The sequence below is a fragment of the Amblyomma maculatum genome, chromosome 2, assembly GCF_055883805.1.
Source record: "Amblyomma maculatum isolate TAMU_Amacu chromosome 2, ASM5588380v1, whole genome shotgun sequence".
Lineage (NCBI taxonomy): Eukaryota > Metazoa > Arthropoda > Arachnida > Ixodida > Ixodidae > Amblyomma > Amblyomma maculatum.
Window position 1 is genome coordinate 151,010,274 of NC_139345.1, and position 129,003 is coordinate 151,139,276.

Here is a 129,003-nt window from a genome sequence, read left to right on the forward strand (position 1 = left end):
TGACCACTTTCGCTGTTGCTCATATAAGACAGTATGCAAGGAGGTTTTGAAAATGACGTGTGAAGCGCCAGTGTAGGGCTTAAAAGTGCAAAGGAAATTTTGAAGAGTTTAGTATATTTATTGGGAAAGAGTAATGCCTCAGCAGCCCTTCTGAGATGCTAAAAAATTATCCCAAGGCAAACGTGTTGGGTCTAGCACGTACATGATAGAAGGTACGTACTCGCGCCTGCTGTGTATGCTTTTTATATTGCTATCTGGTAACGGAAAACATTTCTGCCCTGTGCCCGCTTTCTACAAAAGCCCATTCCAGGAATAACCGTCTGTTGAAGCACGGCATTCGTGATATCTCCTCTACCCTCGACCGTGTGCTTCTTTCGCGTGCTTGAATATCTCATAATTGAGCAATAGCAGGCCTGGTATGGTTGAAATACTATTCACGGTCAGATTGTACGAGCCCTCGGCCGAGGAGATGTAAAAGTTTTGAAAAGAAATGTCAAAATCGAGGTTGTCAACATTACGCAGAGAATATTTCTTGAGCGTTGAGGCACTTCTTGGTCAATGTTGCAACCTTTTACAAGCAAAAACTTAGTTTCCGGAAAAAATGACCGAACCCACAGAATAGTACGAAACGCACTTGCCAACTAAATTATGCTCGCGCTTTAGTCACACACACACACAAAAAAACAATATGTATAATACTTCGCAAGCTAGTGCAAATTGCACCCTTTAACATGAACATAGCATAGTTTCCTGCAAATTTGCTGAAAAAAAAAATGAGTTGAAGACTAACAATGCTCAGTCATGGATTTTGTTGCTAGGATTGTGAATATGCGACGATGTGTTGCTTGTGCAATATAATATTCAATACCCTTTTTTAAGCGCACAGGTTGAGAACGGTTTGAACCTTACAACGCCCTACTAATAGATATTTAGCACAGTGCAGAGTTGCGAGAGTTTTAATTCATGTCAAATAAATTACACAAGCGGCAAAACACTCAGAGAGGGCAACAAATGTTAACACTGGGTTATCGAATAAATTACTTCGATAGTCCAGCGTCGTCATCCTGGGTGCCTCTCTTTGCCGGCGTCTTTCTCCTTATCTTACTGGTTCAAAATAGTAGGTAGGCAGGCCCGTGGCCCCCCCAGATGCTCAGTAGACGACATTGGAATAATGCAAAAAGGTCCGAAAGACTGCATGCACTCACGAAAAATGGTTAGGGCAAGCCTACATGATGATAAGTTTGGTTCCGGACCTGCTTTACGGATCGCTTCCCGTTTCACCGTTGTGGTGCACGCGACTTGGTGTTCCTACAAAAGCTCACTAAAACATTTCATTTTAGGAATAAGCACACTTCTAAGTTTTGGTCTCAGAAAACTTCAGATCATCGCATGCGGGAATTCTCTTGTGGGGCGTCAGCCCGAACCCTCGATGTAAAGCCTTATGCGAAGACCATCAGCCGTGTTTGGGGGCACGCTCGTTAGAAAGGAAACGCCATCTACCGCTGGCCGCTGTTCACAGCGCATGTGCGACCTAAATACTATGGCTCAGCACTTGCACAAACGTGTATTCTTTTCCAGAGCCAGCTGGCACACAGCGCGCGACGCTCCGAGCAGCAGTCAGCGATGATGATGATGATCTATACAGGTGAAAGAGGTGGAAGTTCACGCGCTGCGCTCACACAAATCCCCTGACAAGAGAGCGGCCACCGTGGTCGCTGAACAGGGATGAGGGACGACGGGCATAAGGCTTCATGCGCGAGACGTGAACGATCTCTTCGGAGCGACGACGTCGATCTGCGACGGTGTGCGAGGGAATAACGCGATAGTTCACCGGAGACGTTTGTTGGAGTACTGTATAAGGGCCAATGTAACAATGCAGGAAATTCTCACACAGGCCAGGAATGCGGATTGGTGTCCACAGGAGAATTTCATATCACCGGGGTAAAAGGAGGGAGTTCGATGGCGTTGATCATACAGGGCATTGCGTTCTTGTTGAGCATCTTCAGTGTTCAAACGGGCAAGTTGGCGACACTGGGCCATACGAGTGGCAAATTCTTCGCCCAGAGATTCAGACGTAGAGGGAGCATAGAAGAAAGTAGTGTCGAATACTGTCGATGGTTGAGGGCCATAAACTAAAAAGAAAAGGCTATAGCCAGTAGTGCGCTGAATAGCGGAATTGTAGGCGTAGGTGACGAAAGGTAAAACGTTGTCCCAGTTCCGGTGATCAGGAGCAATATACATGGATATCATGTCGGACAAAGTGCGTTGGAACCGCTCGATGAGTCCGTTGGTCTGAGGGTGGTAGCTAGAAGAAGTCTTATGGACGGTGTTGGCTGCGCGCAGTACTTCCTCAAGGACTTGAGAAAGAAATGTGTTTCCACGGTCGCTAATGAGAATACGAGGAGCACCATGACGCAAAACTATCGCACGCAGAAAAAAGTCGGCGACTTCAGAGGCGGCACCAGAGCGAAGAGGTGCGGTTTCAGTGTACCGCGTTATATGGTCGATGGCAGTGAAAACAAAACGGGGACCGTCTGACGTCAAAGGGAGAGGACCAAACAAGTCAATGGCGACCGTGTCAAAAGGCAGAGATTGGCAAGGTAGAGGTTGCAGTAGGCCAGCAGGAGGGGATGTTGAACGCTTGCGATGCTGGCAAGACGAACATGATGAAATGTATTTGGAGACGCTGGCAGAACGCCCAAACCAGACGTAGCGGCTCTTGATACGGTCGTAAGTTTTAAAGTGGCCTAAATGTCCAGCAGTGTGGTCGTCGTGGTAAGCCTCCATAATTTTAAAACGAAGGGAGCGAGGGCCAACGGGTACCCAGCGTTGACCCGTAGGGTGATAAACGTCGCGGTAAAGTGTTCCATGGTGAAATCGGAACCGACGAAGCTGACGGCGCAAGCGACTGTTTGGGACAACTGATTCTCCACGGAGGCGATCGATGATTGTGCGGCAGTAAGGGTCAGTCAGCTGGAGGGACGAGAAATCAGCATTGTTCTCGAGTGGAGCTATAGTGATGAGTGCGACATTCAGGTGGCCAGCAGAAGGCTGACTCGGATGGCAGGAGGGAGAGGAGGCCGTATGTGGGGCCGCGTCAGTAGATATCAATGGGCATCGAGAGAGGGCGTCAGCGTCGAGGTGTTTTCGCCCAGGTTTATAAGTGATGGTAAAGGCGTATTCTTGAAGACGTAGTACTCAGTGACCCAGTCGACCCGATAAGTTCTTCAGCGATGACAGCCAATCGAGTGCGTGATGGTATGTGACAATGATGAAGTGGCGGCCATACAAATAAGGTCAAAATTTTGGCACCGACCAAACAACGTCGAGGCACTCTTGCTCGGTAATAGTACGCTCAGCTGCAGTAAGCGTACGACTTGCGTATGCGACGACTTGCTCTTCAGACACTGCGTTCCGTTGCAAGAGAACCGCGCCAATACCGTGGCCACTGGCGTCTGTGTGAAGTTATGGTGGGCGCGTCAGCGTCAAAATGGCGAAGCACAGGAGTGGAAGCGAGTGCCTGCTTGAGAGCTTTGAAGGCGTCTTCACATTCAGTGGACCAGGTGTAAAACACTTGGGAAGACACGAGCTTGTGTAACGGGGCCGCAATTGTTGCAAAGTTTCGTATAAAACGACGGAAGTAGGAGGCTAAGCCAAGGAAGCTGCGAAGATCTTTTTGACGTTGGGGCCGAGGAAAATTAACGACAGTCGCAATTTTTTCGGGATCAGGCTGGAGTCCTGCTTTACTGACGACATGACCGAGTACTTTGATGGTCTTACTGGGAAAGTGGAATTTCTTGGTATTCAGCTGAAGCCCCGCCTGAGCAAGGGACGTGAGGACTTCAGTGAGACGCTGTAACTGCTGAGCGAAGTTTGACGAGAAGACAATGATGTCGAGATAACATAGGCGTGTTTTCCATTTCATGCCGCGATGCACGGTATCAATCATGCCCTCAAAGGTGGCCGGCGCATTGCAGAGCCCGAAAGGCATTACGTTAAATTCGAAGAGACCGTCGTGGGTAGAAAAGACAGTCTTGTCCTTGTCTGTATCGTGCATAGGAATTTGCCAGTATCCCGAGCGGAGGTCGAGACTGGAGAAATACTCAGCGCCTTGGAGACAGTCTCATGCGTCATCAATACGAGGCAAAGGGTAAACATCCTTGCTCGTGATCGTGTTCAGTGCCCGGTAATCCACGCAGAAGCGGACTGAGCCATCTTTTTTTCGAACGAGAACCACAGGCGAGGACCAAGAGCTCGTGGATGGCCGAATGATATTTCGAGCAAGCATGTCAGCAACTTGCTCCTCAATGACTTTGCATTCTACTGCTGAAACGCGATACGGCCGTCGTCGAACAATAGCAGAGCCGTCCGTCTATATGCGATGAAGGTGACGGAGGTCTTCCCCAAATCTGAGGCGCACACATCAAAAGACTCGGTGCCGCAAGAGGACATCTAGCAGAGCTGTGGACTGCTCGAATGTAGGTCAGGGCTGATGGTGGCTGCGAGCGCAGAGGATGTCGGAAATGGAGGCTTGGCAGCAGGCGGTGGTGCGCTGGAAATTGTGTTGAGGAGAACGGAATCGCAGTGAATAAACTCAACTGTGGCTCCTCTGGGCAGTAAGAACGGCTGGAGAGTTGTATTGAGGGCCGCAACCACCGCGCAACCACGGGTGAAGGAGGTGAGGCACGAGGAAGAGCTAGGCCGTCGGAGGTCCACCGAGGAGCGGGCATAACGAAGGCCTCGCCATCGAGAGTGTAGTCCAATGCCACGATGATCAGCTGCTCGCGTCCTGGGGGCAAAACTAAATCAACTGCTCCTGCGAACACGTGTGGTGGTGAACAATTAGAAGTCGGTAATATACCGGTGTCCGCAAGATGAATAAGGCGCTCACAGCAAGAGATGAGGGCGGACGCCGACGATAAAAAATCCCACCCCAAGATCATGAGATGAACGCATGTGGGGAGCACAATAAATTGAATATGATGCCGCTGGTTATCGATGAGAACAGGTGCTATGCATTGGCCAGTGGGTTTCATAAGAGGTCCATTATCTCCACGAAGTGGCAGACCGGTGTATGGCGTTAGAACTTTGCGCAGATGAGAACACAGATAGAAATGCATGAAGGAATAAGCGGCGCTGGTGTCGATAAGGGCCTCAACGTACAATCCTTCAGCAATCACCATTAACATATTCGACGGTCGCCCAGGAGGAATTGTAGATTTCGAACTCGAAGCAGCTTTCCCTCCAAAAACTGCTTCGGTTAGTTTTCCGTTATAGGTTGCAAGGGTTGCGAGGCAGGACGAAGCGGTGACGTGCGGCGAAAAGGCGAAGGGGATCGGCGTCGGGAAGGACTCGAGGGCCGTGAAACATCGGTGGAATTCGGAGGGGAGGAAGAACGCCGGTAAAAGTCTGAGTAGGGCAGTGTAGAATCATCAGGCTGGCGCACGCGGGCGCGTTCAAAGGGAGCATAACCCCGTTGCTCGTCTTGCTGGCGGCGGCGACATACATGGGCGATGTGGCCACGTATCCCACTATAGTAGCACACAGGGCGGGAGGGGAGCCAGGCTGTAACAGGACGGTGCACTGTAGGATATGGTGCCATGGCAGCGACGTGACCGCACACGGGTGCCGAACAAGACGGGGAAGGCGGGGTGGGTTGACGGGAAATAATCTCGGCATAGGTTGGCAAATGATGTTGGGAGGCAATGGGAGGTGGAGCAGGTGCCACAGTGCAGTTGAAATTCGTCAGTTCATCTTTGATGATGCTGCGCAAATTTACTGTTGCTGGCGGAAGAGTTGGAGATACAGCAGAGGGGTTGGTGAGGCCGTAGAGCTCCTCTCGGATCATGGTGCGTATTAGGGACCGAAAAGCTTCATCTATGAGGGAGCCGCCATCACTGGGGTCTTGCACAAGGCGGCACGACTGTAGCTGGTCCAGACGTTGACATGTGGATGTGATGTCAGACACGGACGACGAAGGTTTAACCACGAAGGCATTGAAAGCAGCAGTGTTGATGCCCTTAATTAAGCGGCGAACACGCTCAGATTCAGGCACAGCAGCGTCGACACGGCGACAAAGGGCCAGAACATCCTCGATATACGACGTATAGGACTCGCCGGGCTGCTGGCGACGAGCTTCAAGTTTTTTCTTCGCCTGCTCTGAGCGACCATCCGGAGTGCCGAAAATTTTCTTTAGCTGGTCCGTGAATGTAGGCCAGTCAGCGATGTCATCCTCATGATTGAAGAACCAGGGTTTGGTGACGTCAGCCAAGTAGAAGACGACGTTGAGCAGTTTATGAGCGTCATCCCAGTGGTTGAATGTACTGACCCTGTTGTAGTTGTCGAGCCAGTCGTCGACATCTTCACCGCGAAGGCCAGCAAAGATTTGGGGATCGCGCTGGCGGCTGGTGACTGTCCAGGCAGGGGCAGCCGCAGCAGGAGCGGGAGACGCCGGGGATGAGTGAGCACCATTGCCCTCATCCATAGCACAGGACCGTTGACGCAAGCGAAGGCCTGAACGGAGTTCCAGGGAAAACGGTGGGTGGGTCTAAAGCGAGAGGTGGGGAATGCGAATCGCCCCTCCGCCACTTGTGGGACAGCGCACAAACGTCTGTTCTTTTCCAGAACCAGCTGACACACAGCGTGCGACGCTCCGAGTAGCAGTCAGCGATGGTACTGATGATCTATACAGGTGAAATAAATGATAGTTCACGCGCTGCGCTCACAATACTTCAGAATTCGGCTCGTTCACGCATTTCTTTGCTGGTTCCCGCTTCCTGCTTGCGCTTCCCTGGTATAGAGGCGGTGAAGTTGGCATTGCTGCAGCACCGGTAACTTATGTCACTACGCCCTGAAAGTTGTGTGTCATGACATATGAATTGAAGCTTCTGTTTGAGGTAGGGATATTGATGGTGTATTGTCACGTTCTTTGGAATACTTACCGTGAGTTGCAGATGTTTTGTTCAGGTATTTGCCACTGTTTGCGCGACATGTTTTATGAACAGTGGCAGGCCATCTGGGGACCCTAATGACTAGAGAACTTATTTTCATGTACCGGTGAATACACGAAGCTTCGCGCAAGATTGTCATGAATTTCTGAAGATCTGGCTGGGCGTCAAGTAAACATATATGTGCAGTAATAGAGGTATAGACAGGATTCGAAGGCTTGCAGGACAACTTCAAAGCGTAGAGAAAATTATTTCAACAAATTTCAGTAACTCGATTTCACGACCGCAAACGTGCATCGTCGTTATTATGATCGCCTATTAAGGTTATCAGAGCTTGCCGTTTTACACGGAGTTTGCTGGTGTAGTTTAGCCTGCGTGCAGATGCTTAGTTCATTTGCATGCTCTCAGTGATATGAAGAAACGACGTAAACTGAAATACAACGGCACTTCACAGTGTCCAGTGAGATGGCAATGAAGAAAAAGGAAAATTTGGCGCGTATCAGGCTAAGAAAAATATTCAGTCGTGCGCTAATATTCTGTGCCGGTACTATGTTGTAGTAGGCTTGAAAATTTCTCCGTCTCAGCTGCACTTGCGTGTACAGTTAAATGTTGCAAAAGCCTGCGTAGTTCTCTTCTTTTTGCTCCGTATTAAGCTAGGCTACGTGATAAAATTGTCTCGGTCGCATATGATGCGAAGCATTCATCGGCGTCTATATCGACAGAGCTAGATACGTTCATGCAAATTTCTGCCAAAACGCAATTTTAGCGCCCTTTGCATTGTTACAGATAAGCGTAATGGCCGCTTCAGTACGAACTGTGAGTCATGCCGCTTGACTTTAGCGATGTCAGTTGGTGGTCCCACTACTTCTAAATATTCATGCGTAAACAGATGCTGTTTGACTTTACTCTCAATCTCGTCGGAGACAATTATGGTTTTGCGTCACGCGCTGCAGAAACACGCGAATATCGAAGTCGAATCCGGTGCGAGACCAACGCAATGTTCGTGCGCAGTTTCGCACCAAACGACTTCTGCTTCAGGCGGGCGAATTTTCAAAACTCCTCTGATGAAGGTTCAGAACCCTGAACGAAAACGAGAGAATGGGAAAAAATAAGACATTATGACCAGATTAAAGTGTAGCCAAGCATTCGCCGTTCTTCGAGACTGGAGAAATATAAAAGGATCATTATTGTCTGTAAAGACTGTCAGTACATCGAGCGACATATTATCTGCCCCATCACAACTGTATCGCGCTACAAAGCACGATCCATCTTCCTTCTCCCGACGACTATACACAGTTCTCTGGCGGTGCGTTCTGTCAAGCATTCGGGCGAGGAAGGCGTCTAACAGCCCTTTTTGTACTTCTGAAAATCCGGTTCTGCTGCTGCTTTTTTCGCGTTAGCGCTAAAATCCCAAAGCAGACTAGCGAACAAAACATCTGCGGCACGTAAGCTCCGCCTTTAAGGCTGTGACGCGATAGCGTAGGCTACCACCCTACATATAAAGCCACGCTTTAGCAAATATATAAAGATGTTCTTGCATGGCCAAGGAATAACGTGAAAACAAGGGTCCTGGCAGGCTGATTCTGAAGTCACCTTCCCATATAAAAGGAGAAGCCTCACTTTGCAGCTACTGCCAAACATAACGACAGGCAGCCCTGCGTCCAATAAGTGTGCGGTCATGTCATCTTCCAGGTACAGCCTGCCAGCGCAGTGGTCATGGTCTGGCGCTCAAAACGGCAAAGACAAAGCCGTAATTTCAGTCACGGCTATCGTGTTAAAATGAGAATGACTAATGACAACTTATTGGAAAGATGTGCCGTCTTGATAAAAGTAACCAGGCTTCAAGGCTTGCTTCTCGCTTGCATCCTCAAGCGAGCATGGTTCTTAGAGCCTCATAACTTGTTAAGGATTGAGGACCGGAGCACGCCTTTACTTTGCACAGATTTACAGCTTCAGCAGGGGTACGAATTCTCTGCTACTCGACTTAGATGTGGAACACGCAGCCTGGTTACATTTGGCTAAGTCGGTACCTATATCTCGTCGTGTAGAAATAACATTGCGCCTGCAGTGTGAAGGTGCGTTTCACAGAGCTTTCGCACTGATGAACGCTGCCGTGCTTACGGTGCGTAAGGGCATATCTTAGGATAAGCTTTTGGCGCCAAGCTGAGAGAACAGTGGGATTTGAAGTGCTTTACGCAGATCTGCCATGTTAAACAAGTATACAAAAGGCATGTTTCTGCTGCTTTTGTATGTTTTGCCAATCATAGGCAGATTTATTATTTTCAGTTGGAACCGGTTTTAAAACTTTGAGCACTAAGAAAACCACGCAAAAGTAAAGGCAAATTCCTAGCTGGAATGTTCATCCCAGACCCTTGCAGAAACTAGTTTACCCGGGCGGCCGTTATCGTAAGACGCTGCTGGCCCTCGGCGCTATCGACAGAGTTAACGCAGTAAAACTGTAGCGTGCACAGAATGCCGACCTACCCGCGAGAAGACCACAAGAGTTCTTATGGACAGCTTTCGAAGTAACTTCTCCCTTGATATGCGAAAAAGGTATTTTTTATTCACAATGTTTCATTTGGGGAAGCTGATCGGCTAAGTGTACGCATCCTGGTAAAATAACGCAAAAAAACAAGCCTAAATGGCACACTTTCTCTCACATGCATGGATGTTTGTCCATGGCTTAAATGTATGTTTTGTCTATCCTTGTCCTAATTCATAGGCGGCACGATAATATACTGCCTAATGAAACCTGTGCAGTAATATTAAGGAAGTGTAGCTGCTCTCAGTAATGCTGTGAACACATCGTACGGAAACAGCTCGTGTGCAGCCTGTTATTATAGGATTCTATTAGAATTTTTATCAGAACTGGACAGTATGTTATGGTCGACATTCAGAAGAAGATTCACTATACATGGCTGAATAAACACGATACTTGGAATCAAAAACACATGCTCAAACAAAACGTCAAATGAGCGCCAATATCACGTAAATGCCCTAAACTTCCCAGTAATACAATTCGAAACCAATGGAATAACCGCAGGAATAATAAAGCCCGCCACGGTGATGCAGTGAATTGGGTAGTCGACTGCTATTCCCACTGATGCGGGATCAATTCTCGGCTGCGGGTTTTAAATGAAGAAAAGCAAGGCGACCGCGTGTGCTAGGCGATATCGGTGCATGTAAAGACCCCGAGAGGATCAGAATTGTAGGAGGTGCACTCTGAGTAGGAAGCGTATTTGTGAGCTGCGAAGTCCTTGTGCGTGGGAAAAGGATCCGCAGGAAGTGAAATATGGAAACCAATAACGCCGACGCTTCACACCTTTGACGGCGGAGAGTACGTACGCTCAAATATTTATGTCCCGCTATTATTGTTGCCTAATATGAGCTTTCAAAGCAGAGTAACAGATTATTTGCAATCATTTACTTGAAAATAACTACATCTGTGAATAATTTTGTAGTCAACTTTTCTACGTCTTCAAAGAGCAACGTTCCGGGTAATTCAGTTATAGTTTTCGTTAACTGAATACCAGCTATGAATTAGTTCTGTGCTGAAAAGGCTGCAGGACGAAGCTTCTGTAAACTCTGATTGCGACAGATCGGCAGCAGGAATGTGCATAGCTGCCTGGAATGAAGCGCTCTCTGCAGTCTTCTTTCTTGCTGTACTTTCTGCTGGCAACAGTTGTAAATCCTCGATTTAAATCCTTATGACTGCCTAGTGAATAATGATGGGAGTAGCTAGACCAGGCTTTGGCCGAAGAATTCAACAGGCTTTGCGTGTTCTTCCTCGAGAAGCCGCCACAGATGTTCACTAAGCAAACCACGATATGATTATTCCAGCTTTTTGGAGACCTTGCATGCCCTGCATTTTCAAAGCTTGAGCAACAAAGTGTTCTGCTTCATACAGGGTCTTCGGTTTGGGTTTAACTTTCCAAAGCACTGTAGACTACGAGAAACACTGTATTAGAGGTCTCCAAAATATTCTACCACCCGGGAGTCTTTAAATTGCACTGACATTGCATAGTACAGGGGATCCTTGCTTTTCGTCTCCATTAAAAAGCGGCGGCCGCGGTCGATAGTAGATCCCGCTTCCTCGGGTTTAGTAATCGAGCGTCCTTACCACTGAGTCATCCCAGCGGGTGATAGAGCATGTAGCTGCTGCCATCGAAGTATTGAGGAAGTACGAGCGGGTGCGCAAGGTGTTCATACGGTATAGCACCACACTACCGGCCCTCCAGCGTTTTCAGTGTTCACTGTGGGGACTGATGTCTTCACGACGAAACGTTGCCAAATCACTGAAGACTATTTCGAAAAACAACACCTGCTGGAAATTACCTGCGTATAACAGCTGTTTACGCAAGCAGCACGAGTTTATTACTGTCTGAGTTAGTGCTATGTCAATAATGCTTGAAAGAAAGTAATGCAGTTTTAATCGATTACTGTTATGTAATTATGAGTCCCTTTTTCCAGGCTGTTAATTGTAATTGGACTCGGTTGATTATTTTGTTAATAATTTAAAGTCCGGTTCAAAGCCTGCCGGATAGAAATAGGGATGGAGTGTTTTTGTTTCCTTTAGTACTCTAGCTGTACAGTCCTTCGTGATTTCGCCTATGCCTGTATTTCGGTCTATTTGTCTCTCTGTCTGTCTCTTTCTGTATGTCGGAAGCTCTGAAACCATTCGCAGGAACTGCCGATTTCGGTAGAGTTTCTTATTTAGTTATTTGTACTCCTAATGGCTAGGGGCATTACAGATGTGTGGTAGCAAAAAGTATACAATATAACTGGGAGAATATAGCAGCGACACTTTTAAACAACACCCGAATATAGAACGCTAACTATACATTTTCGAAACATCTCGTAAATGTTACTGTCGACAATATCTGCGGGAAGGTGATTAGGCGAGTGAGGTACGCAGCAAGAATAACTGAAAAAAACGTTTGGTGTTACATGAATCGAATTCAACCTTTTGAGGATAACTACGGTGGTATATATAAAACAGCTGAGGTAAAAGGCTCATTACCGCATGATGGTACAACTTATTCAACAATGCAAAACGAGACATTTTTGACGGAGCGATAGTAATGAAAAAGAGACTACATTCCATAGTGGTTATGCTTGTAGTGCGGTTATATTTGGTAAAAGTGAAAGAGATGCTATTTCCAGGCCAGGCAGGCATGCTTACAATCCTTGGTTTAGCAGTGCTTTGTGTCTATGCCGAGTGGTATACTTATATATAATTAGAAACGTTACGAATTTATGCGAATGCGTATGTAGACTTGAATGAGTGTCAGTTTGAAACCTAAAACAAAGTGAAAAACGAAACGGCACCTAGTATGAAATTGACGTAATCGAGCTGAAAGGATCGCCATTTCGTTTTTATTATAGTCGAGAATGACGCCTACGGGCGTGTTTAAGGGAGCAGTGCTGGACCAAGCTAGAAAAGAAGCCGAGTGAACCTCTTTAAATTGGCGGATTAGTCGCGTTACTGCGTGAAAACAAAAACGTTCTCGACTTTGATAGCGTCAACTGTGACATTTGATGATATTGTTACGACTGGCAATCACGATCCGATGGGTAACGGCACTCAGAAATCAATGGGCACCGCTTAGCCGCACAACTCAACATTGAGTGTCGTCTTCGTCCACACGCCCAGATACTTCTTCTTTCACTTGCTGAATGCTAGCTTGGGACACCACACAGCATTAACCCCCGCCGCAGAAGCACAGTCCCGGTACGTTCTAGGTAAACGAAGCAGGGTGTGAATAATACGGCTTGAGTCGTTTCACATGCAAACTGTCGGCAGCTTGTGGGGCAGACGATTTCGTATGAGACGTCGGTGACTCGGCGCAAGATACGGTAGGGGCCTGTATACCGTGGAGAAGCTTTTCGCACAAACCCACCCGGCGTAATGGGAGCCAGATCAGAACGAGAGAGCCTGGGGCGTAGTGCACATCGCGATGGCGACTCTTATAACGGAATTGTGAGCCTTGGGAGGCAAAGAGCCGGTCGCGAGCAATGTGGCGAGCATCTTTGGCGCGGGATATGGCATCACGAGCGTAAGTACTAGTGGCGGCATCAGTAGTGGGTAGCAAAGGGGAGTAATGGGCGTTGGCCAAAGAGCAGATAAAAGGGAGAGTAGCCAGCGTTATCAGGACGAGAAGAGTTATAGGCAAATGTTACAAAGGGTAGATTAATGTCCCAATCCCGATGGCCGCCGGAGACATGCATGGATAACATATCTGTGAGCGTACGTTTAAGGCGTTGCGTCAGGCCGTTGGTCTGAGGATGATAGGTGGTGGTAAATTTGTAGTGGATGGTGCACATACGAAGTAGCTATTCAACCACTCTGGAGAGGAAGCAGCGACCATGATCCGTGAGTAGTTCACGAGGGGCACCGTGTTGTAGTATGACGTCGTGGAGAAAGAAATCAGCGACGTTGGTAGCGCAGCTTGTCGGGATCACGCGGGTAATCGCATAACGCGTAGCATAGCCATGCGTTGCCCGACGCAGAGATCGGGAAGGGTCCAAGCAAATCAACACCAAAGCGAAAAAACGGATCAATCGGGATGGATATTGGCAGCAGTTGCACTAATGGCAATACGGATGGTTTTTTCCGACGCTGGCACAGCTCACATGCGGCCACATAATGCTGAACTGAGCGATAGAGACGCGGCCAGTAAAAACATCGGCGCACGCTGTCATACGTGCGGGACATGCCAAGATGTCCAGCGATGGGAGCATCATGAAATTGTTCCAGGATGATGAAGCGCAGATGTTTCGGTACGACGATCAAGAGCGCAGCGCCATCAGGTCGCATATTGCGGTGTTATAGAGCGTCCCCTTGGAGTACGAACATGACGAGGGAAGGATGAGACTGGCCGGTAGTCAGACAGTCAATGACCGGAGCGCGGAGTCCAAGCGCTGTTCATCGGCTTTTTGGGGAAAGGCCGATAAAGACGGGACACATGCGTCAATGTCACAGGACGTAGAGCTGGAAGGATCGACAGGGTGGCGGGAAAAGCAGTCTGCATCTTGGTGAAGCCGACCAGGCTTATAGACCACGGAAGAGGTGTATTCTTGCAACCTTAACGCCCAGCGTCCCAGACATCCAGTGAGGTCTTTGAGTGAAGATAGGCAGCACAAGGCATGGTGGTCCGTGATAACAGTAAAGGGTAGTCCAAACAAATAAGGGCGGAATTTCGAAATAGCCCAAACAAGAGCTAGGCACTCCCTTTCTGTGATAGAGTAATTTTATTCCGCCCTAGATAGTAGGCGGCTGGCATACGCAATCGCTCTGGTGTGGCCGTAGTGTCGCTGAGCGAGAATAGCTTCAATGCCGTGACCACTGGCGTCAGTGCGTAGATCAGTAGGGGTCGAAGGGTTGAAATGGATCAAGACGGGTGGATTGGTGAGAGCAGCGATAAGTTCGGAGAAAGCTGCAGCTTGGTCAGGGCCCTAAAAGAAAGACGCATCTTTTTTCAGTAGGGCGGCGAGAGGGCGAGCAAGGGCTGCGAAGTTCTGGACGAAACGACGGAAATAAGAGCACAAGCCAAGAAAACTTCGAACATCACTGGATGAATATTGTGTGGGAAACGTACGAACGGCACGAATCTTATTGGAATCAGGCTGAACACCAGCAGGATTCACAGAGTGGCCAAGAACTTTGATTTCCCCATGACTGAAACGCAGCGGAATAGCTCGAAAACGGTAGAAAGGCGAGAGAGGTGGCTGTCAAAGTGGACGAGAAAACAATGACGTCGTCTAAGTAACAAAGACAAGACGTGCACTTGAAGCCACGCAGCAACGAGTCCATCATCCGTTCGAAAGTTGCAGGGGCATTACATAGGCCAAAAGACATGACTTTAAATTGGTAGAGGCCGTCAGGAGTGATAAATGCCATTTTTTTCGCGGTCTCGTTCATTGACAGAGATTTGCCAGTAGCCAGAGCGAAGGTCGATGGAGAAAAAGTAGCTGGCTTCATGTAAGCTAGTTAGTGCATTGTCGATGCGCGGAAGAGGGTAGACGTCTTTTCTGGTCAATTTGTTAAGGTGGCTGTAGTCGACGCAGAATCTCCAGCTCCCATTTTTTTTGTACTAGCACAACAGGTGATGCCCAAGGACTGTTTGAAGGCTCAATGATGTCGTCGGCCAGCATCTTGTCGACTTCACGTTGAATCACCTGGCGCTTGGAAAGAGAGACACGGTACGGTGGCTTGTGAACAGGAGCAGCATCGCCAGTGTCGCTGCGGTGGGCTACAGCAGATGTTTGGCTAAGAGGTCGGGCCCCAAAATAAAAAAAAATGTCGCTATATGAAAGCAGCAGCTTGTAGAGCGTATAGAAAGTATTTTCCGCTTTGTGATTACCTACCTGATTACGCTTGCAAGCTATTAATGTACAGCTGAGCACCTACGTCTACTTGAACGAGTTGTCTTACGGGTACCAACATGTTTAGGATGTGCAGCATTTAATATCAAGCAGCCACTCAGCAACTACAAGGCGACGATATAACGAGCAAAACAAGATAAGAAGTAATAACACGCTATCTGCCCACGTGTGTACGGTGGACTGCCTTTTGAACCAGACGGAGTGGACGCAACATCTGTAATACACGGGCTTTCGTCGCCTTATATAAGAGTGAAAACTCTGTGTCCTCTCATATCCGGAGTGTGCACACATTTTGTCCAGATATGCATAGGCGGCCGATGCCGGGATGATGGTGTGAGCTTAGTAGCGTGTTACTGGCAGGTTCTCCAATCTTGATGGCTATGCTCGGCGGAGGGCACCCACCGGCGAAGCTGGAGTCAAGAAACCTAATGTTAGCACAAGAGATTGGGTTTGTTATTGATTCGTATTAAGTGAACAGCGCAAGTGGATTAACGGGAACAAGAGACAAGAGGACAACACGAGTTCTCACTTTTAGCAGCGCTCGTTGGTTCGTATTCTTGTCTCGTGTTCCCGTTGCGTTGTTTGCTCCTATAATCCCCTATATGGGCCAGGCCTGGAGAAGTGTTGGTGGCTGTCCAGATTCCTTAAGGCAAAAAAAAAAAGCTTGACACATAGCGGATGTTTTTGCTGTGCTTCATTGTAAAATAATATTGTAAACATGACAACAAAAACAGAAAAACAAAAGTCGACGCTGAAGCAGCGATCGATTATCTCACGAAGCGATACTTGATCTGGGTCACTGTAAGCTGCCCGGTGGCCAATATAGCAAGTGGAAGCACATGACCTGGTGCCTGGCCCCCCTCCATCATAGTGTGACAGTGAGCAGCGAGTATTACGACCGTTTATGTACACCCGGAAGGAAGAAAACGCGCAACGCCAATGTAGGGGATAGACGCTGCATTATTCTGGCGTGTAAACTTGGCTGACAACCGGATCACATGATGCTTTACGCCGTCGCTGTATTCTTTATGCTGCTTCATTATGTGTGAAATGAAAGCCAGCAATATCTACAGCGGAAAACGGCAAATAGTTTGGCACCATCCGAGAAGTCCTGCGACAAACTATTCGGCCGCAGTGGCCGAAAACCATGACCCAGGGATCGCGGCTTGGGAGAGCAAAGGTCGCCGGTGCGAATCCTCTGCGTAGGCTAGGCTCGAAAAGAAGTAGCAGTTTTGAGCTCCGTGACTCGCTGATTTGCTTTACACCACGCCTAGACCACAACTGTGTCAAACGGGTGGCCCACAATGTTTATACAAATGGTGATGAGGCTCAACCTTGATGTTCGCGAGACCTATTTATATTGCCGCGAACGATTCAAGCATTCTGCATTTCTGCTGTCAATTACCTCTGCCTGAAAAGCATAACGAAGAAGAATGCTTTGTCTCTTCCAGCATCGACGACACGTTGGACCGGCTATGCAATGTTAAATACTTCATATCGATGGACCTGAAGAGCAGCTATTGGCAAATTGAGATCGACGAAAGAGATCCCGAGAAGACGGCATGTATCACAGCGAACGGCTTATTCGAGTTCAAGGTCATGCCATTTGGTCTCTGCTCAGCAGCAGCGATGTTTTTTATTTGGAGGTTAAAGTGGCAAATTTATCTTGTATGCTTGGATAATGTCTTTGTATTCTCACCAACCTTTACAGACCACACAAAAGGCTTCGGACTGTGCCCGACGCAATCCAGTCATATCAGGGCTAAAGTTGAAAGCAGAGAAGTGCCACTTCGCCTACTAAGAGCAGCTGTTGTTCCTAGACCACATCCTAAGCAACGACGGAGTTCGCCTAAACCCGCAGAAAACAGCTGCAAGTGCTCAATTTTCGCAGCTTGGTGGCAACAAAGCTGTGCGCGTGTTCTTGGGCTGTGCGCGTACTACCGACAATTTGTGAGGAAATTCTCGTTTATCGCCGAGCCCTCCACGCAGCTTACAAAGGCTGACGAACTTTTTAAATGGGAAGCGCTACAAGCAGAGCCCTTATGGCTCGTTTACACTTGGGCATTCGGCAGCGCGTACGAGCGTAATCCGCTGCTGCTGACGAACTCCTTCGTTAACATTTCTAAGCCAACACATCGCTGCCTTCGCTGCTTCGACTGAGAGCTCACGTTAACCCTAACCAGACTGCTCGACTGCAGTTACGTACGCCACCAAAAGCATACAGCTATGCTAAGTGCCGAATGAAAACATATCATTCAATTCTTCACTAAATAATGGCACATCTGATCCACGTAGCGTGGCAACAAGAGCTTCAACGTGGTATTTTCAGGCATCGTAAACAAAAGGGGGCATACTTGTCGCTCGCACCAAGGACAGCGTCGATCTTATTCCAAATGTAATCTTTCAACACATTGGTTTTATGTTCGGGGGGACGCTTGTTCTACCCCACACAATATAGCTTACGGTGTCACGGCGTCGAAAGCATTTCGATTGCGGCGCCACGTATTGTGAGCCGATGGTCGATTGCGAGTACGCTGTTGTCATGTTGGTCCCTGAGGGATGCTATGGTCGACGCCGCGGGTAGCGCCAACTCAACTTCCTCGCCTTCCCATTGGCTGATGGAATTCGGGCGAAAAAATGCAGCAGCAAGAATCTGTCCCCGATCGAAATGACTTTCCGCCAAGGTTTCCGGCGGATTCTCTGCCGCAGCAGCCAATTTGGCTTGTTTTTTCCGCCGAATGCTCAAGTATGATTGAGTCATTAGCGAACGCGCCGCCTACAGTCCCCTCCTGTCCTAGACGAGTTTGATGAAAACGCCGAGACCAAAATTCACACCGACGCAAGCAGGGTGGGTTTAGGCGCCGTCATCGTTCAGAAGAGTGCCGGACAGGAAAAAGTTAGTGCGTACGCTAACTAGTCTCTCAAAGTCGAAGCCAATTATTCGACGACCGAGGAGCGCCTCACAATTATCTGGGGCACTTAGAAGTTTCATCTATGCTAATGCAATTGGCAGTTCAATGTGGTTAGCGATAACCCACCGTTCTGCTGGCTAGTCAATTTAAAAGACCCTTCCGGCTGCCTTACCTGATGGAGCTTGCGTCTTCAAGAATTCGACTATTCTATAGTCTACAAGTCTGGCCGCAAGCATTCCGTCGCAGATTGCGTATCCCGAGCTCGCCATGACGCTCCTCTGAAAGGAGACCACGACGACATCTTTTTGGGACCAGTAAGGACCAGTAGTATTTCGCAGCAGCAGCGCTCGGATCCCGAGTTGAGACACCTGGTGGAGTACCTAGAAAGCAAGACTATTTCTCCCCCTATTGTGTTCTGGTGTTGGTTGACGTCCTTCACGTTGCACAACGACGTCTTCGTGAATAGCTTTGAGCTCTACAGGACCGCATGCTTCCTCGTCGTGCCTAAAAAAATTCGAAAGTTTTGCAGGTTTTCTGTGTGGAGCCGACAGCAGGGTACCTCGGGATATCACGCGCGTTGTATCGAGTCGAGGAGAGGTATTATCGGCCGCGATTACCTGGCGAAATTGCACATTGGGAGAAAACGTGCCTTGAGTGTCAGCGATGTAAGAGGCCTCCGATCAGACCTGTTGGGATACGGAACCCCATACCACCCCCGACTAAGTCGTTTCTGCAAATTGGAATGGATCTCCTACGCCCCTTTCCAATTTCATCTACGGGTAAAAAGTGGGTCGTCGTAGCCACCGATTACCTTACCCGCTACACCGAAGCAAAATCACTGAATTATGCTGGCGCAGGCGAACTAGCCGTTTTTCATCGAGTGCATTCTCCTGCGACAAGGCGCCCTCGAAGTCCTCATCATGGACAGTGAGTAGCATTTACAGCGCAGCTCACTCAAACCATTTTAACTAAACCAGACAAGCCGCCGGAGGACGACCACGCACCATCCGTAGACAAACGGACTTACAGAGCGTTCGAACCAAACTGTCGCGGATATGCTCGGAGTGCACGTCGGCGCCGAAAATAAGTTTTCGGACACTATCTTCCCTTGCGTTATCTTTGGGTATAACACGGTCATCCAGGAGGCAACCGGAGCGGCCCATTTAAAGCTTTTATATGACAGGGAGCTCACGACAACACTCGACGCAATTCTGCCGCACGTGAACAATGCAGACAACCTCGATATCGATGCTTGCCTGCAACGTGCAGAAGCCCAACCAATCGCCTAGCTGCCCATTAAATGCCAGGAATGAACCGACGCTAGACGATACCAATTGTGACGATACTACTCCGAGTACAAGCCAGGAGATGAAGTGTGGATTTGGACGCCGATAGGCTGTCGTGTCTTCAGTGGAAAGCACTCCTTCGGCGCATTGGACCAATTGACCACGATGTCGTTTTCGACGGCTCGACAACATTTCAGCGGCCTCTGGTGCGTCCAGAAACGTGCGTGTTGTGCACCGGAAGCGTTATTACGCCCGATGAAAGCCATAGTTATTTTTAACATTTCATTAACATTCCTGTGTTTATTTTGTAAGCATCGAGAAGATGGCTTCTTAAATGGGAGTAATGCCGCCAACCAATTAATTATTTAATCTTTCTTTGTCGACAGTCTCCGGCATACCGCCTTGTCACTGTGACTGTAGCGCACTGATCGCTTCTTTACTCTTTATTCGTGCATGCTAGCTACTGCGAGACACAGCTTTGTCATTTTCTTTGTAGCACAAGATGTGTCGAGATGCGTCTCGCAAATCCATCCATTCGCGTGTGTTTTTGCAATGTTCCAGGTTATGCTAGTCAGAATTTGCTTTTTGATCTAGATGTTTCTCCGGCGCCTTTTAATTCAGTGTTAACAGTTGCTGCGGGCGTTCCCAGTGCGACGAACAGCGTGCACGTTTGCTGCTGTCGCCGCTGCTGAGTTGATTAATTTATTTGAGGGCGCAATAAAAACGAGAGGGCAGTTCTAATCTTTGGCGCTTGAGCACCGCCTCTGCACGTCCACTGCCTCGGGCAACTGTCTTGTAGTCATGTGATATGGTTTCGTTCATATATCATAGTACCAACTAGGTCATATGATATGGTATCATCTTTGGTATCGTGGAATATATACGCTATTGCAATGCGATGACCAACCTAGGTTGCCATTTTGCAACAATGGCTCAGATGACCTTGGATTGCGAGAAACAGGTTCTTTGGGAAGAGTAACTAGTTAAACTCATGCTTTATAACAACCGCATGCTGTCGGTGAGATCTAAACATACGGACTCCGAATTCCTCATTCGTGGCTGTACCGACTGAGCTATAACTACGGCCGTGCACCCTTTTACATTCTCAAGTATTCATGTTACCAGTAACTTAAACAAGTATGTTCACCAGTGCCCCCACGTCGTTAGCGGCGGATGTAGAATGTTTTGCTTTCGCGAGTGTCTCATGGAAATTGTCACAAACGGTTGGGTGGGAGCTGCGCGATAATGCTTTTGTGCTACCTATGACATGAAAATTGCACACTTCAATGCCCTGGCAGGCAAATTAGCAAACTAATCCGGGGAAATGAATAGGCTCGCAGTGAAGTAAATACAAGTGGGCAGGATCACTGTCACCAAAGAAAGCATAGATTTTTTTATTGTTTCTCACGAGAAATAATGTTACAACGAAGATATTTTATATTAGAGTAAAAAAAACACTGCTCGTGGGATCCGAAGCAGGGCCTTGAATATGGCATCTTCTGTCATAGGTAGCGTAAGCCTCTTAGATCTGACGCTACTGAACATAGATATCGAGTGTTAGGTCACGTCGGTTAAACTGAAGATGCATGCACTTTTGTTATAACCGATATCACATGTTCGTCATATTCAAGGTCAATGGTTGTGCATGCCCCATGTCTAAAACCGACTTCACCTGTTGAGACATTCTCCTTTCTGGAGAAACAGCTGATTTCAGGAAATTTTTGTGCGTCATTTTATACGCAAAGGCAATTTAGGCCACCAATGTTCGAATTGGCGTAAATAAGCCACGCATAAGGCACATCTGTTTAATGAGCTATACATGTTTCTCGTTTGACAGTCACTTGCACTGAAAGCCCATAGTGGTGAAGCCTGGTGGAATCTGGCGGCTTGATGCCATGCGAGCATGGCCGGATCTAAAATTTATATTGAGATCTCATCAGCGGCCTTCAAAATCGAGCACTAAGGGTAATAAATGATTTCAATTATCATTACTGCAGGAGCTCTTTCTTTTACAAGCCTGTGATGCTGCCATTCGATTTATAGCACAACCTATAATATTTGTATGTGTTTATAACACCCTAAAGCACAGTCTCTCCTTCTATGTATCAACGTTTGACCCTCCGTTTCGAGTCGCCGGAAAACTTTCCCTTTGTAATTTCAACCTTCAACTCGAGCCGCAATGCACATAGAGACTTTCTGCTGCAATTTACCATGTAATACTTTGCACTTGCTAATAAGTGCTATTATGGCTTCCACAATTTTCTTGCTGAAGTTAACAAAATAAACTTTCCTGTACAATCAATGTTACATCTACAACTTTCCAATGTTAGAATGCATGCATGCTGGTGAAAGCTCTGCGCATGTGCGCGCCCCAAAAAAAGCACACAAAGAAGGATAGAGAAACCTTTATTCACTGGTGAAATCCTACATGAAAGTAGCGCTGATTTCGTCTGTATAACATGCAATCCTGCCATGCAGTTGGCCTTTCATCGCAAGCACAGTTTTCTTATATTTTTTACCTTCAAACTGTGTCGCGTGCTTTAGGTGAGAGAGGTCCCTCTGATGCAAAAACCGAGGACGGACGCTATTGCATTGGCGCGTATTATAGTAGGCATTCTTTTCACGCACCAAGCCAACAAGACAAAAAAAAAGCAGTCATACACGAAGAAAAACGCCTCCAGCACAAGTACGTGCGAGCATACAGAAACAAGCGCAACAGAGAGTGCGTACACGTGCTCGAACGCAACAAATAACGCAGGAGAAATAAAGACACACTGCTTTGAAATGAACAGCAACGTGTTCTAAGAGTCCATTTTCGGTAACGCAGGATCATGTCAGGCATTTATAAAAGAGTAAAATTTACATTGGCTTGTCTTTCTTATCAATGGCTATTTAAATATTGAACGTCCTTTCTTTTTCACGTCCAAGCCTTTCGCATCACGTATGCAGTAGATCTACCTTTATTGAGAATGAGCCCAAGAGCCTTCGTGGCTTAATAGGTAGCATGTCCAACTTGCATCCCGATTGTCCTTGCTTCATTTTTGCAGCGTCCAAAATAGCAATTTTCTTCCGACAATATTTACATTACTCTGATTAGACGAACTCTCATTAGATATTTGGTTTCTATTAAAATTATTCAGCTTTTACACATGATGCATCCCACGACATTCAGAGACGAGTGCCCGTGGTGCGGGAAGACCCCTACCCTGTACCACATAACATGAGAATGCAGCTCGCATCAACTACAAAAATTTGAAAACCCAAATGAAAGACAGTGGGAGGCTTTGCTGGCCAGCTCTGACCCGGAGGCTCAGCTCTACCTGGTCACAAGAGCTCGCAAACTGGCGAAAGCCAGTGGTGCCCTGGACTGGGGGCGCCAACCGCTCGTCAGCCTCGGTTGAAGAGGCGAAGAAAAAGATCCCCGAGCCATTAATAAAGTTCACTCACTCACTCTGAATTGATATGATCAGTTGAATTAGTAGTCTCTCCGACATGTGGACGGGCAGACGGACGGAATGTCGCAGTTGAATACATTTTTGAGCTAACATATGAAATAAAGTTTTGATATGCCGGGTCGTTTAAATTTTCCTTATTTCCAACTAAAATGTTTTTGATTACATACGATATCCAGTTTTTGCTTTTCCCGTGTGTTGACACCAAGATTTCGAGTCGTTCTCATTTTATACATAACTGTTTTTTCGATTGCTCTATTTAATGCCAGTGTTTATTGTTACTAAGCGCTTTTGTACCACAGACAAAGCTAGCTGTCGGCTATGAACCCAGAAAGATTTTCAATATTGTGCATTTCAGAAATTAGTAATAACGCTGATTTGAATAACGCCACAATATCACCAAACATTGATGCCTTGAGGTGGCAAGACATTTTTGGAAACGTCAGTTAAAAAAAGCCACGAGGAATATAGTGCGCAGTTAATCTCCAGCCGGTTGGCTTCGTTAAACTTATACTTGTTGTCGCAGATGAAACGCCAGTTGCATTATATTCGCATTATGTGTGTAAGTCGCAAGACCTTCAATTTTTGGAACATTTTACTTCGGAAACGTTGCCTTGAGCAATCAGTCATTACCGATTTTTCTCTTCACTTGAGGAAGCAGTGCAAATAGGCTGCGTGATCATTACGGCCAGAAACTGTCCCATACTCCTTACGTTATCGCATCCACAGTAACACGGATTAATTTGACATCCCGGCCACGGCGGCCGCTTTTCGATGGAGGTGAAAAGCAATTGGTGCCAATGTGCTGTGCGATATCAGTGCACGTAATGAGCCCCCGGTGGTCGAAATTTCCACAGTCCTCTACTACGGCATTCCTCATAGCCTTATTGGCTTTGTGACGTTAAACCCCAACAAACCAGACCAAACCTGATTATTTCTACACGTAAACATGGAGCCGACCATTACAAGTAATCTTTAGAGGTCGGTTGAAGAGTAGTGCTCTTGTAACTGCGTGCGGCTGTATGTCTCAAACTACATGGCCTCTTAATGTCAGAAGCCGAATATCCCCAATCTCCATCACTATGTAAGGTCAGGAAGATACGCGGCTATGCTCGTATTTGTCCACTTCGCCCCTATCTGCGTTTGGTCGGCATTGTTTGAACGCATCATTTGCTATCAGCAGTAGATAGCTCTGGTGCCTCTTTTGCCACTCAGGGTGTTTCATGTAGTGGCCGTTTTGTGGGTGAGAGGGCATCTTCATGGACCGTCTCTTATCCTGTTCTTTTTTCCAGGCCCCGAGTCATGCCGCGAGTCTCGGAAGGAGAGGCGCGTGTTCCCACTAACAATGGCAATAACGTCGCCGCTTCAGTGGACGGGATCAAAACTCTGAACAGTGAACAGAGGGCTGCTTTGATGTCTGCACAAAGTGGCGGCGGTCCTCCTCAATCGAAGGACTCAGCGGAAGCCAGTGGTGGCTGCCACAGAAAGCAAGCAACGCGATGGAGCCTCGGAATCGCAGCTCTGACAGGAATCGTTGCTCTCGTTTTGCTCATACTGTGGCTCACGTTTTGGGGAGACCAGCCGCTAGCGCCGTCCAAGAGGCCTCCGCACATCGTATTCATCTTGGCAGATGACTTGGTGAGTATTTTGCCACTGGATGTTCGTGTTGGCAGAGCTTGGTCATTACAGGAAAGTTTTCTCAGTTTTAAAGCATCGAGAGCTCCTATGTGGGAGAAAAATTAACTTAAACACCTTCGAGAGTACATTAAGAGCCAGAAAACAAAATATTATATACATTCAACGCTGCTCAAAGTAGGAAGAGTATTACCACTGCAGCACATATATCTTGTTCTTCCTTACCTTGACCCATTGGTCAATTGGCGTTTGCTTTAAATCAATGATCATCTTACACATACATTGCTTGAAAAATGATCAGTAAGGTTACAATCTTTGACTGCACAGAAATATCCCTGTATGGATAGCACTCCACAATTCCTCACCCATCCACACTGACTTTATAATCCCTTCGTACGCTTAGGGCATTTGGGTTGCTCCAAGTGCTGTGTCTAGCACAGCTTTCGGCAGAGCTCGATTCTCTCGTTCCTGCTCCTCCAGGCTGAATGAACCTGATGATTTGGCATATTGGTAGATGTGTTTGTGTGTGCTCTCAATCTGCTCTTTCAGTGTCCTTATAGTACGTATAGCACGCTACTGCGTGATGGGGGTGCCCTAGCTGCACTACTGCAGTCGTGGCCAAGAAAATTGCCACCTCCATCGCACAGCGGACACGATGTACATGGTCTTTGTGATCCGTTTCGAAGATTCTGTTGTTTCTACCAAATGCCTGAATTTGTTTCTTGGTACCGTTTGAAGCTTCGCTTTTGTGAATGAGCGGCCATTTCACGTAAAACATTAAGCTAGATCTTTCAATTTCCAGTTTGAAATGCCTTGAAAGTATCAAGGTTCGAGGGTAAAGCATGCAAAGAATGCTATGAGCCTTGAGTGGAATATAGAAACAAGGGTTGCTTTTTCAAGTATTCTTTGCAAAAGTGGTCAAATCCGTGCTAATCGTCATTGCGAAGAAAAATTCGGGAACATTCTTAGTCAAATGTATCTAGCATATTGAAAGTTCTTCAGGTCGCTGTCACAAGGCCTTATCATTTGCGGTTTGTCAAAGCATGGCTCGTTATCTTATACATGTTCGGTCTGGAAACGCGAGATAGCTCCTGAAGGGTTGCAATCAGAGGCGGCTTCCTATTGATGGACCCGGTGCAGATAAGCTTTTGACCTGGAAAGTTTCAGCTCATGCTTCAGTATTGAGCGGATGGCGGCCCCAACCTCTTCACGCAAGAGAACAGTGCTAACTTATCAACATACCAGCTCAGCTGTCGCCGGGTATCCTTCGTATGTGGGCGCAAGGTTACTGAGCTATCAGTGTTCATTGACGCCTTAGTTTGTCTTGCTAGCGGCCTCGTTGAGCATTATCGCCAACAGTAACATAGTAACATACTCTGAAATATGTTATTTTGTGCCTAGTAGTGTACAGTCATGAGCAAAAGTGGTATACAACACTCAGCCGCTGACAGTACTCAGGAAAACTGCATCAAAATGCCATCTAGCGACAGCTATCTAAGATCGAGACAATAGTGGCAATGCCCCGTTTTATCCATATGCATGTGTCACTGTCGCTGTCCCTTACGCTGTCGCTAGATGGCATTTCGATGCAATTTTCTCGATCTCTGTCACTGGCTGAGTGTTGTATACCACTTTTGCTCACGACTGTACATACATTTTTTTTAGCATATACAGGCGCTGAAAAGAAAATTTCAGCTCACGCAAGCTACGTAGAAGGCTGAGTGCTAAAATCGTCGTATATGAAGGAGTCATTTGTAATATGCTCTCGTAAGTTACTTGCGTGATTGCACAAGCCGGTTCTTCAATACCGGACATATCAGCGAACGAAGCGCATATGTGAAGGTATGCGTAAAAGAACTGAAAGGTTCTTTTCGTCTATGTAGACAATTGTAGTTGCTACGAGACGCTAACGAATGGCGGCTGTAATAAAAAATGTAATATTCATGTATAAAAAAACTAAATCAACTATATAGAGGCACGTAATAGATGCTTGGCTTATTGTCTTCGTGCACAGTTCATAATTCGCGGGCGTGTTTGAAAAGAACACTAAAGGTTTTCGTTGCTCAGTCCTATTGCGGTGGTCTACAGGTAAAGTTTCATCCAAACTGATGGTTGTTTTATAACCTCATACCATTGTAGGTGGCGCGGAAGTGCCTTGCCCCTATACATGTCTCATACCATCCATTAGTCATTCGCGTAGTGGTACGCTGCCTCAAGCCAACTTGCGTGTCACCGGCCGTGGTAAGTCAGTGGCTATGGCACACGACTGCTGAACACAAAAACGTGTTACGAAACTCCGACCCCGGCGGCGGATTTTCAATAGAGGCTAAAAGCAAGATGCCCGTGCATTGTGCGAACTCTGTGGTCTGTACGATCTCCAGGGCCCCAGTTGGTCGAAATTTCCATAGTCCTTCACTTCGGTCTCTCAGATAACTTGAGCCGATTTGAGAGTTTAAATCCTCCAAACCAAATAACCAAACCAACTTAGGTGTCGGTTCCCATATGTTGAGGTGTATATGATGCCATGAGTCAATATGAAACCAATAGTGAATGCACGTATTTCAACAGTAGTGTCAACTCTGTGAAATGTATTTCTGGCGCCTCTGCTACCATGATAACAATGATTATTTTGGTGGCGAGCCCTTTGTAATGGGCAGGCCGTTGTACCAGGCCGTTGTACCAGGCCGTTGTAAATAGGCCGTTGTAATAGGCAGTTCCGTAGTCGGCCGAAAAAGGAAATAAAAGGTAAACAAAAAGGAAGAAAAAAAGAAAACAACTCTGTTGCCAAGACTGTTCGCTGTTGTCAAGCGGTGACTAGCGCGTTAGGGCGGTTTTCACTAATTGGCTACCATTGCCCGAGATGCGCCTAGTAACCGCAACGGGGTCTCGCACTGGGTTTCTTGCGGCTGACGTAATACCAGTGCAATCGTCAGTGACTCTGGGGACTCAGCTGGTCCTGCTCGGCCTCCGGTGGGTTGCCTGTCACGCCTGGCATCGAAGATTGTCTGGTGGGATTTAGCCCTGGACACTCCAGGATGACATGGGCGATGGTTTCTTCGGCCAAGTGGCATCTGGGGCACATTGTTTCAAGGTCAGCCGTGTAATTTGCCCGTGACGTGATCTGCCTAATAAAAATCGGTACTGTCGCTTTACTGCGCCGGCAAAGCGAGAATACAGAAGGAAAACTCCTACGACAACACCAAAGGCAGCGGACTGCTGAGCGAGGCCCGTGGCGGTGTCTTTCGAAGGCGCACGCAGCGTGCGCGTTCGATTTTGATAGTTTTGCTATCACTTTGACGATTAAGCGGTTGTTTGACAAAAATTTTCAACAGGAAACAAAGCGGAACCAGTAATCTATAGGCGGCGTTGGATCATCTGCATTAGGCTGCTGGTACACTATATTTTGCCCTAAAGCGTAACCCGTAGCTGTAATAAGTTAAAATCGTCTATTACACAGTAAAGTCTACGTTCACTGACATAAAATGGCAGTGCATGCTGAATTTAAATTGCTGCGAATTTAAGTGAGCACGTTTTAGATTCCATTACCTAAAAATGACTTCCGAAGATGCGTCAACCGGCATAAACGCAAGTACCTGTTTCAAATCCTGCTAGGCCGGCTTTATCACATGCTGCAGCAATGAGACCAATAGCCATCAAATACATGTTATTTCTGGTAAGGCCTTTTTCATACATCATCACATACTACCAGAAATGCAACATTAGGAAACTTTAATTTTCCGCCTACCCATAATGTGTATGGAGAAAGATGGCTGTCTTTCATAGGTGCTAAGATATGGAACACTCTACCACAACAAATAAAATACGCTCGAACTTTCGCGTCTACAGCTAAAACATTTTTTCAGCACATGCATTATATGTGATACTAATACTGTGCACTATTGGCATCTGATATATTACTTTAATTTAGCACGCACGATGTTTTTCTCTTTTTTTTTTGAAGCAATTGTTCCTTGTTCTGCTTGCTTTTTAGAATTTATATTGATTTATACATCCTACTCCCTGCTGTACCTAGTTTGTATTATGCATGTGACGAAGTGTCTGCATCATTGTATTTCATTTCTTGGACCCATAACTAGCCTATGGCTACGGGTCCAAACAGTGTTGGAAATATTTTTATTGTATTTTCAAGAAAAATAAAGAAAGAAAGAAAGGAAGTAAAACGACCTAGTGATGCGTAGTGCACATTCGAACGTTAGTTCGAAGAGTGCTTTAGTTCCAATAGCGGCTGCTTTTTGGCGCACTTGGTCGCTGCCTATCTCGTAATGTTTTATACATGTGCGCTACTGGCACACAGTGACGGTCTCTGTACTTTGCATAAAGCGTCGGTGAAGAATGTGCTGTCTCGCGTCTCGCCTGTGGCCTTTTACGACTAGCCGCAATAGTAATTGAGCCTCTACTCCGTACTCCTGGCTGTCTATAAAAAAGCGACCATGAAACGAGAGCCGCTTATCTGATGTAAAATTGCGCCCTAAAGACAAAGGTCTGCCAAGCCAAGGACATAAGTTCCCTTCATGTCAAAGAGAGCGACAAGTGCTCCATCGCAAGGCTAAAAACACATGCCGTTGCCAAGTTGCTTTGGGCAAAGACGGTACAAGCGCTAGCCATCAAACTTAGGAGAATGCTCGAACGCGTGGGTTTGACTCAGAGCAGCTCCTCGGAGGGTTGGGCGCTGAGCCCTGGACAACGTAGCACGGTGTGCTCGCACCTGCTGATGCCAGCAGTAGCTAAGCAGCCACAATCTCAGGTGAATTTTACGATAGCTGTAGTTGACTAAGGCACTACATAACAGAGTTGAGTGTTGTTGGGCTAGTTTGTTCTGTATAATAAACATGAAAATACCGCTAAAACTCGGACGAAAACACACACAACGATTGACAAACACTAATTAGTTTCTGACTTGAGGCGGCTGCAGAGAGACGTCTTTAGAACACTAAGGTTTCGTGGAGTCTCATCGTATATACAGAAACGCAAAATAGAGGGAAAAGAAAGAGAGTGCAAGGATACAAGTCGTGTTGCAGTGCCCTCCCAAAGGTAGTGAAGGGTCTCTACGTAGCTGTCCGGAATATTTTAAAGTAACCTTGAAAGGCTGGACATATCCTAAAAGTAAGTCTTGGGAATCAAAAAAGGAAAAAATGCCACTCTCTCTATTCAAATCCGCCTGAAAATGCTGTGTTCATTATTGGAAGAGTCATGTTTTCCTTCTTTCGCGATATTTGTAAGGGCAGCACTCAAGAACTGGGTGCGCTTCTGAACAACTTATAAAACTAAGATGGTTTTAATCCGGTAGCATAATATAGTGACTAAGTGGTGTGAAGAATGGAAAATGACTAATAATGTTAAATCATCAGCTACTTTATCCGTAACCAGAAAGATACACCAATCAAATTTTCAATACACATTAAACAACATTCCTCTTTCTACGGTGTTCGAATGTAAATATCTATGCATAACAATGAATTATGATCTCAGATGAGACTCTCATGTTAACAATGTCACATCAACCGCTTTAAAACAGTCATTTTTCATTAGCAGACTGCTCAAAATAGTACCGTCAGAAACAAAGCTTCTTGCGTATAAGACATTTGTCAGACCAGTTCTAGACTATGCCAATGTTGTTTGGGTTTCCTTTCACTAGCAAGCTTATTAAACAAACAGAAGCAGTGGAGATGAAGGTGGTCAGATGTATATTTAATAAACACAGGTTGACAGACCCACCAACAGAACTATTCAAACACGCAGGACTACTAACCTTCAACACTAATCAAAACTAACGCGCCTTACAACCATGTACCAACTCATAAACAATCAACTAAAAGTTTACACTTCAAGATGCATATCAGAATCACAAACTCGACAAATAGGTAATACTCACGTATACACTCTAAACGAGTTTTCATTCCGTACTGACATTTTCAAATATTCATACTTTCCTCGTGCTATACGCGAATGGAACACCTTAAACACATACGTTGTCAGTAGTCCATTATTGAATGCACACGCGTGGAAAATCAACTACTTACAATGCAGTATTTATTGAGTTCTTACGTTAGAACGAATTTATTCCTTCTGTTCATGTTGTGATATTATTTGTCAGCAAAATCTTGTAATACGCTCCTCATTCTGGTTTAATTGTACACACATTTTCTGCTGTATAATTTTGAGTCATAGATTTATATGTACTTTAATTAATTATCATTGCTATTTTTTGTGCCTCTGTACTTTTGAATGCCCTTTCTGTTACAATACCTGATTAGATTGACAGGCTCGAATAAATAGCGTGGAAAATCAACTACTTACAATGCAGTATTTATTGAGTTCTTACGTTAGAACGAATTTATTCCTTCTGTTTATGTTGTGATATTATTTGTCAGCAAAATCTTGTAATACGCTCCTCATTCTGGTTTATTTGTACACACATTTTCTGCTGTATAATTTTGAGTCATAGATTTATATGTACTTTAATTAATTATCATTGCTATTTTTTGTGCCTCTGTACTTTTGAATGCCCTTTCTGTTACAATACCTGATTAGATTGACAGGCTCGAATAAATAAAAAAAATGAATAAATATCCTATCAGCAAAAAGGAAACAACCGCGTTGTCGTTAATGGTATGAAAATAAAAGTATACGTCGGGCAGTCGGTGCTTGCTAGTGATAAGTACTGCAGGCATGAAGATTGCACGCAGTAAGGCAAAAACTATATTGATGAAAAAGCCGATGACGGCGGCAAGAACGGCACAATGATTCTGATGACATCACGACGCCGGCGTGCGCTGCCACAACGTACACAACAGGGCAAAGTCGTAAATGACGAAATATAACACACAATGAGGGGGGGGGGGGGGGGGGGGGCTCAGGTAGTGATGTCTCATAATCACCACTCATGACTTAGTTTTCATGCAACATATTATGACTCAGAAGTTTACCGCGTAGCATTAAGTAACGTCGTTATTTTCCATTTTGCACACGTAAGAAGTATTATGAGTTATACTATTTATTTTTTATAATAGATCCGAGGTGCCTTTAAAGGCATTTCACTACCTCGCCAGAAACGTTTGTAGTCATGCAGGTTATAGTTGGTATTTTTAGCTCCTTCAGGCGACAAAATCGGAACATAATATAATGCTTTATCGAGTACTTGAGTATTAATTTATGCTCGGCGCTTCATTGCCGGACTCAAATATGGTCGCTTTAAATAGTTGTAAACAATTACGAGCATGCACTGCCTGTTGCGTGTAAAATTCCTTCTTTTTATTAGTGTTCTGTCAGTGCTTGAGTGCTGTTCCTGTCATGGCAGTTGATACAGAATCTGAAGAAAATTAATAGTAAGAAAATGGTAATTTTTCAAACACAATTGGCTAAAATAGAAAGGTACTTTGTAGTATATACTGATGTATCGCAGTAATAAATATACATTCAAAGAGAGCACAAATTTCAACCACTGCTACCAGGACGACGCTACTGGGTTCTGCAATGCAAGAGTTTAACTAAACGCGCTAGCTATAGGAGTACCTTCATTCAAGTTTTCTAGCAGTTCATTTTAGCGAAGCGCGTAACGAACCAAAATATTGAGTCGCTGTCATGCTAGTTATTGTTATATCGGAGTGATGTTCTTGCTGCCGTATCCATGCAGCAGAGGTCGCATAATGCTTTGCCTGTTTCTGCAGGGTTGGGCCGATTTGAGCTACAACGGGAACCCTCAAATTCGGACTCCAAATATTGACGCTCTTGCTTGGAACGGAGTTCGTCTCACAAGACTTTACCACCACAACCTGTGCACGCCTTCCAGAGCGGCCATCATGACTGGTCGCCACCCCATACACATCGGTGCGCTTTGTTTCAAGTGTTCTGTGACGCAAGCGTCACTATCACGTACCTGCAGATGTAAACAAGCCGAGCTTGGCTCAACACCAACTAGCTTAATCTGCTGGTGTCGGTAGCATTTATTATGTACCTAAATGGACATTTCTTGAACGGGCTATCTGAAAATATTTTAGCGACTTGGGAGACACTGAGCGAACATCGTTATTGTTATCGTCTACCGTTCTTCGTCGCTCCAAATTCTAAACTATGAAATGCCTCCTGCGCGCAGTAAAACTGTTTAGCCAGCCATAAAAACCACGTAGGTCGTCAGAAGTGTTAGAAATTCCAGGAGCTATTTGTTGTTATTAGCAGTACTTCTTATGGAGGTGGCATCCGAGTAAACTTAAATAAACTGCAAAGGCTTTTGCCGATTTCCTGGCTTGAAACTTGGAATGGCCCAGGAGTTTCGGTAGGATTCCTTTATTGACGCATGACAAGACCTAATAAGACCTAATAGACGTCAGCTCACGAAAGGGTGAAGAAGTATACAGGGTTTCCAAGCTAGCTTTAACCAAGAGTTAAAAAATAAAACATTTGAGGTAGGCCAGATAAATTAGTTGCATAGATTTGCCAACCATCTTTCTCACCAGATGTAATTTTTTGTTTGGCATTTATCTATTTCATAATTAAGATATGTCTAAATTTATAAATATTTATTGACTTTAAAAATTAAATGAGGCTTGCAAAGTTGGAGAGCACATTCAAAAACCTCATTTCATTTATTGCGTTAGAGAAAGCCTCAAGCTCATCTTTTTTCAAGTCATGAAAGAAAGCATACAGAATTAAAAGGAAACTATCACGTGACTAGTGCATTCGCGCGCCGCGATTGTGCTGAACTCAACCGTGGTTTAAGTGAAGGAAATCAGCTGCAGCGTGCACGCTTCATAGCCCCGTTGAAGCGGCAGGCCGACATGTCCGCGATGATGCGCCAGGCAGTCTGCGCATGTGACGGTGATAGTTGCAGCGAGCTCACCGCGCTTGTTGCAATCATCGCCAACATATTGCCTACCGCAGGGACTGAACCGTTGAGTCACGGTGGTATCTACGTTTTTCACTTAAACCACGATTGCGAGCATCATAGTCGCAGCACGCGAAGGCGCAAGTCACATGATACTTTTTGTGTTTTTGGCGGCCTTTCTTTGGAGCTGTGAACAAATATCCACGTGAGGCTCTCTTTACCGCAAATAAATAACATGGAGGTTTGTGAAGATGCTCTCCAACTTTGCAGATCACATAATTGCAAAACAGAAACCTACCGGAGGTGCGCCAAACGGCTGGCAGCTGTATGCAAATGGCGTAATTCCGTCGCCTCAACGGTAGGATCCCGCAACGTCTTTCTCCTCACTGGTTGCCTCTCAGCGGGTGAAATGGCGATTGTTACCGAGAGGTGTCTCTGAACGCAACCTAAAGGTAACATACACTCACTGAAGGCAGAAAATGATTACGGTGAATGTAATTGAATAGTGTTACCATTGTCATGCCGTCACTTGGTGGCTCTGTTCACGGCTGGTTACGCGGCTATTAAGAATTAAAAACATCACATAATGCAACCAAAAGGTGAACACACCCCAGGAGAAATCTTAGTAGCTTAATTTACCATTGCGAATAAAAAAAATCTTAAAAAAAACTTGCACCTACAGGATACGAACACACGTTTTATTCACTAAGAGCCCAGGTAAGCAGTGTCAACAAACTACGTCAGTGAAGCTTTTTTTTCTTCATTGCTTGGTCTTGACACGAGAAGCAAACATACAAAAAATCACTCAAATGCTATTTACAGACGCTATTTACATATGACACGCTAAAATTCACGCATACACAACAAAGGCTCTAGCCTTGAGAGCCACTCGGGAGGTCCTGCTGTAGCTTTCTGGATGGCCAAATACCTGTCCAGGCTTTCCCGAAAATACATTCTGGCAGGCCGTGCATCTTTATCGCAGTGGTAACCCGCCATTATTGAGCGCCATATACAGTGGAGGCCCATGAGCATAATTAAATCAAATGGTACCCCCATCCTCACTTTCTACGCATAAGTACCGAGTGCCATGCGGGTCTAGCGGAAAATCTTTCATTAGCGTTCTTTTCAATACGCCCCAAAAATATACTCCTTACCAACAGTTTAAAAAAACATGGTCTGTGGTTTCTGGCTTCCTGCATATTAACAGTGTGATCCCTAGGGTATGAATAATCACTTTTTCTCCAAAAATGTTTTCACCGGCAAGGTTCCGGTGTGCAATGTAAAAAGGAAAATGTTTGCTCTGGCGTCACGTGCATTTTTTTACCCCTTTTTAAACATCTTCACCTGGGCCTCCATCGTACAAGGCCCTGTACAAAGGCACAGAGAACATAATGTAACACAATAAACGATACAATTTCTTTCGTTTTGCTGTAGACAAATAATCACTTGAAAACCGCGCTGAAAGGAACCGAACTTGATGCGACTTCTCTATAAAAGCCCTTAATCCCTGCGGAAAATTCTTCCGTCTGTTTAAACCACGTACTCCGGTAGCAGCCGCATCAGCCGTGTCTATAAAAAACAAAACACGACTGACCAGCTGTCGCAAACACAGGTGGCCCAATCCTAGCTCACCATCTTTTACTCGTCTGAACAAGTTAGTGCGGCTGCAGCGTTCCCATTCAGATGCCCAGACAAATACAGCGAAATGCCTGTGCAGGTTCTGATTATTTAACTGAGAACAATGAAACACCTGCATAACATACCAGAACTTACTGATAAAGAACAAATTGCAAACTGTGGCCCTTGCAAAAAAAGATAGGTTGGTCCCGCTCCACTTTTCAGCTTTATCCTTTATCTCTTTAGCCTGCCCTCTCCAATATTGTTCACTGTCACGGTAAGACATAAGCGGAACTCCTAAGTACCTATCTGGTGTCGTCGTGTAAGGCACACATACAAACCGTTCAGGCTTAGATGGCCAGCTTCAATTTTTCAATTCAATTCAATTTATTTTAACTCGAGGTTGAAGGCCCTCAGGCGAAAAAGCTGTTATAGAACAGATTGAAGAGTGCCTGAGGGCCCATGCCAAAGTCCGATGTATTTCGACCAGTTAACGCCACTACCGGTGACGCGACTGAATTTGCGCAAACACTTCACAGCTTGGCTTATGTCTCCCTCATCATCGGTAAAAATAGCGATGTCGTCTGAATACGCTAACAGCTTTACTTCGGCTGCTTGTACATTGAGTCCCTGAATGCTATTATTCTAGAGTAATTTTAAACAAAGGGTCTCTATATAGATGTTAAATAAAAGAGGGTGAGGGGACAGCCCTGCCGTACGGAACGCTGTACACTGAAGGGGTCCCCTAAATATTTGTTAACAATCAATCTTGTCGTGCAGCTCCGGTACGCCAAAGCTATGCCCTCACGGACAACAGAACCGACATTCACATGGCCTAAAATGGCAAACAACAGTTTGTGAGCGACAAAGTAAAATGCCTTTGCTAAGTCAATCTGGAGAAAGGCAATCCGACCATTACTGTCATCACAGTGTTCTAATACACTGCGTGCTTTATGGATATTGGTGAAAATGGAGTTCCCTTTGATCCCACACGTCTTATGAGGCCCAACTATGTCTCTAATCACGGTCTGCAACCTTCGCCCTAGAAACTTCATAAAAATTTTGTACTCCATGTTTGTGAGCGCTATTGGCCGGTATGCAGTAACCAGTTTTAACTTACTTATTTCATTTGTTTTTGGAATGAGCACACTGTGGGATGACCCATATGATGGAGGAAGAGCCTTTTCTTTGAAGGCTTCATTAAAGATTACAGTTAGGACAGGGGCTATTTCGTGTTTAAGTACTTTATAAAAAGTCGCACTGAACCCGTCCGGTCCAGGGGATTTACCGGAGTTTAATTTATCAATTCCGTGCTCCACCTCCGTTTTTGTTATGTCTACTTCTAATCTGGCTTTTGTTTCGTCGTCGAGACGTGGTAGCTCAGCTAGAAACTCATCCTTAAGTATAATAACATCTACCCGATGTGATGCGAAGAGCGCCTGGTAATGTTCGAAAAACGCTGTTTTGATATGATTGATGTCTGTTGATAATACCCCTCCTATTCTACTCCTTCGATGTGATTCCTTTCAGCACGAGCTTTTTCTAAACCGAGCGCTCTTTTCGTTGGCGCTTCGCCTGCAGCTGTGTCTTCGGCCTTTGCCCTAACCAGCGCTCCCCGGTAACGTTGTTCTTCAATTAGTTCTAGCTTTTATTTGGTTTTCCTTATGTCCTCCATCTATTCACCCGGTGCTCAGCTTTCGTGTTTTACCATTTTATGAAACAGTGTCCTTAACTGCACTTCATTTTGTTTCTCTTCGTGAATTATAATAGCAGATCATTCAATTGCTTTTAATTTAAAGGCTTCTTTACAGAGCTCCCACTGCTCCCGAACCTTCATGTTTTTTCGTGGATCTATTTTTTCTATTTCGTCGCTTACTGCTCGACTGTACAATTGATCCTCAAGTAGCTTGTTGTTTAACTTCCACATTTCCCACGAAAAACTATTCCCACGCTTAACAATGCCTACTCAGCATTGAACCATACAATGGTCTCAAAACGACACTGGTACTACTTCATATCTGTTGCATTGTGCTACGATATCGACGGAGGTATAGATGCGATCTAACCGTGCATGGCTCGAGCCCTGGAATCGCGTATACTTTACTGGGCGTTCTCCCTCCAGACACTCTGCAATGTCTTCTAGGCTATAGATGTAAATTATTCTTAACAGCACTTCAGTGCTCCTGTAACAGAAAGCGCGACTGCTTGTCTTGTCACGCGCGTTCAGAACACCAGTTGTAATCCCCCATAACTATAAGCCGTCTCTCCGTCCGAAGGCGCTCTTCGACATTTTCAAAGAACACGGCGCGGTCATAAACCACATTGGGCGCATACACGCACAAAACTCGCCACTCAATGCCTTTCAGCGAAAATTCCCGGTAAGCACATCGTCCCCCGTCATGCACGGATGATGCGCCTGCACCTCTAGCCCGGGCAGCTTCTTTACAAAAAGAACACAACCAGCCGACGTGCCAACAGCGTGACTAACTACAGCGAAAAACCTAGACGTGAAACGTCGCATCATATATCTCGGTCTCTTCTTCACCATCTACTTTCGTTTCTTGCACAGCCAATATATCTATATCGTAATCCATTAAAGGCCTGTAAAGCTGGCTTTGTTTCCTTTTACCTGCCAAACCTCTAACGTTTAGGGTGGCCACTTTAAACGGAGATGCAGAAGCCATTCTGGAATACAAAGAAGAGACTGAAAGCAAGATGCTTACCTCCCGCGTCTAGCATGTCGCTAGACGTTGCCTTCGCCGCCGGTTTCATCCGGCGCTTGCCTCTGGTAATGAGGCGACTTGTGGTTGGATCGCTTGTCTGTCTGAGTATTGGTGCTCGAGCGCAGACTGGAACGCCGCGCTTGAGGCGCCTTCGCCGGTGGTTCCTCGGCGGTGCTCTGCCACCGTGTCGTCTTCGGTCTTGGTCTCGGCACGCGAACGCTTTGCAGCAGTGATGACAGTCGCGCGGGCGTCTCTCTTGTCGCGATCGTCGCTGAGAACCGTTGCGTCGACATTCAAAGGCTCCTCTAAGCTCGTCCAATCTTCTGTCGTGGCCTGATCCATCGGTGATGTGTCACTAAATGGCGTCCCTCTTCCTGGTGCGACAGCGGTGGCGATGTTGCTGCTCGAACCCGCTGCCTCAAACGCCGCCTCTGGCGGTTTACTCGCGTCTTCAGATCCACTTGCTGATTGTTCCGCCTCGACGACGTCCATAAGCTCCGCAGCGTCGCTCGTCGCTACACACCCGATAGCCGACGCGTAGGTACGAACGCAGTCCGCCTCCGCGTGTCCATAGCGCCTGCACTTGGGGCACCTGGGCACTTTACAGTCATGGCGAACGTGGTCTGTTCCAGCGCAACGCAGGTACTGCATAGGCCTCCCGGGCACCACCACGAGGGCCAACTTGCCAGCCACTCGAACCTGAAGGGGTAGGACCGCGACCTTCATACCTGGCTTCAGTTTTAGCAGCACAGTCCTCGTAGTGGATCTTTTCTCATTTATGCCCGCAACGCGCCAACGTTCTCGAGTCACCTCGGTCACGACGCCAAACGCCGCGAAAGCGGTGCGGATGTCCTCGTCGAGAACGCCGTGCAGCATCCAATGCAGACGCATTTTAACGTGCTGTTCTTCTGGGTCAATGACGATGCAGCGGCGTCCCTTGACCTCTATCTCATTAAGGGCTGCCAGTTTCTTTGCCGCTTCCGGCCTACTGAAGTTCACAGCCCACACATGATTAATCTGGTACCCCTCCAACGACACGACGTTGGGGAGCACAGCAACATTGGCCAGGGCGTCTCTGAAGTCTTCGACCCTGTAGGGTCTAACACGTACGTCGCCGTGCAAAAAAACCGTGTTTACAACAGCACGTCCGGTGGGCAGGGTAGGCAGAACAATCTCATATTCCTTGCCTTCTCCACTGGCGAACCTGTTACCGCGGCCCGACACGGCCGCTATCGCCGCTCATTGGGAGCCCATGATCCCGCGTCCGCACCAAACGTTAACCGGAAGTAAAATGTCTACGCCAGTGAAGCAGCGAAAGCGGCAGGCTTTAAATGCGCTATTATTCATTTATACAATATTTCCGCTATCTATCGCCAGGTGACGCTGATCTCAGGACCCTTAGAGTTTAGAGACAGCACTGGCCGTGTGAATGAATCTGCGGGGGAAGCTAGCAAAAAACGATTGGAGGATTGATGGCCTAAAAGCAGAAAATTGACACAATGTTAGTTATGTAGAAACAAAAATTGAATAAACAGAATGATGATAAAGTTAACCAATCTAAAACAATTATTCAGATATAGGGGGGAAAATGAGCATGATAGCAACTGCTACCTACCCATTTAAAAGGGGACGCTGCTATATTCCATCCATCCATCCATCCATCCATCCATCCATCCATCCAACCGTCCGTCCATCCATCCATCCGTCCGTCCGTCCGTCCGTCCGTCCATCCATCCATCCATCCATCCATCCATCCGTCCGTCCGTCCGTCCGTCCGTCCATCAATCCATCCATCCATCCATCCGTCCGTCCATCCGTCCGTCCGTCCGTCCGTACGTCCGTCCGTCCATCCATCCATCCATCCATCCATCCATCCATCCGTCCGTCCGTCCGTCCGTCCGTCCGTCCGTCCGTCCGTCCGTCCGTCCGTCCGTCCGTCCGTCCGTCCGTCCATCCATCCATCCATCCATCCATCCATCCATCCATCCATCCACCCATCCATCCACCCATCCATCCATCCATCCATCCATCCATCCATCCATCCATCCATCCATCCATCCATCCATCCATCCATCCATCCATCCATCCATCCATCCATCCGTCCGTCCGTCCGTCCGTCCATCCATCCATCCATCCATCCATCCATCCATCCATCCACCCATCCATCCGCCGTCCGTCCGTCCGTCCGTCCGTCCGTCCATCCATCCATCCATTGTTTAGAGTACAGAAACACGCATGCACATGGTTTCCCTTGCCTACCTCAAACGATTTTTTTTAACCCTTGGCTGATGTTGGCTTGGACACTGTATAATATGATCTGCTGCGACCCGTGTGAAGTGTCGGAAAATGAATTTGACCAATTATTTTAGCAGAGCTCTATGGCTGCCATAAATCATTTCATACTAGCAATTTGGAATATTGTTCGCTGTGTCATGGGCTGTAAAGAGTATTTGGATTTTCTCAAAAGTACACAGTGAGAAAAATGGACGCATAAATAGGAATTTTCGTATCGCAGTGTGCATGCTTAATGATGCCTTACATTTAATTTTTAGTTAGACAAGGTGCGATTTGTGCTCATAACTCATCGACTAAAGTTCGACGGCTTGTTTTTTGAGCCCATTGGTCGGCCGTGTGACTTTATGGTGACTTTGAGATGAAGCCACCTATTTGTAGAGAGGGTTACTCCTTATTGAGTGACAAACCTATTGGCGACAATCTCTCCAAAGTGGTGATTGATTCGGGAGTGTACAAAACACTTAAGCAAATAACGTTTTGGGTGGCATTAAATGGAGGAATTTCGGTACCCAGAGTAACCAGTAGGTTTGTCCAGTAACATGAGACGTTTGACGCGCTCACTTAGGTGCGCGCACTAGAATAACGTGTGGCTCGAAAAAAAATAAAAGATCATACAAGTACCGAAGGTGGCTATAGATGTTAATAAGAGCGTTGAATCTTGTTTGAACTTTAGCAATGTCGTAAAATCGGCTCCAAAACGGAAAGGAGCTCTATCTTCGTTGGTGGTCTCAAATGATTTGGATGCATAAAAAAACAACAACATTCCTACTTTTTGTGTTGCGGCTAAAAAGAACAGCACGCATTTTTTTCTCACATCGCCGTGCCGTAAGTGAGCCTGAACCGCACTGAGAAAAATTAAGCGATTGTAAATAACATTATTTTTTTTTCTGACATGACATTAAAAATAAGTTTACGTGCATTTGATGCTACGCCAGTTAGGATGATATTTGAATATCGCTAGCTGGTAGAATCTGTGCAGCTATCAAGGTAGTGTACTGTGCGCTGATGTTGACTGTAGTACTTATATTTCCTGAGATGCGAGTAGTTATGAAGTGTTACAAGGCAAGTGAGGTATGGGTTTCGAACTTATTTGATTTATATTCGCGCTGTGCTATATCGGAGGCAATAACGAGCTTTTATAGTTGCAGTGTGGGCGCAGCTGGATCATGCGGTGAAGGCTATTTCAGGTGAATTAGTGTTTCTGAAAACGCATTATAACATTGCCGTTCTTGCTACTAGAAGCAACAATGAAGCTACTGGAAGGAAGCGCAAAGCACGAAAATAATTACGAATATAGATTTCGAGTATTTCGGGATTTCCTGAGTGGCCAAGGCTGAGTGTAATTTGAAAGGATTGGAGGTATTCGGAAACAGGGTGCGCAGTGACACAATTCTAGCTCTTCGGGGTACAACGTATTATTCAACAGGTTATCTTTACGGAGCCCTCTATTCACGACATCCGTTATTCATCCTGACTGCATGAGAAAATAGAATTTTCATCAGCTTGTACAGCTGATATAAAACAGTGGTTGCTCTCAGGCACTCCACCATGGCTAAAAACTACAGGGGACATTATAAGAACCATTTAGTTCATTTATTGAGATATAGAACGTTTTATATAGAATATATCGTTCGGTGCAGCGAAATAATATCCTATAGGCGCCAGTTTTATTTGTGGCTGCAATAGTTTCGTTCGTAGAAAATATTTTGCAGAACAATAACGATGAAGTGGACCAGCACTGAACCCTGGCAAAAATTGGCTGTTTTGCTCAAGGCTCAATAACCAGATGTGACTCTATATTAAGACTGAGACAGAAATATTTCTATCACGTAATTGTGTTCACTGATCACGTAATTTAATGATATTCGGAGCAAGTTAACAGCTTATATAAAAGAAACACATTACAAGCAGCAAACTAGATATGCTTATGTTGTGCCAAATTCAGCATAAATCATCTGCCCAGTATTTGTACTATGTTGGCAATACACGGCCTCTATGGTGGAATGAACGTTAGCAACACAGTGCCGATATTGGGTCAATTGGCTGTGCTTGGGAACTTTAGCTACTACGCCTTATGCCACCTCATCCAAAATTAACCAGGCTATATCGTTTGCTTTAAAATCAGATATTCAAACAAGTAGGCTGCCCCTCAAGCTTTAAATATCCTTGATGAAAGGTGACCCGTTGTCGCCACCTTCAAGTACTTTCTCATCTTCAGGACAGCCGTTAGGGCTGTGGCTAAAGTAGTAGGGAGCTAACCTTGGATCTTGATTAATTTGGAATAAACGTTCCACACATTGCAATTGCTTGTCGACCATATTCCACAGCCAGATAGTGAAACAAATGTTGCACTTTTACGCAGGAATGCAGCATTTTGTAATCATGATGTCGGAGCCACGAGGATTGTCACTGGACTTGAAGCTGCTGCCAGAATGGCTAAACGATCTGGGATACACGTCATACATGTTGGGAAAGGTATGTGCAAGTTCCTTAGCCTGCATTTCGCATTTACGTCAGAAGTAATATTAGTCTTACCATTTGTTAAAACTACTTCAGCTGAGAAGGGCTAGTGTAGAGAATCTTACAAGTTGCTGCTCTAAAGTTGAATAACAGGGGTCCTGATCTTACTCAAATTTGGGCTCGAAAGGATTATGCGAGAAATTAAGGCATAGGTAAAACTTTGACAACGCTGAAGAGAATGTCACTGCCAGACACCTTCATCACAGGCATTGCAGCTAAATAGTGCAATAGCCATTTTAGTAACGGCGTTTCGGCCAGATTACTATTACCCTGTGTCTAAGCAGCGTTCCCGGGAAACCTTCATATTCATGAGACGTGGTGGTGGTCATAGTGCCGAAGTTCTGGCTAGGCCTAGTCGGGCTGGCTAGTATGCTGGAAATAACGTCTAACGCAAACAAGTTACTCGGCTATGAGGGACGTCATTATGGAGGACAGCGGAGATTTTGAACAGCTGGGCTGGCGTCTAACAGTACTAGGACGCCTCAACTTTTCATGTCACACAGAAATGGGCCACCGCGGCCAGGATGAACCTGCTTCATTCAGATCAGCAGTCGAGCGCCATAAACATTGGGCTACCGTAGAAGGAATGAAATAAAAAATGATCAGTAATACATGAAGATCTCTTGAAAAGCCATCTTAAAAGCCGTCGCGGTAGTTAGCGAGATCATTAAAGTGGTTACTGCGCTCTAAACCAAAGCTTGCTCATGATATAGGAGCGGGATACAAAAAATTAGTACAGCTTTGAAAAAGCAATTTTGTATTTATAATAAGTACAAAATCATGAAAAAGGTTTCATTTGCAGTCTTTTAATACCAACGTTCCTGTCAGCCTTTGAAAGGGAAAGATTTGAAGTAAAACCGAGTAATAGTTCAGAGAGAAAACACTGTCGCATAAGGAATATCAGTCACGACTGTGTTTGAGCAGATGTTTTTACAGAGTGTATCCTTCGTTATTTTTATGAGTGATTCTCACCACAGCCTTTCTTTGCTTTTCACAAGGACGTTTGCTCAGGTCGATTACTGGTCGTGTATGAAAATACAGTTTTCTTTTCAGTGGCATCTGGGATTTCACAAAGCAGCGCACACTCCAACGAAGAGAGGTTTTGTGAGCCATGTGGGCAGCTGGGGCGGAGCCTGCGAATACTACAGCCACGAGAGAGCTCCGGTATGATGTATAGATTCACTGGCCATCTGAGTAACTAAATATGGGAGATGTAATCTTATGGACTAAACACGAGGGCTTTCAATAAGTTCAATAAGTCTTTTGCCTGGGCTAGTGGGTTCATGGTTAAATGGCGAAAGAATAGCGCGAAACAAACGAGGACGATGAAACATGCAAACACAGGAAAGCCTGCGTTTGCTTCTTTATTGATTCTCGCTTGTTTTTAATCATAGGATCTCTAATGAACCCGTGCGATATTTGCATAGTGGATTACAGGGTGACGTGCAAAGTGTTTTGAATGAGCGCAAAATAATCTCGATGAATAATTTAAACTAACTTGAACGCTTCTCTTTCTGCTTTTTCTTGGTCAATGATGAATGTGTGAAATTGAAGGCTGTGTCCGTCAAAAGTAATCTCAGTATTTTAATTACCGGAATTTGCAATATGATCTCAGATCTATTGAACAAGAGCCCGCTCCCGTGAAGGTGTTTGCCAATTACTTAATAACACTAGCATCGTTTTAAGCAAAAATTCGTGAAAAAAACATTGCACAGCTCTAATTACTTGACCGTAGAACTGTCCAGTCCCTAGGACACATGGAAGGAAACAGTGCTGGGTATCCTGCTATAGTGCATATTGCGGGGATAAGTTAACGGTTATTGTGTGAGTGTCCACGGAGTCGTCATCATCAGAAATTCCTGCAGCACGTTATGCTAAATTTATTTCCGAACGAACTGTCATTTTGCACCATGCAGGCTCTGATTTCTTCCGAAACATGAGCACCGGCACGGGCAATATACAGTATTTTTATTTTCAGAATAGTATGCAATTTTGCGCTATTCCACTCTAACGGGCTTTATCTATTTATTGAGCGCGTACCGAGAACCGGAGAAGCGTTTGTGTGTTGTGTTTCTACGTGTATTATAATAAAACGAAAGTGGCTATGTAAAACTTTTTTTCACGTTCAGGCGTATTCTAGCAGGGTCGTAGGATACTTCAAGCACTTTTTCAATAATATTATTTGCATTGTGGTAAAAAAATAGTTACCATTGGATGGCGGATAAAAGCACATATCAGGTGTGCCACTAATCATGCATGCAAGTTCGTATAGATGTTTTCAATGTCCTCTGTATGTTAAATTGCTATGAAATATGTCAACCTAATAGAAGTGTATATGTCGACTTGCATTCTAATGCATTAAGAAAATTAGTCTTTCTTGTAGGACCGCCAGATAAGGACTAATGTAATATAAATTTAATCCGAACAGGAACCTGGGCCCTCAGGTCATGATATCAAGTAGAGAACGCATTAGCTGTGGCATGAGAAGAGAGGAGTCGTTCGAGAAAGATTTGATGTTGGGAAATGTTGAGGGTTGCCGGAGAAGGGGTAGGCAGCGAACGCGACGGTTAGATGGCATCCTTGAGGCGTTGCAGATGAAGTTATGTGATGTTAGGAAGATAGTGAGAGACCGGAAAACGTGGCGTGATATGGTCTATAGGGTCACGAAGAGTCGGACACGAGTGAACGACTGAACTGGACTGAATATTACAAAATTAATTCGAACAGGAACCTGGGCCCTCAGCTCTTGACATCAAGCGGAGAACGCATTAGCGTTGGCATTTTATCCGCGAATCGTGGCTGTCGTATAAATCGCTGGCTAGACCTCGTAATCAATTGCAGCGATATTCTGGCAGTTTAGCGGCTTGCGGTTTACTCGTAAAAAAGAACAGTCATCATCAGCTCCCCCCCCCCCCCAGTTCAATTAAAAAAAAAACTACAAAGAACTTTCCTTCCTTCCGCATTGAGTGCGGTTGCCTTTCAATCACTTTAGGTTGTATGTAGCTTCTTCTGAAGTCTCAGAACTAATGCGATGATGGGTGATATGACTTTTGAAACTTGGCGTAGTACAGATCGAAACATTGCGCCACGTTTGTGCTGATTTCAAAGAAACAACGGCACTGACTTTTCAGCACTGCTCTGCAAGCATTATTTCGAATAATGAGTGGTAAATATAACATTTTGGTTTTATTAAGTAATTTTGGTTTATCAGCAAACTGCGCTCATTGAAAACGGTTCTATTCAAGTCAAGACTGCTGTATACAGGCATTCGTTCGTAAGACTGCTGGCAGGCGTTCGTTCACGCTTTTGACAATACATGTTTTTATTAGGGTAGCTTGAAACCTAAAACGTTAGAAAATAATGAGCTAAATAACATTTTTTTGTGGGTATTAATTCTGAAAGTTTATAACAAATGAATGCTAGTTTGAGCTTTCACATCGCCTCCAGGTTTCTTTCTTTGGTGGAAAGACTGCAGCCTCATTTCCTTGTCAGTCTATATAAGGGACTAACATCTGATGCTGGGATAGCTCGAATCAGTACATATATATTTATGCAGGGTGTGATGTTGGAGACAGAAACACTGGCACCGGCGATATAGCATGCCACATCCACTACGGTAACGAATTTTGCAACTTCAACATTTCCGTGTGTCGTGGCCCACTGGCTGGCGAGCCATTGTTTTCCTTGATGAGGCAGGTACGGTTCACCAGTGAACCACAGGGGCAAACATTCTTTAATAGCCGCCAAACGATGGCGAAAGCAATCTGCCTCTGCTCTTCAATGCGTCAGCCAGCAATCATGGTTAAATAGAGACAAAAAAGTAAGGCCCTCGTATGCTATGCGATATTAGTGCGCGTTAGAGAACCCCAGATGATCAAAATGTCCGGAGCCCTCCACTGCCGCGTCCCTCATAGCCCGAGTCGGTTTGCGACGTTAAACCATATAAACCATCCATTCCTTTCCACCACATTTGCGCTGTCTTTGTTGAGTGAAATACTGATTCCCGTGTGCATTAAGACCGTAATGATATACCGCAGAGAAAGCATTATCACAATTGCGGTGTACTTACTCTCCCCCGGAAGCGTTTTATGTTCGCCTCATGATGGGCAGAACGGAGGTTAATTTCTCGGTCGCGTGGCATTCTGCAAAATCTTTTTAGCAAATACTAAAAGTGTTGTTAAATGTCCCCTTACGATTCTTGTGCCGTTGTTATCGCATGACCACTCAAAGGGGCTGCAGCTTATTAGTGAAGGCACCACGTCTCGCTGCAAGATACATACTTCACTAGAAGTTACCTCAAAAATAACAGCAAAGAAAACCATTAACAGCAAGAAAAACAAGTTTAGCACCCATGGCTTTACTTAAGATAACATTTCAGAAGTCTATTTTAAAGCTGGAATGAAGTATTTTTCTTTAGGCTAGATTTGTTTACCTATATAGTTCCTGCCTAGAGCGTCTTTCTCAATCAGGAGCAAGCTTTTATCACCGTGATTGCAGTGATTGCTCGGTATTGCAAAATATTTACCATAGTGATATTTAAAAATCAAATATAAGCTCTCCTAAGCGAACAATAATGCACACGAATGTTGTTGTATTTATTCCATGTTTTCAAACTGTATTTACACTTCAGAGCTTTTCTTGCTTACTTTTAAAATCTATGCTGTATAGAGCTGCGACCAAGAAATCTGTAAGGTTGCATTTTGGTCTCGGAAGGTTTTGAACCGGTGCCTTCACATTCAGGGTAATTAGAGCAAAACTGCTGCATTTTTCTGGCGTTAGCTACGCATTGTGCTTGTTTAAGTAAAGACCTCATTCACAAAGACCCGGCTTAAGTAGGGTCTACCTGATAAGACGGGACAATCAGTATGAAGAGTGAGTGAACAACATACCCGTCACTGAAGCAGTCGGACTGAATACTCTTTTCCCAAGAATTTCATTCCTGAAGAGCCGACCACTAGGATTGGAAAATTTGTGCCCGGTCGAAGAACGGGTGGGTAGCCGGTGGTGCTGACGATAGAGTCCCGAAGCTCCCCATTGCGAGGTGGATGATATATCAAGCCCTCGCTCTTTTGATCTGCTAAAATGAAATTGATACATGGCAGGTGTAGTTTAGTAATCGAGAAAAGGGCAACATTGGAGAAGAAAATATTTACAAAGCCTCAGCTATCTTTTTCAATGTTTTACACTATCAGTCTAGATAAAGATTTTACTCGGCTTATATCCAGGTGCTCTAGACGTTGCATGTAACAGGAGTATGAACAACAATATTATAATAGCTGTTCTCACTATTTTCTTTGGAAATTGCTCAGCAAAACAAAACAACAAACAAACAAGTGCGGCCGTCGACCTTATGTAACGGCCAGGCATACACCGGCAAAGTTGTAGTTGCGGCAATATGTTTCTGGTCATTAAAGAAAAAGTTGGAATTTTAATTTGACGAGCAACCGGCAACTGACGTTGCACGCTTATTGCATTCTGAGAAACGCATAACGGCAAATGAAATTGAATAAAAGGGGAGCAAAGCTTTACATTCAGTATGTTCTTCGTGCTCATATATGCACTGAAAATTTCTCTCAATTTTTGAGCGTTTACCTTTTCCTCTGACACAAGGACATGGAAACTTGGCCGTTATTTTCTACTTCTTTTTGCAAAATTCACACAAGAATATTGGCAGGAAACAATGACTTAATTTTATGTATATCTCACAGATCGGCTCCAATGATTACGGCCTGGACTTCAGAAGAAATTTGTCCCTTTCACCGGAGGACAGGGGACGATACTACACCGAAATCATGACGGAAGAAGCCATTTCTATCATTAAAAATCATCCAGTTGATAAGGTTTGCCACATTTTGTTTGCCTCTGCTATGACATCTTTTCGCTTAAAGTGCAAAACGCAGCCTGTGTAGAATACCTTGTATTGGTTCAGCAGAGTTGTTCCTTGTTTTGGCCTGGTGCACTGGAGCTTCAGTTCTGCAACTGCGTTTTGCTTCTGTTATGTACTTCTATGCCAAACAGCTCCTTAATGTATGCTACAGATTATGTAAGACTTACAATACGAGGTGCACGTTCGTCTAACACGGCGTGGAAAGATGTGTTTAGATGCACTGCATTTATGGTGAAGCTGCGTGTGCTGCGTAGAGCCTAGTGTGTTCACATTTTTTTATGCGAAACTTTACCATTTTTGTTGTGTTTATAGGTTTGTATCGAATCTTATTTTTTTCTGTTAACACAGAGCGAAATAGGTCAACGTCTGTGTTAGCTAGACAGGTGTGGAGGTGATCCTTTTAAGATCACAATGGTCTAAGGAATCGTCCTACTTAGCGCACAGATCGTATAAGAGTCCCACAATCAGGCACCCCAAATGTGTTCATAGTCCTGATTACAAAAAATAAATAAATAAACAAAACAAAACATGAGTTAACTTCAGAAAGAGTGCGACAAGACTTGTCCGCATAATCCACAATTAGTTTGTATTTTAGATGTTTTTGTGAATCTAGCCTTAGCGAATGACCTTGGCACACGGTTTCCTGTGCTGAGGACAAGATTCATTTCGGTCGACTCTTCGGCAATAAAATTTATAGTAGCGTTATTGCGCGACATCATTTTAACATCACCACTTGCCTGAGTGGCCGTTCATTCTTGCGTCCGCGCGTCTTTCAATCTGTCAGTGCATGTGACGGACTTCGCTACTGTTCTTTTTATAGTCCGCCTGCCTTGACATGTAACCCATCGTAATAGGAAGCGCTTGATATTTCTACTCGCCTTCCTTATTTTCTGTAATGCTGCAATGCAGGGGTCTCGGGAAGTTCACTTGAAGTAGCTTAGCGATCTGGTGTTCATGGTTTATCTCCTTTTGATGATGACCCGATATCACCCGAAAGCTTGAATAGGTTAATTTCGTGAGGCATAACGGGACCCAAAATTGCAACAAAAGGCGAGCGCACGAGGCTTAGAGAGGGTCAATAGTCGACACAGAAAGTGACAGAGGCTGCGGCTTCCCTTTCCTGTAAACAAATTAGTGCGAAGGTATCAGGAGTATATGTAAAGATATAAGTATAATTAGTGATGTAGGGATAATTTTAAATAATAATACCAATAAAAAGCAATTAGGTAGGCAAATGCAAGTAATAAAGTTAAAGCTAAAAAGAACAAACAAAAATAACAATTACATTGAATAATAAGATATAATGTAAAAATAAACACATTGCAAAGTAAAAATTTTAAAAATTCAAAAACATCGCGGTAGCGTTAATGTTTGCGCATCCTCCGAATGCAGTTGCTTCAGTGACCTCTAAGAGCATCAGCTCTTCTGACGTTCGGCGAATTCTGCCGGTTTGTTGTTGCTGTTGCCGCCACTGTAGGAATATATATATATATATATACAATAATAAATTATTGGTTCACAGGAAGGGAAAGGCGCAGTATCTGTCACGCTTGTTTCTATGGGCACCTGAACCGCGCCGTAAGGGAAGGGAGGAAGATGGGAATTAAAGTGGAAAGAGAGTGGAGCCGTAGTGGAGGACTACGGAGCAATTTCGACCACTTGGGGACCTTCTTACGTTGACAGCGCACAGTACACGGACGCCACTTCATTTCGCCTCCATCGAAACCCAGCCGCCGCGTTCGGGTTCGAACCCGGATACTCCGGCACAGTAGTCAGGCGTCTTACCACTGCACCACCCGGCGGGGCCCACTGTAGGAAGAAGGAAAAGAAAATTCATAGACCTCCTACCGGCTATGTAGCTGAGCCACCTACGCAGCCTCGTGCGGACCGAGCAGAAATTAAAGAGCGAAAGAAAACAAAGAGGGAGAGAAAGACGCGTCTCGCAACAGCCGTCGTCTAGCTGCCTGCGAAGCGGTGGCAATGACGGCCTACACCAGGTAAAACCGCCTTAAACGGCGGGGACCTACCATTTCCAAACAGCAGAGGGCCAGGAGCAGCCCCCCCTTTCTCCTTCCTCCTGTCCGTTTACTCGGGGTTCCAAACATTTTAGTCGGAAGCTGTGCTCATTATTGTGTGCTACCTCAGCGATCCAAGATGGCGTGCACCTTAAGGTCCCAGTTTCGGACCGGTGCTAAACGGTTCGTTGTGTAAATTTGCACTAAGCTACAACTTGAGTAGAGCCTTGAAATGTGTGGCTTAGTCCTACTGACGACCTCTGGTCATTGCAACCATAAAGGGGGTGTAACGTACGGTGGCCGTGGCGATAAATTGTTAAATTGGTTTAGAGGACAGGAAAGGCGCATGTATATATCACACTTCTCAGTGGACGCCTGACCTGCTTTGTATTGTTGTGGCTGTAGGAAGAAGGAAAAGAAACTGCACGGGCCTGCTACTGGCTCTGTAGCTGAGCCACCTGCGCTGCCTCGTGCAGACAGAAGAGCGCTGCGAGACTGATTTATAGGAAGGGAAAGGCGCGGTGTCTCACTTATTTTCTGTGAACACCTCAACCGCGTCGTAAGGCAAGGAAGGAAGGTGGGAGCGAAAGCAGAAAGAGAGAAAGAGGAGCCGTAGTGGAGGGTTACGGCGTAATTTCGACCACTTAGGGACCTTTAACGTGCGCTGACATCGCACAGCACACAGACGCCTCAAATCACCGCTAGCGTCTTCGTTTCAGACAGAACAGAAAATAGAGAAGAAAGAAAAGGAAATAGAGAAAAAAGAAAATGAAGAGGAAGAGAAAGACCTGCGCCGTAATGGAAGGGAAGGAGGCGGGAGTTCAAGAAGAGCGAGAGAAAGAGGTGCTTAGTATCACCTGAGGATCCTTAACATGAACTGACATCGCATAGCACACATACGTCTTTCTGTTTCGCGCCTATCGAGACGGCCGCCGTGCTCGGGAACGTGCCTAGGTAATCTGGTTTGGTAGCCTAGCGGCCTAACCACTGAGCAACCTTGGCGTGTATGGCGGGCGAACCAGTAGCAGCAGAAGGACTCAGGTGATACAAAACACAACGGATCGTGGTTACGTGCTCATATGTTGATACCAATTGGGATCCTGGGACTGAAATTTAAACGATCGTACCATTAAGTGGTGAACCGCTTTGGACAGTTAATGCTCTTCAATCGAAGGCCGACTGGTGGAACGCTCAAATCTATATAATAATATAACTTATTGGGTTAAAATTGTGACCCCTTAAATAGTCGCAGAGACACTGCTGTGGCATCGAACGATTAGTTGGCTTATTAAACTTAAATTGCAATTCTAAATCTGCTCTAACTTTGATGGGGAAGTAGAGAATTTCGATTGTACAAAATGGTCAACTCACTTTGGCAGGGTGGTCAGTATCTGGTGAACAACTAGTCGCAGACAAGTGCGAGTGGTATCAGCAGATTATTTTCGGCGACATCTATACGAAATAAGATAGCGATGGATAACAGCTTGCGCTGTTGCATTTAAAGGTCTACCAGTAGTTGCAAGGCTGCATATTTTTTTCTTTGTAAATGCTGTGGGCGTGCTGCGGCCTCAAATTCTCGTTTCCGTTAGCCGAACGTCATTATCTAAGAAAAGGTTGGTTGGTTTGTGGGGTTTAACGTCCCAAAGCAACTCAGGCTATGAGAGACGCCGTAGTGGAGGACTCGGGTAGCTGCCTTCGCAGGTGGCCCAAAGTCAGTGACTGCTCCTGTGTTTTCGCAGTATCAAGGGGGACCCTCGTACCAGACAGTTTTACGCCAGTCCTTTGTGTGCCCCTGTAACATTCAGTAACACATTTTAGAGAACAAAACGGTTATCACTTATTGGACATTAGGTCTGACGCTTCTGTACTGTAAGCATAAATTGTCAGTGCCGCATCTGGCCACTTCTTATCCATTGTTTTTCTTTGTCCTCTACTGGGCTGAGCGACGGTTAATAATCTTCGTCATAATTAGGCTTTCGGCCGTACTACGTAAGTTGTGTTTGGGTTGGAGAAAGGCGGTGAATAAATAATAGAATAATTAGGCAGCTTTCCGCTGTTTAGATGTAGAGAACGTAACGACAATATAAAGCCCGAATACAAGGCTAATCGTCACGTTCATTGATATTAAAGCCACTGTGGGAAATTTTCTCTACTCTGCGCATGGCCAAGCATGCTTTAAAAGCAACCATATAGTATCGAATGGGTGCCAAGATAATGGGTGCCACGCTTCTCCGTGAGCTTGATTGATATATGATTATTCATGCACGCAGTGTGACGCGATTTGAAGTTAATCAGGTGACGCTAGGGATTCATAAGTCTAAATTTCGCTCTGTACTTCTGGGGATTATTTTCCTAAGCTTGGAGAACATTTATAATAGCCTAGCCTGCGTTTGAATGACGCCGTCTCGAACTTGTGAAAACTATAGACAGCAACGCGTCAACATGTCTCAGGTAAAACAGACAGTGTCACCAAAATTTGCACTTTATCTGTGATAGGAGGCCAACCATATTTATGTTTCACAGCTTTTTATCAATAATTCACGGTCACGTTTCATGAAAATCCTTAATTAATAAAGCACAGGAACTTGAATAGCGTTTGACGTGCACATGATAAACAAAATCGTTATGGTCATACTTCTTGCTTTCGTTTTTAGTCTGTTCTGCCATTGCTGTTCGTGCCAGTGGCAGCTTCTAGCTGTAGAATGAATAGCTTATCAGCATGAAAAGAACAGTTTTTTTTTTAATGTTCACTTCGTTTCGCGGTCTCAGGTACAGTAACAAGAAGTTTAGCTATCAGCATGAAAAGAACAGCTTTTTTTTTAATGTTCACTTCGTTTCGCGGTCTCAGGTACAGTAACAAGAAGTTTAGCCCAACATTTCTAAGATATGGAGAGAGCGAAGCTTAGTTTGAAATAAAATGCCTAACTGAGCAGCAGTAGATGTATCTTTAGTGTCTCCAAGGCAGGAAAGTCAGTTGTACTGCAAGGGCTGCAGTGCAGCTGTCAAGGGACTAATATATGCGCCCGCAATGCCGCGCAGCTGACGCCGCACGCTGATTGCCACCGCAGCCTATGTTCCTGTACGTGGCCCACTTGGCTCCGCACTACGGCACTGTTCGAAGAGCAGTCGAGGCGCCCCAGCACCACGTGGAAGGATACAGTTTTATTGGCCACAAAAACCGCACCGTTTATGCAGGCGAGTTCTCTGATTTCTTCGGTGAATCAGCTCGCACAGCACAACTGATTGAATTCTATCATGATATGCCCTCTGAACTTGACAGTGAAGGTCAAATCGACTATATATTCTTCATATTTCAAAAACACTTTCTATACTGTATGTCACTCAATGCTGCTACGAACACTTGATAGCCTAATCATAAACCCTTCCGCTTATAATTTCACGGAATACTACTTAAATTACAGGAAACAGTGGGTATTTATAAAAGAAAAGTGTTCTTGCCTTGTGGTGGTAACGTAGGGAGCGCCCCAAGGGTCTGTCCTGGGGCCACTGTTGCTTCTAATTTTTATAAATGATAATAATGATGGAATTAAGTCCCGAGTACGGTTGTTCGCGGCTAATTGACCCTTTTAGAGCAGAGTGACTTGTGAAATAGATTCTACATAACCCAAGAATGATTTCAGGTTCATTGAAAGTAGTTGTAACATCAATAGAATATTGTAGCGTGTGCAACAGCAGCCGCTAGGCTGCTGTTGCACATCGAGAGTCTGCTCATCGAGAGTCTCGTGCGCGGACTCGAAGAAGTGGCCCCGTAACGTTCGATGAGAAGAAGCGGAAGTTAGCTGCCTTCTCTCGGTGCTCCGGAGCTGCTCTCCTGCGCCTGCTAGGTCAACCCCCCATTAAAACCCAACCTTCTGGTTACGGGCCTAAACGGCTACGTGACAATATCCCTAAATGTTAACCAATGCGTCCACGTACGCTTTAGCTGAAAACATTAAAATAATTTGCTATACCAGTATTTCCTCTCTTTATAAATAATAAATCAGAAACTAATTATAAGTATCTAGCGGTTATTTTGTCCTTGGACGGTACATGGTCGGCGCGTGTTAATAGTGTAGCAAGAAGTACAGATACATCCCTCAGTTTTCTCCAGCGCAATTTAATGCATGCGCATTAGGTGGCTAGAGAAGCTGCGTACCAAACGGGCATCAGTCCCTTCTTAGAGTATGTCTTACAAAAACTTGTATCTTCCGAAGTAATTCCTTATGGCAGTTGCGAGTTTTTACAGTGTAAATGATAAAGAAGTCGCTCTTCTTGGTCTTAAAAGAAAAATCTAGTTAGTTCTTTTGAACAGGCTGGATCCTTTTTTCTTTTTTGTGCTTCTGGAAAGAGTTTCTTGTTGAGCGAGGGATGCTCAGATTATTGTTTTAAAAGCGTTACCGGGCAAAACAAGCACTGCAGTATTTCGCTGTACTGTTTTGCATGGCGATGCCTATGCAGGTACACCTCAGGATATAGCAAACATTTGGAGTTATCGTTTTTATTTTTAAAAATTGTATGGTGTAAATATTTTTTAAGGAAGATATCTAATGTAGCTACGAAAAAGCTACTGATTATTAACGTCGAACCGGAGGAAACAAGAGGTTTATTGAAGGCAACGAATTCGCTACGCGAGTCAATCTAAGGGGAGTTTCTGTAGAAGGCGTCGCCACCCCAGGATGGAGACAAAGAACCGTGGAACGTATAATGCGTGAAGCCCCTAGGAAATAAAAACGAATCTCTTATATTGACACGTGATAAAATAGCGAGAAAATTCTGTTTCGGAACAATCTTAAGAACACATTTCATTCCACTATAATGAATAATTGGAACAAGATGTCGATGTTTTTTATATTTCTTCCTTGAGATAAGCAATGATCTTAGGCCGGTTGTAATATTTAACACAAATTTTGCAGCACGAAATGCACTTCCTAAAGTTTAAGGGACCCTTTAGTGTAAAAAGTGTGGTATGAGAAAATGAAGGAATGACTGCATGAATTCGCTAGCAAGTGTGAAGTGGAAAGCGAAAGCACGCACGGCGCTGCGTCTTTTCGATATATTTGACTTCGAAATTGCTGTCCAAAATTTGCACCCCGCTCAGCTCCAAATCTTGGGACTCTGCGACAAAAGATCGCAGATATGTAAAACTGCCTATTTTTCTTTTGTGTGTCGCTAATTGAGGACACCTGACAATCTAGGCAGTGTGTTAAGGTAGGCTACGACTGAAGACCTCGACTGCTCCATGAGCATGCACCTGGCAAGAACGCTATCGCTAAAGGAGAGGCGGGCCAAGTTGCTGCTTGGAAATATGGCGGATTTATGTATGGCCTACTCAGACTTCTGAGGAACGTGGGCTCTGCTCAATATTTCAGTAGTTCCGTCAACCTATCGGTAGCTGTTGTAACCGCCGGGCCACATTCTGTGTTATAGGTTATAGGTTAGCAGCACAAAAGGAGAGGAGGACGACACAAAGAGCTCGATGTGTCGTACTCTTGTCCTGTGTACCCGTCACGTTGTTTGCGCTGTTAACCTATAATGAATCGTCAGCAAGCCCAATCTGCTCTTCTCGCATTGTGTTACTAACTATTAACATCCTCGTATCATATTCCGACTACCGTAGCACGAGGCTTCGCGTCCCCTTTGGTCGACACGATTGCTGGATTGCCAATTTTCTCACTAAAATCACTCCCTGAATTACTATTTTCATTAAGAAGTTTGTATTGGAGCTATCTAGTCTATATTGAAGCTGTTCAAAGTGGTAAGCTCTGAGCACCCTGTATAATCTGTGCAGGCATGGTGTCGGCCCTCGATGAGTCCGTAGGAGAAATTTTCTCCGCATTGAAAGAGCGAGGTATGCTCGAGAACACGTTGCTCTCATTCAGCGCGGACAATGGCGCCGCCTCGACCTTCTTTGGCGTGAACGGGGCATCCTCGTGGCCCCTGAGAGGCGAGAAGGCCACGCTGTGGGAAGGCGGAGTCAGGGTGCCGGGTTTCCTGTGGACCGCCAAGCCACTGTGGCGAGGCCCCGGTTCCGAATATGAGCGTTTCTTCCACGCCACGGACTGGTTGCCGACGCTCTACGAGATGGCTGGTAAGCACTTTGAAAACAACGTTACATTTAGTATACTCACGCAAACATATGAAAGTAGTTTGGAAAATTGACCGTTCCCTTGGATTATTACACTGCCTCAAATCGAAAGCAATCATTGCAGTAAAAAAGGTCTGTTTCTGTAGTTGGATACGACTCAAGTCTGCAGTAACCGGCATACAGAATTCCTTTTGCGACCGAAAGTAGAGCGCGTTTAAAACTTTTCTTCTTATCTAAATAAACGAATCATAACATCTAATTTGAAGATTGAGAATTTCGACGCTTCTGGCTTGTCTGCTAGATACAAATAGCAGAAATCGATTGTTTATTGTTCGACGAAAGAATGCATACGACGCGTACCACGGCCCATATTCAGCAATTGCTGATTGTTTTGTTAAATTGTGTCAAACTATGGCTAAATCTCATTAAGTTTTCTTTCTTCGTTTTTCTCCTTTAATGGCTTATAAATATGTTACTTTAATTTACAGGTATTTCTTTTCTATATACTTCTTATCTATGAACTGAATATTCCGCAACGTTTGTTGCTCTTATATACTAAATGGTTACCAATCCAGCTTTCTCGTTAAGTACAACTGCAGCTGAAAAACCCCAAATCATGTTTACAGGATAACAGCCAAGTTACAGTCACACTAGATAAATGCAAAAACAAAATATAGCTTACAGAGGTACCCCTACGCTCAAAATTATTCATATACGTTAGCCTCTTTATATGGCAGCGGAACTTCCAGCTGTTTGCTGGACTAAAAGTTCGTGCCGGATTTGTGCATTATCACCGCCTGCAGTGACCCGAACGTACGTACGTACTTCCAGGAGGGAACCCGAGTCACTTGGTGGGAGTCGAAGGCGTCAGCCATTTGCAGTCACTACTGGCCAACCCAACAGCGGACGCTCCTAGGAAGGAGGTTCTGCTTAACATCGACCCCATCGATGGAAACGCAGGGATCATAATGGATAAATACAAGCTTGTTCTTGGTCGCTTTCCGGGTGGTTTATCAGAGTGGATAGAGATACCAGGCAGGAGGCTGTTGGCGATAAAGGAGGCGCAGGAGGCACACCAAAGTTGCATGAATTCTACTTCGTATCAGGTGCGTTACATCCAAGTGTGCTTAAATTGCCGGACTATACACCGCGACAACATTTTTTGGCACCGCTAGCGATGCTACGGGGGAGGAACATCTGTAAATGTGTCCCTCCGCCATGTAGTTCGGAGGGTGGGCCTCCACGGAGCCTCTCACTGCAGTTTCGTTTCCGCGGCCAGTGAGAAGCGCTTTCCGCAGCTCACTTGTTGGAGTCCGATATCTTTTTTTAATAGGTTCACGCGCACTTTATAGCCGCCATTAATGACGAGGAGCCAGACGAGAACGTACAGACATTGCTGTTTTCTTTTATACGTGCAATCAACCGTGCGGAGCAACTTTCAGTAAGGCATTATAGCTCTTGCCTCGCACATTTTTTACTAACGAAGTGCCGTACTGTGTAGGTAGCGTACCTATTTTTAGCACTAGAAGCCACCACTAACGCGTGGTAATGCGCGATATACTGCTAGGTTTCCGTTAAAAATAAAAAGTAAATTGCGAAGAAGAGACAGCGCCTGAAATGATATTTGCTAATGCTCCTAGAAACGTTATCTGGTATATGTGGGCCTAAGTAAGCATTCAATAAATGCTTGCACCAGTAGAGCAGATCACATATTTTAATATAGCAGAGAAAGCTACATCAGGTAGTTTTTCTGCGTGAACACAGCACTGCAGTCGAATAAATTAACAAAAATATATAGATGCCCTACAACACGGTCCCCACACAACGTGAAAATAGTTTTAGCGGAAATAATAGGAAATTCACCTTAATCAGCAACCTTGCTCTTCCCCTTCCAATTCTTAGAAGCACAGGTAACATATATGGTTTCTAGGAGTATTAGCAAAGATCAATTCAGCCGCTGTCTTTTCTTCGCAATTTACTTATTATTTTCAACGCCACACATTTCGCTTCTTTCGCTGGATGAGCTAGATTCCGAGTCCAGAGAAATTATAATGGCATCCAGCTGCGTGTCAATTACTCCATCACGTTCCCATGCTTTTTCTTCAAGGCGAGCAACATAGGGACAGCCCCACGACCAATTCTCTTTTGAAACGCGGGAGACATCTTCGCTCGCGAGTTTTTCTACTGCGGACGGAGTGAACGTAGTGTTGTTGGCAGCGACGTATCCTTTCCCTTGACTTCCCACCAGCTCAGTCAGGTTAACCTCACAACGATAAGGAGGCAGCCGGACTACGTCGTGGCCAGCACTGTTTGCCAGTGCATCAATGCGGTACCCAGAATATCGATGTTTGCGTTGGTTTAAAACCGACAGCAGTTCCGCCTTTAGCTGGCGGCCCGAAAACAGAATGTTTTTTTTTTCTGTTAACCAAGATTCAATATCCCTTTTTCAAATACGCGAAGTTGGTACTTTTTCCAGTTGCACTCTAGGATACGGAGCGTTATCCATCACTATTACACTATATTGATCAATGTTCGGCCCTAATTGTTCCATGAACCTCTTTTCGAATCGAGCACCGTCTGTTTCGGTGTGATAATCGGCAGTTCCTTATGTGCCGCAAAAGTTCAGGCACACGTTTTCGACGAATCCATTCTCACTGGCGGCGTGCACCACGATCAATATGCCGCCTTTGCCGCTTGGTGCACGAAGTCCAGTTGTTAGGCCTCGGCGAAAGGCATCTTCCCTTGATGCCACTGCGGTGCCTGTCCAAACTTTCTCTTTAATCAAGACAGTAAATGGTCTTGGAAAAGGAAGTGAATTCATGTGGCACGCGGCTTTCTGCCCCCATTGTTAGTTGAAAGTTAAATAATAATAATAATAATAATAATAATAATAATAATAATAATAATAATAATAATAATAATAATAATAATAATAATAATAATAATAATAATAATAATAATAATAATAATAATAATAATAAACAACGAGCCCAATGTGGTTTTGACGCAATCTTCGCTTTAGAATGGACGGAACTTTAAAAAAAAGTAGACTCAAGACATGCAGCCCCGAAGCGTCGCTATAAGTGATTGCAGGGTACGTGAGACAATGCACCTGGACGGTTTTCATCGCGATCACATGGCACGACGAAGCCGGCAGCGCAAGACACTCAACTTACGTATGACCGCGTATCACTTAGTTTATTACACGCATGCCCATCCAGGTTCATCCGAAACGCTTCCGACACTGCACTGCGCTTTTTCATTGTAATTGTCTTACGGCCCTGCAATTACACAACAATACATGTTTTATTCTCGCCTTCTCACATAATGCATGGAGTTACATGTCCAAAAATATATTTAGTATCCTCTGCAACGTACGGGCACTCATATTCGGCATATCCATATAGGGGTCATTTACTACGTCTTCCCGCAGTTTTGCAGCAGTCGGCACTTCGTTGCGCATATAATACTGATGCACTTTGCGCCTCAATGCAACGAGAGTGAAGGTGTAGTACCTTTCAAGCCGCGTCTTCCCGTTTTTTTTTTTTTTAAACAAGCCCAGGTGGCGACTCAGCGTTCTTTGCTTTGGAGATATAAGAGTGCCAGAGAGGGCATCCGCTTTAATACGGGAGACGGCACGCTCACTAACACCGGTGAGCTTGATTACTTAGCGGCGCACGGATGATATAGAAGGCTAAGGCTGACTGCTTCTTACGCCAGTGTACACGTTGCACACCATACGTTTTGCCTGCTTGGACAACCATCGGTTATTCAGTCTCACTTGCATCTTCTTTGACGAAAGAAGAGGTATAGTTTCGAAAGAACCCGACGCGGCGCGAACAGCAGACGCCATCCTTTTTCAGCACGCTGGGTTGCTTGAAGACCCGCGTCGGAACTCAAGAGAACCCAGAAAACCCGGGAAAAAAATGCATCGCAGTAATCTCCCAACGCTAATGAATCGTAGTTATGTTAGAAATGCGCTCAAAATCACAAGCTTTATGATTTCCATCTTCTTTAAGGCTAAACACTTAACCTGCAAACTATATTCACCTGCGAAAGGAGACAATGCATTTCGGCCCCGTAGCCTTCCCAGCGGTGCCAAGAAAAGTTGAAGCGGAGTGTAGAACGCTCTACTGATGGCTGCATGCGTAAGCGACGTATTTCTTTTATCAATATAGTTTTAAGAGTGGCAATCAGAGTCCTATTGCCCAAGCACGATCGCGATGAAATCCCGAAAACGTGCGAATTTATACGAGAACGAGGATGAAAGCCAAAATGAAACTTACGGTGAGGTTTTGGGACTTGGCATCGTCGTTGACCTTTGTATCTAGTACCAAGGTTTAATTTCATATCGACGTGTAAATGATTTATTCAGGATGCCTGGCAACAGTAGTAGCTTATATTAGTACTTAAGATGATCAGAAGTTTTCTTTTATACTCATTAAAACACATGCATATTAATGGTAGGCAACGTAATGGGTGCATGTAAGTTCCATACTGGGCTCAGCGTTGCGGCAGCGAGGGGCTCAGCGCCATCGTATCTTTTGCCCGCATTTCATAGTTCACTGCGAATGGAGTATTTGTGGGTTTGCATGTTCGCTTCTAGAAAAGCGGTCAGTGTGAAATATTCATCGTAGTAATCGATTTGAAGAAATTCATGCTTTATTCCTTGTGTGCTACAAAGGTGCTCACCGGCCTTGGTGCGAGCCCCAGTTGTGGTCAAGCGGAAGGCCTCTACGCAGTCCCTGTCGATTGCGACGAAAAAGGGTTGAGCAAAGTGAACTGCGATCCTACGAAGGTTCCCTGTCTCTATGATATCATCGCGGACCCTTGCGAGCAACATGACATAGCCAGCGAGAATCCGCAGGTGAGCAGAAATGCCGTGCATTTTCTGAAAGCACTCATACACTGAAAATGACATTTATTGCATTATGCATTTGACAAGTAAATGCAATTAAGAATAAGCTTCGTGTAAGGTATCGGCTCGCGGAAAGCTCTAATTTGGTTTTTTAAAGGTGCTTGTCGCATATGCAAATTATGAAAAAAGATCTCGTGTACCTTTCATAACATTTAGTTACCATCACAACCAGTTTGCCTATACACGATTAAGAACGAAATGGGTGCATCTACACGACCTCAAATCTGACTAGACCAGATTTTCTTGTTTGTGCCTGTGTTCCTTCAGTTCTGACTTTCACGCAGCTGTACTCGTTGGCTTCAAATCAACCAACTACCCCATCAGAGTTCTTCCTCCAGATTTCCTGTCCTAGATTTATCACTATTGATATAAACAGCGCGAACACGAAAACAAGGGACAAGAAAGAAGAAAGCCTCAGTACAAGCGCATGTACTGTGGCTTTCTTGTTTCTTGTCCCTTGTTTTCGTGTTCGCGCTGTTTATATCAATAATGAATAAGTACCAACTCGCCCAACAAAGTATCTTGGTAAGCTAGATTTATCACGTTCCTTACTTATTGAGTGGGTGTCCATCCACCCGTGCATACGAAACCGGTGAGAACGCAGATAGGCAATATACATCTTTAAGGGTTAATTTATTCAGTGGAAGTGCGAAAGTACATACCTTCTGGCTGCGCTTAGCTACAAAAGAGTACCGCATGAAGGCATTTACCACTAACTTTTTTTTGGCCCATTCTAATGACCTTTTCTTCATCCCACTCATTCTACTCCATACTTATGTAGCTGAGTAACATATTTTTTTTTTTTTTTGTGGGTTGTAATCTTGCTCCTTTATTTTAAGCCGACCTTTACTATTCTGCGTCATTCAAAATTATATTCAGATGGGTTCGTTTTTACATCCATTGTATTACATAACAGAGGAATTTGCAGAATTAGGCACAGAGAACGAGTGGTAGAGTGCATAAAGGTTTCTGCGCCACTTCAACGCACGCTTGTATTTCATGTGTTCTGCTCAGATCACAGTGCCTTATTCCTTAAAATGTAGTGTCTTCACACTAAATATACGATTGATGTCCGCAGCTGTGTGTCCTGAAGTCTATGTGCCTAAGCATTTTAACTACAGTACGTGATTCCTCAATAAATGCTGGTATAAACGATAGCTGAAACGCAAATGCCACCAAAATATCTAACTTTGCTTTGGGACACATGTTAGGCATTAATTTAAAACTGTACATGTAACCGTGGTGAAAAAAGCTAGGAAACGAAACAAGCATTATTGCACTCACACTGCAGAGGCATGAACTGTTGGTTGGCTGCCACTTGGCTCGTTTCACATTTATATTTATAGTCCTCAAGAGCCTTCTCTTCGGATCTCTAGGAAATGCAAATATGCTGGAGCCATTTCAAAAATGATGCGTGCATTCGCAAACGCAGGCATGCAAGAACAAGACGCCGCACGCGCAACTGCCGTATAGACGAAACACAGAGAGAGCTCAAATATGGCGCGCGCCCTCGCGAAGGCAGTCACCTTTTAAAGGATGTCTTCACCCTCCACGAAGGGGCGCAGGGGCACAGGGGGCGCGCGCATAGGGGGCCTCAATGCGCCCCCCCCCTCCCGCCGGCGTATTTGGGTTTGCTCGGTACGGTGGCTCCGCAAGGGACAAAACGACAGAAGAGACGAAGAAAGCGGGCTGTTCCGACTAGCATCTACCGCCCCCAGGAGCCGAGCAGCCTAGCGATTAGCGGCGCATGCTTTTTCAATGGGCGTCATGTTAGACGCGGCACTAGCTTGAGAGAGCCTATAATACTATTACTACTACTACTACTACTACTACTTTTACTACTGAATAATAATAATAATAATACACAAAGTAATATTTCTCTGCTAATAATTATTATTAATATTATTATTATTATTATTATTATTAGTAGTAGTAGTAGTAGTAGTAGTAGTAGTAGTAGTAGTAGTAGTAGTATAGAGGAAGACTTGTTTCACGAAGTTGGCACTGAATTGTCTGTGGGTAACGGCCGAATTAACTGGCCAAATATTATCTTCACAGTTTTAATGAATTAATTAATAATAATAATAATAATAATAATAATAATAATAATAATAATAATAATAATAATAATAATAATAATAATAATAATAATAATAATAATAATAATAATAATAATTAGTTCACAGGAAGGGAAAGGCGCAGTATCTGTCACACTTGTGTCTGTGGACACATGAACTACTCCGTAGCCCTCCACTACGGCTCCTCTTTCTTTCCACGTTAACTCCCACCTTCATCCCTTCCCTTACGGCGCGGTTCAGGTGTCCACAGACACAAGTGTGACAGATGCTGCCCCTTTCCCTTCCTGCGAATCAATTACTAAAACTGTGAAGATAATATTTAGCCAGTTAATTCGCCCGTTACATATAGACAATTCAGTGCCAACTTCGTGAAACGAGTCTTCCTCTATACTACTACTACTACTACTACTACTATTAATAATAATAATAATAGTAGTAGCAATAGTAGTAGTAGTAGTAGTAGTAGTAGTAGTAGTAGTAGTAGTAGTAGTAGTAGTAGTAGTAGTGGTAGTAGTATAGGCTTTCTCAAGCTAGTGCCGCGTCCAGCATGACGCCCATTGAAAAAGCATGCGCCGCTAATCGCTAGGCTGCTCGGCTCCTGGGGGCGGTAGATGCTAGTCGGAACAGCCCGCTTTCTTCGTCTCTTCGATCGTTTCGTCCCTTGCGGAGCCACCGTACCAAGCAAACCCAAATACGCCTCCCGCCGCATGCGCGTGTAGAGGGAGAGCGCATGGAAATACTCTACGCACTAGTGCGCATCGAGGTACCTTAGCGCACAGTAGGCCCCGCCGGGGTGGTGCAGTGGTAAGACGCCCTACCACTGTGCCGGAATACCCGGGTTCGAATCCGACCTCGGCGGCTGCGTTTCGATGAGGCGAAACGAAGAGGCGTCCGTGTGCTGTGCGATGTCAGCGCACGTTAAAGATCCCCAGGTGGTCGTAATGTAGCCCGCCACTACGGCTCCTCTTTCTCTTTCCACCTTCACTCCCACCTTCCTCTCTTCCCTTACTGCCTGGTTCAGGTGTCCACAGCAAACAAGTGAGACAGGTACCGCGCCTTTCCCTTCCTATAAATCAATCAGATTTTTTTTTTTTAGCGCACAGTAGGGTAAAATGATACCTTCGCCTTTGCTTCCATCGAGGCAATCTAGTGCACAGCCGGCAGGCGGAACTCCTGCTAGTCTCTCCGAAGAGGCATCTCGCAGGCGCGGAGACATTGCAGCTGGAGTGCCGTGAGTCGGCTAGCTAGAAGGTGGGATATAGCTTTAGGGGCTGTGTGCCGGTTCGCGTACGCAAGTTTTCTTCTGCTGAAATAATTAATTGCGGTGCGACTAATACAGTCACACTTTTATGGATATGTTTTATGGTTTTCGCAGTGGAACAAAAGTTTTCGAACGCTAAACTTATGCCGTTAAGAGAAAAACGCGATAGGTTTACCGTAACTCCTTTCTGAATGAAACGCGCAAAGGGGTTTAAATTTTTTGTTTTATTTATAAAGTCAATGGGTGTCCGCGCGGAGAGCTCTGCTGATCTTCAAGGATTTAAGGGATCGTAGCTTCTCTTGTGCTTTAATCTTAGCGTGTTGGTTTACGCGAGTTAGTCTAAGTACTTGTTTGCATGCTATGAATGGACCTTTAAGGCATAATTACGTTTATCTAAGAGCACTGACCAGGTCCAAGATCACAGTGTATAGTTACATCCTTATTCAACTCGAATGATCTATATAGTACCGCCTAAGCAGCGTGCCCGTCTCGCAAACTGGAGGTCCTGGGCTCTGTTACAGAATGAATTTTTAATTCGACTCCATCTAATTTAGAAAACTTAATATTTAACGCATCCACCGTTTGCTTGCACCCTCTCAAGTGTTCCGTACTGTGAAACTCCCTCAGAGTAACATGGGCGTGCCTTACGGATTTCAGACCACCGTTGCAGTTTCATTTCTACAGATCTCCACAGGGTGTCGGATCATGGTGAATGAGCCCTCAGAAATGCGGGCACTGAGGCGTGGGTGGTGTTGGTGGCATTGGTGTGCAAACAATATATAAAGCTGGCTAAGGCATTGCACGATCATTAGTTACGAAGCTCTCATTGGATGCATCTTCCTTTGGTGCTTTGTTTGGCAATTTATTACAGAGTTAGATCTTGTTGCTCGTTCTCAACGTTTTGCGCGGACCGCATTGCGAAATCAGGGAATGAGAGTTAAGTCGCCTTCAAAGGTTTTGGGAATAAGAGGAAAGAGCATGCGGAGGGATGGGAGACGATGGGTATTCCGATGTGTCGAGTCTGCCTTGGGTACGGACGGTTGTTGCTTTTATACCAACTGCAGGAAGAGGATGGTAGAAGAGACCCCCCCCCCCCTAACTTTGATTCCGAGGGGTGTTCGTATGGCAAAAGCATGGAAAATCCCGCGGCGACATTTTGGGGTATACTGCTGTAACACTAGAATGTGCAAAAATGGCATACCAAGGGTTAAGGGGGCGCCTCTGTTCCCAAGGTGGGCAACCTTTCTACAACTGGTACAGTGCCCTAGGTCCTGTGCAACTGGACTTGTCTTCGTCTGGACAGCACGGTCATCACAAGTGGAGGTTTAATAACAGTTTGCTTCAGATGAAGTAAAGCTGGCGAGGGGGAGGGGGAGGGTAAGAGAAAAATAAGTAAGGCAAGAAGTGAAAAAAAAAAGCAGCCATGAAAAAAACAACAGCAGAAATGACCGCTTGTACCAGGTAAGCTTGTAGAGAAGGTTCAAGGTCGGTGTGGACATGTTATTAATTACGATAGTCTAACAAGTACCAAAGTCTTCGGAGCCGGTTTAACTTAATTTGCAGGCATTTAAGCTTGTGACGGGGCGTTTCAACCTCACGAGATTCCTCAAGAGATGTAATCGATGTGCAGAATGCAGTTTCGAGTAAGGCTTCTCTGGCTGCGGGCGGGAGCGAGCTGATGCATGTTAATTGTACCCAGATAAAGTAAGAAAACAAAATATATATATTGTCACACTGACGATGATGAATGATTGTGTGGAAGAAGAGAAGGAAGAAGAGGAAGACAGACAGTGAAGGCGTTGCGCAGTTTTCTAGGGCTGTGTTCGTATTTTAGATGCTTTCTACATCGCTTTGATGACGGTGCTTACACATTGACGTGACTTCTTAAAAAAAAACACTCTCCTTATGACTGGACACCAGACTGCGACGCGTCATTCCGTCAACTGAAGTTTCTTCTAATATCGACATCAGTCCTACGTCACATTGATGCTGCTGCAGTGGCAGTTCACACGGACGCTAGTGCAATCTGTCTCGATTCAGTCCTTGTCCAACGGCATGACGCGATGTACAAAAGCGGGAGGCGTCATGCAGACGCAGATTGTCTTTATAGGATGCCAATGACCACGACCAGATCTGACAGCGACGAGTTCGACAATTATATATTGATCCTCGAGCCGGGGTTCCCGATACGAATGTTTTCAAAACGGAAATACAATGCGATAGCGGTCTCCAGCCTCTCTTTGCCGCCGCCCAAGCCAGCGGAGCCTCAAGCCGTTTTTTGTGTGCGTTATGGCCTCCTATGGAGAACATTATTCTCCTGTCGGCCAGCGATATCTACTCTTAGTTCCTAAGACGATTTTCGCTGACGTATTGCGTTTCATGCATAATGAGCCGACCTCTGGGCATTTGGGATCGGTTTGAACACGCCATCGTGCTCAGGAAAGCTTTTACTGGCGCAGAATGCGCTCGATGATTGAACAATACGTTGCCAGTTGCAAGCAGTGTCAATGCCACAAACGTCCCACCACACCTACTTCTGGCTTGCTGCACCCTCTGAAGACCCCGACCGCTCCGTTTGATCAAGTAGGCATTGACCCCGTAGGTCCCTTTCCAAAGCCCATGAACGGAAATCGCTGGATAGTACTGCGCGGACTACGTTGCACGTTACTGTTAAATCGCTGCTATTCCATCTGCTACGGCGCATCAAGTGTCGCTTTTCCTGCTGAACTCAGCCATCTTGCGACACGGACCGCCACGAATCGTCATCACTGATCGGGGCCGACTTTTCACCGCTGGTGTTGCTGAAGGTGCACCGCTGATGGTGCACAGTCGGAAGTTACGGCACCGCTGATGGTGCCGTAACTTTCCGACACTCAGTGCCATACTATCCCCAGCCAAATGGCTTGAAGAGCGCGTCAACAGAACGGTTATAAACATGCTAGCCATGTATGTTCATGCAGGGCATAAGAACTGGGACACCGTACTACCGTTCATCACATATGCGTTTAATACCGCCACACATGAGACGACTGAGTACAGCTATAGACCATTCTCTCTGTTGTATGCCAGACCACCACGTTACTCCCTGCACACTACCCTGCCCTTCTCAAGCCATGAAGATCCCTGCTTGGCTGAGACCCTCTGCCTTGCCGAAGAAGCTTGAAGAATAGCCAGATACGGTCTGGTGCTTCATAAAAACGTTCCAAAGTACGATACAATGCCAGTCAGCGGCGTTTCACGTACTTTACAGGGTATTTAGTCTGTCTGTGGCGGACAATTCGGCATCGCGGGCTACATCAAAACCTCTTGACTTGCTGAGACGGTCGATATGTGATTGTCAAACGCGTGTGTGATTTAATTTATGGAATAGCCCACCTGACCACGTCGGGTCGTCGGTCTGCCAAAACCGAACTATGCTACGTTGCCCGCTTGAAGCCGTGTCAGCCTCTCAAGTCTCATGAACATGCCCCGAGAGCCTCGGCTGAGTAGGGTGGGAAATGTCACGGTACTGACGACGATGAAAGATTGTGTGGCAGAAAAGGAGGAAGAGGCGTTGGTGTTTTCGGGGCTAATATGTTTCACCTTGTCCCGCTGCCACAACATTGCCAATAAACATCGTCTTTCTTATTTCACCGTAACAACATATTTCTGGAAAATTTTGATACGATACAGCAGTAGTGCGTGATAGCTTAATTTTCTTTTCATATCTTCTTAGCCTCAGTGCAAAGTACAGACATTGTGTCCTTCGATAAATAGGAAGTGCGGGAGAGACCTGTCTATTTCATGCTACTTTATGTGTACAAATTCCTGAGTCGTATGAGACTAACCGCGGTCTCAATAAAGAATCTCATTGCTGAAAAATAATTTATTTCTTCCGCGCAAAATTGGTAATTAACTAACGAACACTGCGATCACAAAGGTTTAGGCAATATCGCTGTCTAAGAACTTCACAATTATTCAGCGCACCATCGCTAGTAATACCATAGAGTATACTATTGATAGTAACACTATCGGTATCACTATATCCATAGTGAAATTCATAGTACGGTCTACAGTTTATTGACAGTACAACTATCGCTAGTTTCCTGCACTACCGACTGTTTCAAGAAGCTATCGATGCTACCTGAAGTTGTTTTACCGATAGTTTTGCATTACTCATGTCTACCTGAAAGGTACCCATGAGATGTCTCTTCGTAAAGCCCACAATGTACCTTGGGTAACGAATTTTTGGAGAATGCTAGCTTTAGTATTGTATATTTAATGACATTTCATGCGCAAAGCCAGCCAAGCGCAAAGAACGAGAGCCGAAATTTCAAGCACGCGGGATAGCGAACAAGGGCACTCTCCGGGGAGGCTATAAATGCTTCCACTAATGATGCAGTAGGTACATTACAGTGACGAGTAGGCAGAGGAACTAAGGCCTCTAAAAAGGTTTTGCGAGAGTTAGAAATAAATTATAAGGTGTAACTTTATATAGGAGTCACTTTCTGGTCGTATCTTAAGAATATTGTGTCTTCATTAGTTGACAAAAGGTTTCGCTCGTTCCATGTCTTTTATATAAAACTTTGTCGATTTCGCTTCACTGCGAACAAAAAAGGAGCTAATCTTTAAAAGCGACCTGGTAGCGTTACTGCCATGCTTATTGGCTCATCTCCTACGAGTAAACTTCCCTTTGCGTACGCTTCTGAGGACTGTATTTCACTTGTGCGGACGTACTGCGTGCCGGTTGCTGCTGTAGCTGGCATCATCACTTCGACGCATAGTATTCATTTGGCGCGTGCCTAATCTTTCAATCTTTTCTTACTAGTACGTTGTGTATATACTCTACTCGGCGCGTGCGACAATGACATTAGCCCAGTTATAGCCAGCTGAATGACCCATGTATTTTACTGAGTTCGACAACCTAAAGCTTACATATTTATGCATTTGTTTTTTTTTTGCTCAAGATTTCTCGTTGTGCGTGCTTGCTCACTGATTTAATGTTTGCGGTCCAATACAATAAAACATATTGACACTAATGTCAATGCTCAGCGTCACCAATAGACGCAAAACGTTATAAAGGGCAAGAAACCTTACTGCAATTTTTGTAAACATGGATTGCAACTCTGCCTAGTCATCAATATATTCTAGCTAAGTGAATGAAATAAAATTGAAACTTTATACATCTCTAACACACGAACGTTCTCTAAACGGTAAGGAATGAATTTGAATAGGGAATGTTAGACTGAGTGTTTTAAATATGTGCTTCGTTTTTGTACAGGTTGTTCAGCGGCTGTTAGACCGTCTAGAGGCCTATAAAAAGGGAGCTGCCAAGGCTGAGAACCTTGGGCAAGACCCGGAATCCTTTCCAGCGCGTCATGGAGCCACATGGGTCACCTGGAAAGATGCTATTCCCATTTGAGCTTTGCGCATCCTATCAGGACTCTCAAATTGGACTGCAGAAATACGCCATCCCGAAGCTGGCATATTGAACTGACGTTTTGCAATAGCTTATGTACCTAATTCTGCGTTTCTTCAAACTTCCCGCGTAGTTATGTGGACCGAAGCGTCCTCTTCTATGGAATCATCTACTGACTGTACCTTCAAGGCTTTACTTTCAAATTGCTGGAGATATGATAGTTGCGCTTTTAAATAGTGCTGGTTTTAAGACTGGACATGTACTTCTTTAGAAGCATACCAACACTAAACACGCACTCAATCAGGAGTAACCGGGCTGCAGAAGCAAGCAAATGCTTGGACGTAAATTCAGCGAGTTTTCCTAACCATCTCACAAACAATTTCTGGAGAAGCTCATTCTCAGGACAGCGGTAATATTGGTGCGATTCATAGACTTTGCTTTATACAGAAAAGAAATCTCAGCGCGAAAAGTGTTGAAAATGAGCGACGCTAGTGCTTCAAAATGTGCTGACTTAATAAGAATCTTTTGCGACATGAGTTCTGTCGTTTCGCTGGATATTATAAATGCATAGTATAGGCAATAGTATAGGAAGATAGTGAGAGACCGGAAAGCGTGGCGTGACATGGTCCATAGGGTCACGAAGAGTCGGACACGACTGAACTACTGAACTGAACTGATAGGCAATACTGTTGCGCTACGACCATCGCTGCTATAAACATTTTGGATGTATGCGTGGGCAATGGATTAATCGAATGCTTTACCAGTCAATCGGTGCACATATCTGCTGTAAGTGGAAAAAAGAGGGCATAAAAATAGAGTCTTCAGTTGTGTAGAGAAATTTGTGATTTGTTGTGGTGACCTCACAGCTTAACTGCTCGGTCTTTAATTTGTGTAATTAACCAATAGTGAGAGCGTAGCATTACGCACACACACACATACACGCACACACGTACACGCACATACATATCGCTCTCACTATTGGTTCTGTTCGTTAGCTTTTCTTAGCAAACGTTTTTCTTTTTACGAAGTGTGTGCACATGTGACATAGTACAGTCATTTCTTCCCTTATGTTTCTTTATAAGCCTGTTACCTTATTTACCCAACCTTGTCGATTTGTTGAGCTACCTCCAATAAAGTGCGTATTGAGACTGGACTGGACAGACAGTTAGTACATACATTAACTGTATGCTCTATTACTTGCTGCTAATCGTTTCAAATTATAGCGGGTGCAGCGACGCCATGATAGAGTGTATAAAGTAGGAGCAGCTGCTTTTTGACCTCTTCTATGACATGATAACGAGATCTTCAAGGACCGTTTCCAGGAATTGCCAATGTACGGATTTTCTGGCGCTTTATCATTTTGCTTGTTTAGGCGAACTAAACATTGCACAGGGAATTAGACTACATACAGGCTATGAAGGCTACTTTGGCCAATTGACTAAATTCAGCGTAATTTACTGTAATTTATTCCTAATCTATAATTTCCTATCTGAGTTTGCACTCAATTGCTATTATCAGACGCACCTTTCGTCAGTTTGGAGCAAGGCGCTTTCACGGCCGTCAGATATTGTGCCCGCTTCTCTCTCTGAAGGTCCTGGGTGTAATACCTACCTTACGAGAAGTAATCCTACGTACTTTGCAGCGAATGTCTTTCCTCTGGTTCGAAGAAGCTCGTTACCCTTAGGTGCGATTTTACATACTTCTGACCATTGTTTGAATGATTCCTGATTCTTCGCAACAATCCTAACACATGCCGACTACATACTACTCCGGATTTCGTTGCTAAAAGGACGTAATGCTTTCGATTTAAAGAAAGAAATAAGCGCACTGCGTCATTTCGATCTTTATTCTGCTATCATTGTTCGGGTACTACGTTCTGCACATGAAAACATTCTTATACACAAATATGTGGGAAGAAAATAATTTTTCAAGCTTCAGCAGTCGCAGACCCACATAGAGAACCTAGTTTAGGCAGCCGAAGCATGAGTAAGCATGGTAAGGTACGGCTTGTTGTCGTCCAACGCAAGGAAATGCAGGTGAAACTATGGTTTCAGCGCAAAACTACTCCATGCCAGTCTGAGAACCTTAAAGACACCACAGCAGGGTCTAGACAATACGAATGAGCAGAGGATATTTTGAAGGGGAAAGTCCCAGGAGGAAAGCCAGTTAGCCAACGGTGGCGGTGGAGATAACGGGTAGGCAGAAGACGTGAAGCCTGCGTGGCACTGTGTCAGATGATGTGTACTTGTAGATATATGTATCTGTATAAATAATATTTTTGAGGTGTATGAAGAAGAAGAGGCAGGTGTTTAATGTAAGTCGGCTGTGGCGATGGAGGAAAAGTGTAGGCAGGTGTCACCCGTTAATAATTAGAAGGTTATTATTATCAACGATGCGCCCTTAACGGTGCGCACACTCCCAGACACCCTTAGAGTGAGTGGGGGTAGCTGTTCCGGTCGCAAAGGAGATGCCCTCGACCTGTGTGGCAAGCTCAGCCGAAATTTAACTACCTTGTAGTGACGGAGGGGGTGGCCGCTTGGTGCCCAGCTGTCGCCGGTCAAACCAGAGTAAGGATTGGAGTCAGAAGTAACAAACAAAACACAATTTATGTACAGCAAGAGACGATACAAAGGAATACACAAGATCACTTGAAATACACAGACGAGAGGTTCGCAGAATACAAACGCTAAGCATGCAACTACAGAATGATTCAATAACACAGGCTTTACAACAGATCAAACACGAGAGAGTTACACAAACAAACACCAAATTGTTCACCGGGCACTGTTGCAGTCCGACGCCTCAAGAGTCACGATGTGGCCGCCATACGAGACGAGCGCCGCTCCCTTGCAGGTCCGTGGGCTTGCCAGCAGCGGGTGATCCCCGGGAGTCCAGCCGATGCACAGGCGAACACGTCACAAACACTGACTAACTGACTGACTGATTGGCTCAACAAGCGGCGCGGTCTCTTCAAATAGGGCGCGCCGCATCTGTCTGTTAGCACGCGTCAAAGCTAGCGCGCACACACACTTAGCTTCGCTGGTTATAGCGCTCTCTCCTCCTCCCGTCGAGCCGCGCGTCGTCATTGGCTAGGTCCCATTGAAGATTCTGTATTTTTATGGCGTATTCCAGGCTGATGAGTCCGCGTCATCGCCGGGTGATGAGAAATAGGGCGACGGCGACGCGTACAAAGCTACGCGCTCTCTCGCGCGGGGTAGGAGGTTTTTCTCGAGCTTTCCACGCGACGGCGCGCCGGCCTCGCGCAGTGCTGGCTTGATGAAAATGTGCGCCGATTTCGGGACAGCAGGGGAGTGGAAGGCTGTGTGGCATTGTGTCAGGCGATTTAGTTTGTAGAGATAGGTACCGGTATAAATAAAATTTGCAAGGTGTATGATGAAGAAACAGCAGCAGGCGCGTGAAATAGAAGTAGTAAAAGTAGCGAATCAACAGAAGGAGCGCATTAGCTGTACATTTGACAGTTCACACCGAATCCTGGCCAATCCCCCTTTTGTGTATGGGCCATTTATCACTGTAGGAAAAGAAAGATTTCTTTTTTTAGAGTCGGAAAAAACTACAGAAAATTTTCTGATGTTACGACAGAATTTCTGTACGGTTTTTGAAGGGAAAATGTGACAACAAAACTTTCTGTAGTAACATCAGAAATTTCTGTAACAACAGAAAAGTGCTACAGAACAACAGACAGCAGAAATATACTACAGAAAAACTACAGAACTACAGAAAAATTTGATGGTTACGACTGAACTACAGGATATTTTGTTGTATTTTTGACACAGTTCTGTAGTTTTGTTCGACTGGGAGGAGGAGGAAGAGGAGGAGAACCTGGTCAAATTCCCTGTTCCGATGACCTTAGCTCGACGAGGACAGTAAAGCTTTCGCTTTAAAACCGTGTCGGCCGGGCGGATCCCACCCATGCTTGGACAAAGCGAACAGCTCCGCTAAGAGCTGCCTGTAACTAGCGCTTCTCAGGAGAAAGTTTAATTTCCTACGCTGCCAGTGTTTCAAGCTGCTGCTAGGAGGTTGCCAAACACGCCAAACTCAAGGTAAAGCAGTTCTTGTTAAAATAACTAAGAGTTTGTTTATTAGCTTTACTTCTTTTAAAAAAAATAAAAAAATAGAAATTTCGACAATGGCACTCTCTCCTAGCAAAAGACTTGGATGAAATGGAATGTGTTTAATATAGAAACACATTCCTATGCATTTAGCAGATGTAGAAGGACTTATGCATTTAGGAGATGCAGTCCTTTAACTAAAATACCGACAATCTGCTGTAAAATTATTTAGCCATACCTACCTATGTAGGAGTTACTCATTTCGCGATAGTCAGTACCGAAAACGCCCCTTGCATCAAATATTTTTAAGCAATACATTACTGTTGCAGGGCAAAGAGGTTTCTTTAAGTGAGGGGAAAATGGCTAGGGAAAGTATACTTGACATTGATATATGGAGAAGAAGAAACCAACAATGTGGCTCTGTTCGTAAAAGCTGTATTTGCGAGATGTAATAAAAAACGAAACAAATGGTCCTAAAAAGCCAGCCACCGGAATCTATTCTTGTAGGATCTAAAGTTCTTTCTCAATAACGTGTACGAAAAATGTTCTGAGATAGAAGCAGCACACGAAAAGGGTCAAAGTCAGAATGACTCAACCCATTAAAGGCGCCCATTTTTATGGAGTGCCGAATTGTCTGATTTATTGATTTTATTGAAAATTTCAAATAAAAAAGTACGCGGAAGGACACATATCATCCTTTCATCGAAAAAGGCACATGTTTACTCCACAATCGTATCGCTTGATTGCAAGAAAGTGTACTGTCAGGAGCAAAGCGGGGTACAACCAGTACAACGGCCAGGCATTGGCAGATTCGCCCAAACTGCATCGCAACGCATCTCCAGATCTCCTTTGGTACCAAGACAGCTACAAGAGGGTTCTATTTATTTGCAGACCTATCGGCTGGCTCCTCTCGATGTTTTTGGCTTTCCGATGTCTGTATGGAACGGCACCGGCGCAGTGCCCTTGATAACATATAGGTGCTCTTTTCATTAAATGGGAGGGCCGAATTTGAGGCGCTAGAAATATCTTTGTGTGGAGATGTTCACTTATCGCGTCATGTCATGGCCTCGCGATCAAAAGAAAAATGCAACTCGTGCGACTGCTCTCGCCTGAGACGGTTTCGGCGAGGAGAAGCGCTTGGCGTCAAACCGAGTGAACTGATATGCTTGTTCATGAGAGGGACTCCATACCACCTGTCTCACTCTCAGATAGTGACGCTATATCTTCTTGCGTTGCAGTGTTCTCGAGTCCTGCCTGTGGCCAGGCATTGTTAACCACGTTTGTCCCTGCCAGCGCACTGACTTCAGCTTAGTTGCATACCTTACAAGGAAGAGAGTATCATGACTACTGGCTTGGTGAACAGCATTACAATATAAAGTAGTCGGTTAAGAGGTGCAGAGGTATTGGCAGAAAACATTCTCTTAGACAGTGTAAGCGTTGACTATGCTCTTTTTCGTATGCCTACTGCAATGTCCTTGGTAGTTATGGTAGCGGCGCTGTTATGAAACTCTAGGGGTACCTGAAAAAGAAAAGTTGGCGAGGTTGAACGGCTTCGTTATAAAATGCATAACAAGGGAGCCGGCAGCCACTGGCACCAAGGAAAGCAGCGGAAGTTGTGGGTTTGGAGCCAAATGGTGGCATTTAGTTATCTTAGAGTGCAGCTCTTTTGCGCCCGTTCCTGCGTTTCGCGTCATCATCGCCGTCGGCATCATAACCAGCTCTGCACCCCTCTCAGCTCCCCAGCTCACCCCCCCCCCCCTCCTTTTCCTGCGTGGCAGCGAGGGTGTTCTTCAGTTGCCGAAGCGCCGGCTCGCTATCCGCGGATCACAGTGCGTACATTCCAAGCCGAAACGCAGAGCCACGGCGTCAGTGACACCAGTCAGTCGCTGTTATCTTATCGCCGCGCAACGTTCCTGTGGGCCCACGCGCTGCCTCCAGCAACCTGCCGATAACTTAATTGCTCTCTTCATTTCTCCGAACACAAAGCTTGCTTCATGAGAGTCAATAACTGTTAATGGAGCGTTTTGTGAAGGAATATGTGTGAAAAAGTAAAATGTTGTAATTGTACATACATGTCTTGCTCGACATCTTTGCCTCAATCTGTCGAAAAGGTGAAACTTCTGATAAGTTTCGCTCATTTTTAGCATGAGGAAGCATCGTAATCGTCGGCAGTGTTTTTCCACTATTTCTATACAATAATCTTCATGTTTGATTAATACTACAAATTGAGAAAAAACTCCTAACTATACTTTCTTTTGTGTCAGTGGTTGTTGGAGGCCTTGTTATGTGTCTTCTAAATCTAGATATACTGAGCAAAATGCTCTACTGGTGATCGGACGCGGCCTGAAGCCGCCGTCAGAGTTGTTATCCTAGAACGAACTGTTCTTACCTGTCCTCCTCACGAATTACTTCAGCAATGGAGCCGCTGAAGGCATAGAGAAGCAACTGCAATACCCCAAGGGTCTTAGTATCAGACAGAGAGAGAGCGAAACAACTTTGTTACCAATGATTGGAATATCTTGGGTGACTGAAACTCAGTGTGACCTCCAAGGCCTAGTTAATAAAAGCTTTCTGTTTTATCTCGCTTTAGAAGCAGTTGATTCCAGCTCTCTTGGAAGGGGAGCTGGCAGAAGCATGCAAAGTGGATGTTTGACTTTACAACCTCATAAGATGTGGCCTTGGGGGCCCTAGTTACTGACACTATAGGCAATCTGGGTAATAAAATACCAATCTGTGAAAGTTTATAATAGATCGAATCTGGATCCTTCTGCGCATTGTAGCCTATGATTCGCTAAGATCTCCATGCTGAGGCAGATAAATAAATTTTTCTTCTATCTTTAGTAATTACCTCATGGTACATGGCGAGTGCTTCACCCAGGGATTCCGAGTCTGAGGGACTAATCTAGCGGTTCTTAAGACGTTGGACTACACTGTCTGCCTCTTCGTGTCCCGGATTCCCTGCGTAAGCCGGGATCCACACCATTAAATTAATGCTGTGCAATTTGACTCCCAAGATGAATGCTGCTGCCTCGCCTACCACGCCTTTAAGGTAAGGACACACTGGCGGGAGGACTGCTGTGACCTCGCGCGGTGCGCCTCTACCGGAAGGACGTCCGTGTGGAGAAGTGGCCACATCGCTTCCGCGCTGCGATCGCCGCGTAAGCAATATGCCAGCATTGATCTCTGCCTTGTCTCGGACGGAGCGAGTTGAGGCGTGATTTGTTTTTCGGCTAACAGACCGCATCTCAGCTTCTCATTGTCCGTCGGCATCCAACGCTATGGTCGCGCCACCGCTCGAGCACTCTAAACAACTGCGCTCACGGGCACTCAGATCAAGTTTGAAAACAGCTCGACTACGAGATAAAATGCTTTGCCTATGATCGCCCATGATCATCGGTTTATTTCAGCCTCAATGAGAATATTCGAACAGTCTCGAGGAACCTAAATAGTATTCTTCGAATGGGGTTCAGTCTTCAAAGTGGATGTCTGCAAGGAGAACGTTGGCTATGTCATTTCTGGGACGAAACACTCGCTCGTGGTCTCGCCGCCACCGCCGCCGCTGGAAGTTAACTTCAATAGTAACAACTTCGTGACAATATGGAGGCTCCGAAAGCGTCGCTAGGTGGCGCTGCAGATACTGATGCAGTGGAATAAGGAAATCAGGGAAGCTATTGAACAACGACGGGCTGCTTCAAGGGAACACCGAATGGCAAAGAAAGCACAGGCTTCTCAGGAGGAAATCGACCAAAAATGGGAATCATATCGACAAAAGAAACTTCAAGTGCAGGCCCTCGTCCAAAGTAAAATAAGACAGTCCACCGATCGCTGGATGGCTGATATACACGATGCCTCTAGAGGCGGAGCAAGAAAATTCTGGAACCATATAAGCTGGCTAGGGAAGAAGAATCAAAGAAAGCAAGATCGGATTCAAGATAACGAGGGAAATTGTTTAAAGGGAGACAACGCAGTGAACTACATTACATCAGTTATAGCCGAGTCATTTAAGAACGACGATAGGGTAATCTCCGCAAATCAGGAAGCAACACAAGGTAGCAGAATACAAAACACCTTAGAACTGAACAATCTAAACTGGAAAAAGGCAGAATAAAATATTCCTAAAAACACATCTACAGGAACAGATGGAATTCCGATCAAGCTGATTAATGAACTCGGTCCAAAAAGTAAGGAAACGTTGTTAAAAGCTTTGGAAACAGTCATAGCGAATAAGCAAATTCCGGACAGCTGGCGGCAGAGTAAAATGAATTAGATTTATAAAGGGAAAGGAAAAAGGATGCTCATAAAATCCTACAGGCCGATTACCATAACATCTGTTATGTACAGGTTAGCCATGCAGGCGGTGAAATTAAAGGTGCAAGCATGGGTAGAAAGTAACAAGATACTCGGAGAACTTCAGAACGGCTTTAGAAATGGTAGGCGCTTCGATGATAGCCTGTTCGTGCATACGCAATGCATCGAAATATCTAGAGTGGAAAATAGACCTTTGTATTTGGCCTTCCTGGACATAAACGGGGCGAACGACGACGTAAGCAGGGAACTCCTCGGAACATATTAGAAGAAGAAGGTAGCGGTTATGAGATGATAGAGTTCCTATAGGAAATATACCGGGATAACAAAGTAGAAATTACGTGGGAAGGGATAAAAAGTACGGAGGATGTCAAAGTATGCAAAGGATTAAGACAAGGCTGTCCTCTATCACCGGTGCTGTTCATGCTTTATATGATAAACCTGGAACGGAGGATACAAGACAGTAACCTAGGTTTTAACCTGTCATACAGATTAGGTGGAAAGGCGGTAGAGCAGCGCCTCCCCGGTTTGATGTATGCAGACGATATTGTGCTGCTAGCTGAGAGTCTGGAAGAATTGCAAACTCTAGTTAAGTATTGCGGAGACGAAGGGAACGCTCTAGGCTTCAGTTTCAGCGCAGTTAAGTCGGGTCTGATGATTTTAAACGGCTCAACTGATCAGGGTCTTAAAATTCAAGGCCTTGAAATACCTAGAGTAGCAGAATATAAATATTTGGGGGTATGGGTAAACGAAGGATCGGCATACATTGGAAAGCATGAGCAATCACTTAAGGCCAAAGGGCGAAGGAATGCCGGGATAATGAAGCATAAGGCATTGTGGGGATACAATTGGTATGAGGTATTGAGGAGTATTTGGAAAGGAATTATGGTGCCCGGACTTACTTTCGGAAATGCGGTTTTGTGCCTAAAATCAGAGGTACAGTCGACATTAGAAACAAATCAGAGATCCGTTGGACGATTAGCACTAGGTGCCCACGGCAAAACTACAAATGAGGCGGTACAGGGAGATATGGGCTGGGCATCTTTCGAAGTACGGGAAGCTCAGAGTAAAATATTATATGAGGAACGCCTGAGGGAATTGGACAGTAACAGATGGGCAGCTAAGGTATTTAAATACCTGTACCTAAAAAGCGTTGACTCACAATGGAGGAAAAGAACTAGGAAACTAACTAGTAAGTATGCTAGTAACAAGGACGGAGAAATAGAGCATTAAGCAACAGGTGAAAAACACAGAAGGTAAAAATTGGATAAATTCGATGGAAAAAAAAAAAAAAAGAGTGTGGAATGATACCGAAAGTGGAAAATGCAGATCAGGAAGGAAGATTTCTTTGATAACTCAAGAGGCAGTGCCCTACTTTTTGAAGCTAGATCAGGGTGCCTTAGAACACGCAGCTACAAAAAGAAGTTTAACAATGGAGATGACGCATGTGCTGTATGTGGAAACTCCAGTGAAACAATTGACCATATTATACTCGAATGCAATGGTATCCATCCGGAAGTTGATGCAGGCGCGATCACTGTTGCTGAAGCTCTGGGGTTTAGAGATAACAGTGGCCGGGTGAATAAACCGGCGGTGGAAACTAGCAAAAAACGGCTGGAAGATTGGTGGCTTAAAAGCAGAGAAGTGACATAATGTTAGTAATGTAGGAGCAAACTTTAATAAATAGAATGATGGTTTAGTTAACCATTCTAAATCAATAATTAAGATATATGGAGAAAAATGAGCATGATAGCTGCTGCTACCAGCCCGTTTCAAAGGGGACGCTCCTATATTCATCCATTCCATCCATACAGTGCCATCTTTGACAGGAAAGCACGCACAGGAAGGTATAGCTCCGCTCGCTGCTTTCGCCGCGCGCGTTTTCTTGCACGTGTACAGGCGCGGACATAAGTAAACGAAGCACGCTTTTTTTGTTGAAATTGCAACCACGCTTTGTGTATTGTAAATAGGAAAACATGATTTGTCCAAGTGAAAGCGCACTAACGACTCGTACTAGCCTGCAGATACCACGGCTGCCAGGTTCCATTATGAAATGCGAGAAAAAAAAGAAATAGCGAGCTCCGTTTACTTTTGTCCACAACGGTACGTGCTCGCGCAGGCTCATCGTGACGTACCTTCTGTATTCTGCGTGAAACATTGCGTACACTGCTCCATATTTCCATAAATTATCTTAATTAAAGGTGAGAAACTTTATTCACGCGTGCACTATATAGAACAGACGACCGACGGCGATGAGCCGCTATTGACCGTGAAATGCGTTTTCCACGTGAACAAAAACATCATGTAGGAAATGCTTCTAGAACTAAGTCCGCTGTGTAATTATATTGGCGTATATAATACGTTTAAATATGGAAAAGTATTATCCACTCTGTGAAATGAAGTGGCTCTCTCGTTTACCTTCGTTTTGGTTGTGGGATGCGATGTATATACGGCTTTGTTTTATATTGCAGCAATACTAATTCACATTTTGCACTCGAATAATAAATATTGTCACGCTAATGACGACGATGGTGATGGTGTGGCAGAAGAGGAAGAAGAAGCGTTGGTTTCTGGGCGCTAGTAGGCTTCATCTTGTTCCGCTACATGAGCACTGTAAATAAACACCCCTTCTTATTTCATCGTAACAACTTGGTGGAAGGTGTTCCGTACGATCCCTCGATCCCTACCTACAGCGCTGCAAGACCAACTGGAGCTGGACTCCACCACTCACGACCATTATGGACCACACCGATTGAAACCATGCAAGCCGCGACGCTGCTAGCCAGGCTGGCGGCATGCCTGCCCACTCCAGCCCAATTCCGTCCCAGACTTACCGGGAACCACGACCTTTTGCCGGAGAAGGTGAGGACGTTGAGAAGTGGTTACTTGATTATCAACGAGTTAGTCGGTACAACCGGTGTGACCCTCTTACCATGCTAACAAACGTCGTTTTCTTTCTCACTCACACGGCTATGACCTGGTTTGAGAATAACGAGGATAACTTAACGACTTGGGAACGGTTCGCCACCGAGTTAAAACTGCGTTTTGGCGACTCTGTTCCCAGCAAAAAGCGGGCTGAGCAGACCCTTGTTTAAAGAGCTCAATTTCCCGATAAAACTTACGCAGAAGAGATCCTCAAGTTATGCAAATGTGTCAATTCCAACATGCCCAAGGAAGACAGAGTCGGTCACATTTTGAAGGGTATCGCGGCGGACGTGTACAACTTCTTAATCGCCAAAGACAGCCTTGACACTGTCTCCGATGTCATTAGACACATCCGTGCATTTCAAGCTTTTAAAACACGTCGTATTGCGCCGAAATTTGGGCGGCTGGCCAACGTGCCTACCGTGGCCAGTCTTGATGACCATGCCCAACTAGATCTTCCGTCAACTATCCGGCAAATCGTGCGCGAAGAACTTCTACGGATCAACACGCTTCCCCTGCATGAATCTGCTGAGGTTTCTGTCCAGAGGGCCTCTAGGCGGCCGGCTTCACCACCACAAGCGATTCAAGTGCAGCCTTTCTGCCAAGCTCCTGAAATTGCAGCTTCTATTGACTACACGCCAATGCATTTTGCCAACCCGACTGCGTCGATGCTTGAAGCCCCAAGGTATGACGTCACCTCAAGTGCACCTAGATCTTCTATTCGATCTACAAGGATTCCTGTGCAGTGTGAGCATTCAGCCATACCTACGATGCGCCCTGCTGTGCCTGGCTCGTATCCAAAACAGCATTTTATACCTTCCCCACCGATATGCTACCGCTGCGGCGTCGAAGGTCACATCGCCAGGTACTGCCGCAGTAGGTTCCCGCCACGCTATAACCGTCCGGCGCCTCCAGCAGTACCCAACAATCGGCAATACAGTCCCATTTCTAGCAATCCAATACTCCCCGTGGGTACTTCAACAACATCCAAAACGGGAATCTCCGCGACCATTCCCCAGCATCTGAGCGAAGTGTTAGTACTCCACCCGCCTTCCGTGCACGTCGTTCTCCATCACCGCGGCGGCGCTCCATGACGCCCCAGCAGGAAAACTAACCCGCGCGACCGATGGGGGTGAGGCCGCTTGAAATGTGCTGTTTGCCAACATCCCTCCAACTGCAATTTTCAAAAACAAAATTCGTGTGTTCATTGATGGCGTGTGTACATTAGCTTTGGTAGATATGGGTGCGACTGTGTCTGTGATGAGTAATCAGTTTAGGCGCTTGTTGGGACACAAAGTGATGTTTGAATATGACCGTGCTTCAACGTTTTGTGGTGTGAGTGGAGAGGCGTTGCGACCACTGGGTGTGTGTAGTGCGAAAGTGTCTGTGGGTGGTGCAATTTTTCAAGCCGAATTCGTAGTCTTACCCCACTCTACGCATGACATCATTTTAGGAATGGACTTCTTGAAGTTTTGTGGCGCTACCGTGGACTGCCGAAGTCAAGAGGTTCATTTTGATGGCTCGCATCTGCCGACACTTTTTGAAAGTGGCCATGATGAAGAAACAGTTTCAGACACAGTAGTTCCACCCTTGTCTGCCATGTTCTTCCCCGTGTCCGTTCCACTTCTTGAGAAGGTTTCATTCCAGGCCATGGTGCACCCAGTTCACTCAGCATGCCTGAAGAAAAATGTAATTATCCCTCACTGTATGATATCCGTGCATCACGGTAGTGCCTCGTTATGGACCGTTAATCCATCGTCCGAGCCCGCAGTTTTACCAACGGGATTGAAGCTTGCCTCCTGTGGACCCGATGCGCCCCACGTCGTTGCTTTGGTCACAGATGCTAGGAGTGCCACCGTACCTCTGCCCGCTGATGAAACTTCGATCTTCCGCATGATCAGCGCCGATCTCAGCTCACCTCAACGCCGTACTCTTGTGGATATTCTTCTACCTTTTTCGCCTATGTTTGACTTTTCTCAAACAGATGGACCAACGTCTCGCCCTGCACATCGGACCCATCATAGCATCGACACTGGTTCGGCTCGTCCCATTCGTCAAAAGCAATATCGCGTGTCCTCATCTGAGCGCAAAGTCATTCATGATCAAGTGGAGGACATGCTACGGAAGAAGGTGATACAGGAGTCATCTAGCCCCTGGGCTGCCCCTGTTATTCTTGTACGCAAGAAAGACCGTTCGTGGCGATTCTGCGTCGATTATCGGCGTCTAAATTCTGTTACGAAAAAGGACGTCTATCCTCTTCCTCGCATAGACGATGCCCTCGACTGCCTCTCTGGTGCGTCCTATTTTTCTTGTCTTGATCTCAGATCTGGCTACCGGCAAATTCCAATGGACCCTGCGGATAAGAAAAAAACAGCCTTCGTAACGCCAGATGGCCTTTATGAGTTTAATGTTATGCCATTCGGGCTGTGTAATGCGCCAACCACATTTGAACGCTTTATGGAAACAGTTTTGCGCGGCTTAAAATGGGACATTTGTCTTTGCTATCTGGACGATGTCGTCATATTTGGGAAATCCTTCCAAGAACACAATGACCGTCTAGTACGTGTCTTGAATTGTCTGCACAACGCCGCCCTAATTCTGAACTCCAAAAAGTGCCTCTTTGGAGAGCGCCAAGCGCTGGTGCTAGGACACCTTGTCAATGGTGATGGTGTAATGCCAGATTCCCAGAAAACTACCGCTGCTGAGTCTTTTAAACCCCCGCAGACAGTGAAGGAGGTGCGCAGTATTTTATTTAGACGCTTTATACATCGCTTTGCTGACGTTGCTTACCCATTGACGTGCCTTCTCCACAAAAACTCTACTTTTGACTGGACACCAGACTGCGACGAGTCATTCAGTCAACTGAAGTTTCTTTTAATGTCAAAACCCATCCTACGTCACTTCGATCCTACTGCAATGACAGAAGTACACACGGACGCTAGTGGAATCGGTCTTGGTGCAGTCCTTGTCCAACGGCACGATGAACGAGAGCATGTTATCGCTTACGCAAGTCGTACCCTGAGCAAGCCAGAGCGAAACTACACAGTCACCGAACAGGAATGCCTAGCTGTAGTTTTCGTTGTGCAGCGTTTCCGTTCATATTTGTACTGACGTTCGTTTACTATCGTAACTGATCATCATTCACTCTGTTGGTTGCGGAACCTTCGAGACCCATGTGGTCGCCTCGCACGCTGGGCCCTCCGGTTAGAGGAATATGAATTTGCCGTGGTGTACAAAAGCGGGGGGCGTCGTGCAGACGCAGATTGTCTTTCTAGGATGCCGATGGCCACGACTGGACCTGAAAGCGACGATTTCGACAATTATATATCGACCCTCGAGCCAGCGTTCCCCGACACGAATGTTTTCAAAACGGAACAGCAAAATGATACCAGTCTGCACCCTCTCTTTGTCCAAGCCAACCTACCTACAAACTGTTTTTGTGTGCATGATGGCCTCCCATGGAAAAAGAGTTATTCGCCTGTCGGCCAGCGATACCTACTCGTAGTTCCCAAGACGTTGTGCACGGACGTATTGCGTGTTATACATGATGATCCAACTTCTGGGCATTTGGGATCGGTTCGAACACTCCACCGTGCTCAAGAAAGATTTTACTGGCCCAGAATGCGCTCGACGGTTGAACAATACGTTGCCAGTTGCAAGCAATGTCAACGCCACAAACGTCCAACTGCAACTCCGTCTGGCTTGCTGCACCCTGTGAAGACCTCGACAGCACCATTTGATCAAGTAGGCATTGACCTCGTAGGTCCGTTTCCGAAGTCCGTGGATGGAAATCGCTGGATTGTAATCTGCGTGGACTATCTCACACGCTACTGTGAAACCGCCGCTCTTCCATCTGCTACGGCGCATCAGGTGTCGCTTTTCTTGCTGCACTCAGTCATCTTACGACACGGGCCGCCACGAATTGTCATCACTGACCGGGGCCGACAATTCACTGCTCTTTTCTGCTCTATGCCAGACTGCTAATGCCACACTGCCACGCCACTTTCTGGATACTATCCTGCCCTTCACAAGCCGTGAAGACCCCTGCCTGGCTGAGACCCTCTGTCTCGCCGAAGAAGCTCGGAGAATCGCCCGATTACGGTCTGGTGCTTCACAAGAACGTTTTAAAGTACGATACGATGCCAGTCACCGGCGGGTCACATACTCTGTAGGTGATTTAGCCTGGCTATGGCGTCCAATTCGGCGCCGTGACCTACATAAAAAACTCGGCCCATTATGACGGCCCATATGTGGTTATCAAAAGCATTAGTGATTTACCTTATGGAATAGCCTGCCTGGCAGCATCGGGTCGCCGGTCTGCCAAAACCGAACTATGTCATGTTGCCCGCTTGAAGCCGTGTCAGCCTCGCACGACTCACGAACACGCCCAGAGGGCTTCGTCTCAGTAGGGGGGAAATGTCACGCTAATGACGACGATGAAGGATGGTAATGATGTGACAGAAGAGGAAGAAGAAGCGTTGGTTTCTGGGCGCTAGTAGGCTTCATCTTGTTCCGCTACATCAGCACTGTAAATAAACACCCCTTCTTATTTCATCGTAACAATATACTGTTCGAATGGAGCGTTTCTTCATGGGCGCGAATGCTACTAGACTAAAAGCCACAGTAATCTATAACACATGCCTATACTCCGCAAGCTGCAGGCGACTTAACCGGCTCGCTGGCTAGGGAGGCAGGTGAAATCCGATCTGAGTGAGAGCCTCTGTACTGCTCGTCACATTTATGTAGGGTAATAATAAATGGTGGTGCTTAGTTTATGATAATAGTTTCTTTGTAGGCGTGAAACCTGTGATGCGAAAGGATTGTTCCGCGTGAGCGGTGTCTATCGAGCCACTGGTGCGGCGTTGTATTGCGCTTGCAACATACTTTTGTTATTGGCCAATTGGCGGGAATATTTAAGTAAGCTTCTGAGCAAATCACGTTTTCCGACGTAAAGGTTTCGTTCCTGGATATTTTGTAGGTCTTCGTAGAAATGGTAAGGCAGGTTCTCCTTCGGTCACATTCACACATGCCAGTCAATTGCGGACGTCGCACACTTGATATATGTTGATTTGGTTGGTTGCAGAGTGCTCACAAATCAGGGACAGAGAGCAGACATTCGGCAAAAATTAGTCACACGTGCGGATTGAGGCGGAGTAGAATCTTCCGTCGCGGTCATTTTCTAGGCGCGTTGCTAAACCCTAGTACTCTTTAGATGCCGCTCTAAGTAGCTTTGTCAACTGGCAACATTACGGAGTTTACGGAGAATAGGGAAATTGGATCTTTTCATTTCCACAAAGAATGCGGGACGTCTCGGCACGAGATCCTTCGGTTGAAAAACAGGTCTTGCGGAAAAGTGGACAAAGATATTTGTATAGCTTTATCCATCAGCATCATTACACCAGCGTTTCGCGCTGTTGTGGCTACCCCACGACACAAGTCTACTTTGCACCTGCGTTTTGCTTCGGCGGAAGCGTTTCGGTATCGCGAAAAAACCGCCTGGCGCAACTCTCGCCGCTCGTACAGAGAAGCTAGCAGAAAATCTGTTACGCCAACGCCCCAAAATTTCGCCACGAGGTGAGAGATGGAGCACTGGCGTCGCTAGGTGAAACCTGAAATTGGCGGCAGGCGGCAAGCCGCCGAAAATGGCCCCTCAACCCATTCGCTCCGCAGCTCCACGGCGGCAGATCTATCTGCCGCCGTGGAAGGTCTTGCAACAAGCTGCTTGCTGCCGGCGAAGCGCTTCTCGCCAGTGTTGCGGTACATTTACAGAAATTTCTAACTGCCCATTGAGATCCTTTAAAGTGGCATCGGAACAGTGGGGCCAAACGATCGCGCCCGGCGCCCCAGTGTAGCGAGTTTGGCGGGTGTATGAAGAAGAAGCGAGCTCCGCCTGCTCCACGCGTTACACATGCGGCCAAAGTGAAAAGTTCGCAAACTTGACCTTGGTAGATATGGAGTAGTACAGCATTTTGCTCTAAAAATAGCAAAGCTTTAAGGGCTTATTTCAAATCTATTGTATTTAGACATCTTTCCTCCAAGTGGCGCATAAAGAAGAGTGCATTGGCGTACTTTGTGATGGGTAGTGAGATGGAAACCAACTCTTTCTGCAGGTAGTGCGCTGTGAGTAAGACACGCTACTTTTAAAGGCGCCGCTATGTGGCTTTTGAAGCGATGCTTTAGAGCTCTCTACGTCTGATGGTTTTGCACCCCCAGGGTAGTTACAACACCATGGTAATAAATATCTGCGAGATAACAGAGGGAGAAATTAAAAACGAAAAAAAATGGGAGAATAAGTTTTTAGTCGTGAGGACACACGCAAACAAGTACCAATAAGGGGAGCTGCAAACAGGCATCATTAACGATGTCACTCCATAACCTTAAAGGCGGAGCTTAATTGTTACGAATATTTTTTTGAACTGTATACAGTACAAATTACGATTTAACGTAACAGAATGGTGAGAGGTAGCAAGCCGTGCGTTTATCGGCACACAACTTCTCGTCAGGTGGTGGGAGGATTAATTTAGAATTAGTCAAGGCATTACTATTACTCGAGACATAACATTACTAATACCGCAGAGCACGTGTTTTGTAACTCACGTGTTTGCGCAAAGCAAAGGAAAAAAAGTCAAACTGCAGGCACATACTTTTGTTTTGTCAGTTCCGGTCAAATAAAAGTTGTTGACGGTGTGCACTACGCAACGCTTGACTGTCTGAAGGGCGAAACGCATGCCGATGCAACTACGTGGCGCTGCGCTAAAAAGTAGATACGTGTATGGCTTGACATGTCCGATGTCCTCGTCTTTGAACCTGGTAAGGAAAATCACCCATAAGAAGCAACTTAAACGTATTATATCAATATTGTGATAAGCTTCCTGTTCAGGAGCCCTGAAGTTTGCAGATATTGCGTATTGCTTCAAAATTCCACAAAAACCATTTCATTCTTCGTAGCTTTATAAATGCGTGTCTTAAATTGGCATCACAGTTTGCTGTATGCAGCCCTTTAGAAAAAGCGTTGCGTCACGCAGCACGACAAGATGTGTCCATTCATTGCAGGGAATCAAAGTGGTTTCAATATAACTTGCACATAGAGATGGACAGCATTGAGCTAGATTATTCTGGCTTTCTACACCCTTTCCCGCTTGAGTGAGATCTTCAGGAACTATAATTCAATGAAGTTGTCTTCTCAACTGGCGGAAAAATTTCTTTTCTACAGTATATGCATAGAACATTTCATTCCCTGGCATGTATTGGAAGCCACGTGAATTCACTGCTTGTCCTTTACAGTTGCGAAAGACTCAAATTGCAAGCAGCAGCAGTTTATAAGTTTACCTTTCTGAGTAAAAAGTGCTTGGGTCGCGAAAATACTTCGGGTCGCGGTGCATAGCGTAAAGGGGTATGACAACCATGTTTTCCTCCTTCAACGTCACCCCGGTGTCGCAAGGAGCATAGTCTTTATGTGCCATGCGCTGAATTCTTAAAAAGAAAGCAAAAATAAGCACCAATGTTGGCCAAATTAATTGTGGCGAATGCTCACTGCGAGGAAGCCAGCAGAGAAAGTTAATGCCCTCTTTTTTTTTTACAGACATATGCTGCATCCAGTAATTAATTAGTATGTGGCTTTGATGCGCATACATAGCAGAAAATGGCGTTTTTGACAGGAAGTTTAATTTCAAACAGCAATAAAAAGCACATTTATTTGTCAACCTGTATCTGCCATGTTTGAAGAAAAATGCTGAAAAAACAACGTGGGCGAAAAATCCAAACTATTCACTAAAGCAAGCGCGAACACAGATTTCAGAGGCATACAAAAGACAAAAATTGTTGAACCCGAAAATAAATTAAGAATAAAATGCTCTAGCTCTTCCGAATAGGCCTCCCGAACGTCCAAAGACTTGGAAACAAATCATCACACAACTCTAAAACAGACGATCTACTGTCCAAGTACCTGCCATAGTCGCTTTACAAGGAGAATAGTTATCATTGTGTCCTTGTGAACAGTCGAGAGGTTAGCATAAAATATAAATGTTAGTTGCTGGGCTAGTTCGAGTTCTCCAAGCCGGAGGAACGTTGGAAAGCAACAGAGGTACAAAGAAAGAGACAACTGGGCTGAGGTACAACAAAAAACGCAGCGTGATTTACGAACGAACAAGTCAGCACATGCCCCACAGGAGCAGAAAGTAGACAAAACAAAACGGGAAGAGCTAACATTGCCTAAATTATCGTATAACTAAACGAGCAAACCAATCGGGTACCAGCTTCTGGTTAATTTTCTAATAGTCATCGCATAATAAGAGACAAGCTCGAATAAACTACACGTTGGTTTGTATGTGTGTTAGTATGTGTGCGTGTGCGTGCGCGTGCGCGCGTTTGTGTGAAAAAAAAGGGGGGGGGGGGTCGGGGGGCTGGTTGGGGAATGTCACATCATATCGAAACTCTTTATTTTTCTATTTTTCTAAAACAGCAAATACAATGAAAAACACAATCTCAAAGAAAAAAGACCAGGGTGTAAAAAGGTCCAACGACCAATAAGTAAACAACCGACTACCGACGCAGCCGAAAACACATAGAAACACCGGGAAGCAGGGGTGGAAAAAATTGCTGCAATAAATGTGAATAAATGTATAAATAAAAAAAAACACGAAAAGCTGCCCTCATTGAAACAGATAAGAATGAGAGGGGAGTAAGGAAAAAACAGGAGTGTGGTAATTCTCACCCTTTTCGCATCGTTCAATCTTGGGACAACATTATGCGTGATTACCTATGCCTTATTTTGCATGTAAAATTTCTATCACCGTATAAAAGGTTGGGGATGGGGGTTTTAGAAATAAATTCATTTGAGTACTGTGGTGTACATAATCGTCTTAGACTTTCGTCTGCAAGCGTTGCTATTCTTAGAATCCTTCAAAAAGCAAGCATTTCTAGATGTGAGACTCCGCTGTGTGAGATATTTTATTTGAGGCGTTTCAACATGCTTTCGCTTTTTTGGTGTCATAAAATAACGTACGCCCAGACGGAAATGTGCAACTTCGGCCTAGCTCGGAGTTGAGCAAAGTAACGTAAATGTTAAAAGGAAGCACTGAACTGGGGTTGAGCCACACAAGTAGGATATCTGAGATGCTTCAGCGAAGAAAAACCTGAAAGCAGACAGCCAAATATAGAAGTACAATGAAAGCCGACTTTGCATTGGTTTGACACGCATTCTTAAACCGACTTGACGCTAGCGAAAAAATGTGGGTTTTGAGTGAAAACGTTGGGTAGAAAGAAAGGTTGGTTGATGGAGACGATGCACGGGTACAGGTTACTTGCCAGAATAAATACTTTCATGCACGCACCTTTACGACCTAAGGAAGTCAATCGCTGAGTTTGACAACCACTGCATGAGTAAATTGCAACGTAGTACTTAGCAGCGCAGAAGTAGCGCTTACCGTGCAGCCTGAGGATACATGCGAAAAGACTCGGACACGATGCAGTTTAAGTACTTCAGCTTCATTACGACAAGTCCAGGCTGAAGTAATCACCCTCCTAAAGAAAACACAAAAAATCCAATTGTGAAACGAAGTGAATTAAGTCGTATCATATGACACGAGTATCTCTTGAAAATGCGTTCTTCTCTGTAGGAGTGAGCAAAAGGCCACTACAGTGTCGCTTGTAACGTCATTCTGGAAGCTCCGATCATCCTGTCTTGTTGGTGTAACATCACGTGGGAAGTCCCTGTATGCTGAGAAGACTGCGGTTTGGTGCCCTCAACAACTGTCACCATGATATACACGTATGTCCAGTCGCTGTGAAAAAAAAAAAAAATACGGCTCAAGGGGTCTACCTTTAAGCCCAGGGACAGCACTCTGGGCGTATTTCCAGCGTTCGCAATGGCACCTGTGACGGCAGAAGCTAGTCCTAGCTTTTTCTAAGCTTAAGTATCCCAAGATGGTTTTCTTGATCCTCCTTACAGGGCTCAGAAGCAAGCCAATCGGGGCGTATCTATCTGGCAAAATTGTACATCCTAACATGGCAAATGTTTTGGCATATGTTTTTGCCAAAAAATGGGAAATGCTTTTGCTAACAAGATTCATGAATTGACGGCGCGTTTGATTTACTTTAGTCGACGCTAGTGCTGCCAACGATCGCACTCGTTTCAGCGCTGCGCAATAAATTCCTCGGGGAAGTTTTTAGACGTGCATTTATTCGATGAGTGTTTGGCATACAGGTGGATTTTCCTGCAGAGCAGAACAGTTGCTAAACGCGCGCATGACACGCCCACATGCAAAGCATCATAACTATGAACGGAACGCAGCATCAGAGACAAAAGAATGGAGGACACTAAAGCTCTGCGTCTAAAGATATAAAACAACAGAGTTACGAAGAATTTTGAAGCAGTTACGCCGAGACCGAGCCACTTTAATGAAGTCCCCATATTACAAACAAGCAATGTTTTTGGTAGTGGCTTCATCTTCAAATGACTTCAAATGCATGAAAGCCAGCAGGAAGAGAAGCAAATGAGAGAAATGGTAATTGTACAATGAAGAAACAATAGCTTTTCAGAACTTACATCACCAGCGAAGCATTTGTCCGCTTCTTTCCTCACTTTTTCCTGCTCATCTGTATGAAGTACGAGCACATAAAGGGTGTGTGCGATATCAGTGAACACCGTGTCTTGACCAGCAATTAGGAAGACTCGGCACTGAGTCATAGCCTCGTCTGCAGTCAGTGCTGCAAAAAACAAAAACAAAAGAACAGATACGTAGCAACCTTCTTCAACACACGTGCGTACACTTTAACGCCTCAGATAGTGAAACAAGAAAGTGCCGAATGAAAGGCTCGAATCACATAACCACGTCCTTCGCGTCGCGCCAATTGGCAAAACATCAGCAGAGACGCTCACGATTGCCTAACGTTGTGTCAATATCAAAACTCGCTCTCTCAGTAACGTCAGATTCGCACCGTTCTATGTGTGGTGCGCGGCACCACGCTACTGACCAACGCATCCCCTTTCTGTTTCTTTTACAGCGCCCTGTACACTAGCCCTCATTTAATGATGCGCTATGATGTAATGAGGCGAGTAGGCCCTTCGATTTGAGAGAGAAGAAAAAAATACTTTTTTAAGGTCGAATAAATGCATGGGCATAATGATGATTTAAGATTGCAAAAAAGACACAGACGAAGAAACGGGACTCTTGACTTACAACTGATTTGTTATTTAAAAGGATCACGTCATATATATATACACGTCATATATATGCACACGAAGAAACAGCGCACATGCGCAATTTCAACGACCTCAAGCGTTGGTACAGGAAAAAAGTTATTTCTTTTCCAGGTATCCAGAACAGGTATCCAGATATATATCAGAACATTAGTTGCAAGTCCTGAGAGCAGGCAGCAAGCTCCGATGGTCAATAAGTTGTAATGTTTACAGCTGCAGCAATGGCCTGTACATCTCGAAACGTACACATCGAACGAAGCTCCATTATTAATGCGGCCTTCACATAAAACGCAAAAATATTTCCTATATTAGTATATTTCGGCGTGGTCGAGTGGTTAGCGCAGTACGCTACGGAGCGAGAGATAATGAGGTAATGTATTTGAAGTGCTTCGTTACTTTTTCTTTTACTTTTTTTTAGTTTTTACTTTTTATCCGATGCCCTTTTTCGCCGGACGACCAGCGCAATAGAGAAGGATGCAATAGGTGAAGGATGACTTTTGGAATCAGATCTACGCTGTCCTTCTTATGAGCGGAAAATAAGCCCTTTTTGTTTACGATGCCTGCAAATACCACGTTGAAGCTCTTGTTTCCACATTACGTGGGTCATATGTGCTATAACTTAGTGAATGATAATGCATTTTTCTTTCGGCACTTATCACAGCTGTATGCTTTTCGTGACATTCGTACCTGCAGTCGAGCGGTGAAGTCAGGGTTAACGGGAGCATGCAGTCGAAGCGGCGACGGCGGGGATATGTTGGCTGAGAAGTGTGAACGAAGGAGCGTGTCGGCGGCAGCGGATTTAGCATGCTCGCTCCGCCGAATGCTCAGGTGTGAACGAAGCATAAGTATTTCGTTCTTTACCAAGTTCCATTCACTGGCGATTGGTATAGTGTGGAATATCGCGTGGGCTTTTACACCCCGCGTTTTGCATACTGGTATGCATAAGTTTGCTGAAATATTTATCTAGTTTTACTCAGTTTGTCTTTGTAATTTTCGAGTTTCTTTAATGTAAGCTATTAGAGGAAAAAACGAGAACGTCAGTCGCAACGAACAAAAATAGCAGCCGCAATTTTTCATTATTTGTGTTTGATGTATCTTTGCGTTACCCATATTTTAGTTAATGTGAGCAGTAAATTTCTTCCTGAGAAATGACATATGCCAACAATGATAGCCGCTGAATGTGATGTATACCTTCTTTACATCGTTTCGTCATTAAAAACAAAAAGAGAGGCATAAATGGTATACATGTAGTTAAACTGAACGAACACAGATACCCCCTTGCCGCTCACCTTGGGCTGTTATGATCTTACGTTTTGGGAACTCAACGCTGGTTTTAAGAATGGCAACGTTAATACTGTGCTCCCGAAGAGTCAATTAAGTCACCCGAGCGGTAGCAGTGATATGGCGTGGAAGACACCAGCCGCTTGCTTTTGATCGGCTGAACGAAGCAGCGGTAGACAAAAATATTCTTCGTTCCTATCTGACAAATGAGAGAGAGACACGACAGACTCCTTCCTTCCCACGACAGCATTCTCCACAAAAAAAGTAGAAAACCATTTCAGCCTAGACGTTGTACGGCGCCGTTACAAAACAAAATAAAACAACTTTCGACTGCAAAGCGCCAATATTCATTCTCAAGTGTGCAAAAGCAAACCATGTTTGGAAGTGGGGGGCCCGGTACGCACATGTGCTTGACAGTTTTAACAGCAAATGCGCAAACACGTAATTATACATATCAGTCACCTGACCTAATTTTAAAAGTAGCTTCATTCATTGGGTTGTATTAACCTTCAAGCTTTGGTTCATTCATTGTTCATTGTCGCCCAAATCTAACAATCCCAAAATCTCACATTTTCTGGAATGAATGCAACATTCCTCCAATATGAACAAATATTATTTCCATTCTCCCTATAATATTTCTCACATTGCGATCAATTTTATAATCAATACATTTTTTATGCGCTCTCTAAACCAGTGCCGACTGTATTTTGCTACTGCAAATATCTATGTGAATTATATGTACATGCTATTTGATATGCATTTGAAAAAAAAAAAAAGAAATTTAATGAAACAGAACTTTGCTGAGAGAATAAATATCCTATACAAACATTCAATATTTTCTCTGGTTCCCGTCGCTGTTTCAATTTTGCTATTTTATTTTTTCACGAAACATATTAACAATAACGCTTCGTGATGAGTACACCATTAGAATATAATGCGCTTGCAACACAGATTTCTTGCCGCGCCCTTTCTGCGTCGTCCTTTGCACCCTTCTGGTAGATGCCCTCTTCTGCGCCCTTAACGTTGGGTGCTTCGGCGAAATAAGGTGAAAATTTGTGGCGCACCCTTTGTCGCACTCATAAAGGTGAGCTACTGCCAAATAAGGTCTTCTAAGGGTGCTTTATGGGGCGCAAATCCACAGCGCACCCTTTTTAGCAACCTTAAGGGTGAGAAATTGTTTAGTGTCCATGGGAAGACCATAACCCAAAACGGGGCGCCATTAGTTTCAAGATCGGTCAGCGGGGCGGTTGTGGTAGAGTTTAATCCGGACAACGTGTACAACATCAATGAACTTGCGTCGTCTGCGGCTTGAGGTGTCTTGGGTCGCGGATTCAACTTCTATAAGTAACGTCACTGATGCGGCGGAGGACACGGTATGGCCTCAAGTACCGACGTAGCAGTTTTTCATACAGTCCACGATGACGAACGGGCGTCCAAATCCAGACATAGTCTCCAGACTCGTAGGCAGTGAAGCACCGTCCCTTGTTGTAGCGGCCAGTGTCTAGTTGCTGTTGTAGGTATATGCGCTGCCTTGCCAACTGCCGCGCTTCTTTTGCATGCTGAGTAAAACTAGCGACGTCCTGGTCAAGCTCATGCTCGTCGTCGGGGTAAACGGGCACCGTTGCATCTAGGGGAGGGGTCACACGACGGCCCAAGACAAGCTCGAAGGGAGTCAGCCGTGTAGTCTCCTGAAGTGCCGTATTATAGGTGAACGTGGCATATAGTAGAATTCAATCCCAGGTCTTACGCTCTATATCCACGTACAAGACAGCATGTCGGCCAGAGTTCTGTTTAGCCATTCCACAAAGCCATTAGTTTGCGGGTGGTATGCCGTGGCTCGTCTATGGCTAGTGTGTGTGAGATTCAGGACAGTCTTAGTCAGGCGGGCCGTAAAAGCTGCCCCGCGGTCGGTAGTGATAACAGCCGGAGCGCCATGACGCAATATGATGTCGTGGACAAAACATTCTGCTACTTCGGTGGCAATTCTATTTGTGAGCGACGCGGTTTCAGCATACCGGTCAAGTAGTCTGTCGCGACAACAATCCAACGCTTTCCAGTAGTTGACATCGGGAAAAGACCAAGATCCATCCCCATTTATTGGAAAGAAGTTTTCAATGGAGCAGTCGGCTGAAGAAATACAGCCGGTTTCATGGGTGGAGTCTATCGGCATTGACAGTCACAGCAGGTTTTAACGTAAGTTCGTACTGAAGGTAATAATTTAGGGCAATAGTATTTCGCCCGAATTCTCGCAAGCGTACGACTATCTCCCAAGTGGCCGCAGACGGTTCGTCGTGACATGCGCTCAAGATGTCAGGCAGTAGGTGCGTAGGTGCACTACGAGTAGAAATGTCTCTTTTATCTTTCAAAATTGCGCTCGTAGAGAACTCCACTTCGTAAATCGTATGACGGCAAGCCACGACGAAAAACAAGCGGTACTCTACCACCGCGTCCTTCCAAATAATCGATGAGCGGCGCCAGCTCCGGGTCCTTGCGTTGAAGGTCTGCAATATGGGATTCGGTAATGGCCCCAATAAAGAGAAAATCGTCCGCGTTTTTCACTGCAGTGGAGTCCAATGGCGCGCGTGACAAGCAATCGGCATCTTGGTGTTTATGTCCCGACTTATAAACAACAGTAACATCATATTTTGAAGACGGAGGCTCCAACGAGCCAAGCGTCCAGACGGATCATTATGGCTTGCCAGCCAGCACAAGGAATGATGGTCGCTGGCAGTACGGAAGGGACGTCCATACAGATATAGTCGAAATTTGCTGATGGCCCAGATTTCCGCAACGAACTCTTTCTCCGTTGTCGAATAGGTCGCCTCCGATCGTGAGAGCGTTCGGCTCGCGTAGGTGATAGCCCGTTCTACTCCGCCTTGCCACTGGATGAGTACCGCTCCGAGGCCAACGCTGCTGGCACCAGTATGTACGTCGGTTGCGGCGTCTTCATCGAATTGGGCGAGTATTGGGGTCTGTATAGGCAACTTCTGAGCTCCTGAAAGGCTTGTTCTTGATCGCCTCTCCACAGGAAGGGTATATATTCTCCGGTTAGTGCTGTCAGCGGTTCAAATATCTTGGAAAAATCTTGGACGAAGCGTCGGTAGTAAGAACAAAGACCTAGAAATCGCCGAAGTGCCCTTTTGCCGGTGGGCGTGGAAAGTTTGACACTGCGGTAGTCTCGTCGGGATCAGGAAGAACGCCCAGTACACTGGCAACATGGCCGAGAAAGCGTAGTTCCTTGTAAGCGAAGTGGCATTTTTCAGGCTTGACCGTTAGTTGCGACCTTTGAGTGCTTGAAGCACGATGCGCAACCAGTCCAAGTGTTGCTTGAAAGTAGGCGAGAAAATAACATCATCTAAGTACACCAAGCACGACTGCGACTTCAGACCTGATAAAACCGTGTTCATCATACATTGGAACGTGGTCGGTGCAGAGCAAAGACCAAACGGAAGCAGCTTAAACTCGTATAGGCCGTCTGGCGTCCCAAATGCAGTCTTCTCTCGGTCTCTCTCATCCACCTCGATTACCAGTATCCGCTTTTGAGGCCTAATGAGGAGAAGTACCTGGCGTCGCATAGTCGGTCGAGGGTATCATAATTCCTGGGCAGCGGATACACATCCTTTTTGGTCACGTTATTTAGCTTTCGGTAATCGACACATAATATCAAGGTGCCATCTTTCGTTTTGACAAGGACCCCTGGCGACGCCCATGGGCTCGTCGAAGGCTGGATCACGTTTCCGCAAGCATATCATCCACTTGCGTTTTAATAGCTTCACGTTTCTTAGGAGAAACCCGGTACGGGCGCTGGCATACCGGTAACGTGGTCTCATCGGTGATGATGCGGTGCTTGGCGACGGGAGTACGACCGGCCTTGGAGCCTGTGGCGAAGCAGTCTGCGAAATCGGCCAAAAGAGCCGAGTGAAGATTCCTCTGATCGGGCCTCACGTCGGGGCTAATTTTAACGGTTTGCGGAGCGTCCAAGGTGCGGCTTCTTTAGGATTCGCCCCGGCGGTGCATAAATCAGGCAAGGCAGTAACATCGTGAAGGACGGCAACAGCCGTGTTCTTGGCGATATGCCGCATCTCATTAGCACAATTTGTCAGGAGGACATTAGCACAACTGCTCTGGAGTTGTACGAGTCCTCGAGCAACGGCTAATTCCTTCTCGAGTAGTATAGTGGGAGGTGCATATCCGCGATGCCCTCGTAATCGTGGAACATGTCATGCTTTGCAAGAACCAGCACACTAGACCGTGCTGGAACCCTCACATCATCGTCGACTATACGCAAAACGTTCAGACCCGGATCCTCGTTTTCAATGCGCGACACGGCCCGTTTCGTCAAAAAGGTCACACGCGCTTCCTCAAGGTCAATGACAGCGCCATTGGTTTGCAGGAAGTCTAGACCAAGAATCAAGTCTTTTATTCAGGAAGCACGACGAATTCTCTGACCTATAGACAAAACCCCGGATGCCGACCCCCGCTTGAAGGTTCAATCAAGTGACTTCCCGCCGTGCGAATTTTCAGACCGGACCCAATTCGTCAAAACTTTCTTCAATTCTCGAGTGAGACCATGGCTCATTACCGAATAATCGGAACCAGTGTCGAATAACGCGGTGACATCCACTTCACCAATAGTTACGCACAAATCAGAGGTGGTATGTCGTATGCTGTCGCTACCTGACACAAGCAAAATCTCGTCGGGTTGGCCTGACGATGACGGAGGATCTTCACATTTCCCGACATCAGCGACCCCGCCTCCGAAGGCCGCTGGTATTAGTTTTCCTGGCGAGGGCTGGGAAAGCGGCGTCGGGAATAGATGGGACGTGGCGAACGGTAGCTGGTCGAGGACGTAGACCGACGCTTTTGGTAACCGGACGTGACGGGATACTTTCGCGCAACAGGGTCGCTTGCAATCTCAGTAGGCCTTTCGCCATTCCGAGGGTAGGGGTCCTCCGGGGCGAAACCCCGCATGTTGACGCGGCGGTACGGTCACCCCGGTAAAGGTGACTGGCTTCACTGCAATTATAGCACAGGGGCCGATGGTCCCGGGGCTGCCATATATACTTGACTTTTACGGGGTCGCTGGTAGAATAGCGGAGGGGAGTAGTGAGGCTCCATGCGGCTCTATGCGAGGACTTTGCGGCTCCTTTGCTGGAGCTGCGGCGTTGATACCATGGTCCGGCGTAGGAGACTCACGCAGGACGGACGCGTAGGCGGGTTTCGCGTCGAGCGTCTGGTGGGGAACGCGCTGGTGGGGAATACGCTGGTGGGGAACGTCAGCAACTTGGTCAGCTGCCATATGCACCTCGTCCCGCCCGACTTCAGCTAGTGAAGGAAAAAATGTCGTGTTGCAAGGCATCCGAAGGGCTTGCAGTTGCTCTCGCACGACAGAACGGATGAGATTGCGTAATGCATTTATGTCGCTGCTGACATGCACAGGGACTGCGTCGGACCCAATGATGTTCACGTCACGGTTGTACTGACGGGCTCGGTGTTGCAGCGTTGCCTCCATAGTCGCAGCCTCGCCGAGAAACTCCGCCATAGTGCGCGGTCCCGCGAAAAGTTCTTGCTTAACACCCCGCATCAGGTGACGCAGCTTCTTATCGTTTGAAATTTTCGGGTCTGCACGCTAGAAGAGGCGTGTCATGTCCTCAAAGAACATACGCACACTCTCGTTCTGGCGCTGTAGCGCAGCTTCTGCTCGCTCCCGGCGGTCAGCACTAGGAAAAGTGGCTTTCAAGTCACAGCAGAAGGCTGCCCAGGATGGAAAGGAAGCCTCATGGTTTTCAAACCATATCCGTGCAGACTCTTCAAGAGCGAAGTACACGTTGTGGAGCTTACGCTCTTCAGTCCACCCGTTGCAACGAGCGACTCGCTCGTAGGTCTCAAGCCAATCCTCGGCATCCTCGAACACGTCGCCATGAAAAGATGGTGCTCCCGGCTGATGACGCAGAATGTGCGTGGGAAGCCTGCTATCAGATGTCACTGAAGCAGGTTCTACGACCGTCTGAGGCTGCGTCGTCCTGATAGCGGCCGGAAGCGGTCCGAATTAGGGGGCTCTCCACGTAGGCGGCGGCCGACGAGTTGATATACGGGGGTAAGCTCCGCAGTGACAGGTTGATTATGCAGGACTCGATCAATACCCGGCAATACCTCCACCAGATTTGTAATGTAACATTACACAGAAGGCACTCTGGCACCGAAGAACACCGACAACCAGTCAGGTCAGCACGAAACTATAGTGCTTTAGAAGATTGTCTTCTCCCAATCGCCTGTTCAATTCTTCTTCGTTGTCTATGAATGACATGTGTATATATTCTGTAACTTGCGCAGCGCCACTAACTGCTCTGCTTCACGAGCACTGAAGACACGTCGTCGGAGCAGACGCCGAGCCGTGAGATCGACCTAAAGGTGGCGCCATCGTCGCCCCGATAGTGGGGATGGGCAGCCGGCGGCGCTTGCAGAAACGCACGCAGCGTATGTCTACTTTTGAGTTTACGGTGGGCGTGGTGGCCAGGAAATTGTGTCTTATGCAATGAATTAGCGATTTACTGCTTAGAGTGTTTCAATATTGCAGAAAGCAGAAAAATATCCGTGGATTTCACCAATGCAGCAACAACCCACGATTTACTGGCATCGCTTTGCACGCTTTTTGCGTTGTACGGCGCTCACATACCAGCTACTTGGGTCTGAACATGACATATAATCTTTTCAACAGCTTGGCGCGTGTCTTATATGAGTGAGACAAGCAAATTTAGTGTCAAGCTCACGGAGATACTGGGTTAATGCTCTGGCCTGCAGTATTTCAGAATGAATCGAGACAGCCTGGTAATCATATATATAATTATATTTATAGGAGGTATGCGAAATTAAAGCTGAGAAGTCTTCAAGCCACAAACCTAAACGGTAAGGCTATTATTTTATTTTTGCAAACTATTTCAACCTAGTGGGTTCTATTGACGGTCACTGCAGGCTATTAGTAGGTCGTTTTCTTACAATTTCGGAGGCTTCCCAATTTAACGTAAGGTGCTATTTCTCTCTGAGACGACTGAAAAATAATTACGCGAAATAATTTTTAGACCTCTCCGTCGCGGTGACTCTGACTACTAAATTAAAGAAATAAAGTTGTTACGCTTCGTTTATTCAAATAACCGTTGATATTAAACCATTCCGGTGTACATGTCTTCCGCCATGATCTAAAACCCATCTCCAGAGGCCGCACAGACATATCTCTGGCAGTTCTTAAAACTAAATTTGTTATAGGTAAAACATTAGGCCCACAATATTGTAACGTAGGGGTGACAAGGTCGACGACACAAATGAAGGGTCGATGACTGCACTGAAGAAACTCTTTATTGGGCTGACTTGCGCCCGAAAAAGAACTAAGCAACTCGGCAGCGGCGATAGCAACAAATGTGCTCGTCGGTCGTCGGAGAAAGAATGCCCATCACACTCGTCAACGCTCAATTTAAAGGCTGCACAGAACAATCTAGATTACGTCGCAAACAGCTACCAGCACGGACTGGAACATTGTGGAAAGACACCCGAGTGGCCGGAACCCTCGAGACAGATCTCGGTGCATCTTGCGCTACAACGAAACTGATAAAAGTGTGACTCGCGACATCGAGCATTAACAAACAAAGATTACGGAACTGATACGCGGTCCAGAATCAGAATGATAAGCCTGTATGCCGGCGGCTGTTAAAAAAAAAACAAATACAGTTTTGAAGGCTTCGCGGCAATATTCTATTCTGCGATGACGTTGCCTTGTTCAACAACTCAGGGCAGCAACTATAAAGCATCATCGTGGCACAAGACAAATAAAGCTGAAAAGTGAGGCTAAAATAATTTAAAGAAAATTAAATTACAAAGGTAGCACAGTTTGCGATAGGTGGAGGGATATTGAAAGTTTCGCAGGAATAAATGTACTTGTGTGGAAGAAAACGACCATAGGCCAGAACTATGAAACTAAAAAGAATGAATAAATAGCAATGTGGTGGAGTGTGCTCGTGGTTTTTCCAAGAAATAATCAGCAGTTTACCAATATGTAGCTTGATCGGTAGGCGGCGATGTCACTGCGCCGTTGTGATGCGTTGTTCACCATGCGGTGAGGCCCGACGATCTGTGTTTCCTGGGCTGGAGGGAGCATAGTCGTTCGCTTCAGTCTTTATTTCCCTGGGCGATAAAGACGCCCGATGGCGAATTTGGTTGAAATGACATAGGGCTGGGCCATCTGGAGTGTCAACCGTCACCAGCCGAAAGCCCTCGATACCTTTAATGACATCACCTACTCCTCTGGGCAAAGTTGCTCACCAACACTGGATCCCCACACTGGAACCTGGAAAGCTGTGTAGAATTCTGAAATGTTGACGGCAGACATGCGTATAACCTTGGGCGAACTTGGCAATCAAGTAGCATTTCAGAGGGAGACTTTCCGCGCGGCAAAGGGTACGTCTGTAGCCGAGTAGCACCCGGGATAGTTTTTCTCGAGGTCGCTCCGAGCCTACAGTTTGGAAAGGCCGTCTTTTATGGTACGAACAACGTGCTCAATAAGGCCATTGGACTGTGGATGATACGTCGCGCTACGCTGGTGTGTAATGTTGAAATACCAAAGAATACCTTCTTGCCGTTGGTGGCGGTTGAAATAAAGCTTATCTCAGTTTCTGAGAGAGCACTGTCCTGTTCATCGATGCAAGTGTCTCCGTTATGCCGGCTGCGTCCTGGCCGAATGCATGGTTGTGAGCGGCAGTGTACTGCGAAATGGCCAGTCTTGCCACAGCGAAAGCACTGCAGCACTGCTCTCTCCTATGGGGACACTCATTTGCTTCGTGGGTGCGGTTTCCGAAGTGAGCGCAATTAAACTGAGCTCGCATCTTTGCCCCGGATCTTATTTAGCCGCGACTAGCCACCGAGAGTGCCCACAGCTGTGTCATTATCAAGCTATACATGACCGCCACTTCGCTTGCGGCGGCTTCTGCTGCCATTCCGATAATTATGGCTTCGGCTAGTATAAGAGCGGCCTTTGCGAGCAGAGTCAGTAGGACGGCGGGATCTCGGATCCTGCAAACAATGCGGTCACGTAACACACTGTCAATGCTGGTGCCAAAATTACACTCATCAGCAAGCTTGCGAAGATGAACGACCTAATCTCGGACGGTATACGTTGGCTGCTTGGTTTCTAGAAAATAACTTGTAACTTGCGGCAATTCCTTGCACGTTTGCGCGCAATGGTCGTTAAGAAACGCAATTGCTTTCTGATAGCTTAACTCATTTACTTTTCGCGGAGCGCAGCATCCAGTCAGAAAGGCAATTGTTTTAGTGGATAGTGTAGACACCAAGAGTGCTCTTTTTATCTTCTGCTTTAACATCGTTCGCTTCTAACAGTGGCTGCATCGAGTAAAAAAACTGTCCCACTTATATTGGGTTTTGTCGAAACTTGAGAAGCCGATGTTCGCCGCCATGGCGTCGATCGTAGACATGCCATCGCCGCAGGAACGCTCGATACCGCGGGGCAGTACCTTTCGTCGCCACTGTTGTAGCAGTGGGCAGAGTGACAAAGCCGGTTCAGTGGTGAGCACAGAACTGATTTATTTTCGCGGACACAGAACTATATGTAGGTAGCTTGCCTGATGACGTCACACAACAGAACCAATCGCAGTTGACACGTGTCCGTACACCACGTCATATCAATTCATTTGCCATTACACGCTTTTACTTGAAAGACACTTTGTTGGTAAAGGCAAATTAGTTACTTTACCAACTACTGGACTTCAGCTGGAATTAACCCGGCACGCCAAGACCTAATTTTTGTTTATGATTAGGGCATCTTCCTGACCTGTTTGCCGAATGGATGCACTGAAGGCCAATCGTTAGGGCAAGCCTACATATCATGAGGCTAAGTTTGGTCCAGGGCCATTTCTTCGCTCCCTTTTTCGCTGTCGTGGTGCACACGACTCAGTGTTGCTATATAAACCCACTTCAACATTTTATTTTCAGAATAAATACATTTTGTTTCGCTCTCAGTGACGATCAAATTATTGCAGTGGGAACTCTCACTGTGGACTGTCAGCCCGCGCCGTACATGTAAAACTTTATGTACAGACCACCAGCAGTGCTTTGGGGCACGCTCGTAACAAAGGAAGCGCCATCTACCGTTGGCAGCTGTGCTTGAGGATGCTGTCATATTCGCAAGCGCGCCCTAAATACTGCTGAATTCTATTCTTTCATGCCGTTGCTGGTTGCCGCTTCCTGCTTGCGCTTTTCTGGTACAAAGGCGACGATTTTGACATTACTGCAGCACCCCAAATTTAAGTCGCTACGATGCGAGATACTATATAGGTCATGACATCAATTGAAGCCTCTGGAAGCGGTGGGAGTGTGCTTGCGTATGGCCATGTCCTTTAGAATGCTTATCGTTAGTTGCAGATATTTTGTTCAGCTATTTGTAACTAATTGCGCAAAGTGTTTAGGAGCAGTGGCAGCGAATCTAGGGCCCGTGATGACTAGAGAACTTCCACTCGTGTACCAGTGAGTACACGAAATTATCCCGGTTCCAAAGGTAGCGGAAAGTACCGTAGAAAAATGGCTAATGATTTAGGCAATGTATCTGAAAACGCAAATCGATCAGAGCAAAGCGTCAATCCCTGTGCTTGTCATTTCTGAAGTTATGAAGAAGTTCTCAGCGGAAGTGCCACCAACGAAAAGTAAATATAACAAAACGATATTGAAAGTATGAGTAAGAAATAACGTGTCGTTACACGGCACGCCTACGCCTGGTACCTTCGTAACCAGCAATTCCAAAATATTCCAAAACCGTGCTGACCAGACATAACTCGCTCTCTCTAGCCCGTTACCCTTGTTTGACGTGCCATTACTAGAGTGACTCAAGATGAGGCTGTCTGTAGAAAGAGTGCTAGGGGGCGGTGTAGACATTTTGCATTTCCTTTTGAGACATCCTCTACATCAACCGCTGCTGAACTTGTAGCCATTCGGGAAGCTATTCGATACATATGTGGGGAACCACCTCAAAAATGGTGTATATTCACGGACTCAAAAACGGCATTACAAATTTTGGAAAACTTCTTGCGCCACACTGCCTATCAGTTCCTGGCACTAAACATTATGGATCTCCTCACATCTGCCCAGCTTCAAGGCCACAGGATAATATTTCAATGGATCCCTGCCCACTGCGGGCTCCATGGGAATGAACAGGCCGATGTTGAAGCGAAAAGCGCACTCATCAATGGCCTCCAAACAGCTGTGTCTTTTTCAAGAGGTGACACGACGTGCCTTCTTACGAGTTGTATGAATAAGGCTACAGTAGCTTACAGGGCCCAGCCAGACGCCCGACACATTCGTCTAAGAAGGCTCGATCAAACATTAAAATTTTATGTTCCGCTTGATATTCCGCGTGATCAGGCATGCTTACTACATAGACTTCGTTTAAACATGGCTTTCACGCACAAGTACTTACATTTAATTGGACAGATGGACTCGCCGGAATGTTCAACTTGTGGCATCCCAGAGACTGTTGACCATATATTATTGGTGTGCCCAGCGTATGCGCACGAAAGAAGTGTGCTAGCGGCTTCCTTGAAGCGTTTAGACAAGAGGCCTCTGTCGGAGGAACTGCTGCTAGGCGCTTGGCAGGACAAGGGGAAGGGTGCCCAGGCAGTGCGTGCTCTTTGCCGTTTTTTGTGTGCCAGCGGACTTGATTCGCGCTTGTAAAACAAGTTACTCTGTCTGTATATGTATTTCATATGCATTCTCCCACATCGTCACCCATCATGACCTTCTTTCTTCTCTCCTTCCCCTTCCCCAGTGCAGAGTAGCAGGCCAGATTTGAATTATCCCGGCCAACCTCTCTGCCTTTTCTTTTCAATAAATACAATTATCTATCTATCTGCGAAAAGCCTTGATATGACGGAGCAAGATTTGGCATGTAATGTGTGATGTTTCTAAGCCTATAAGCATACCCCTATGCTCTAGATATTGCAGGTTTAGACGAAATGGCCGTGATTATTTGAAGCTCTGGCTGAGGGTCAGGAAAAACAACTGCGTGCAAAAAAAAATGTGCAGGCAAGATTCGAAAATTTTCGAGTGTAGGAGAGCTTCTATGCATAGAAGAAAATATTTAAACAAAATCAGGAACTCGGTTATTCGACCGCTAACGTGCAAAATCATTATTATGATCGCCTATGTAGGTTATCAGAACTTGCAGTTTTGCACGGGGCTCACTGGTCTCGGTTAGACTGCGTGCAGATACGTAAGCGCAGTTCATTTGCATGCTCTTTGCATGCACGTAAACGGTAATATAATGAGACTTCACAGTGTGTACCTAGATGGCAAGGAAGAAATAGGAAAATTCAGCCCGTGTAAAGTTAGAAAAAAATTTTAATCACCCGCTGATCCTTTGTGCTGGTACTTTGTCGTAGTAGTTTTGAAAAACTCTTCGCATAAACTGCGCGTTCACGAAAAAAAAAAAAAAACACATCGTTTAAAGGCTTTCGTAGTTCTGTTTTTTATGCCTCGTATTAAGTTAGGCAACGTGATATAAGTGTTTCGTCGCATATGACGCGAAGAATTCCTCTGTGTCTAGATCGAGAGAGCGAAATACGGTAATGCCAAATTTATGCATAAACGCAATTTCAGCGCCCTTTGGCATTACTAGAGTAAAGCACAATGGGTGCCTCGGTAGAAGCTGTGAGTCATTTCGCTTGGGTTTAGCGATGCCAGGTGGTAGCGACACTGGTTTTGCGTCTTCATGCGGAAACAGGTGTTGGTGGATTTTGCTTACTCGATCTCGTCTGAGACAGTTCTGGTATTGAATTACACGGTGCAGAAATACGCGAATATCTATGTCAAATCCCTTGCCAGACGACCGTAATTTTCGTGCTAAGTTTCGCATCAAACGACATCTGCTTAAAGTGGGTGAGTTTTCGAAAACAGTGGAACCCTGAACGCCAACCACAGAATGACAAAAAATAAGACATTATGATCAGGTTATATTGTAGGCAAGCATTCCTCATTGTTCAAGAGTGGAGCAATATAAGGGATCATTATTGACTCTAAATACTCTCAGTATACCCAGTGACATATCATCTGACCCATCGCAACTCCATCGCGCTACAAAGCACGATCCAACTCTCTTCTCTTATCGACTTTACACCGCTCTCTGTTGGTGCGTTCTGGACAAACTATCGGACGAAGGAGGTGCTAACACCTCATTTCAGCGCTGCTGCAAAATAGGTTTTGTTGCTGCTTTGTCCGCGCTATCCCCAAATTCATAAAGCATACGAGTGAACAAAAATATCGGGGCCCGTAAGCTCCGCCTTTAAGGGTATGATTCGATAGCGTAGCCTACCACCCGACATATAAACCCGCTATTTAACAAAGTCATATGTATGTGCTTGCATGGCTAACAGGTAACGTGAATGCAAGGGTCCTGGAAGGCTGATTCTGACGTCATCTTCTCCCATGAAAAGAGAAGCCCAGTTGGCAGCTACTGCCAAACGTAACGTCAGGCATCCAGTCAATGTGCGGTCATTATATAATCTGCCACACACTGCTCGTGAGTTTCGCTCACAACGATAAAGCCGAAGCCGGAATTTCGGTGAACGGCTATAGTGTTAAAATGGGGACGTCCAATGACAATTTATTAGAAAGATGTCTCTCTGAGTAGCGCAGCCTGCTCACCAGGGCCCGGGAGGCAGTCCAAGCCAATGGTATCCTGGAGTGAGAACAAACCTACAATTCCCTTAACCAGTTACAGTTTACTCTTTCTCTCTCTCTGGAAAGATGTACCTGTACTTCGTCGTGTAAAAATAATAATGCGCCTGTAGTGTGAAGGCACGTTCCAGTGTATAACATTATTGCCTTTTAAGCACAGCGCTTAGTGTTTCACTTGGTTGTGTGGGATGCGGGTTCGCTATTCACTTGTGGCGACTACAGAGCCTTCACATTGCAGAAGGTTTCCGAGCTAACGGTGAGGAAGGGCGGATCCCGTTTGGATTAGCTTTTGGGGCTAAGCTGAGCGAACAGTGATATTTTATGCGCTTTATGCCAATCTGCCATATTAAACAGGCATAAAGAAAAGGCACGTTTCTGCTATCGTGGTAAGTTTAGCCAAGCAGGTGCAAATTGAATATTTTCAGCTGGAACCGGTTTTAGAGTCTTGGGCACGAAGGAAATGACTCAAAAGTAAAAGGAAATTTCGAGTTGGAATGCTCATCTGACAGACTTGCAGAAACGAATTCACGAGGACGGCTGTTATCACAAGACGCTGCGGGCCGTCCGCGCTATCTGCATAGTTGATGCCGTAAAACCGTATCCTACACAGAATGCTGACCTACCCGCGAGAAGGGCACAAGGGCTTCTTTGAGCTGCTTTCGAAGTAACTTCTCCCCTGCTATGCGAGAAAGGTATGTTTCATTCACAAACATTGCATTCGGGGAAGCTGATAGGTTGAGTGCAGGCATCCTGGTAAAGGAACACATAAAACGCCAAAATATTGCTCTTTCGCTTACATGGATGTTCGTCTATGACTTCATGGTAAAGTTTGAGTATCTTTGTCCTATTTTCTAAGGAACTTTACTATGAAAGGACCATAGGTGTCACGATAACGTATTGCCTAATGAAACCTGCGCAGCAATTTTTTAAGGAAGTCCGGCTGCTTGTAGCATGCAATGCTGTAAACACATCGTGTGAATGGACATAGTGCGCAGCCGGCTACTTTATGATTTTACTAGAATTTTTTGAGACCGGACGGTCTTTTCTTGTTGTTATTGACAAGAAGAATCAGTATACATGGCTTAATGGTGGCGATACTTGGAATCCGAAACGTATGTTCAAACATAACGTCAAATGAGCGGAAATACCACGTAAAATAACCTATTTGTTCGATATATGTGATTTTCGAAACCAGTAGAATATTTGTTTCCCACGGTGGTGCAGTAATTACGGCGATTGACTCCTGGGCCCATGGATGCGGTATCGATTTCGGGCTACGGCGGCGGCTTTGCGATGCAGGAGAAAAGCAAAGCGCGCGTGGGCTATGCGATATCGGTGCACGTAAAAGACCCCAAGTGGTCAAAATTTCCGGAGCCCTCCACTACGGTGTCTCTAATTGTCTGAATCACTTTGGGACCTTAAAACACCCTCACTGAATTAAACTAGCTGAACAGGAAGAACACTAAACATAGACTTGAAATGGGCGTTGATAGTGTCGGCAACAGCACGTGCATCAAATGTGACAGATCCTAATATTTTAACTGGTGTTTGTTATAGATTCTAGATTTTATAGATAGCGCCAAATTTTTTTCGGCTTGTGCGACATGAAATTTGTCAAGGTGTTGGATACAAGCCTTGCTTTTTTGTTCAGTTTTCGTTTGACGTAGTAGGAAGATGAGCGATGAGCAAGAGTTGTTTTTTTTTCTTTTAGCCCTTCGTAATTTTCCATTCAAGCAAATTATGCTGCGCGCGATTCAGGACATATTTCTGGTGTAGTATTGCTTATTGCAGGATAAATATGTTTTACAGTGTCTTAATTCTACTTAGAATTTTCTCCAGAAACCAGTTAGGTTGTTTGCAGCTTAGGTTGTTTGAAATTCCAGAAAAACATTCTCTATTTTAAGCTGTATGTAGGCACATGCGCAATTATTTAGGATAATCCACAAAGATATCTTATATTTTGAGATCATTATAGGCAGGCGAGTACAGCTGGCTGGTGATGCTGGGGTTGGAGGGCGCACTTTAAAATGTTTGGCTTGTGGTTGTAGCCGGGAGGGGTGAAATGTTGGGAACATGTGCAGTTTTGCGAGCCTCCTCAGGTTACCACTGCAGGAAGCGGGGCGGAATGCTCTTTTAAGCAAAGGCCTTGCGACATTAGAGGCTCCGTTCGTTGGAAGCTTTGGCCAGGACTTGATCTTTCTCGTGCTGCCCTGTAAGCATCAGGGATCAAAAGTGGGGTGCTCCCTTTGCAGGAGATGCACCCTAATTAACAAGTGCATTGCGAGAGCAGCTACGTTCTTGGGCATTGAAAAAGGGTCCACAGGAAGTCGAAGATGGAAGCCAATAACACCGGTATTTCCTATCTTCGGTAGCGAAGCGTACGTGTGCCCAAATATTTATGTCCAGCTATTATCGTTGCCTGATATGAACGATCCAGTTTGTATGTAATATACTGCTTCCAATCTTTTACTTCTAAATAATTGCATCTTTGAATAATTTGTACTAAACTGTTTTACTTCTTCAAAGAGCAATGATTCGGGCAATTCAATTATATTTGTCGGTAACTGATTACCAGCTGTGAATTACTTCGGAGCAGAAAAGACTACAGGATCAAAGCATGTGTAACAATTTGATCGCGACAGATTGTTCGGCAGCACGAAGGTGCGAATAGCTGCCTGGCTTGAGGCGCTCTATGTAGTCTTCTTTCTTGCTGTAATTCATGCTGGCATCAGTTGCAATTCCTCGATTTAAGGCCTTATGAATGTCTAGTGAAGGAGGACGTGAGCAGCTACCCCAGGTTTTTGCCGAAAAATCCTGAAGGCCTTGACATGTTTTCCCCCGAAAACCCGCCACAAGTCTTTAGAACACAAAATCCGACATTGTTCTTTCAGCATTTTGAAAACCTTACCTTCACTGCATTTTCAAAGCGCCAACCACAAAGCGCACCACTTCATACATGAACTTCGGTTTGCGTTTAACGCCCCAAAGTAATACAGGCTACGAGAAACGCGGTAGTAGAGGGCTCCTAAAATTTCTACCACCGAGTATTCTTTAAAGTGCACTTACTTCACGAAGTACACAATAACCTTGCTTTTCATCTGCATTAGAAAGCGGCGGTCGTGGTCGAAATTAGATGCCGCTTCTAAGCGTCCTTAACACTGAGTCATCCCGGCGGGTAATAGAGGATGTAACAACTGGCATCTAAGTGCTGAGAAACTGCAAGTCGGTGCATAATGTGTTCGTGCGGTATGGCACCACCACACTTTCCATCTTTTAGATACATATGTCCATATTAATGAGCCATAAAATTTATGATTGGCAGTTTGAGCAGACACGCTATATGAGACGTTTGGTGGCACGTTTATGGCAGGCTCTGTCCAGGCCCCTCCCCCCCCCCCCCCCCCCCCCCCCCCCCCCCGACCCAATAATGGCGGTTTATAGAGGATGTAACAACTGGCATCGAAGTGCTGAGGAACTGCAAGTGGATGCGCATTGTGTTCGTGCGGTATGGCACTACCCCACTCTCCAGCGCTTACTAGTAGAGAGTGTTCATTGTGCGGGCTGATGTCTGATGTCTTCACGAGGAAACGTTGCAAATAAGGGATAATGATTTCGAAAAACAACACCCGTTGAAAATTACCTGTGTGTAAGAAATCAATACTCACCTATGGGGCTGAAACGTGGAGGCTAACCAAGAGAGTTTTAAGTTGAGGACAACCCAGAGGGCTATGGAATGAAAAATGGTAAGGTAACATTAAGAAATAGGAAGCATGCAGAGTGGGTCAGAGAAATAACTCAAGTTACCGACATTCTAGTGTAAATTAATAAGAAGAAATGGGCATGGGCAGGACATGTAGGGCGAAGAGAGGACAACCGATGGTCGCTTAGGGTAACAAACTGGATTCCAAGGGAAGGAAAGCATAACAGGGGGCGGCAGAAAGTTAGGTGGGCGGATGAGGTTAAGAAGTTCGCAGGGGTCAAGTGGATGCAGCTAGCACAGAACCGGGTTAAGTGGAGAAATATGGGAGAAGCCTTCGCCCTGCAGTGGGTATAATCAGGCTGATGCTGATGATGATGATGAACAAATGTTCAGGCAAGACGCACACGGCGAATTTGTGCTACACCATAATATTAGGAGCAAAGTAATGCAATCGTAGTCGATTACTGTTATGTAATTATCTGTAACTTTTTTCAGGCTGTAAATAACCACTTTAATAAGATATATTTATAGCATAATGATTTGTAGTGGTTCTCACTTTATATTTGATTACTTCTTCGATTGCTCTATTTAGTGCCGTTTTTCTGAATGTTACCAAGCCCCTTTTGTACTGCAGGCAAAACTAGCCATCAGCTGACAACCCAGAAAGTGTTTGAATATTGTGCATTTTAAGAAATTTGAAATCACGTCGATTTGAACACTCCTACAATATCATTAAACACTGCTGCATCGAGGCGGCAGGGCCTTTTTCGAAACGCCTCTAAAGAAAACGCCACCTGGAACACACTACGCACTTGATCTCCAGTAGTGTGGATTTGCTAAATTTTTCCCTGTTATCGGAGATGAAACGCCATTTGCTCTAGGTTCACAAAATGTATGCAAGTCATGAGTCACTCAATTTATTTAACATTTGAATTTGGAAATGGTGCCTTGAGCAATTATATTTCATTTTTTTATTTTGCTTTTCACGCGAGGAGCCAGTGCAAATCGGCTGCGTGACCATTACAATCAGAAACTGTCCTAGACTCTACGTTATCACATCCACAGCCGCCTCCAGTGCCAAAAGCACCGCATCTCGAAAACTCTGATTAATTTCTACACAAAAACGTAGAGCTGGTCATTACGAGTAATCTATAGAGGGGATGTCGGTTGACAGAGTAGTGCTCTCTGTAGCTGCGTGCTTCTGTATGTCTCTGACTATATGAACTCTAATTTCCAGACGCCGAATATCCGCAACCTCCACCACCATGTAAGATTATTAATGTCACGCGGCTATGCTCATATTTGTCTACTTCGCCCCTATATAGGCTTGGCAGGCCACGTTTGAACGCAACATTTGCTATCAGCAGTAGATAGCTCTGGTGCCTGTTTTACCACTCAGGGTGTTTCATGTATTGGCCGTTTTGAGGTTGAGAGGGCATCTTCATGAACCATCTCTTATCCTGTTCTTTTTTCCAGGCCTCGAGACATGCCCAAAATCTCGGAAGGAGATGCGCGTGTTCCAACTAACAACGGCAATAACGTCGCCGCTTCAGTGGAGGGGATCATCCAAACTCCAAACAGGGAACATAGGGCTGATTTGGAGTCTGCACATAGCGGCGGCGTCCCTTCTCGATCGAACGACGAAGCGGAAGCCAGTGGTGGCTGCCACCGAAAGCAAGTAACGCTATGGAGCGTCGCGATGGCAGTTTTGACAGGCGTCGTCGCTCTCCTTTTGCTAACACTGTGGCTCACATTTTGGGGAGACCAGTCGCTAGGGGCCTCCAAGAAGAAGCCTCCGCATATCGTGTTTATCTTGGCAGACGACTTGGTAAGTATGTTGCCACTGGACGCTCATGCTGCCAGAACTTGGTAATTAGAGGAGGGTTTTCTCCCTTTTTAGAGCATCTTGATTTCCGATATGGGAGAAAAACCACTTTAAACAACATCATCTAGAGCGCACTAGGAGCCAGAAAAGTATAATGTATAAGTAAAAGTATAAGAAAAATACTGGACGCTTCTCACACTGGGAAGAATATTGCCAATGGAGCTCATACCTGCATATTTCTTGTTTTTATCTTTCTTACCTTGACCCATTGGTCTATTGCCGCTTGATATATACCAATGGCCATTCGTACACATAAACTCTTGGAAAATGATCAGTAATGCTGCATTCGCTGACCGCAGAGAAATAAGCCTGTGTGGATAGCACTGCGAAATTCCTCACCTCTTCACATCCACTTTGATCCCGTCTTGCGCTTAGGACTCTGGGGTTGCTCCAGGTTTCGTGTCTAGCACCACGTTTGGCTGAGTTCGGTTCTCTCTTTCCTGCTCCTGCGGGCACAACGCTCCTGATGATTTGGTATAATGCAAGGTGCGTACGTGGGTGCTCTCGATCTTATCTGTAAAAGTATCTCTATAGTATGCAAAGCACGGCTCTAAAGCTTGATGAGGGTGCCCTATCTGCACTACTGCTGTTGTGGCGATGATCACTGCTACCTGTACTGCAGAGCGGACACGGTCTAAAGGGTCATCATGAATATTTTCGAAGATTGTGAAGATTGTGTTGTTTCAAACGCCTGAATTATTTTCTTGATCTCTTATCTAGTACTCTGCTCTTTCTGTATCAGTGCACGAGAATGAATTGCTCAATGATTTTGAGATGCTCCACTACTACTCACTTCTGTCGTTAGTAGATGGCTTCGCTTTTGTGAATGAGCGGCCACTGCACGTAAATAATGAAGCGAGATCTTTTAATTTTTGTTTTGGAACGCCCTTAAAGGATCATGTCGTTAGTAGATGGCTTCGCTTTTGTGAATGAGCGGCCATTGCACGTAAATAATGAAGCGAGATCTTTTAATTTTTGTTTTGGAACGCCCTTAAAGGATCAAGTTTATAGGGTATATAACATGGAAAGGTAATGTTATGAGCGTTGAGTCAATATGCGATTAAGAGCTGATTTTATAAATTATTTGCAAAGGTGGTTAAATTTAAGCTAACCGTCATTAGGAAGAAAATTTCGGAACATACTTTTAGTCTGAAGCATCTAGCATATTTATACTTACAGCAGCATGTTTCATAGCAGAAGGATATATATTCTGTCTGTGCTGCTCATTGCTCACTCCGTGTGTCCCGTTTCGTTTTTCGTTTCTTAAGGCCGCTGTCACTAGGACTTATCAATTGTGGTTAGCCCAAGCTCGTTATCTTCTACATGTCTGACCTAGAAACGCGAGATAGCTCCTGAAGGGTTGCGATCAGAGGTGGCTTCCTGTTAATGGTCCTGATCTAGAGAAGCTTGTGAACTGGAAAATACCAGCTCGTGCTCCAATATTTATTGGCCGAAAGCTACAACCTCTTCACTGAAGACAACAGAGTTCGCCTATCATCCCAGCTGCAACCGCAGGTATCCTTCATATGTGCGTGCAAGGTTGCTAAACAATCAGTATGCATTGACGCCTTCGTTTGCCTTGCTAATGGCCTCATTCAGCGTAGTCGTGAACGGTGACACACTTTGGAACACTGTTTTTTTGTGCCCATTAGTGTCTTTGTTTATTATAGGCGCTGAAAAAGGAACTTGACTTCATGCAAGCGATGTAAAAAGCTGAGTGCTAAAGACGTTATATGCTCCCGTATGTTAATGGCGTCATTCCACAAGCCGGCTGTTCAATACCAGACATGTTAGCGAACGAAGCACATAGGTGAACGTATGCATAAAAGCATAGAAATGTCGTCGTCTTCGTCCATTGCCGGAATTGTATTTACTGCCCGGTGCTAACGAATGACGGCTGCAATACGGAAAAGGTGATTTATCAGGTATAACAAAACTAAGCCAATTATATAGAGGCACGTAATAGATGCTCGGCTTATTGTCTTCGCATACAGTTCGTAAATCATGTGAATTCTAGAAAAGAACCGCAAATTTTTTTACCGTTGTTCAGTCCCATTACTAGCTCAGTGTATTGAAAAATGCTATGGTCTAAAGGTAAATATCGTCCAAATTAGTGGTCGTGAGGCAGTGTATAAATGACACCAGCTTCATACCGTTGATGGCGCGTCAATACCAGGTAATTATACATGTCTCATACTATTCATTAGTCATTCGCTGCCTCAAGACACTTTGCGTGTCACCGGCCGCCGTGAATCAGTGTTTAGGGTACACGCCTGCTGAACACAAAAATGTGTCATAAAATTCCGGCCTGGACGGCGCCTTCTCAATAGAGGCGAAAAACAAGATAGCCGCCGTGCATTGTGCGATGTATGTGCTCTGTGCGATCCCCAGAGCCCCCGGTGGTGAAAACTTCCAAAGACCTTCAATTCGGCTTCTTTGATAACCTGAGCCGCTTTGGGTCTTTAAATCCTATAAACGAAATAATCAAACAGACTTGCGCGTCAGCTTCGCTTCCCATACGTTAGGGCATCTGTGATGCCATCAATCAATATGAAAGCAATAGTGACCGCATGTATTTCAACAGTAGTGCCAACTCTGCGATATCTACTTTTTCGCCTCTGCTAAAGATGAGCTGGAGCTTCACATTAAGCTGTTAACTTTAATGAAGCGTCACTATGATAATAGTAGAGTTGATATGATGTAATTGGTGGCCAATCATTTGTAGCGGGCAATCAACAGACAGTTCCGAATCAGGCCGAAAAAGAAAAAAAAAGTAAAGAAAAAAGGAAGTAAATAGGAGGAAAAACCGTGTTGACAATAGTGTTCGCTGTTGTCAAGCCGAGACCAGTGCGTAATTGTGCGTTTCACGAGTTTGCCACCAATGCTCGAGAAGGCGCTTTGAAACCACTGGGTGCGTATCCGGCTGATCTGATGGTAAGCAATTCCTGGAAACTCAGCTAGTCCTGCTCGGCCTTCGGGTGGTTACCTGTCGGACCTGGCACCGAAGATTATGTGGTTTTAGCCCAGGACACTCCAGGACGACATAGGCGATGGTTTCTTCGCCTAAGTAGCATTTGAGTATAGTTGGGTCAAGGTCAGCGGTGTACTTTGCACACAGCGTCCGTCTTCGGAGGACACCCCTACGGGCTTTAATCAGCAGTCCGCTGCCTTTGGAGGTGTCGTAGAAGTTCCCTTTTACTCTCGCTTTGCCGCTGCAGTACAGCGAGAGTGCTAGTTTTTGGTGAGCCGAGCTCTGCTCTCTTTTGAGTTCTAACTCGTGCACATATTCTCGTTCGTACCTGTCCCCTCTGGCCGGGTTGAAGACTCACCGTGAGCCGGGCTACCTATAACGCGTAGCTCTCCACGAGCTATTTTGTGCGACGCGCCCACATGGTGTTCACGCACCGAAGGTGTATGTATCTGTACACCTGTCTCACCCAACGACGGTCCGTCATTGCACTCAGCCGTCTCTCATAAGCGAGCTTCGCCACCGCCTCGCATGCCACGAACGTGGACTATCCAAGATCCTCCTGCACCGCTTCATTCGGGACGCAGCCGTGGGAGTTTAGTACCGTGGCCCAGCCTCCCTTTGGAGAGTCTCCAGTGCCTGGCGAGTCGACGATGACAGGCATATGACCGAGTTGCTGAAGGTCAAGCACAAGACCGCCGCCGACCTCCACAGCGCTCGAAAAACCTCGAAGCAATTCAATGACCACAAAGCCCGCGATCCCAAGAATCCCCGATGAGAGATTGGCTTGGTCCGTAGCCTCTTTTCAAATTGACGGCAGTAATGATGGTCAAGTGTAATTTCTGTGCCCAGGTGTTTCCACGTTGGCAGCCAGGGGATGCTAAAATCTTGGAGGGATAACTGAGAGGTGATCGGCGGTCATTTCTGCGGGGTTCCAATGAAAATAATAGCTTTCATTTGATACTTAAGAGCTTTTTATACCGGTACATATGTTTAAAAAAAAGCTATGCTACAACGAGCGCTAGTGGGCTTAGTAGCGAAAACGTAGGAAGACACAGTCGCACTCGGACACATTGTGATTGACCGGTCTGAGTAAAGCGAAAAATGTCATTTATAGCATGATATAGAATTCTAGGTATGGCATGGTATAGACTGGTTTTATAGTGCACTGTAATATGGTGCAGTACGGTGCGGCCTGTTGTGGTCTAATATCGTATGGCATGGGTTGTGCTATACAGTTCTTAAATTTGTACGTGAACTGCAAGAAAACTGTGAAGGAGGCAGTCTGCAATAATTGAATACGCCTAAATTTTTTTCTGTCCAGTTACATCGGGCAGGGCTTGTCGGATATCGTATTTCGTTTGTATCGAATTATTAGCTTTGATTTGCACGTCCATTGGTCAAGCTGCTGAACGTAATAGTCACTAAGCTATTTTGGTTTTGACTGTGCAGCATTAACAGACGAAGGCAAAGAAGGAACGATAAAACACGGACAGGGCCTAAACCTCCAATTGATTGTTATTCGGAAGCACGGGCGTCGTATATACAGATACGGTAAAACAGCAGACATGCGTATAGTCACGAAGAACAAGGCATTTAGGCTTCATAATCTCGTGTATACATGCCGTACCGCTATCCACTAAATTGCATGTTCATTTCTCCAGGTGATAACATGTCAGTTGACGTACTTACCCACCCATTACGTTTCTGATAATATGAAAAGCTTCTCCTACTCCTGAGAGGCGTCGGTCAGAATGAAAAACGACACCTCAGCATCATTGAAATGGAGCCTACTCACTAGTTGAGCAATGATTTGCTAAGTTAGTGTATTTATTCTATAAGTATATGCGCCTGTTTTGCCTATGTACCGTCTTTGCCAAAAGTAACCAGGCTGCAGGGTTTCCTTCTGAACCGTGTTTGGAGCCCTTGATCAATTTCAAAAGGCAAAAAATGGTGTTTAGGAATAAGAGTGATGGGCGTTTTTTCCGCACAGCCGATTATTAATTTGGCATGTCCTGTAAAACGCCTAACTGCAGGGCTAAGGAGAAAATCGGACAGCCTGGTTACCTTTGGCAAAGACGGTACATACGTATACCTCAGGACGATTGGGTTTGGTAAACAATGCCGAATTCACAAAGAACATATCTATTTTGATAGTTAATATTGCACATGTTTCTTCAGCGCCCCTCCAGTTTTCTTTCAACCGCCTTTCCCAATTTCCCTGCTTTTTTGGAGCACACAACAGGACATGTCCTCCGAAAATTTTCCCCCTTTCTTACTTTGGTGCCGGCAAATAACCTCACTTGGTGGAAAGTTTCTGTGCCCTTCGCTACGGAGTCCCCCATAGCCTAAGTCGCTTTAGGATGTTGCACTCATCAACCAAACAAAACCATCATAGCCCCGCTGGGGTTGCGCAGTGGTTAGGGCGCTCGACTACTGTTCCCAAGGATGCGAGATCGAATCCCGTCCACGGTGGCCGCTTTTCGATGGATGTGAAAAGTAAGGCTCCCGTGTGCTGTGCGATGTCACTGCACGTTAAGTAACCGTATGTGGTCCAGATTTCCGCAGTCCTCCACTACGCCGTCTCTTATAGCCTGAGTCACTTTGGGACGTTAAGCCCCAAAAACCAAACCAAACCATCATACTTCGGTGCGGAAAGGTGTGAACATATGGCATAACCACCACCTTTCGTCTGCCTTCTTTCGTGCCCATTTCCCACCCGAGGCACCTACCAAAGATTTCAATGCACGGAGGACTTTTTCTGCACTAGAGACGCGAAAAGAGTCCAGGGTACCAGCCTCCCTGCAACTGTTCGCCTGAGCTATGATGGTCCACATCATTTGATGATGGCATTAATGTTTCTCTGCCTTACCAAAACTTGCCTTTACAACATACATTTCACCAGTATGGAGTGAAAAGCTCTGTAATTCGAAAGAGACTTCTCGCTCTTAGGGGAATGCTGCCAACACACATGGTTAGTTTTGAAAGTAAATTTCAAGCAGAAAATTTGCAACACAGATGTTTGGTGGGCTTCGTGCCCATATACCGACTCATTTCGTGAAAAGCTCACGACAACGATAAGAACAGAACCCTTCTCTGGCTCCTTAAGGAAGCTAATTTAAATGGGTTTTTATAATATGCCTTATGGGAAGCTTACGTAATAGAAAAAATTCGTGAAAGTACATGAAGAACATATGTGACACAAATTTGGGATGCAGCAAGCTAGCTAATGCCAAGAAATTGCCCATGTAACAAAATTTACGCATGCGAAATCCGAATAAATCTCTCTGAGCTTTCATGCAAACCGCCTTAGAAAAATGTTGCTGAGAATAAGAGCTACCTTGGCACCTATGCATATACCGAACGCTTTGATAAAGATTTGACTTTCCCACATAACAAACGTATTTTTAGGTAGAAGGAAAGCGATTTCAACAATGATCCGGTCGCGAACCTACAGTAATTTTGGAACACGCACTCACCGTCGTCATCGTCGTCATACATTGCTTAAACACACTGCATATTTTACTTGTCTGGGAGAGAATAAAACAAAATCGACCACGTTCACGCTGAAACCAATGCAAGGGGCAAGGTTCTCGCTTTGAAGATTAGTAACTGCCTCAGTGTTAGCAGCGAGAAATGGGTCCGTTTCATTAGTTTCTGAGAGACGTTTCTTTAGAAACGTAGAAAAACCACTTGTGCTGAGAAACGATTGCACGGAAAAGAACGCTCGATTTATGTGTCTTAGCACTACAAAAGCTTCCTTAAGTTTCTTTGCTAATCCTTCCAGTTCGAGCATCTAAAGCAGTGATACAGCCCTCTGCTTGAACACAGAGGTACACTCTGTACAAACACGGCTCATCGGGGCTGCGCTCAGCGGAGCGACAGCGCATCCGGCGCTACCACGCAACGAAACAAAGTGGCGCAGGCACTAAGGGGCCTGGAGGCGGTACTTCATGTCGTCTGCTACCGCGTCGAAGCGCGCCGTGCTTCCTCTATTGAAAAAAGCATCCACTTGTGCTGGCAATGCCAAACGCGCCGAGATGGCACTATCGCACTTCGCCAACACCACCTAGACTACTTGACTACTCTTATAGGTGATGTTGACTTCGCTCACTGCAGCGTGTTATTCAATCCTGTGGAAGGTTAGCAACTGGCGGACCATGCTAGATTGGGCACAGCAGTCTGTTATACACAGGTGAGGCTGATAAGCTGCTGCAAATAAGTACGAGCTAAGCGGCTGGTCTGTCCTAGGCAGTGATTCTCGGATGCTTTGTGAAATCTCAATACACTCACATTGTTTGTCGTCTGACAAACGACACGCTAGCAATTTTTTTCTTTCTTGCTGATTTATTATGCTTACTAAATGATAAAACCGTAGCAACAATGCAAGCCCGGTACGCTTCAGTGCTGTAGCGTACAGCACGAAGCACCGCCTCCAGGCCCCTGTGGGCCTGTGCCACTTTGCTTTGATGCACGGCCGCATCGGTTGCGCTGATTCTCCATGGAGCGCTTGGCCACACTGAGCCGTTTTAGTATTTATAGTGTGTACCACCGTGTGTACTTGGCAAGATTCGTTATAACATTTTGGAAGTTCTTCATAATCACTTCACATGCCTTATCACATGCCGTGCAAGTGATTGCAACACAGATAGCTTACCTGTGAGTGAAGATCATGGCGTCTTGCCCTATCAAGTCCTGGAGCATGAATGGACAAGAAGTGGAAGCTGTGACAGATTTTCTGTTCTTGGGCGCCAAGATTACCTCGGAAGGAGACTGCAGCCATGAAATTAGGAGACGCCTGCTTCTGGGAAAGAGAGCAATGGTTAGCCTTGACCGCCTAGTAAAGAGCAGAGACATTAGTCTGCCAACCAAGATCCGTATAACCCGTGCTATGGTTTTTCCAGTTGTGATGTATGGATGCGAGAGTTGGACTGTGAAAAAGGCTGACCGCCGAAGAATTGACGCGTTTGAATTGTGGTGCTGGCGAAGACTCTTAAGAGTTCCTTGGACTGCCAGAAGATCAAATCAGTCGATATTGTCGACCATAAACCCTGACTGCTCATTGGAGGGTCAAATTCTAAAGTTAAAGCTCAGCTACTTTGGTCATCTGATGAGAAGAGAGGAGTCGCTGGAGAAAGATTTGATGTTGGGAAAGATTGAGGGTCGCCGGAGAAGGGGTAGGCAGCGAACGCGATGGTTAGATGGCATTCTCGAGGCATTGCAGATGAAGCTATGTGATGTTAAGAAGATAGTGAGAGACCGGAAAGCGTGGCGGGACATGGTCCATAGGGTCACGAAGAGTCGGACACGACTGAACGCCTGAGCTGAGCTGAGCTGAGTGAAACTGCTTACGAACTATTTCACCTAGCGACGGCATCGATGCAATAAGCTTCACATCTAGCTCTGTCATCCACCGGGGCTTTAGAGTACATATCGCGCGCAAACGCCAGCTTTTCGACTATTCTCATACCGGATTTCATCAAAACTTAAGTCAAAGGCGTAGTGTTTAAGCATGACGAATCATCAGTGAAATTACCAAGCACCAGAAGCTTTCCTCTAGTTGAAGGACGTCTCTTGGCTTTGGGGTGAGCTGATCTGTCGTCCTACACCACTCACGAAAAACCCGCCGATTATGGCGAGATGTCCCTCTGACACATCTTGTCCACAGCATATCCCTGAAAAATCTTGCCTGGTGGCGCTATTCGATGCGAGAAATCTAGTTTCCAGGACTCAATTTTAGTTTTGAGTGAAAATAATGCCGTCAGTGCATACAAATCATCGATATGTGCCTTGGGGCCTAAAAAGGGCATGAAAAAAAAAGCTGGTTGCTATTTCATATGTTCACACCTTCCCGAGGCATATTAAGTGAGTGAGAGCCAAGTACGGAGCAAAAATCATGTTCTCTGCTCGAAACAAGAAAGGGAAAGCAGAAGTGGCTGTTTTAAAAAAACTCGAAGAGCGTAGAAAAATCATGTCTAACATGGACCCTAAAAATTGATATGTCCCATGTAAAATTGGCATTGTCTACCAACTCCATTTGTACTGGGGCTTTAAGTACATACATAGGCCAGACAGGTCGATGCATTAGCGTGCTGCTTACGGAGCGCGCTGATTCTTTAAGAAAGAAAAAACTAACCTTGCGAATCATTGCTCTACGTTGCGAATTACTTCATTTTTAGATGATACCGAAGTGTTGTTTGGCCATTTTGACCGACACACTAGGGAAGTAGAAGAAAGTGGTCACATTATCAGCTAATAAAATGGGTGCGTAATTACGTCAATTGTTATCACGTCGCGAAATGATCATGCTGCCGAGTGGGTAGCGGTTCGGCATGTAAACACATACTTCCAAAGCGGTTTTACCTTCTTGCCTGTCTTGTTTTTTGTGACTGCGCATGTGCGCTGTTTTATCGTGTATATGTCTATATAACGTACTTTCGAATAAACATTAGTTGATAGTTCAGCGCGGTCCATGTTGCATAGGTCTTTTGTTTTCCTCGTCTGTTAGCTCTCTTGATACACTACGGAGAACCAACTAGTCCATTCTACCGTTCTCATCATCATCATCAGCCTGACTATAGCCACTGCGGGGCGAAGGCCTCTCCTAATTCCTCCATTTAACCCGCTTCTGTGCTATCTGCATCTACGTGACCCCTGCGAACTTCTTAACCTCATCCACCCACCTAACTTTCTGCCACCCCCTGCTACGCTTTCCTTCCCTTGGAATCCAGTTGCTACCCTAAGCGACCATCGGTTATCCTCTCTTCGCACTACATGCCCTACCCATGCCCATTTCTTCTTCTTGATTTCCGCTAGAATGTCGGTAACTTGAGTTATTTCTCTGACCAACTTCTGCACCCTTCCTATCTCTTAATGTTACTCCTACCATTTTTCATTCCATAGCCCTCTGGGTTGTCCTAAACTTAGTAGAACCCTCTTGGTTAGCCTCCACCTTTCAGCCCCATAGGTTCTATCGTTCTACCGTTCTACTTCATTCTACTTCGGTCAATAGGTGCTCTCAGATTTCTTCAAAGTGTGCAACTCCTCCGTTGAAGGAGGGGTATTCTTCAAGAGGTAGTGGTTTGCGTCTCTATAACGCCGTATATTGACTCATTATTGATGCCACGCTATCGTAGTGAATTTTCCACCAACCGTGTTTCTGTTTGAGTGTTCATAAACGGCAACTGGGTCCGCTTCCTCATTTGTCATTTGCACCCTCCTCTCGTCCGTGCTTCAAGTATACTTTTGATTCGTTGATGCTATCATTGCTTCACGATTCGCTTGTTCAAAATTAGTCAAGTTTACGCCATGTTAACGAGACAAAGTAAAAAGGCTTACACACCTATCAGATATACAGACGTGGCATATTCGACGACATGTCATTTATTCATGCAGGGGTATTGAGACGAAGCAAATATTACAAGTCCATTTTCCTTTATAAGAAATATTGGAATACAAAAGCCACTCTCGAGTGTGGCCCCCTAGCGGATTGAATAACGTGACGCGGACTTTTTACTCGACTGCGATATTTAAGCAGTAGCGCTTACATAATTTATACTTAGACTGCTACGAGGCATTTCGGAGCGTAATCCCAAAGTGGAGTTGCGTTCACTCCGCATGGAGAGGCACACACCTAGTCCATGGCGAGACTGAGCAACCAAGCGCCGGAGAAGCTTTTGTTAAACCACTGCCTAGTCACGTGGTATACAGCAGGGAGCTTTCGTTCATGTCCACGATCGCAAGGATTGTTCCGCGGCTCCTGGTAGTGCAATAGACGAGGACATGATCAGACGAGATCCCTATCCGACAGCTTATGTTCGAATGCGCAAGCAAATGACATTCGAATTTCCAGTTGCGATGAGAAGAACTATGGTGTAAAGCGGCCCGTATGACACAACTCAACTGTGCGGCCTTGTACCGCCACGCGCCCCATTGCACAAACAAAAACACGGGTCGCATTGGGCGCCCTTGCACCTTTTCAACGGTGTTCCAGATACACGTGTCAAGGAGCAGCTTGGCAAGCTGTCATATTAGCCGGATGAGCCAACACTGTCGGAGCTTCCAGCAAAACGTACGCAAGCCGGACGGTGCGGAGCATTTCGGAACGATGCCACTGTCTACGCTGCTGGAGGCGCCTGCTCTGTCGGCGCAAAACTGAGGAACGAGCTTTGGTCATTGAGCTCGAAGAACCCACACGAGCAGTTCGCGAAACCCCTGATCTAGAGGGAGCCGATTCCTGGGGGATTAATGCTGTTCAAAATTAATGTCATCTGTCCAGCTCGAGCTTTAGCTTAAGTCTTGGTTCTACTCGGAAAAAGAACCTAATTTTGGATAGCTGCAAATATTACGAGTCCGCAGCGAAATTCAAGTGTATTCTTGACTTTGCCTGAAAAAATAAACTTGATGGACAACCCTGGCCCTTGTTCCTTCCTGCGACATAGCGCGCCAGTCGCACTATAAATTACAGCTGCGAGCATATGGCGGCCCTCGTGGTAACAGTCCATCTCATTCAACACCCTCACGGCATTCGTCTTGTCCACACCTGCACTGGCTACCTTTAAGCCTACTGCAGGCATATATTCATATTGGGTAGAGCTTGCGCGTCCCCTCTGCAAGTTAAGGAATCAAATTTCGATCGCAACCTTCCAGAATTTAAGGAATTTTGTTCATTTCATAAGCTTCATTATATCCTAAGTGTGGCGTGTGCTTATTACCTAGGATGTGGGCGATAATACCTTTGAGGCTACTGGAAATTATTCTCCTACCGTGCATTGGCATTTTTGAGGAGTGCTACGTCACAGATTCATTCATTCAATACAAATTATCTTCCTGTTTCTATTAGAACCTGAAGTTTTAAGCCATCACCTTGAAGATTAAGGTCTTGTATGTGCAAAATTTTCAACAGGAGACAGAACGCAAACAAAAATTTTAAGCTGCGTTGGATCATCTGCATTATGCTACTAACATAGTTATTGTGCCCTAAACCGTAAACAGTAGCCGTCATCAGATAAAATTGTCTATAACAGTGTAAATGCTAGGTTCACCGAAATAAAATTGCACTGCATGCGGAATTTACATTGCATTGAACTACGTGCGCTTCTTTTAGATTCCAGTGACTAAAATGAGAACAAGCGACGATGTATCAACCGGCAATAAAGCAGGTACCTGTTTTGAAGCCTGCTAGGCCGTTTAAATTAGATGCTGCGGCTATGCGACCAATAACCATCAAATACATGTAGTTTCTAGTAAGTCTTAATAAAACGACGCTAGTGATGCACAGTGCACATTTCAACTTTAGTTTCAAGAGCGGCTGCTTTCTTGCGTAATTCGTCGCTGCCTATCTTATAATGCTTCGTACGCGTGCACTCGCTTACACACATTGACGGTGCCTGTATTTATCATGAAGCGTCGGTGGCGAATATGCTCTATTGAGTCTCGCCTGCTGCCTTTTACGACCAGCCGGAATTGTATTTGATGCTCTACTTCGTACTCTCTACTATACCATCTATAAAGAAAACGATCATAAAACGAGGGTCGCTTATCTAATATGTTAAATTGGGGCCGCACAGGCAAAGGTCTGGCAAGTTGACGGCATATGTTCCCCTCACCTCACGCAGAACCATAACTGGTTTATTACAGGGATAAAAAATCACATGCCGTTGCCAAGTTGCTTTGGCAAAGACGGCACATACCGCAGCCTTCAAACTTAAGTAGAATGCTCTAACGCGTGGGTTCAGTTCACAGCAGCTCTTTTGAGCGTTGGGCGCTGGGCTCTGGACATAGTAGGACGGTGTGTTCGCATCTGCTGATATCAGCGGTAGCTAAGCAGCCACGATCTCAGGCAAATTTTTACGATAATTGAAGTTGGCAAAGGCCCTACACTATCTCGTTTCTGACGTAGAGCGGCTGCAGAGAGACGTCTTTAGAACGATAAGGTTGCTTGGAGTCTCATAGTATAACCGAAATGCATAAATAGATAAAAATGTGGGAGAGTTCAAGAGTGCACATCGCGTTGCTCTGCCTTCCAATAGGTAGTGAAAGGTCTCTGCGTGGCTTTCAACGAAATATTTTGAGATAACCCTGAAAGGCTTGGCGCGTCCTAAAGTACCTATTGAGTATTAAAAACGGAATTAATGTCGCTCTCTCTATAAAAATCCACTTAAAATTGCTCTGTACATTATCCTAACTGTCATGTTCTCCTGCTTCGACGATATTTGTAAGTACAGCACTCAAGAATGGTGGTGCGCTTCTGAAAAAAAGTATAAACGTAAGATGGTTTGAATCCGATAGCATAACATATCCTTTCAGCGAAAAAGATGCGTTAGCGTCGTCGTCAATGGTATGAAAATTAAGAGCATACCTTTGGCAGTCGGTTTTTAGCTGGCAGATTGATAGATGGATTTACTGAAAGGAAAGACAGACAGGTTCGCCGGAATGATTAAAATCTGGCCTGCTACTCTGCGCTGGGGAAGGGGAAGGGGGAGAAGAAAGATGATCATGATGGGTGACGATGTGGGAGAAGGCATATAAAAAAATATACAGGCATGGAAGTTTACAAGCGCGAATCGAGTCCGTGGTGGCGCACAAAAACGGCAAACAGCCCGCACTTCCTGGACACCTTTCCCCTTGTCCTGCTAAGCATCCAGCAGCAGTTCTTCTGACAGAGACCTCTAATCTAAACGCTTCAAGTACGGTTAGCACATTTATTTCACGCGCATAAACTGAGCACACCAATATTATATGGTCCACAGTTTCAGGGATGCCACAAATCGAACATTCCGGAAAGTCCACCTGCCCAATCAAATGCAAGTCTTGGCGTGTAAACCACGTTTAAATGCATGCATGATGGCGCGGAAGTTAACGCGGAACATAAAATGTCAATGCTCGATCGAGCCTTCTTAGACGAACGTGTCATGTGATTGGCTGGGTCTAGTAGGCTGTCGTAGCCTTCTTCATACAGCTGATTAGAAGACACGTCGTGTCCGTTCTTGAAAAAAGTACAGCTGTTTGGAGGCCGGCACGTTTTGCTTCAACATCTGCCTGCCCATTTTCATGAAGCCCGCAGTGGGTAGGAATCCATTGAAGCATTATCATGTGGCCTTGCAGTCAGGCAGGTTTAAGGAGCTCCATAATCTTAAGAGCCAGAGACTGGTAAGGGGTGTGGCATAATATATTTTCTAAACATTTGGAGTGCAGTCTTTGAGCCCTTGATTATAAACCATTTCTGAGGTGGTTCCCCACATATGTAGCGAATACATTCCCGAAGGGCTACAAGTTCATCATCGGATGACATATAAGTATGTCCCAACATAAAATGTAGAGTTGTTTTCTGAGCCAGTATTTGACAACAGCTGCAGCGAATGCCTGTGCTGACACAGATCCGTCAGTGTAAAGTTAATATAAATAAGATATTGTGAAAAGATGTGCGCCAGAGTAAATTGTTTGAACCCACTAAGTGCCACCGTTGATTTATTCTGTGTCCCGGGAACACGAAAGTGCACCCAAGGTTTATCCATCACTCATGGTGATCGGGCGGGATGATATGAAAGGGCATATCCTGTTGGTACTTGCGACAGATGGCAGCGGTGTGCGCTTGTAAAGCTGTAGTCTGACCGCTCGTGAAAATGATATCGTGTAAGTGCTCGTAAATATACACGAAGGGGTTCACATGACAAGTATATCGATATTGGGTGAGCATGTGCCTCTTCAACTGTGCCGTTGTTAGAGGTGCATCTGGGCAGTCCAAAGCATATTTTCAGTGACTGCGCTTGCACGCTTTGTAATGTCCGCAGGCAGGAAAGTCTCATATTAGAGAGTGCTTAGACACTACCGTATGTAGTCAACAAGCAGAGTATCGTAAAGCCTTAGTAAGGAGCGCTCAGTGTGACCCCATTTGACGCCAGCTATGAAAAGAAGAACATGGCAAAATTGATTATCTATTTCTTCGCCATAATAATATGCTTCGATCATTATAGTCTACGGCCACTAATTACTCCCAAGAATCTGTGATTAGAGACGTAAGGTATCACAACTCCAGGTAGAGAAATCGGGTAACGGCTAACACATTTTCTAGTAAATGCGATCACTGCGCACCTCTCTTCCGATAAAAGCAAACCCTGGCGCCGTAGGTACATCGATGTCGATGAGACAGCTCGTGGGTGCGTCGAACCAGAAGCCCAGATGCAGATGTCGTCAGCATATGCAGTGATGTGGATATTAGTTGGCAGTTCACTCCCGAGTAACCAGGCAAATCAGCTCGACGTTAAATACCTTGGAAGAAGGCAACAAAACAGAAGAAGCACACACAGATACAAGGACAACGCTGCGCTGAAAACTATATTGATCAGAACCCGCATATCTTCTTCTCTCTTCACTTTATTTCTGCACCCAACTGCTTCCTTTTCTTTAACGTCCTGCCGGTTAGCATAAAAAATCTAATTCCTTTTTCAACAATACCACTGCAGGCGTGCTAACACATTGGTCTCCCGAATTCATATTTGCACATGCTTCAAAAATTTTTCATGCTAACCTGAACTTAATTGTTTTCAAAATCTTCACATTCTGAAGGTCAGCTGCACATTTTTGGTCTTTGCAAATAAAGCAGTATTTTCAGTCCATTGCGAGGTTAGAGCCCGACATCTCCGATATTGCTGCAGCGCTCTCTCTAATTGTGTCATTAATGCAT

At 45.5% G+C, this 129,003-nt stretch overlaps 1 protein-coding gene across 1 annotated transcript; it reads left to right on the plus strand.

Moving 5' to 3' along the window:
* Window positions 1-24,281: 24,281 nt before the first annotated feature.
* Window positions 24,282-71,404, plus strand: LOC146200177 (arylsulfatase B-like). The gene is made up of 10 exons (XM_084595415.1): window positions 24,282-24,620; window positions 32,306-32,465; window positions 42,457-42,569; window positions 43,668-43,778; window positions 48,323-48,454; window positions 53,585-53,711; window positions 56,305-56,604; window positions 57,433-57,707; window positions 61,286-61,468; window positions 70,119-71,404. The coding sequence occupies exons 1-10, from the start codon at window positions 24,285-24,287 to the stop codon at window positions 70,257-70,259; spliced, it is 1,878 nt and encodes a 625-aa protein (XP_084451541.1). The 5' UTR covers window positions 24,282-24,284; the 3' UTR covers window positions 70,260-71,404.
* Window positions 71,405-129,003: the final 57,599 nt, after the last annotated feature.

Excerpts from the sequence above, each read along its gene's own strand:
- LOC146200177 (XM_084595415.1), top strand. The coding sequence starts at position 24,285 with ATGCCGCGAGTCTCGGAAGGAGAGGCGCGTGTTCCCACTAACAATGGC. Across the intron at positions 57,708-61,285 it reads TGAATTCTACTTCGTATCAG|GTGCTCACCGGCCTTGGTGC; the intron begins GTGCGTTACATC and ends TGTGCTACAAAG. Across the intron at positions 61,469-70,118 it reads TAGCCAGCGAGAATCCGCAG|GTTGTTCAGCGGCTGTTAGA; the intron begins GTGAGCAGAAAT and ends GTTTTTGTACAG.